We start from the raw sequence: 121,896 nt of genomic DNA on the forward strand, positions 1-121,896 counted from the left end.
TACAGTGCAGAGAATGTCCCAGGACTAAAAGTGGGCTCGCTGAAACTCTGGGACACCTCATTAAACATACCTCTTACTTATATGGTAGTAAAGAGTGACCTGGATATTTCAAAACCACAGATAGTCCAAAAATAATTTATATCAGGCACACATGTGATTGTCTTGTATTGTTTCTTGAGTTCTGTTATGAAATCACATATTTTTAGGATCGGAAGATCAGTTAGTTCCTTTACTTAAAAAAAATGTGGTTAATAAACACATGGCATAAATTTACCTTCTAACAATTTTAAAGTGTACATTACAGTATTGTTAACTATATGCATCTTGTTGTATAACAGATCTCTAGAACTTTTTCATCTTGCAAAATTGAAACTCTGTACCCATTGAATAGTTCCACCTTTCCCGCTTCTCCCTAGCCCCTGGCAACCACCATTCTAATTCCTGTGTCTAAGAGGTTGACGACTTTAGATACCTCATATAAATGGAAGCACGCAGTGTTTGTCTTTTGTGACTGGTTTATTTCATTTAGCATAATATCCTCAATGCTCATCCATGTTGTAACATGAGACAGGATTTCCTTCTTTTTTAAGGCTGAATAATAGTCCATTGTATGTATATACCACATTTTGTTTATCCATTTATCTGTTGATGGACATTTAAGTTGCTTCTACCTCCTGGCTATTGTAAGCAGTGTGGCAGTGAACATGGATGTGCAAATATCTCTTCAAAATTCTGTTTTCAATTATTTTGGATAAATACCCAGAAATGGAATTGTTGGATCATATTGTAATTCTATTTTTAATATTTTGAGGAAACTCCATAGTGCTTTCCATAGCACCAATTTACATTCTCACCAGCAGTACACAGGGTTCCCTTTTCTCCACATTCTCACTGACATTTTTTATTTCTTGTATTTTTGATAATAGCCATTCTATCAGATGTGAGGTGATATCTCATTGTGGGTTTGATTTGCATTTCCCTGATGATTAGTGATGTTGGGCATCTTTTCACGTTCCTGTTGGCCATTTGTATGTTTTCTTTGGAAAAATGTTTATTTAGATCCTCTGTCCATTTTAAAAATCAGATTCTTTATTTTTTGCTACTGAGTTGCACCAGTTCTTTATATATTTGGGGTATTAAACCCTTGTTAGATACATGATTTGCAAATATTTTCTCCCATTCTGTAGGTTGCCTTTTCATTCTATTGATGGTTTTCTTTGTGCAGAAGCTTTTTAGTTTGATGTAGTCCCACTTGTTTACTTTTGCTTTTGTTACCTTTGCTTTTGGTGTCAAATCCAAAAAAAATCCTCGCCAAGACCAATGCCAAAGAGTTTACCACCTATGTTTTCTTCTAGGTGTTTTATGGTTTCAGGTCTTATATTAAAGTCTTTAATCCATTTCAAGTTAATTTTTGTGTATGGTGTAAGATAGTGGTCCAATTTCATCCTTTTACATGTGGCTGTCCAGTTTTCCTAACATTTTTTATTGAAGAGACTGTTCTTTCCCCATTGTGTATTCTTGGGGTTTTTTGTCATAAATTAAATATATATATTATATACACACACACACACATATATATATACACACACACACATATATATATATTTATATTTACTTCTCTCTATTCTGTTCCATTGGTCTATGTGTCTTTTTATGCCAATACCGTGCTGTTTTGATTATTATAGCTTTGTAATATAGTTTGAAATCAGGAAGCATGATATCTCTACCTTTGTTCTTTTTTTCTCAAGATTGCTTTGGTTATTTGGGGCCTTTTGTGGTTCCATACAAATTTTGAGGTTGTTTGTTCTATTTCTGTGAAAAATGCCATGGAAATTTTAGTAGGCATTGCATTGAATCTGTAGTATGGATATTTTAACAATATTCTTATCTATGAGCATGGAATATCTTTGTTTATCTGTGTCTTCTTCAGTTTTGTTCATTAATGTCTTATAGCTTCACCTCCTTAGTTAAATTTATTCTTGGGAATTTTATTCTTTTGATGCAGTTGTAAATGGGATTGTTTTCTTAATTTCTCTTTCTGATAGTCCATTATTAGTGTATAGAAATGCAACTGATTTTTTTATATTGATTATAGTTTTGTAAAATCGATTTTTTATCCTGTAACTTTACCAAAATCGATTTTTCATCCTGTAACTTTACTGAATTTGTTTATTCTAACAGTTTTTTGGTGGAGTCTTTAGGGTTTTCTGTATATAACATCAGGTCATCTGAAAATAGAGACAGTTTTACTTCTTCCTTTTCAATTTGGATGCCTTTTATTTCTTTTTCATGCCTAATTGCTCTGGCTAGGACTTCAATACTATGTTGAATGAAAGGCAAGAATGGGCATCCTTGTCTTGTTCCTGATCTTAGAAGAAAAGCTTTCAGCTTTTTATTGTTTTTTTAAAATATATCTTTATTGGAGCATAATTGCTTCACAGTGCTGTGTTAGTTTCTGTTGTTGTACAACAAAGTGAATCAGCCATATGCATATATATATCCCCATATCCCCTTCCTCTTGATCCTCCCTCCCACCCTCCCTATCCCACCCCTCTAGGTCGTCACAAAGCACCAAGCTGATCTCCCTGTGCTATGCTGCTGCTTCCCACTAGCTATCTATTTTACATTTGGTAGTGTACATATGTCTATGCTACTCTCACTTCACCGCAGCTTCCCCCTACCCCCGGCATATCCTCAAGTCCATTCTCTATGTCTACGTCTTTATTCCTGCCCTGCCACTAGATTCATCAGTACCATTTTTTTTTTTTTTTTTTTTAGATTCCATATATGTGTGTTAGCATACGGTCAGCTTTTTATTGTTGAGTATGATGTTAGTTGTGGGCTTGTCATATCTGGTCTTTATTATGTTGAGGTATGTTCCCTCTATACCCACTTTTTAAAAGAGTTTTTATTGTAATTTTTAAAAATTAATATGCAAAGATGGGTCTTTAGTTGGGGAGGGATTCAGAGCAAATTTCTTGATATCATAAAGTTAGATGAATTGTGGTTTTCCCTTGGTGGGTAAGGAAACTGGAGTTTGGGGACCATCAAACATGGAGATAACGTTCCTGGTGGAGAGAAGCCCATGGAGAAAAGGAGCAGGGAGAGATCCCCAGTGATGGGAATTAATATATCAGGGAAGTGATGCCTGATGTTGAATTACTACTGATTCTTGTGCTGTTCTCCCACCCATTTGCTCCAAACCCTTGGTAAAGATATATTGCTGTGTCCATGGTTCTGTGGGGGAACAAAGGAGGAGCAGTGGGAGCTGATGTGGGACAGAAAGAGGACAGCGGCAGCAGGGGGAGGCCAGGAGTCAGAACAGGAGTAGGGAAGATGGTGAGAACGTGAGCCCCTTGGAGACCCAGGAAGTCTGGAGATGGTGCTGGGTCTCACACTGGGAAGGGAGTTGCATTTTGCTCAGTTATTTAAGAAAGGGGGGGCTCAGGAAGGCTAAAGGGGGACACCAGCCCTGCTCCTAAAACTGGCAACAACCCAAGTTAGGAGGAGAAGGTGCACACACATGCGCACACACAGGAAATATTCCTGATAACTAAGGGAGCAAAAGCTAAATACCCATTTATTGAATAGAAAAGACAGGAAGTGCTATACGAGTTTAGAATTCAGAGAGATTACTTTGGTTGGGGTCAGTGGTCGTGCTGGTAAATGTTTAACAACTGGCTCTCTGGGAGGAAAAGAAAAGTTTTCTTGTGTTACATTTGCCAGTTTCCATGGTGTAAATACCATACTTCCACCATGGTCAACTTCCAGCCACCAAGATGACTTCATGGAATGTGGAGTTGGGAAGAGACACACAAGGGCATACCATGATAAAGTAGTTCCACCACAAAGGCACAATGAATGTAAATAAATGCGAGCACAGATTACAGTCAAATGTATTATAATAATTCAGAAGTGATGAGTTCTGAACATTTACTACCTTCTTAAGAAATATAATTTATTTCATTGTAAGTTTACATATATTTAATTTTTAATTATGCCTGTGTTCAATAATCAGCTTGCAAAATTCCTGAAAAAATTACCAACTGGCTCTTTTGAGCTGGTATGAACCAAATTCAGCATAAACTGGCTACAGTGTCAGCGCAGGCATTCTGGAGAAGGTGAGACTTAAGCTGGGCTTTGGAGGATGGATAGGAGTTTGATGATCATGGCAAAGAGTATTCAAGGCAAGGTAAAAGATGTGGCAAAGGGTGGTCAGTAAAGTAGATGACATGAGAAACAATAATGAGGGTTTCTCCTACTTCTGTATTTTAAGGTTAAGAAAGTACTTTTTTAAAAAAAATTTATTTGGTTGCAGCGGGTCTTAGTTGTGGCAAGCAGACTCCTTAATTGTGGCATGCAAACTCTTAGTTGTGGCATGCATTTGGGATCTAGTTCCCCGACAAGGGATCGAACCCAGGCCCCCTGCACTATGAGTGTGGAGTCTCTTCCACTGTGCCACCAGGGAAGTCCCAGAAAGTACTTTTTTAACCAGAAAAAACCCCAGAAGGGATGGAAAGACCAAGTAGGATTAAGTATTCATAATACACATAAAGCATACATGGCACCAAATATTCATGATACACTAAACATACATAAGTACATACATATGAGACAATATTCATGAGGTCTTAAAATGGCCACACATTCTGGTCCCATATGTCCTCTGCCAGATAAAATTCATAGCTGCTCAACAGGCTAACTGAGAAGGTACAGCTGTGGCCCTGAGTGCTTGCCCCTGCATCTCCCCGTGGAGCAAGTGTGCATTATTGGCCCAGGTACCTTCTGTCTATGGGTCCCTTTGCTCAAAACCTCAACTTTGGTCCTCATAATCAAACCATCAGTGAGGAAGCCTGATACGGCTGACAGAGGCTGGATATGTGAATATTGCATAATCCAAGGCTCAGGTAATGTGGTCTTTCATTCCACTCGGACCTACCCCGTCCTCCTTCCTCTTGTTTCTTAATTTTTAAATTGCTTTAATAAACTGTATTAATGGCTCAGTCCATTCTGGCTGCTGTAACATAATATGATAGGCTGGGTGGCTTATAAACAACAGAAATTTCTCATAGCTCTGGAGACTGGGAATTCCAAGATAAGAGTGTTGGCAGATTCAGTGTCTGGTGAAGGCCTGATTCATAGATGACTATCTTCTTGGTGTGTCCTCATGTGGTGGAAAGGATGACGGAGCAACCTGGGGTCTCTTTTATAAGGGCACTAATCCCATTCTTGAGGGCTCCACCCTCATGACCTCATCACCTCTGAAAGTCTCCACTTCCCAATTCCATCACACTTGGGATTAGGGTTCAACATATGAATTTTGGGAGAGACAGAAACATTCAGTCCATAGCAGTTCATTATCTATGGTTGTGTAACAAATTACCCCCAAATTAGTGACTTTAAATAAATATGTAAGATTTCATAATTTCTGTGAGTTAGGATACAGTCCTCTGCTCAGGGTCTCTCACAGGCTGTAATCAGGTGTTGGCAGGGACTGCAGTCCTTCCAAGGCTAACTGGGGAGGATTTACTTCTAAGCCCGCATAAGTGGTATTGGCAGGATCCTCCAGTTTCTCACAGGCTGGAGAGAGACCCCCCTCAGTTTCTTGCCATGTGGGCCTCTCCATAGGGCTGCTTACAACATGAACCTGACTTCCATCACAGGGAGGGAGTGAGAAAGCAAGAGTCTCTTCATAACCTAATCTCAGGATTCACATCCCATCACTTTTGCCAGATTCATTAGAAGTAAGTCATGAGGTCCAGTCAGTACTCAAGGGGAGGGGATTACACAAGGATATGAATACCAGGAGGTGGGAATTCCTGGGGGTCGTCTTAGAAGCTGCCTGCCACCTAACGTTCTGTGACTTCTGGCTTAGCCAGCCTGGTGGTAGATTTGGAGGCTGCTGTTGCGTCGAGGTCATTCCCACACCACAGACCCTACAGTCGTTCCCACTCTAGTCTCACAACAGCTTTGAGTGTAGGTATTATTATTACTGTTGTTATTATTTCCATTTTATAGCAAAAGCATTGAGAGTTAAATGACTTGTTTAACTCCTCAAAATTAGTAAGTGGGGTCAAGCCAGACCTTGAACCCAGGTCTTCTGACTTTTAGGCTATGGCCTTTGCAATTTACTGTATTGTACTCGGTTGAATATGTCCCCCCCAAATTCATGTCTACCCAGAACCTCCGATATGACCTTATTTGGAACTAGGGTCTTTGCAGATGTATTTAAGGTGAAGTCATACTGGATTAGAGTGGGCCCTAAATCTAATGACTAGTGTCCTTATAAGAGGACCCTGTGAAGACACACCCAGAGGGAAGATAGCCATGTGAAAGTGGAGACAGAAATTGGAGTGATGCTGCTACAACCCAAGGAATGCCAGCAGTGCCAGCAGCTAGGAAGAGGCAAGGTAGGACTCTTTCTTAGAGCCCCCAGAGGGAACATGGCCCTGCCATCACCTTGATTTCAGACTTCTAGCCACCAGAATCATGAGACAATAGATCTGTGTTGTTTTAAGCTCCCCAGTTTGTGGTTATTTTTTACGGCAGCCCTAGAAACAGGACATGTATTATCTCCCTGGAAAGTTTCCAGCCAAACTTCCCCCGTGTCTACAGTGTGTTGAAGGGGCTTCTGATAGTGAGTCAAGATGCACACCTATCCTGGTCTAGGCCCCATCTACCAGCCCCCCGGAGGCTCCATCTAGAATTCAGTCTCCAGTTCCCCTCCTGGGGAGGGACATCCTGTCTTCTCTAATCCCAGGCCAGAGCCCTAACCCAAGGCTGGAGGAGGAGAAGGGACACAGCGAGTAGATTCATTGCCTGTGATCTCAGATGGTAAACATCACAGGACAGAAGCATGGGTACGTGAGATTTTCTTTCTTCTTCCATGTGACAGACCAAAGATTAGAATCCCTCCTCCCTTCTCCCCCTTACGTTCTTGAACTTGAATGCACTCGGGGCAGTTTGTTCACAGCAGCTCTGTGTATGTGTGTAAAGTTTTTGGTCATCTCAGCTTCCTCGTAATTGTGCTGGTTTATAAATAAGAAGCAGAGGTCAGGGTTCAGAGGGAATAGAGGTCGGTGTGGGGAGTGGGACACATCGTTCTGTGCATTCAAGTTGGCAGGTTCACACAGAGGAGTCAGCAGCGTTGTGCAACGGAGAGGGAGGCTAGAAGGATGTTCTCTAGATTCAGTGCCACGGCCAGGGGCTTGTGTTCCTATTTGCAGAGTCTTTGAACTGCAAGAATTTCAGAGGAGGACAAATAGCTCATCATGTGAATTATGATTAAGATTTAAGGATTATCTTTAAAATAGTGCTTTAAAATGACTGCTACTCTCCAGCTCATCTCCTGGTGAAAGTAGTTGGGCCACTTGTGTCCACCAGCTCCCAGTGACTAGTAATTCACAATCCATGGCCCAAAACGCTCTCGGGCTGCAAGGGACCTTAGAGTGATCTGCCTACTCATTTGGCAGACAGAGTAGCAAAGGCACAGAAACCCGCTCCTGTCTACTCAGAACCTTCCCTGTCCTACCCCCGAGTCAGATGGGCCAACGGCTCTGCTCTGTTTCTCTCCCTACTTGCCTCTCTGCTGTCTTCTTCTTAAATTCAATCTCCATTCCTACAGCACCTATAGTTTAAGTTGTGGGCTCCAGTGGGGTGTAACCATCCATCCAGCATCCATTCATCCACCCGTCACATAGTTATTGAGCAAACTGCTATGAGTCTTCCACTATGAACCATGGATATGGAGATTATTAGGACAAGATCCTTGCTCAACGAGCTTATAGTCTAATCAGAGAGAGGAAACTTGTCTGCAAGTAGCTGGACCTCCAACAAGACTCCTTCAATGGAGTACAGACTAGCTCCCCACCTATCAAACCATTTGAAGAAGTGGAGAAGAAATTGTAACTAGAGGACATGGTCCTCTATTGACCTATATAATTTGAAAAATCAGTGGAATATATATTTGAATTTTTCAAAATAGCTCTGATTTTAAATATTCTTTTCAGTTCATGCGTCCTGACTATTGGTCAGGAAAAGCTGGATGTCAGGCAGTCAAGGGTTTTCTCTACCCAGTCTATCTTCTCTGCTGCGTTCCTTCTCTGACTCAGACAGATTCATTCTTTGGACTTCAATCTTGTTACAGTGTATCTGTCCTTGGAAGGGTAATGCCCTAAGCCATATATCAGGTCCATTTTCATCCATCACCTGAAGCCCTGCTCTGGATGGGCTTCGGATGGGGCACTGCACAGGTGATACAAAGGTGCTTAAGTATGTCCAGGAGCCCTGGGCTACTGGGCTGAATAGGGGATGGAATCTTATAAATATCATGAAAGAGGCACCAACTGAATGCTTAGGGAATATTACCACTGGGACTTGGAACAAGTATGGGGGATGACTGGGAAGAAAGTGAGAGAAGATGATGGGAAGTGGGAGAGAATCAGAGAGATTCTTTTGGCCATTTCATCACTTTGCCCAGCGTCAGCTCTGTTGGACAGGAGCTTACCAGATGGTGGCCTGGAGACAAACCATTACAAGGCAGCATCTTTCAAGTCTCTGTGTTTCAGTTTTATAGATAAAGGGAGCTCTGCTCTCTCTTTCCCCAACAGCTTAGAGAGAAAACAAGTCAACATTGCTTTTTAGGTTAGTGCAAATACCTTTTCTCTATGTGTAGGGACAAATGGTTCCCTGAGAGACAAATATTCACACAATCATGGAAAAATTTAACCAGAAATCAGGGAGCATGCCAGGGAGTGGCCACAAGGCATCAGAGCTTTATCCAGCCTGGTAGCCCTGACACATGTCCCTGTGCTGTCACAGAGGTCCTCATCCCGCCAAAGACTTTGCCTTACTGCTGTTTCAACTCCAATTGTCAAGGTAATTTAAAAATAAATATGTTCTATAATGTGCATATCTAAGTGAATGTACAAGTTTAGCATAGATTTGTTATAAACAGACATTTTCCCTCAAGAAAACATACTCTGGACTTCCCTGGTGGCGCAGTGGTTAAGAATCTGCCTGCCAATGCAGGGGGCACGGATTCGATCCCTGGTCCGGGAAGATCCCACATGCCACGAAGCAGCTGAGCCCATGTGCCACAACTACTGAGCCCGCGTGCCACAACTATGAAGCCTGCACACCCTAGAACCCGTGCTCCTCAACAAGAGAAGCCACCACAATGAGAAGCCCGCGCACCATAACGAAGAGTAGCCCCTGCTCGCCACAACTAGAGAAAGCCCATGCACAGCAACGAAGACCCAATGCAGCCAAAAATAAATAAATTAATTTAAAAAAAACATATTCTGTTCATCTAAACATATTTGGAGCACCAACTGTTTACCAAACACTAATGGGGCTGAAAAGCCAAGAGTCACCGACGTGAGGCGTGGTGTCACAGTCTTCTGGGAAAGAAGCAGGAGTTGTGATTCATGCCTGCTGGGGGCGTTTCCTCTTTAGATCTAAAACTGCTCTATAAGTTACACCATCAACTCAAGGCTCCTGATGGGCTCTCTTAAATGCCACAACAAGGAATCTAAAGTGTTGTACCAATGTTCCTCTCCATTGATATTGTCTGAAACAAAGTTCAGAAAACCTCTCTTTTATCAATGTTTCGACTTCAGTCAAATGACCTGTTGCTTTCCACAGTGGTGCTTCAAGCACTCGGTGGGCTGTGTTCTCCCAGTCAGCAATCTTGTCAGGAAGACCGAGGTCAGAAAAGACCGTGGAGCAAGGTCCAGAGAAGGTCAGTGACCTCTTCCAGGTTGGATAGCGAGTGAGGATGCCAGGCATGGCCTCCCACATACGCCAAATTTACCAGACGATACGTTTATCTCACCTCTGGCTGGGAAGAACCTTAGAGGTCTATTGTGTATCAAAGCCCTCACTTTCCAGATAAGAAAACTGAAACAACTGAGACCAGAGTGGGCTACTGACTGTCCAAAGCCATGGAAGTATATGTTTTTAGAGAAGGAAATCACCTTTGGTCTTTTATGATCTAGTTTCATCTCTAACCCAAAGGAGAATCACTTTTCACATGCTCTTCACCAGGTGATCACCCAGCCCCTGCTTGAACACCTCTGGTGGGGACGACATGGTTTTTCCTGCCCATTCCATTCACAGATGTGTGTAATTCTTGTCTCACCCTTCTCTATAATAAGAGGGCATCTGCTTTCCTGCTGCATCCATGGACAGCTGCTTCCAAAGCTACCAGAACAAAACCTGGAGACTTCTGTGTCCCAGGGGAGTTACTCCCCCCATGGATCCCTTTACTGACTTGATTGCTAAGCTTGCCTTGCCTTAGTCTCCAGTGAGGGTTAGGTCCAGATGGACTTTATTTAGTGTAGCTTAGTATGTTTGTTTATTTTGCTTTTATTTATTTTTATTTTTTTAAACATCTTTATTGGAGTATAATTGCTTTACAATGGTGTGTTAGTTTCTGCTTTATAACAAAGTGAATCAGCTATACATATACATATATCCCCATATCTCCTCCCTGTTGCATATCCCTACCACCCTCCCTATCCCACCCCTCTAGGTGGTCACAAAGCACCGAGCTGATCTCCCTGTGCTATGTGGCTGCTTCCCACTAGCTATCTATTTTACATTTGGTAGTGTATATATGTCCATGCCACTCTCTCACTTCGTCCCAGCTTACCCTTCCCCCTCCCCGTGTCCTCAAGTACATTCTCTACATCTGTGTCTTTATTCCTGTCCTGCCCCTAGGTTCTTCAGAACCTTTTTTTTTTTTAGATTCCATATAGATGTGTTAGCATACGGTATTTGTTTTTCTCGTTCTGACGTACTTGACTCTGTATGACAGACTCTAGCTCCATCCACCGCACTACAAATAACTCAGTTCTTTTTATGGCTGAGTAATATTCCATTGTATATATGTGCCACATCGTCTATATCCATTCATCTGTCGATGGACACTTAGGTTGCTTCCATGTCCTGGCTATTGTAAATAGAGCTGCAGTGAATATTGTGGTACATGACTCTTTTTGAATTATGGTTTTCTCAGGGTATATGCCCAGTAGTGGGATTGCTGGGTCGTATGGTAGTTCTATTTTCAGTTTTTTAAGGAACCTCCATACTGTTCTCCATAGTGGCTGTATCAATTTACATTCCCACCAACAGTGCAAGAGGGTTCCCTTTTCTCCACACCCTCTCTAGCATTTATTGTTTCTAAATTTTTTGATGATGGCCATTCTGACCGGTGTGAGGTGATACCACATTGCAGGTTTGATTTGCATTTCTCTAATGATTAATGATGTTGAGCATTCTTTCATATATTTGTTGGCAATCTGTATATCTTCTTTGGAGAAATGTCTCTTTAGGTCTTCTGCCCATTTTTTGGTTGTTTGTTTTTTTTGATATTGAGTTGCATGAGCTGCTTGTAAATTTGGGAAGTTAATCCTTTGTCAGTTGCTTCATTTGCAAATATTTTCTCCCATTCTGAGGGTCATCTTTTCGTCTTGTTTATGGTTTCCTTTGCTGTGCAAAAGCTTTTAAGTTTCATTAGGTCCCATTTGTTTATTTTTGTTTTTATTTCCATTTCTCTAGAAGGTGGGTCAAAAATGATCTTGCTGTGATTTATGTCATAGAGTGTTCTGCCTATGTTTTCCTCGAAGAGTTTGATAGTGTCTGGCCTTACATTTAGGTCTTTAATCCATTTTGAGTTTATTTTTGTGTATGGTGTTAGGGAGTGTTCTAATTTCATTCTTTTCCATGTAGCTATCCAGTTTTCCCAGCATGACTTATTGAAGAGGCTGTCTTTTCTCCATTGTATATTCTTGCCTCCTTTATCAAAAATAAGGTGACCATATATGCGTGGGTTTATCTCTGGGCTTTCTAGCCTGTTCCATTGATCTATATTTCTGTTTTTATGCCAGTACCATACTGTCTTGATTACTGCAGTATAGTCTGAAATCCAGGAGCCTGATTCCTTCAGCTCCGTTTTTCTTTCTCAAGATCGCTTTGGCTATTCGGGGTCTTTTGTGTTTCCATACAAATTTTGAAATTTTTTGTTCTAGTTCTGTGAAAAATGCCATTGGTAGTTTGATAGGGATTGCATTGAATCTGTAGATTGCTTTGGGTAGTATAGTCATTTTCGCAATGTTAATTCTTCCAATCCAAGAACATGGCATATCTCTCCATCTGTTTGTATCATCTTTAATTTCTTTCATCAGTGTCTTATAGTTTTCTGCATACAGGTCTTTTGTCTCCTTAGGTAGGTTTATTCCTAAGTATTTTATTCTTTTTGTTGCAATGATAAATGGGAGTGTTTCCTTAATTTCTCTTTCAGATTTTTCATCATTAGTGTATAGGAATGCAAGGGATTTCTGTGCATTAATTTTGTATCCTGCTACTTTACCAAATTTGTTGATTAGCTCTAGTAGTTTTCTGGTGGCATCTTTAGGATTCTCTATGTATAGTATCATGTCATCTGCAAACAGTGACAGCATTACTTCTTCTTTTCTGATTAGGATTCTTTTCTTTTTCTTCTCTGATTGCTGTGGCTAAAACTTCCAAAACTATGTTGAACAGTTGTGGTGAGAGTGGACAACCTTGTCTTGTTCCTGATCTTAGAGGAAATGGTTTCAGTTTTTCACCATTGAGAATGATGTTGACTGTGGGTTTGTCATATATGGCCTTTATTATGTTGAGGTAAGTTCCCTCTATGCCTACTTTCTGTAGGGTTTTTATCATAAATGGGTGTTGAATTTTGCTGAAAGCTTTTTCTGCATCTATTGAGATGATCATATGGTTTTTCTCCTTCAGTTTTTTAATATGGTTTATCACATTGATTTGCGTATATTGAAGAATCCTTGCATTCCTGGAATAAACCCCACTTGACCATGTTGTATGATCCTTTTAATGTGCTGTTGTATTCTGTTTGTCAATATTTTGTTGAGGATTTTTGCATCTATGTTCATCAGTGATATTGGCCTGTAGTTTTCTTTCTTTGTGACATCTTTGTCTGGTTTTGGTATCAGTGTGATGGTGGCCTCGTACAATGAGTTTGGGAGTGTTCCTCCCTCTGCTATATTTTGGAAGAGTTTGAGAAGGATAGGTGTTAGCTCTTCTCTAAATGTTTGATAGGATTCTCCTGTAAAGCCATCTGGTCCTGGGCTTCTGTTTGTTGGAAGATTTTTAATCACAGTCTCAATTTCAGTGCTTGTGATTGGTCTGTTTATATTTTCTATTTTTTCCTGGTTCAGTCTCGGAAGGTTGTGCTTTTCTAAGAATTTGTCCATTTCTTCCAGGTTGTTCATTTTATTGGCATATAGTTGCTTGTAGTAATCTCTCATGATCCTTTGTATTTTTGCAGTGTCAGTTGTTATTTCTTTTTCATTTCTAATTCTGTTGATTTGAGTCTTCTCCCTTTTTTTCTTGATGAGTCTGGCTAATGGTTTATCAATTTTGTTTTTCTTCTCAAAGAACCAGCTTTTAGTTTTATTGATCTTTGCTCTCGTTTCCTTCATTTCTTTTTCATTTATTTCTGATCTGATCTTTATGACTTCTTTCCTTCTGCTAACTTTGGGGTTTTTTTGTTCTTCTTTCTCTAATTGCTTTAGGTGTAAGGTTAGGTTGTTTATTCGAGATGTTTCTTGAGGTAGGCTTGTATTGCTATAAACTTCCCTCTTAGAACTGCTTTTGCTGCATCCCATAGGTTTTGGGTCATCGTGTTTTCATTGTCATTTGTTTCTAGGTATTTTTTGATTTCCTCTTTGATTTCTTCAGTGATCTCTTGGTTACTAAGTACTGTATTGTTTAGCCTCCATGTGTTTGTATTTTTTACAGATTTTTTTTCTGTAATTGATATCTAGTCTCATAGCATTGTGGTCTGAAAAGATACTTGATATGATTTCAATTTTCTTAAATTTACCAAGGCTTGATTTGTGACCCAAGATATGATCTATCCTGGAGAATGTTCCATGGGCGGTTGAGAAGAAAGTATATTCTGTTGTTTTTGGATGGAATATCCCATAAATATCAATTAAGTCCATCTTGTTTAATGTATCATTTAAAGCTTGTGTTTTCTTATTTATTTTCATTTTGGATGATCTGTCCATTGGTGAAAGTGGGGTGTTAAAGTCCACTACTATGATTGTGTTACTGTCAATTTCCCCTATTTTGGCTGTTAGCATGTACCTTATGTATTGAGGTGCTTCTATGTTGGGTACATAAATATTTACAATTGTTATATCTTCTTCTTGGATTGATCCCTTGATCATTATGTAGTGTCGTCCTTTGTCTCTTGTAATAGTGTTTATTTTAAAGTCTATTTTGTCTGATGTGAGAATTGCTACTCCAACTTTCTTTTGATTTCCATTTGCATGGAATATCTTTTTCCATCCCCTCACTTTCAGTCTGTATATGTCCCTAGGTCTGAAATGGGTCTCTTGTAGACAGCATGTATATGGGTCTTGTTTTTGTATCCATCCAGTCAGTCTATGTCTTTTGGTTGGAGCATTTAATCCATTTACATTTAAGGTGATTATCAATATGTATGTTCCTATTACCCTTTTCTTGATTATTTTGGGTTTGTTATTGTAGGTCTTTTCCTTCTCTTGTGTTTCCTACCTAGAGAAGTTCCTTTACCATTTGTTGTAGAGCTGGTTTGGTGGTGCTGAACTCTCTCAGCTTTTGCTTGTCTGTAAAGGTTTTAATTTCTCCATCAAATCTGAATGAGATCCTTGCTGGGTAGAGTAATCTTGGTTGTAGGTTTTTCCCTTTCATCACTTTAAATATGTCCTGCCACTCCCTTCTGGCTTGCAGTTTCTGCTGAAAGATCAGCTGTTAACCTTGTGGGGATTCCCTTGTATGTTATTTGTTGTTCTTCCCTTGCTGCTTTTAATATTTTTTCTTTGTATTTAATTTTTGATAGTTTGATTAATATGTGTCTTGGTGTGTTTCTCCTTGGATTTATCCTGTATGGGACTCTCTGTGTTTCCTGGACTTGACTATTTCCTTTCCCATATTAGGGAAGTTTTCAACTATATTCTATTCAAATATTTTCTCAGTCCCTTTCTTTTTCTCTTCTTCTTCTGGGACCCCTATAATTTGAATGTTGGTGCATCTAATTTTGTCCCAGAGGTCTCTGAGAGTGTCCTCAATTCTTTTCATTCTTTTTTCTTTATTCTGCTCTGCAGTCGTTATTTCCACTATTTTATCTTCCAGGTCACTTATCCGTTCTTCTGCTTCAGTTATTCTATTGATTGCTTCTAGAGAATTTTTAATTTCATTTATTGTGTTGTTCATCATTGTTTGTTTGCTCTTTAGCTCTTCTAGGTCCTTAAACGTTTCTTGTATTTTCTCCATTTTATTTACAAGATTTTGGATCATCTTTCCTGTCATTACTCTGAATTCTTTTTCAGGTAGACTGCCTATTTCCTCTTCGTTTGTTTGGTCTGGTGGGTTTTTACCTTGCTCCTTCATCTGCTGTTTCTCTCTCTTCTCATTTTGCTTAACTTACTGTGTTTGGGGTCTCCTTTTCACAGGTTGCAGGTGTGTAGTTCCCATTGTTTTTGGTGTCTGCCTCCAGTGGCTAAGGTTGGTTTCAGCGGGTTGTGTAGGCTTCCTGGTAGAGGGGACTAGTGCCTGTGTTCTGGTGTATGAGGCTGGATCTTGTCTTTCTGGTAGGCAGGACTGCATCCGGTGGTGTGTTTTGGGCTGTCTGTGAGCTTATTATGATTTTAGGCAGCCTCTCTGCTAATGGGTGGGGTTGTGTTCCTATCTTGCTAGTTGTTCGGCATAGGGTGTCCAGCACTGTAGCTTGCAGGTCGTTGAGTGGAGCTGGGTTTTAGTGTTGATACAGAGATCTTTGAGAGAGCTTTCGCCATTTGGTATTACATGGAGCTGGGAGGTCTCTGGTGGACCAATGTCCTGAACTCGGCTCTCCCACCTCAGAGGCACAGGCCTGACACCCGGCCGGAGCACCAAGACCCTGTCTGCCACTCGGCTCTTTTGGGAAGTCTGAGGTCTTCTGCCAGCGTTCAGTAGGTGTTCTGTAGGAGTTGTTCCACATGTAGTTGTATTTCTGATGTATTTGTGGGGAGAAAGGTGATCTTCACATCTTACTCCTCTGCCGTCTTGAAGGTCTCCCCCCTATTTTGCTTTTATATATTAATGATAACCATCACCTTCAGAAAGTCCCACCCACTTTCTCTAATGAGAAAGGCTCTCATTAGAGCCTCAGTTAGTTCACTGCACTGTTTAAAATCAGGCAACAACAACAAAAAGCTTGCGTGTGCCTCCCCTGACACGCCTGCTTAAATATAATTATAGATCTGTCACAAAATGTGCGGGCTTATGACGGGTTGTCAAAGTCTTTCCCGAAGTGGGAGAGGTTGGGGGGAAAATTTTTTTTAAGTTAACTGAAGTGGAACAAAGAGGAACAAATCAAGGACCAAATGATTTTATGACAGTTTTGCATAACTACAACGTGGGAAGCTTTGCCTGGATCCATGATAATGCAGAGGATTCCTGGAAGGGAGAAAAATGAAGTTCTGTGCTGTACACTTAATTGGTCTTGACATCTCTCTTCTCTGAAGTTTTTATTCTTTTAACCCAGTGAGGAAGCAGGTGAGGTGAAAGAACCAAAAATGTTCATTTTCATTCATCCAGATGCAAACTGTGAGTAGACCAGAGAGCAGCCACTGAATACACACTCGGGTTTCTTTAAATGATGCCCTGCTCAAATGATTCCAGTTATTAGTTGCGTTTCACATCATGATGCCGGAGGGTGATGGGCTCTTAAGGATTTCTTGAAAAAGATTTTAAAATTTCTCTTTAAAGCCATTTGGATTTGCATCACAACACGAAGGAGAAGAATTCAGATCCTTCTGGGTTCCGTAAATGGGATCAGCGGAGGGTATTCTAATTTTCTTCATTTCTTGGGGCCGCCTCTTTGAGGTCCTATGGGCAGCAGCCCAGGCCTCCAAACCCTGAATGGATTCCTCTCTGGCCCATGCATCCGGTTGCTTCAAGGGCCAGTGTAGACACAGCCCCACCTTGCACAGCATTTGCAGAAGCAATTTCATGTGGGATGTGTGATTGACCTGGTGCAGTGGCGCCTCTGCATCTGTTGGGCTTTTCCATGGGCTTCCCTGCATCCTTCCCTCCTTGTTGTCCAAAGCTGAATCTCCCTAGCGCTCTAGTGATTTGGTAATGACTCAACAGAAATAAGATTTCAGAACTCTGCCTGGTTTAGAATGTGCTTTCCACTTTCTCACCACCCCACTTCTCTGACCACGCCTTGCCCTGAATGAGTACATCAGCAGGAAGACTCACTGGTCCTTAAATTGCCCCAGTAGCATATTTCTGTTTAGTTCTCCAGTGAACGTCCCCATCCTTCTTCACGCAGCCAGGCTAAAGAGGGCATTTCATTCAGACATGGCTAGAATGCCCTGCCCCAAAAACAGCATCATGAAAATCAGCTTACTGTTTCCTCCAAATGAGAAAGCAATCCCACCCTTTTAAACTCCCAGGAGCAATTGTAATGAGGATTATGAACAAGCACCACAGATATCAATTTTCAAATGTAAGAACCCTTTCAAGTGCCCTAACCCTAATTGTAGACTACAGTAGTATGATGGTTTTAAAAGCCAGGTTGATGATGCCTCAAATTAAGTTATATTATACCTGCACGTGCAAAGGAAAGGGACATCAAAGAAAAAATGGATTTGGATGGCAAACAGAAATAAATGCCGGGCACAGACATTGAAGACATCTGGCTTTTCTGGAACCTGATGTTTGTTTCTTAGGCGAGGACAGTTAGGGACTTTCGTGAGAGCTGGGTGTGGCTTTGTTACGCCCTCTTACTTTGCTGCGAGTCTCTGAAGGCTTCTTATTTCCAGGCACCAAGGATGTATCAATTGTCTTAATTGTTACCCTTTAAAGCCTATTCTTGTATTTTAACAAAGGAAAGTAATCTTTCAGGTGAGAAGTCAAGGTTGACCCAATGAATGCATACAAAGTCAGGATTAGGTTATTATCAAGGAAATGCAGCTTCCTTACTCTCAACCTAGGGGACTAGAAAATTGCTTGGGAGAGGGAGGTCTTTGGGGGAATTGCTCAAGTGGAAGAATAACAACTGTTTGTAATATGTCATTTGTCTTTTTTATGGGTTTTGAGTTTTTGAATTCTTGTATGTAATTTTAACGCTGCCTCTTAAGATCTTTTTACCCTTTGATTTATCTAAATGTATCAGGTTCTAAAGTGACAACATCTTAACAGAAAGAGTTTGCCCACTATGAAGCAGTATTGGTGGCTGTAGAGTCGCAGGGACCTGGGTTTGAGTCCTGGCAGCACTCTCTGGGTGACATTGGGGGCGTGACTCCTAAGCGCCGTCTCCTCACTGATAAATGGGGGATAATAACACCCTCACTTCCTGTGGTGCTGTGAAGGGTAGGATGACATAATGCACACAGCCACTTATACCAGGGCTGGGCACATGATGCAAAGAACATGAGCTCGTACCCAGGGATTTCCGAGCAAAATGGCACTGAGAGTTTCCGATTCATCAGGCAAACGCCTGCATCTGTAAAGGTCTCTGCTCTCTATCACGCTTCCTAGGACCAAAACAGACAGCAAGAACACCCCGGCTGTGCCCAGGTTTAAGCCCTAAGTAAATAACAGATATAATCTCATGGGGAGCAAGTGCATTTTGTTATGGGTACGGAAATATTTTATCAGTCTTCAGACAAAGTAAACAGTAGATGAAAGGACGTTGTTTTTTTCCAATTTTTCTGACGTGTACAGCGAGAAAATAGCAGTGTGAGCATCTCAGCAGTTTTAGGGGCACCTGTGGTACAGTAAATAGGACCATGATGGTATTGAGTGCAAAATAAGAGTCCTGGATGGGCCTTTCTAGACGCCTGGGTTCTAAGCCCAGTTCTGCCACTAACAGTGGGGCTGGGATAAGTCACAAGCTCCATGGGTCTGATTCCCCCTGAGAATATGATGGCTCGCCTCGTCGGTCCCCATGGTCCAGTGAACCTCTGAGTCCTCAAATCGGCTGTCACCGGCTGTCATTTCCCACTCGGGGGGCTAATAACAGCGTTTATGACAGCAGCAGACTCATCTAATAAAACCTACCTTAGAAAAAGGCTCGAGGCAAGATGTGTTTTTCTTCCCAGATATCTGTGTCTAGGGAAAAAGACTCCACTGGCTATGCTCTGGGGTGACACAAGGCAGCCCCGCCACGACCCCTCATCGGGATCCACCTGGGGGATATGAGGTTGATGGGACCTATGGTTAAATGCAGTCTTCTCCATTGGGAGGAAAAACACCTTTAACTGAAGCCTGCGGTGATTATCCAGATGGCCAAAAAAACCTCCCCAGTCGCCATCAGCGTGATGGAAGGTCTTCACAGGGAGTTTTAGAAACTTCCATATTTAGTTCCAAACTGCACATACGAGTCAGTCTTTTGCAAACCGGCCAGCTGTCCTCTCAGTGGGAGTGCGTGCTACTGTTTCTTCCTGACGTGGGTTTACTTGACACTGTCGTGCCTTTGCTCCGTCTGAAAGCAGGGTCCACTCGCCCTAACCAGAGGAACTGGAGAATCAGATGCAGATCTCTGTGGCTCTTATATGAGGAAGCAGCCTTTTGCAGGAAAACGGGCCACCAGTGCGGTCGTGTGTCTGGTTTAATTGCTCATGATTTGTCAAGGTAGAGCTATCCTTTTAAAGTGCTACGTAAGCAGAATGGAAGCAGAATTAACCCAAAGAATGCCTCATTTCCCATAATTCACTCCCCGAGTAAGCTGTTTACCTTCCATCCGCTCGCCAGCGACTGTGACATCTGTAGTAAGGATGTCACGAGAAGTCCCTCGGCTTTGCTGCCGTGATGGGCTTGCTTCCCACAAAGTGAGTGACACTCTTGCTGATCTCTTAATTATTTTTATTTTGATTCTTGACAGATATGACTCCAGTTTAAAGACGGAAGGCCTTATTTAATCGATCGTTTTTTAAAAGCAAAGGCTGGTATTGAGACTCGGGGTTGAATATGTGGTTATGAGGGGCACACCTATATACTGGTGAAGCTAAGTGCAGGATGGTGCTAAAAACAAGAACAAAAACAAACCCCAGAAGCAATGAACTTGTGAGACTATGACAAACCGTCCACGAATCAGTGAATGAATGCCTTCCACCCAGGCCTGGTGGCTGTATATAGAGCACACAGCCTGGGCTTCAGACTCACCAGCCTTTTCAAGGAGAGCAGCTTTATAAAATAGGTTGATACAAGATGGCAACACATTTGCTGGGCTAAGACGAGAGAGGCTCCAAGGCCTGCTTTCCTTTTTTTTTTCCCCTCTCTCCTTTCCTTCTTCTTTTTTCTTTAAACCAGAACTTCCTACGTGTCTTAGTTTCCTGTTGCTGCTGTAACAAATGACCACAAACTTAGTGGCTTAAAACAGCACAGATTTACTCTCTAACAGTTCTGGAGGTGGGAAATCCAAAATGTCTCACTGGGCTGAAATCAAGGTATCAGGACTGTGTTCCTTCTGGACGCTCTGGGAAAGAATCTGTTTCCTTGCCTTTGCCAGCCTCTGGAAGCTGCCCACATTCCTGGGTGACATATTCAGAGGTTCCAAGGGCCGGGATGTGGTCATCGTCAGGGAGCCCTTATTCTGCCTTCCACGCATGCAGAACCACTGAGTGCTCTGAGCGAGGGTGTGGGGATGGGGTAGCGCAGTGATTCCACACGCCAATGATTCTCAGCACGCTGCTCTAGCTCTTGGAGTCAGCTAGGAATCCAGAGCTTCTGGAATGGATTCGGACCAAACCTATCATTCTGGATTCTTTCTTGCAAAACCATGCGGCCCGCTGTGCATTTTACCAAAACATGAACTCAGGGCCCGTGACAGAGACAAGTGTATAAAAATATATAAAGAATTATCCAGCATATTTTACAAATCTGAAGGCACCCGGAGACAAAAGGAAAAGATTTTCTGTTGAGTTTAGCCCTTATTCTTCACAGGTAGACGAGTCTCTCAGGTAAGAGTTTAGGAAGGGGAACCTTGTCTGCAGCATAAGATACGAAAAATCCCAGAGTGCTTTTGAAGCAAGGATAAAGGGAGTTTTCACCAAGCGAGTGCATTTATTTTGACCCAACCCATACTTACCATTGTCTGCACCTGTTCCTTACCCTATGGTAAATAAAATTAGGATGTTTTTCTTAAGCAAAGACCGTTGCTGAGTTTCCCCTTAGAAAGCAAAGGGCTGCCACTACCACCAAAAGCAAGAGCAACAGATATATTCTAATGCCTTTGGGACAATACACATTTTTAAGGAAAATATTTTCTTTTGGGGACCTAAAATTGTTTTTAAAAGATTCTTTCCCTTCCCACCCCTCCTCCCCCCACAGAATCACAATCTCCAAAAAAAAAAAAAAACCATTTTAAAAGAGGAGGAGGTAGGTTGGATAAATGTCCATGAAACTTCTGGGCTATTCTCACTTCTTTTTGAGGGCCAGCAGCCTGCTGTGGGTTAGAAGATTATGTTCATTTGTAATAAATTTTGAGGCTAGGAAGAGGCAAGCTAATAGTCCTTTGACAAAGACCAAATTCACGCCCTTGTTTTAATCTTTAATCTGGTCACCATATGTTGTTTCTGAAGGATTAGTTAATTAAAAGACCTTATTTTGAGGACGAGCTGGACTAACATAGGCAATATGCCAGAAAAATGAGACACTAATTGCAGAAATGTCTGCAAACATGCTTAATAATTTATTAATAAAAATTTTAAAACTTAAGCTGGACTGGAAAGAGAATATAGATTTTACTCCAAATTCACGAGCTTTTAACCCACAAGAAACAAATGCCCACAATTCTTCTAGAGAACACAATTAAAGGTCCACAGATAATAGTAATGACAGTACCTATGGGGTAGAGACACCTCTAAATCAACTGTATTTCTGAGGTAAAATTTAAACCAGTAAGCAAGCACTACCCAGTTAGAATTCAATATTGCCTGCTTGTTATTTTTTTATACAGTAGTAAATATTTGCATAGAGTTAATTTACATAGTTGCTCTATTGTTTTCCTAAGGCTGCTGTAGCAAAGAATCACAAACTTGGTGGCTTAAAACAATAGAAAATTTTCTCTCCCAGTTCTGGAGGCTGTAAAGTCCAAACTCAGGATGTTGACAGGGCCATGCTTCCTCTGAGTCCAGAGAAGGATCTGTTTCATTCCTCTTTCCCTAGCGTCTGAGGGCTTCTGGCCACCCTTGTCGCTCTTTAGATTGTAGATGCATCATTCCAGCCTCTGCTTCTGCCTCTGTCTTCATGGCGCCTTATCTCTGTGTGTCTCTGGATCTCTGTGTCTTCACATGGTCTTCTCTCTCATGTGTCTGTGTCCAAATTTCCCTCTTTCTATGAGGACACCGATCACTGGATTTAGGACCACCCTAATACATTATGACCTCATCTTAACTGACCACATCAGCAAATATTTCCAAATAAGGTCACATTCTGACCGTTACCATTTCACTGGCTCTGCGTTTCCATCCGTATAATGGGAATCACATTTCTTGTTCCTGTCTGGTTTTAGTGTAATGGATGTATTATTAATTGTTCTCCAATAAGATCTATTCTTTGAGTCTTACTCCTGAGATCTAGTAAGATGGGAAGCCAAACTTCCTGTGGAATTAGTTTCATGTAACATGAAAATTATTAAGCACGGAATCTTTTTTCATATAAGCTTTTCAGACTTGCATTTCCTAGAACATACCTTGGGGAAGATCAGTTTAAGAATTTGCCCTATGTAGCCAGTAAAAATAATAAAACTAGAGACGTTAGGTATGTGGTCTGAATGCTTGTGTCCTTCTCACCACCCCCCACCAGTTCATATGTTGAAATCCTAACCCCCAAGGCAATGGCATTAGGAGGTGGGGCCTTTGAGAGGTGCTTAGGTCATGATGGTGGAGCCCTGGTGAATGGGACTAAGCTCTTATAAAAAAGGCCCCAGAGAGCTACCTCCTCCCTTCCACCATGTGAGGGCACATGAGAGATCGACAGTCTACAACCCAGGAGAGGGCTTTCACTGGAACCCAACCGTGTTGGCACCCTGATCTTGGACTTCCAGCCTCCAGAACTCTGGGAAATTTATATTGTTTACAAGCTACCCAGTATATGATATTTTATTATAAACAGACTGAACAGACTAAGAGAGTAAGTAATATTCTTATCTTCCAGTCCTAATCCTTTACACACACACACACACACACACACACACACACAAACACTTTGAACCACTGAATGCCGCATGAGTTTTTGGCTTCGGGAGACTGTTTGGAGTTTCTACAAGTGCTGCTTAACATTTTCATTAGCTCTTGGATAAAGGCCTTCTTTCTTTGACAACTTTAAAAGATTTATGATGACTTTGGAGATGGCTAGAGTTGCCAGTCATAAAAGAAAAAACAATCTCATGAGCACAAGACAGGGAATGATGGTCCTTGCCTGGAGTACAACCCAAGAGGATGGGGGAGAGGAGGTCGCCTTGTGGAATGACAGTGTGCAGAGCTTGGCTGACTCACTTCCCGGTGAAACTGGTTAAAATTATAACAAAGGAACCATTAAAACCTCTGGAAATGGTTCTAAGGACAAACAATAAATGAAGAAACGTCTATTGAAGAAAAATCTACAAGAATGTGGTGAAGAGTTGAGTCTGTGGTATTTGAAACAAGACTGCTTCCTCCCTCATCTCTCCAGCTCAGTGAGGTGAGGACTCCACTCCAGACTGCTGTAGCCAAGAACACAAGGCTGCCTGACACCCCAGCTCCAAAATGGGGGGGAGGGGCTTCCTGCTTCCTGTGAAAAGCAGGACTTGAGTGTTTCCAGCTCTCAGCTTCCTGCTGCTGAGGCTTTAGTCCCAGGCAAGCGTTGTCAGGAGGTGGGTGCTCCCTGCTTCTATCCAGCCCTCACTCCTGGAATGAAGGCTCTACCTTGGGTAAAGTGCACCAGGAGCACTGGGGCCCCTATTGCCCTTGCCCGGCTCATGAGGTATCGGTAGAGGCAAGCCAAGAGGACCTCAGGCTGCGGCCACCCCAACGTGCACTGAGCACTCAACCCCAAAACAGGAATGTCACTCAGGGAGAAGCTGTTGTGTCATTCCCAGTTCCAGAGCCCTGGCTCAGAGATTTTGCCCCGGGGGAGAGGGAGAGCAGGCTGTAAAACAGTTAGCTCCTAATCGCTTTCCAAAGGAACTGATTTTATTTATAACAGGGTGAAAAAACGCAAGTATAAAGGCACTCTGAAGAACAACGGAGGTTGCGGTTAAAGGCAATACAGAGGTGATTCATGGATTTAAAGGACAGCCTAGATTGAAAAGATTTGGCTTAGACTGTGGGGTGGCCAGTTTGGAGGAGAGAACTGAGAAATAAGACAGCTGAGGAGGAGCCCTCCTGAGGTCAGAACAAATAACAAATGCTGACTTCAGAAACTGTTCCTTTAAAGGAGCCACAATTTGATTGGACTCATTTGTAGAGCAATTGAGTATGCTGTTGAAAACAATAGAGCAATCTGCTGGAAATTAGTGGAGTTTAACAGCTGGGTGTGGTCAGTGACAGAGGGGGAGAAACCCCTCTCGATACCACAGTCACTCCAGGGTTACTGCAGGCACACCCAGAGCTGCACCTTCCTAAGGAGCAAAATCAGAGGCTTATCAATGTGTGTATGTATTGGGTTGGGGAAGGAGTGGAGAGACTACAGTAAAATCCAGCCAGTTACTAAAATTAAACAAGCAAAACAACAATAAGAAGTGGATGTCAGTATCCAGAGTTGCTACAATATGTCATTTAATATGTTCAGTTTCCAACAAAAAAAAATTATGAGGTATGCAATGAAACAGGAAAGTATGCCCCATACACCAGGAAAAAACAAAACAGAACAGCCAACAGTAACTGCCTGTGACAGCACCAGATGTTGGATTTAACAGAAAAAGATTTCAAAATAGCCACAATGAATATGGTCACAGAACTAAAGGAAAGCATGATTAAAGAAGTAAAGGAAGGTATGTTGTGTTAAACAGAGAATGGAAATGAAGAGATAAAAATTATAAAATAAGGGGCTTCCCTGGTGGCGCAGTGGTTGAGAGTCTGCCTGCCAATGCAGGGGACACGGGTTCGAGCCCTGGTCTGGGAAGATCCCACATGCCGTGGAGCGGCTGGATCCGTGAGCCACAATTACTGAGCCTGCGCGTCTGGAGCCTGTGCTCCGCGACAAGAGAGGCCGCGATAGTGAGAGACCTGCGCACTGCGATGAAGAGTGGTCCCCACTTGCCACAATTGGAGAAAGCCCTCGCACAGAAACGAAGACCCAAGACGGCCATAAATAAATAAATAAATAAATAAAATTAAAAAAAAATATATATATGGAAAGTGAAAAAGGCAGATGTTAAAAAAAAAAATTATAAAATAAGAGAAGCAAATGGAAGTTCTTGAGTTTAAAAATATAAATAATTGGAATTAAAAAATCACTAGATCAAGAGAATGAGAAGACAAGTGACAGATTGGGAGAAAATATTTGTAAAAGACTTATCTGATAAAGGACTAAAAAGTCAATAATAAGAAAAAGAGCAAACTGATTTAAAAAGGGCAAAAGACCTGAATAGACACGTCTCCAAAGAAAATATACAGATGGCAAATAAGATGCTTATTGTTACATGTAAAAGATGCTCATCATTACATGTAATCAGGGAAATGTGAATTAAAACAACAATGAAATATTACTACACACCTATTAGAATGGCCAAAATCTAGAACACCAACAAGACCAAAATCTGATAAAGATGTGGAGCAACAGGAACTCTCATTCATTACTGGTGGGAATACAAAAACGGTACAGCCACGTTGGAGGACAGTTTGGCAGTTTTCTTACAAAACTAAACATACTGTTACCATACAATCCAGCAATTGCACGCCTTGGTATTTACCCAAATGAGTTGAAACCTTATGTCTACACAAAGACTTGCACACAGATGTTTACAGCAACTTTATTCAGAATTGCCAAAACTTGGAAGCAACCAAGATGTCCTTCAGTAGGTGAATGAGTAAATAAGTTGTGATACATCCAAACAATAGAATATTATTTGGCTCTAAAATAAATGAGGTATCAAGCCATGGAAATGCATGGAGGAATCTTAAATGCATACTATTAAATGAAATAAAACAATCTGAAAAGACTACATATTGCATGATTCCAACCATGTGACATTCTGGAAAAGGGAAAACCATAGTGAGAGTGAAAAGGTCACCAGTTGCCCAGGGTTAGGTGGGAGGGAAGGATTAACAGTAAGAGCACAGAGGATTTTTAGGACAGGAAGCTATTTGGTATGATACTGTGATGGTGGATACATATCATTATACATTTGCCAACCATAGAATGTACAACACCAAGAGCGAACCTTGGTGTATGTTATGGACTTCGGGTGATAATGATATGTCATTTAGGTTTATCAGTAGGTTTATCAGTTGTAACAAATGTACCCCTCTGGTGCAGGATGTTGATAGTGGGGAGGCTGTTCCTGTGTTGGGTCAGGGCACATATGGGAACTCTGTATTTCCTGCTCAATTTTGCTGTGAACCTAAAACTGCTCTAAAAAATAAAGTCTATTAAAAATTCACTAAAGAAGCTCAAATGTAGATTTGAACTACAGAAGAAAAATTAGTGAACCTGAAGATAAATAAATAGAAAATATGCCAGCTGAAGAATAGAGAGCAAAAAGAATGAAGAAAAATGAATGCAGCCTCAGAGAAATAGGGGAAACCATCAAGCATGTCTGTATACACACAATAGAAGTATTGGAAGGAGAGGAGAGGAGAGAAAGGAGCAGAAAAAAAAAACTTTCCAAATTTATTGAAAAACAATAACCTACACATCCAGGAAATTCAATGAATTCCAAGTAGGATAAATACATAGAGATTCACAAGTAAACATATCATGGTAAAAAATGGTGACAGTCAAAGACAAGAGAAAAATCTTGAAAGCAAGAAAAAAAACTTTGTCACAAGGGCATCTCCGTAAGATTAAGCACTGACTTCTCAGCAGAAACAATGGAGGCCAGAGGTTGGGGAATAACATTTAAAGTCCTCAAAGATAAAAACTGTCAACCAGATGGAGTTACTGTAGACCCCACTAGTTGAAGGACATGGTCTACAACACGACTGATCTTATGTCAGATCAACTGACTACAAGCCTGATGGGATTCAATATCAAGCCACAGAACTCAGGACAACACTATAGTTACATGCAAATGAAGACACATGTAGTGTGAGGTCTGGGAGGACCCCAAACACAGAGCTTCAATGCCTTTTCCCAAGGGAATCAGCGTATGTCACCCTTCTGGCTCAATGATGTGTTCACCAACCAGGAGCTCTACCATTCATGCCCAGAATTTTTATTAGGTTATCATTACATAGGCATAATATATTGAACATTGGACATGTGATTGAACTCTGTCTCCAGCTCTTTCCTTCCCTCTCCTCCCTGGAAGTCAGGAGGTCAGGCTGATATCATGTGACTCAAAGTTCCATCCCTCTAATCACATGGTTGATCTTTCCAGCATGACCAGCCCCCATCCTGAAGCTATTGATGCCTAGGGGATCACTGTGAGTCAACTCATTGGCATAAATTTAGTTGTAATCCAAGGGGCTCATAAATAACAAAGATACTTCATCACTCAGGAAATTATAAACGTTTTAGAAGCTCCATGCCAGGAACCGTGGGCAAAGACCAGATAAATATAATATTTATTATACAAGAGTCATGGTGTGTCATTCTTTTTATATGTTGCTAGGTTGAGTTTGTTGGTATTTTTTATTGAGGATTTTTACTTCTATATTCATAAGAGATATTGGTTTATAGTTTTCTTGTGATGTCTTTGTCTTGTTTTTGGTATCAGCCTGATATTCCCTGATGAATTGGGAAGTATTCTGCTATTTTTTGGAAGAGTTTTGTGAAGAATTGGTGTCAATTCCTCTTTGAACATTTGGTAGAATTTACCAGTGAAGCCATCAATTGTTGGGATTTTTTTGTGGGAAGTTTTGCAATTAATAATTCAATCTATTTATTTTTATAAGTCTTTTAAGGCTTTTGATTTCTTCTTGAGTCAGTTTCAGTCATTTTTGTCTTTACAGAAATGTGTCCATTTTATCTGTTAAAATATTCATTTTATTCATTCATAATCGTTTTTATTTCTGTAAGTTCAGTAGTAATGTCCCCTCTTTCATTTCTGCTTCTTTGTATCACTGTTCTGGCGATGGTAGTGGGGGTAGTGCCCTACGTTTTTGGAGTGACACTCATGCTTTGTGAGCATGGCACTGAGTGGGGGTGGTAGGCTCTTATCTTCTTGGCTTGTGTCTTGTGCTGTGGAACCTCTGTCGAATGAGTGAGGTGGGGTGAGGTGTTCAGGGCCCCAGTGTTCTTGGCTTGCTGTGCCTGGGGTAGAGCCTCTACTGTATGAGTGAGGCTGGGTGAAGGAAGGCAGCCCATGACTCTTGGCTGCACTCACCTGGAATTTAGCAGAGAGGCAGGGATAAGAGGGAGGTGGGCGGGGGGAGGGGGATAAGAATGCAGGCAGCCTGCCCTCCTGGGGAACTACTGCAGCCCTTACCTGGGAACTGGAGAGAGGCCACACCCACCCAGAGTGGGGCTTCTGTTATACTGATCTGGGGCAAAGGGAGCAAGGGAATGGGTCATGGCTCTAGTGTCATGGATTCTTGAGGTTTTAGTAGATTTTCTTTCTTTTTTTTTTTTTTTAACATCTTCATTGGAGTATAATTGCTTTACAATGGTGTGTTAGTTTCTGCTTTATAACAAAGTGAATCAGTTATACATATATTCCCGTATCTCTTCCCTCTTGCATCTCCCTCCCTCCCCCCCTCCCTATCCCACCCCTCTAGGTGGTCACAAAGCACCGAGCTGATCTCCCTGTGCTATGTGGTTGCTTCCCAGTAGCTATCTATTTTACATTTGGTAGTGTATATGTGTCCATGCCACTCTCTCACTTTGTCACAGCTTACCCTTCCCCCTCCCCATATCCTCATGGATTCTTGAGGTTTTAGTAGATTTTCTTGAATAAATGTTTCTTCCTTTGCTGTATGCAATTGGGACAATTTACAGAGATAGTTATTTATAGATAATTTTCACCAGTTATGATTCACTGGAGAGAGGGTCCTCAGAACTCCTCATGTGACATTCCAGCAGTATGCCTAATCTCCAGCATTAGTTTGCCTTTCCACAGAATGCGCTTTAAGTTTTGGCTTTATAACTTTAGGTGGCTGTGGACAGTTCAGGGAGGTGAAAAACAGGAGACTAAGAAAGACAACATAGGAGGCATATATGTGGGGAATGAATATTGAATTGAAGAAAATGTTAAATGTTAAAATATGATATGATTAACTTTGAAAAGAGAAGATTAAGGTTATGAAGAGCTTAGTACAAAGTGGAATGCTTATAATGCAGAGCAAGACACATAAGTTAGACACATAATCTCTTTGCAAGGTTGTTATATAATAGAACATATTGCCCATAAAGTTTGCAGAATAGCATTTTAAAACAGACTGGATCCTTAACTTTAGATGGTTGATCTCCTGAGTGACTAAAATGCAGCTTCCCCATCACCACATTCATTATGGTAGAATTTGACAGAGGTACTTTATTAACATAAATGATTAAAATAACATCAGTGTTGTACCTTTTACCTACAACACTGAGCCAGAGTGAAACACCCACGAATATTTTAAAGTTTTTAATAGCAAAGTGCAATTAAACCAAGTGAGGTTCTGGGCCACGCGGGTGATTATTTTGTTCTTCTTCCAGAAAGCTAAACAAATAAAAGCAGCTGTCTTTCCTACTTGACTTTCCGCAAAAGGCTGAGTTGGGCTTGTTGCTCCCCAGACTGGGGCACAGGGTAAACAGCCTCGTTAGATCCCTGGCAATGCTTGGATTCTTAGGGCATGTCAGCTTCCTGAACATGGGTAAGCTATTGTTTTTCCCTTTCCAGGATGAGGAGATAAACCCTATTTCAAATATTTATCCTCCTTATCTTGCTTACTCTAGCCAGGGGCTTGGTTGTGGTGTCATTTCAAATGAAATGCCAAATATAGAACAATTTCAATTTAAAAAGATAGATATTATTTAATGAGATGCCTCTTTTAAAATTAAAATCTCAAAAATATTAGGGGAAATGCATGCTCTCATATGTTGGTAAGATTATAGAACTTGGCCTTTCTTTGGAATCCTCCCACTCTTCCAATGACAGTTCAGTAATTTCTTCAATAAGAGGAAGAAGTAGCAGATATAGTGATACTATCTGACAGCTTCTCTTAGCAACAGAAAATATACAGAACATATATTTAAATGGTAATTTGCAAAGTTTGGTTAAAATTACTACTTATTAAAATTGTGCTCTAAGATCCTAAAATTTGACTTTGGGGTCAAAAAGGGAAAACTAGTACCTACAGCTGGTGAAATATATACACAAATTATACATACTAAATTATATATGTATGTCATGATTATATACATATAGCTATATAGATTTAGATAGTGATCAATATATATATTAATATATATTGAGTACTATAGAGTCCTAAGGCATAAAAGTGGTTTAAAGTTTATAGAGATGACTTTACGCTAAAAAGCTAAATTCTCTCTGAGCTAAAATTCAAAGTGCTTTGATGAACAGCAAAAGTACAGTACTCACTAATGTGAAAAAAATTCTCATCTTAGTTTCACTAAAACCTAGTGATTTAAAAGCTGATTTGAAGCAATCCTGTTTATTTATTTTGAGGGGTTATCCCCCTCTTGGAAAATAACTAGCTGCACTGAGACATCCGTGGATGCTGACAAAGGGTTGTTTCACATACTGAAAGGCAAACTTCAGACTGCAGGAGTTTGGAAATACATTTGCCTGTCATTTCAGTTATCCAAGTTCCTTGATTATATCTGCGCCTAGACAGTTGACAAGATAAGAACCGAGCACAAAATCTCATCAATGTCGATGTATGCCACGTGTCGTGAAAAAAATCACATAATAAAGAGCAATATATTCTTTGGAAAACTCTGAAGATCAAGGTCACAAATCTGTAAAATAGCACAATTACTGTATGTTGGATAGCCCATGATTTTCTGCAAACCTTCATTTTAATGGAGTTTAAAAATATCCTAAGTAAGGTTTTATATACATAAAGGATATTTAAAATATTTATTTTTGCATATTCATAAAGCAAAAAAGGGGATGAATATCCAATTTTTTTTTTTAACTCAAGATCCTTTTCTTAGTAAGAAGTTTCTTGCCTCGTTAGGAGTTCAAAACCGCAATTGCATTAGGTAGAGATTGGATTTGCACAAAATTATAATAACAAAGTTACATTTGGTTACCTAAAAGTGTTTTAAATAATTTTCTGGGTCCTATTAAAAAATCTGTGTATCTTTTTTTTTTTAATTTAATTAATTAATTTATTAATTTTTGGCTGTGTTGGGTCTTCGTTTCTGTGCGAGGGCTTTCTCTAGTTGTGGCGAGCGGGGGCCACTCTTCATCGTGGTGCGCGGGCCTCTCACTATCGCGGCCTCTCTTGTTGAGGAGCACAGGCTCCAGACGCGCAGGCTCAGCAATTGTGGCTCACAGACTCAGTTGCTCCGCGGCATGTGGGATCTTCCCAGACCAGGGCTCGAACCCGTGTCCCCTGCATTGGCAGGCAGATTCTCAACCACTGCGCCACCAAGGAAGCCCTGTGTATGTTTATGAACGTATCGATATTTGAATTGGTTTATAGTGTGTGTTTCATTCTAAAAAATGTTATAAAGTCCTAAGGCATAAATAACAAATTATTATTATTTTGAAGTAAAACTAAACCAACAGATTTTTCCATATATATTCCAAATCACAGAATCTTAGAATGATTCAGAACTTGAGGTCATCTGGTTTCATTTCCCACCCACTGTGATAAATACTTGATCCAACTATCTTACAGCCTCTCTTTGAAGACATTCATGGGCAGAGAACTCAGTGCTCTCCGTGACATGAATGACTCAATGTTTGGAGCAAGGACTAGTTGTTAGTCACTGGGCTAAGTGCTTTTCTAATATTATCAAAAAATAATTCCGTGAGGTATTAATATCCAGTTTGACAGATGAGGAAACAATGTCAGAGGCGAAGTAACTTGCTCAAGGCCATTCTGTTATTAAGTGACAGTGTCAGGTCAGCTGGCACAAAATTGGTGTTTTAGACATGACACTATGCTGTGCGACAAATTCACTCTCATTTTACATGAATTCTCTTTGCATAATCTAAGATAACCATCACAGGCTTTCCTCCCTCCTACCCCCAAAGAAACATTTTCTTATTCAACACTCTTTCTCATATTACTTCTCATTACCCTCTGGTTACCCTTCCCAGGACACCCACAAAGCTAGCAGTGCAATTGTGGGAAATAGAAGTAATCTTTTTCCCACTTTAATTTGCTCTAAAAAGTTAGAAATATTAATTTGCAAAAGTTCAAACAATACAAAAATATATCAGGTCAATAAATACTAGTCTTTCCCTATCCTCTATATTTAACTCTATATAGTCATTAGGAATTTGTTGTGTCCTTCCAATTAGCTGTTTCTTGTTTCTCTCTGTATATGCAGGCAGCCCTTGCTCTGAACAATTCTGATGTGCAGTTTCAGTGACTATAGTTTAACACCAGTTCCCCAACAACACAACTCCAGTTTCAGTTATCACAGTATATTCACTGTAATTACCTATGTACAAACCTCACTGCCAGCTCTTCAGTCCACACATCACTCTGTAATAACAGATGTGTCCCATGACCATGACTAATAATGTCGCTTTCAAAGTCTGTTAGTGACTAGTCACTCTTCATGTTATTTAGTTCATGCACAGATAGCAAATCATGCCGTTGTGTTGCCTTACTGTTTTCTAGTGATAGAGCCATGTGACATTTTACAAAAGTGGAAAATCGAAAGAGGGAATTGGCCTAAAAGACAAGAGGTACAGCAAAGAAATGAAAAGTGAAAACACTGGAAGTGAAATTTGAATGGAACATAAATAGAGTTACAGAGGAAATAGCTGCCCATGGGAATGTTTGATGGACTCTAGGTACACAACCAGAGAAACGGAGTGAACTTATTAACATAAATGAGGAAAGTGGCTGTGATGAAAAGAATGATGATGTCTCGGAGGAAGTGACACTGGCAAAAAAAAAAAAAAAAAAAAAAAACTTCACATGAAAGGAGCTCTTGGAGAATATAGCACAGTACTGAAAGCACAAAGATTAAAATGTTGGTAGCTCGTCCAGACTTAGAAAGGAGTGTGACAATTTGCCAGGGCAGAGAAAAGGTACTTGCTCTATCTCATAAATTTATGATGGGAAGAAAACAAACAATGTTCAAATACTCTTGATAAGTTTTCTTAACAGAGAAATGAAAACTTTATAACTCTCAATATTTTTAATGTTTTAAATTACAGTGTGCTAAACATTAGCTTTATTTTAAAAATTTTCCCATACATTTATAACACTAAGAGTTTTTAATATTTTAATATTTTTAAAGGTCATGGAAAATACTTTCTCCCATTGATTATTAAGATTGCTTTGCAGTTTCACCTTACATGCATGGTCTTTTTTAAAAAAATATTTATTTGGTTGTGTGGGGTCTTAGTTGCGGCACACGGCCTCCTTGGTTGTGGTATGCAAACTCTTAGTTGTGGCATGTATGTGGGATCTAGTTCCCTGACCAGGGATCGAACCCGGGCCCCCTGCATTGGGAACACAGTCTTATCTGCTGTGCCACCAGGGAAGTCCCTGCATGGTCATTTTTATAATCTTGCATTACTGTACAAAGAGTGTCAATGTCATGTGTGTGTGCGTGTAAACAAATATGCACCTGTATAGAACTAGTTTTTTTTTTAACTAGAAGTTGGTACCTTTTGACCCCCTTCACCCATTTCGCCTATCCCTCACTTCCCAGCCACCAATCTGTTCTCTGTATCTATGAGCTCAGTTTTTTGGTTTGTTTGTTTGGGTTTTTGTTTGTTCTTAGATGCACATGAAAGTGAGATAATACGGTATTTGTCTGTCTGACTTATTTTGCTTATCATAGTGTCCTCAAGGTCCATCCATGTTGGTGCAAATGGCAAGATTTCCTTCTTTTTTATGGCTGAATATTTCATTTTGTGTATATACGTGTGTGTATACACACACACGTATATACACGCACATACATGTATCACATCTTCTTTATCCATTCATCCATAAATGGACACAGGTTTTTTCCATATCTTGGCTCTTGTAAATAATGCTGCAATGAACATGGGGGTGTATATATCTCATCAAGTTAGTGTTTTCATTTTCTTCAGATAAATACCGAGAAGTGGAATTACTAGGTCATATGGTAGGTCTATTTAAAATTTTTTTAGGAAACTCCATACTGTTTTACATAATGGCTGCACCAATTTTAATGCATTCCCACTAACAGTGCACAAGGGTTCCCTTTTCTCCACATCCTTACCAACATTGTCTTTTTTTTGTCTTTTTTGATAATATATATAGTTAAAAAAATAAAATAGGATATTTACATTAATACTGTTGATGGACATTTAGGTTGTTTCCAGTTTTTCACTATTACAATTGCTGACACACTTTTGTGCACATATGCAAGTACTTGAACAAATCGATTTCTGTTAAGTACAACTACTGGGTCAAGACATTTATGCATTTATAATTTTGATAGATATTGCCAAACAGCCCTTGAAAAATATGTATAATTTATATTCCTTTAAACCATTACAAAAGTGCACATTTCCATGTGCCCTCACCAAGACTTCTTAAATTTTGGCAATTTCATGGGCAAAAAGATCTATCAGAAATCCTATTGGGTTTACCTCCACAGTGTGTCAGTTCTATCCACTTCTCCCATACTAATCCAATTCATAATCCACTCTTTATTGCTTGGGCTAATAGCTTCCTAACTGCTTCCTCTCTCCTGGCCCCATTCCTCATAATCCATTTTTCACATAGCAGCCATAGTGATCTTCAAAAACATAAACTAGATCACATGACTCCCTGTTTAACATTCCTTAATGGCTTCTAGCTGAACTTTGAAAACTCAGAATGCAAATCACTCCAAATTTGGCTGCTGCCTACCCTCTGACATTGTCCCCATCCTCCTGACCCCCACCCAGTTCAGCAAGTTTGTGCCAGCCTCATTGCCTTTTGTTTCTTAATGGAATGCAGGCGCACAAAATTGTATTATCCATAACCCTTGGTTTTATCACTCTCAGTAAAAACTCCTGAATCACTTAACACACAAGCTAGGCTGCTGATACAACTCACATCTAATGGTCACCCTCATCTCCCTGCCTCCTCCCACCCAAACTACCTACCAGTCTTAATCTGGTAGTTATCATTTCCTTGTTTCTCCTCTCTGACAGAATTTTATCTATATGTATTCCTAAAATATTTTCAGTTGTTTAAAATGCTATAGAAAGAGTATCATGACTTACAGGATTCTAAGCAGTAAAATTATCTCATGATATACTTAAAACAGCACAAGAGAGAAACATGGCTTTAGAGGGAAAATATTTAATCTATTTCATGAAAATAATGTACAAAGCTTTAGAAGAGCGGCATTAGGTTTCAGTGTACAGTATAAACAGAGTTTTGTTTTCTATAATCACACATATTATACACTTCTTTTGAGTTGGTAACGAAGGCCACTGTGTACTCATTCCAAACCATCTTCTGTTAACACACGCACTTGAAAAAGTCACTGAAAATAGACTTGAAATAAATGTAGAAACAGTGTTGTATAAAAATATATTACTCTATCTACATGAAATGCTTAAAAATGCAGATGAAGTAAATTCTTTTAGAACTTGACCATGTCTAGAAATATCAATATATGACCCTGTAAATTGGATTTTCATTTCTTTTTTTATTTTTGAAGAAAAAATAGAAATAATCAAACCCTTGGAATGACAGAGATGAAGTTAGCACAACAGACCAACTCTATTCTCAAAAATAAAATCACAAGTTTATACACACAAAAGAAGGCAAGTCTGAGTTTTTAAAATTTGACAAATTTATGCAGTGTTACAATTTGAGTGTGTGTATATATGTGTGTGTGATATATATGTATCACAAGCAAACTTTGATTTGTCCATAATCCACACATGAAGTAATGACAGCAATTAAAACATTTCTAAACTGGCTCTCGATGTACCCTAACAGTGAACATTTCAAACTTTTAAAAAATATTAACCTATGTATAATATAATTAGAAACATATACCTCCAAGTAGAGAGAAATTACTTCTAAAGTCATGTCGGATACTGGTCTCCTCCTTCGGAAACTGACGTATTAGGAATTTTAGAAGAAAAATTTACCACGGCAAAACCAATCTATTGTATCTGTTATTCTGGAACCATATAGTTCCTCAGTGAAAATTCTATAGAAACTACTATACTATTGTTTTCCAAGAGCGGGAAGCCTAAGGTGTGGAGAGGAAGCGGTCATGTGTTTTTACAGGTAAATTTGGATGATGAACATCAGGGGCACTCGGGGAAAACACATTCCAACTCCATACAAACACATACTTGTTAGTGTCTGAACAGTGTAATGAACACAACAGGTAGCCATCCTGCACATGCTCACAGAATGAATATATTTCTGGTGGGATTAAGAATAATGACTACAACATCTAAAACTGGAAGATAGTTCCAAGGCTGAGCCCTTCTTCATTTTCAGAAAGGAACGTGTCTATTTTTACCCTTCATTACCATAATTTATCAACTGTTTTGCCCTATATACCTTAACACATACTTTTCACTAGATAAAGAATCAAAAATACTGTTTAAACTGGTTCTATTCAAATCTGAGGGCTGATTTTTTTTTCCCCTCTCAGTATTATGAGGTCTCATTTCATTTTATTTCAAATGTAAATATGTAACCAAGTATATTAAAAGCAAAAGGTAATAAATTCTGCTTGTCCATCTAACTCATAAAAAAATCTGACACTTTTGCTTAATTCTGTATTACTGAAAAACACCAGGTCTGCAAGTTGCTGCTTAAAGAGGAAGGAATTCATACCGTGCCCTGACATGTTACAAAAATACTTTTGACTATATGGCTGTTAAGCGCTCCACTGTGCTTGTTTAGTGCTTCTTAGTATATGGTTGTTGGTATAGGCCGGGAAGTAGATTGGGAAATACTTGCGATTCTTTCCTTTTGGTCGTGGGGCTTTCAACAGAACAAAATGTCCTTCGGTCCACTTGAGAGCGACATGCCAGTGAGGAAGAGGGACACACCAAACAAGGAATAACTATAGCCGGACAAACATTCCACAAGTATCTAGGGTTCTCATTTTCCAACTCCAACCTTTGAAAAAAACTAAACCAAATCAGCACACTAAGAAATGGAGGGGATGCAGTCAGAGAAGCTGACCACGCTGCCTCCTGTTGCGCTTTTCCCAGGCTGTGGTCAGACCGGCAGCCTCGGCCCGAAGCAGCCAGGCCGACCTGCAGTCTAATAATATGTAAAAGGGCCAAGGTCTGCTGGTCACAGCATACATACAGGAGATCAGTCCAGCCTCTAACTCTTAACGCCATGCTTTCTATTACCCTACTGCAAGGAAATGGGGGGAAAGAAAGCAAACTTTTAATTATTCAGGACAAAATCATGACTTGCGGTTAGTGTGAAATCATTAAAAAAAAAAAAAAAAAAAAAAAAAAAAACCATGTGCCACAGGAGGAGGAAGACGAGGAAACCTTGATTAACAGTGACTTCTAAAGTATGACGCTATCATTACCTTTTCAAGTTGATGTACATTTCTTTATGGGTTTCAGAAGTGGAATTTTATAACAATGTTAACAAATTATAGTATTTAAATTAGCAAACAATTTAAATGAAAAAATCTGCATTCTTGTATCTGGATGATCATGAAGCATAATCAGTGGTATGTAGCATTTTACTTCATACCTTTTAACAGTACCTAAAGCTGGAATCATAGGTTGACCTGTTGAAAACTTTACTGTAATAGAATTGCAAATATTTGAGTCTTGGGGGGGTGGGGTGAGGCCTACATACTTCAGTGCTATTTATGAATCAAGTAGGCAGATGACTTTGTGTTAACAGACTGGCCAAATATTACGTTTCTAGAGCTCACTTTGGTTATTAAAACGGTATTTTCTTAAATATGAATAAGCTTTTAAGGGTTTGAGAGAGTCCTGTGCTAAGAATTCTGTGAGAAGGTCTTACAATTACCTTCTGAAGACCAATTAAAATAGCACTGTTGGAACTAGAACTGAAAAGCTATTTAATTCTTTAATACATCCATCTGCCAAGAAAAACTGGATAATATCTGAATTTAAGAAAGAATGGTACATAAAATCTTCTGGGAAAAACAATTATACAGACTGTTCCAAACCCTGAAGGATAACTATGTATAATGAAAAGTCCCCAAAGCTAATATAATTAAATGGATTTACTTTACATTTCAAAAACAATCACCACTAGGATTTTTTGGGTTCTTTGTGTTGATTAGTTACTATATATAACTATGAAGATTTATGCTTAAAAAAAAAGAAAAAATAGAGAGGCAGGCATCACAGCATGGTAGTTGAGTAGACGCACCAAGGCTCGGCCAGTCCTAAATGTGTGATCTCCATTATACTGGTGTAACTGCTTATAACTTCTTTGTCTCAGTTTCTTCATCAGGGAAATAAGGAAAAATAGTACCTCCCTCATAAGGTGGTTGTGAGGATTAAATTAGTTAATACACAGAAAGCACTCAGAAAAGTGTCAGGCACATAGTAAGCACTGAATAAATTTAGCTATTATTACTTTATTTCAGTATTGCCAAAGGCTTAAGAAAGCATTCACAAAAGTAAGTACTCTTAATCCCAGTCTGTTTTCACTCTACATCTAGGAGTACAGCTAGGAATCAGGAGATCTGTGTTCAGATAAAAGATCCATCACTCACTAGTCACCCTTAGTCATTCAACAGAACTGGCTGAGCAACTGCCTGCACCAGGTACCACTCCAGCATCAGCCATTATTCGGGGGGCGCTGACCTTGAGACACGTTGCCAACATTCTAAAGCTGCTTCCTCATCTGTAAAATGGACATAAGATCTACCTGTCTGATTCATAAGGTTATTCTGAAGCTCAAATGAGGCAAAACGCATGAAGGCACTTGGAAGATTTGGGAAAGCACCGTCAGAGTATGTTCCAGGAATGTGGTTTAGGGTATGTCTGGACCCTCTAAGGAAGTTTATTACTCATAGTTCCAGGTCTTAAAAAAAAACTTTAAAAAAACAAAACTGTAGGTATGTTTCTTTATAACAATGTTTATAAAATAGTAATATGTTTATTATAAAACTTTCTCTTCTTGTTCCAACTCTATGGAGAGTAGTAAATACCAAACAGTTGATAGAGAAATAGTTTCCTTTAGAAACTGTGGTTGCAAAGAAAATGTGAAACCATGTGTTTATAGACATAAGTTATTATCATTATTATTAACTAAGCCAATAACTAGCAGTTTCATTATTTACTAACTGCTCTACAAACACTATTTCATTGAGTCCTTACAGCAACTCCATAAGGCAGGTATAGCAACCCCAGTTTATAGGGCAGAATCCAAGCGACTGCAAAGTCTGTGCTCATAAACGCTACGCTACATCACACAATAAAAACTCCAGCAGAAAAAGCCATAATCATTTCTGTCTCCACCAAATCACATACTTAAGAGAAGTGGTAGATCAAAGAGCTCTAAACTGTGTTCTGATCTTTGGTAATAAAAGTGACTTTAGGGCTTCCCTGGTGGCGCAGTGGTTGAGAATCTGCCTGCCAGTGCAGGGGACACAGGTTCGAGCCCTGGTCTGGGAAGATCCCACATGCCGCGGGGCGACTAGGCCCGTGAGCCACAACTACTGAGCCTGCGCGTCTGGAGCCTGTGCTCCGTAACAAGAGAGGCCGCAATAGTGAGAGGCCCGCGCACCGCGATGAAGAGTGGCCCCCACTTGCCACAACTAGACAAAGCCCTCGCACAGAAACGAAGACCCAACACAGCCATAAATAAATAAAAATAAATTTAAAAAAAAAAAAAAAAAAAAAAAAAAAAAAAAAGTGACTTTAGAAAAGCTATTATAGAGCAAGTCCTTACTGTTCATTTCATTTTAAATCTTTAAAGCACATTCCCAGTTGGGTTTTTTTTTTTATTTAAATAACCCATTGCTCAATGAAAAAAAAATTACGGAAAAGTAGAAAACAAAAATATTCACAAGACCACCATTCAGAGTCCACCACTGACACAGTCCCTCTGCGTATATTTTTATGCAATTCTTGAGCTATGAAATTTAGTTTTTGATGATTGTTCTTAAACATGATGCCAAATATAATGGCTAGACTGTTTTTAATTGGCAGATATAAACTAATGCTAAATGTTGGGCAAGCAGAAAATTATATTACAGAGGTATGTATTATTAATGTCCTCGCAAATTTTCCAACTATGGAAAAATAAGCAGAGAATAACTTATTTCAGTGGTACTAGCTCCAAAGTATATTGGCCATGTGAGAAATTGAGTTGATCTTTGTATCTGCATAAGTATACATACACATACATATATACATACACTCATCTACATATACTAAGCTTTTTTTGGCTGTTTTAAGATTTATAGCTTTCTGCAGGCCTGATAACACTATAGCTAAATATATTATTAGAACAGTTAAGGAGACAATTATTTAGTCATTGAACTTTACCAAAGTTACACTTATGGGTGATTAAACTGTAAAGTTTCCCCTTGTGAAAATGTTAAATATTTGCTTCAGACAGCATTTTCAAGATAAGCAAAATTCTTTTCAGAGATATCAATCCTGAGTACAAATTCAGAAAAGAAAATTCTACCATTTGTGAAATGATATCATAACGAGTGGCAGAAAAAATGGTGACAAAGCAGCATAATAATTTCGGGCAAAATCCCAGGTATTATGTCTAAGTGTATGTAATGCCACATTACTGGCACTTTGATTACAGTGACTAACACTAAAATCTTTTTTTAAACTATCACTGAACATAACTTTTGCTTTTCCTCATGCATAAATTAAAAAATATGCAGAAATCCTTATAGAAAACAGAAGTCAGGAATCACAAAGTTTTTAAAAATAAACTTTCTAGTGCTTCCTCTTATGTAAGAGATTTATGTTAGTCATAAATTCTAGGAACCTATTTATACTGCTTAATATGATTTACAAAAAAATCATACCAATCCATATAAATAATATTTTGAACGTAAAAAACAATGCAGACTAGTGGCTGGCTAAGAATAAGAATGTTCAGTAAAACTGTACTTTGAAAGTCAAGAAGAGCATAAGCTTAATACTAACAGAAAACTGTCTAGACGAAGTGAACATTAATATATTCTAAGAAATTTTTGGATTTTAGTGTACATGAAAATACATACTGTGTGTATATTTGTGTATAATACTGAAAAAATAGTTATCAGGCATTCCTGAAATAGCAATTTAAAACTGTATATACTTCTTTCAGAGTGAAATTATTGTCCTTAAATAGGAAAAAATTAAGCCAAACTATCCTGTCCAACTGGAAATGAGAACTATAATAATAAAATGAGATTAAAAAATTACTATGGCCTATTCTCCATAAAAGAGAAAATTAATGTTGTACATCCTTTTATTACAGAACATATTTTTTTTATGGAGAGAAAAGGTTTATGCGGTACGTATATATAATTTTAAACAGAATTCCTTTTAACTTTACATTTATAATACTTCTCTTTAAAAATATCTTTAGCAGGCTACAAATTAAATGAAAGTCATGATCTATGCATTTCCTTACTTCAGATTTAGGTAACCTGAATAAAAGAAGTGTATAGTATGTTCAAAACTATAGTTCAAAAAAATATAAAGATGATCATGCTTAAAAAATTACACTTCAAATTGAGCACTAGTTTTGAAGGGAGAAGGCATATTATGCTATATTGTCTATAAATATTTACTGAATAAGTGTGATTCACCTGTTTTTAAAAATCTTGTAAGCTGATTAAACCACAAACATGTTGAATCAGTTTTAGTAAAAACAAGCAGAGGCTTTTAAAATAGTTATAAAGAGAAATTATGATTAAAAAAACCTTTCAATATCTTCTGGTGACTATTTCTTTTAAGGTTAAAAAAACCCCACCAAAAACAGTGTCATCAAATCACTGTATGTTTCCGCCTTAATATTTTAAAGTAATATATTAAGATATACTATACATATTAATAGCATGAAAGTGCTTCACATTGAAATTTTCACTTTGAAGGCTTGACAGTAATTTTTAAAAACATCATAATAAATGATCATCATTTAAATTCTGAATATGGGAACCAAAAAACCTCCCAAATCCAACAAATCTGCATTTAGTGCTTCAACTGAAACTTCTAAGACAACATACATACCCATTTACATCAGATTCAGTGTCACAGTTCTTTAAGTGGTATCACAGACAGTAATGTGTCCCAAAGTCCCTTTCTCCTTGAAAGTCAATATTTCTGTGGATTCATCCGTTATTTGGTAAGACTGTTCAATTCAGAAAAAAGTTAAAGGAGTGAGCCTGTATGTCCTTAGAGACTCTAACTTTTAGAAATATAGAAATATATTTTCTGTATATAGAAATATACAGAATATTTAACATACCATTAATAATGGTATGTTAAAATAGCAAATAATTTATAATAAAATAGACTGAATAAATATATCTCAAATGAGAAAATCGCAGAAGAGAAGAAAGAACATTTTTACCACCTAAGTACTCTTTAAGCTGCTACTGTGATGAAAAGATGTTTTTGGGGGCCTAAAACAGACCTTACACCTTGAATGGCAGGTGTCCTTATAATATGTGGACTGGATCTTAACTTCTGTGTTTAAAGTTACTGTGAAATTTACACATTCAGAAGTGCTGCTTGAAAAATGTAAAAAAGTTAGTTAAAATATTTGGTATCATTATTGTTATCAGTATTCACTGCAAATTATCTCATGATAATACTCTGTCCTATAATGTGGACTTAAGTCTTGTGCCAAATAGCAGCACAGATTACAGGATCATGGTTCAAATCACGGTCAATGACTTAGCTGGTACACAGTGAGAATGAAGGAATTTGTCTATAATAAATAAATAAGGAGCATAGCTTTATTTTAGTATCAGTTGTGAGAACTCAACAATGGGTTTCTGGGTACCCAGAGGCAGAAATAAAGCTTCTTTTCATAAATTACACAGTGATGGTGGGGATGGAGAAGAGGAGGCACTGGCATGCTGGCCAGCTTGCTAAAATATATACTTGAGTTCTACTGGAGGTATGTAGTCTTGTTGTGTATCGGTTATTTGTAAAGGCTGACTGAACAAAACTCCCTTCATCATACAGGCACTGCTGTCTGCACTACAGTAATAAAGAAATACGCTGATAGATAGAACGGCTTCAAGTGATAAACAATCCCCAGGAATCTGCAGTGAGATTGTTGGTTGACTGGAAATGCTCTCTATCTCTCCAGATGGTATCTGTCCTTGAAGAAGCCATTCATTGCCTAGAAAATAAAAAGGTAAATTATTAAGACTGTGTAAGAAGTCAAGTAGGAAATTGGACAAACCGTACGAACACTAGATTCATTCAACAAATATTTACTGAAAGCCTCTAAGTGCCAGGCATTGTGCTCTGTGTGAAGGATACAAAATAAGATATAAGAAGTTCCTAGTCTAATCATCTTGATGTCAAATTAAAATTCTTCCTTTGAACACTGTAAAATAAATTATAAAGTTATTTCTACTGAAATCAAGATTAATATTGCCAATATGGTTATAGATTTAAAATGTGATTATAGAATTAAAAATGAAAACTATTAATAAGTTCTAGAAATAAACATAGGACACTTCAGAAAATAGATCATTTTTACCAGATAAGTGTCTAGAAATATAATATGCAAACTACACAATAATCTGGGGACTACAAATGTATGTACAACTCTGCAGTGACTTTCAAGTTAAGACAATGATGAATTATTGAATATCCAAAGGTGGTAATAAAAAAAAGCCACTGATTTTTTTAGAAACAAGTAACACTGAATACATTATTCCAATGGACTCAATGTAAAAAACGAATAGATTTTGTCTACCTCATTTTAACACATAAAACTCCTCTGAGACTTAAATACATAGATTATCTATGTAACAAAAGTCTAAAAAACCACTAAAAATCATTGAGTCTTCTAGTATTAAAGTTTTTAAAATGTTTTTATTCACCCAGTGCCTTCTCTCAGAAGGAACATATGCGTCATATTGAGGAAGTGCATACTTAGGCTGACATTCAGCATTAGCTATTAAGAGCCATCATTTGGGAAATGCAGGACCTGCTTTCCTGCCATCTTAAATAGAATACATTGAACGTAATCTAACGACTTAACAATGACTCAGGGCCATCTGTACAAAAACTGGACCATCTACTGAGTAGTGATGAAATTCTATGTCTACTTTTTTAGCTTTTCTCTCTTTTGACCTCAGGATGAGTCAACAGACTAGAGCACCTGCCTTTACTGGTCCTCTTCATCTCTCCTTTAGTTCACTGCTTCTAATATTCTGTTGATTGACTGAAAAATTAAATTTGAGATAAATATATCAAATAAGAGTAAGGAGAATGTAAAAGGTTGAAAATCTAGAGAGTTAAGTGCAGAGCTTTTAAACAATTCTTTTAAAATTCTCTGGCCTTTTTGCTTACTTCCGGACTGAGGAATATGTTTGACTTTGTTAGATAGCAGGTTAGTCGGGGAACTTCTTATACGTTAAATGAAAACAGGAAAATAGTAAATTACGATATTTTAATGTCCAATTCTAGAAATAAAACATAGTGTTTCTCTAGATAATTTTTAGATACATCACATGTATCTAAAATAGACAGCTAAAAATAGCTAAGAATTTTCTCTTTGGATTACTTCACTTTCCTTTAATGCTATCCATGTTTTGTACTCCAATAACTTGATACTAATTAACTTGTGTATTTGACAAAGTAGAGTTAAAATAAACATGTTAATTTACCAGTATCCTATTAAAAAATACTGTTAATTTAATTTTTCTGTGTGCAATTAAAGAGCAGTTATCTCCACATGATGCAATGCTTTCAGACTAATGGACACAGGCAGAACAGTTAAAGTGGCAGTTGAGGGCTTGCTCTGAACCTACAGAGGACTGTGGAATGAATGGCCAGGGTTTGAGTTCGCTTCTGCCCAAACATCCTCTAGTACTGCACGGCTAGCTTCAAACATCCTCTAGTACTGCACGGCTCAGCCCTCTCCTTTGTGGGGAGTAGATGGGGGTGATTGCCCCACAGGCTCAGTCAGTCACTCCGGAGACAGCAAACTCTAACCCAGCAGTTCCTTCTGGCTAGCCTACCAAGCCTACCAAGATCTCTCTGTTCTCTTGGTGTGGATACCAAGCGGGCAGTTGCAGGACAGTAGCTGCTGCTCTGAGAAGGTACCAAGGTAAGAAGGCATAAAGCCTGGATCTGGGTAATGTACAAAAGAAAAGTGTGTGAGAGGGCATGAGAGAGGAGGAGTCGGGCAGCAAATTGAAAACTGAGTGAGAACCTTTGAAAGAGCGTGGGAGACTAGGACAGAACAAGATCACTAGAGACAAGAAGTCAGAATTTAGTTCTGGACTCCTACTGTTTCACTTTAAAATTGTTGTCTACTCTGTTAGAGATGTTGGAAAGCACTGCTATAAGACAAGCAGTATACTGATTACTTATAAATTCATGAAATAAGTTCACACTGTGATTCAAACACACACCCAAATCTTTACATAATTTACAGTAACTGAATACTTTCGAGAATAGACTCAAACAGGAAATGTTCTGAGATTAAAAGATCACAAATTAGTGACTGAGGACAAAGGCTCTGCCTGGACTCTAATCATAGTAATTCATCTGTATTTAATTACACATCCTCCTCCAACAATGTTTTTTCTTCTACTTGAATGGCATACTTTTAAGCAATGGCTTTGGCATCCAATTTCTTGTAGCAAGAAAGTTAATGGGGCTCAAATTCTACCTTTGGAATCCCTAGAGAAGAAAACACAGCTTCAGGCTTAATAACTGGTAAGTCAAGTCCTAATGATACTATTGAAATAAAATGAACAACAATTGAAAGCGCTAAAGCATTTGACAGATGCTATCTGGAAAAGCGAAAGATAATAATAAAACAACCAAAGAACTGAATTAGAAAGAGTTTGTGTCAAGTTAATTCAGTTAAAAGCAAGAATATATTTTTAAAAAAAAATCAAACTCAAGGGAAAAGTCAATTTAATTCTTTAGAATAGAATCTGTGAGATTTAGTGGTATAGTGGTAATCACAATTAATACTGGATCAGGACCCCAGAGACCTGCTGATTAAACTGCTTAGTCAATACCTACACTTCTGCTCCCTTGTGCCTCATCCTGGCTGGAGACAAACAGCCTCCACGTGGACTAGCCTGACTTTCAGTTCATGACAGCCAGCCTCAAACACAGCCTTCCGGCCGTTCAGTACACACTGTATTCCCCTCATGTAGTCACCACCCTCCCACCCTCCTGACCCTCTTCTTTTTTCAAACCGCCAAAACCTTCTCCCCCACCACCTCTCACTCCCACTCTCAGCTATTGGCTGTGCTTCCCAATAATTAAGAAAACAGAAGCATGCAGAAAAGCGCTTCCACAAGCATCCACTCCACAGTTACCCATCTAGATCTCCGGGTCGCCCACTGGGCCCTCCCTCCTTACCGTGGAAGTGAGGTCCACGTCCCTGGCAAAGGCCAGCCTGCCACCTCTCCTATCCTCCTAAAGGATACCCCGCAACCATATCCTCAGTCCTTTCCTCCACTGATCTTTGCCATCAATCTAACAAACCCGCTGCTCTCTCAACCCCGTTTTCCCGTGCGGGCAACTGCTCTCTTTTCCCTTATCTTTTTAGCTAAGCTCCTCAAAGAGCTATCTATATTTGCTTTCTCCAGTTCCTCTCCTTCAATTCTTTTTTAACCTGCTCTAATCAGGCACCTCCTCCATCACTCTGAAACGGCCCTGGTCGAGGACATCAATTAACTATATCAATTAACATTGATATCAATTAACATTGATATCAATTAACATCAATTAACATTGAATCAATGACCAATTCTTAGTCCTTATTTCACCTGATCTATCAATCGCACTCAACACAGCTGATCACTCCTTAAAACACCTGCTCCAGGAAACTACCCTCTCTCTTGGTTTTGCTTCTACTTGCTTATTCACTCTTCAGTCTTCCGTGTGGGTCCCTACCTCCCTCCTTGATCTCTTTATGCTGCAGTGCTCTAGAACAGGGTCACCAAAGTATACTCTGTGGGCCGGTGCTGGTCCACAAACCATGGTGAGTTAAGTACAGAAACCAAGAGTGAGGTTTGAAAACTTCTGTAACATCCAAATGCGTAACTGGTGGCTTTGAATTTTATGTCTTTAAAAAACTAATTTCGTTTTTAGGACTAATAACCCTAGAGCTAGTTTGAGATGGAGTAGCACAATGGAAAAGACACTACACTAAGAACCAGCAGAGCTGGGTTCAAATTCCATCTTTTGACCTAATTCAATATATGCCCTTGAGCAAATCACTTTATCTCTCTGAGCCCATAGTCTCCTCACTTATAAAATAAGAGGCTTAAAACAGATGGTGAAAAAAAAAAAAAAAACAGATGGTGTCCTTTGGTGCCTTTCAGCCCTAATATTCAAAGGCCTAACATTCTAAGACCACACCAGTCTGCCTCATGTGATGAATCTGCTTAATAGCAAATGGCGGCAATTATGATTAACTTCAGGTGAGTTACACTGTTATTTAATAAAAGAGAGAAAGAATCTCAAAGGCTAAAGAAAACTGCTAAAGTGGGGTTCGATCTGGATCTTTCTGTTTTACAAGGCCTTCCTCAAATCCTGCCCAACTGTAGAGAAAACATATCACAAATGAGAAAAATTACTAGATCAAATGTCAAGAATTTACGAAATATTTGCATTTGCAAGATTATTGTCATACCTTCAGCTGATAGAAACCAGCAACTGGGTGCGCCTTCAGTTAGCTTTGTTCCTGATGGGAGGTCTAATCTTAGCTTGAACTGAAGAGTTTGCCCTGGAGATGCAGCCACTGGGGAAAGTCTAATGCCTGGAGCAGATTTAGGTAGTCTGGGTAAGGTCTTCTGTTTTTCTGCTAGGAATGGGCCGTCCACCGTCGCACTTTCAGATCTGAAGACTGGGAGCTAGAAAACAAGAAAATCTGTTTTTTTAAAGCACAAGTACTTTATAGTATTATAGACTGACAGCTTATTTTCAGACTTCAGTACAAACATGAGATTCTGTGTCAAGGAAACTTAATTGCCATTCTCTTCTGAATCAGAATGTGTTTACTTAAATTTCCTCATGATTATTTTGTAGGTTCAGAAAAATATTTCATCCTGGCCAAAAAATTGCCAACATTTATGAATGAAACTGAATTAAATTAACTGTCCAATATGTTTATAGATAGCAGGAAATTATCAATTTAAATGTAGTGGATATAATATACGCCCTCTTATAATTTTCATTGCCAACTGTAAGATGTCATTCATCTTATATCAGAGATCTATGTCAAGAGAAATGACACTTATGATGGGAATCTGTGTTTTTATTTTAAAACACATCTTGGAAATTCCTAGAATTTTAGAAAAAGAACTCTTGCATTTTTCCAGGCAAATGTGATAATATAAAGGGGTAACTTGTATTAGAGTCCATGTCCATATCTTTAAAATTAGAACTTACTTAAGTTTCTTCCAATCTTATTTTTAAGTCTTGAGAAATGTGGCTCCTAGAGCTTCCTTTAAAGATTATTTGGTAATGGATTCACCATAGGAAACAAAGATTACCCATTAGTCAGAGGATCATTAAAAAAAAAAAACACCCAAGATTAAACAACCCAACCCACATAGTTTGTATGTGTAGTGTGTCAGTATGTCCATACATTTAAAAACAGATCTGAGTCCTTTTTTTTTTTTTTCCTTTTCTGAAAGTTCATCAAATTCTCTCCAACTGATCAGCTCTGTGCTTTGTGACCACCTAGAGGTGTGGGATAGGGAGGACGGGAGGGAGGGAGATGCAAGAGGGAAGAGATATGGGAACAAATGTATATGTATAACTGATTCACTTTGTTATAAAGTAGAAACTAACACACCATTGTAAAGCAATTATACTCCAATAAAGATGTTAAAAAAAAATTCTCTCCAACTTCTAGAATCTTTCTCAAACACTCTTGGCACAAATGGAATTTTTATTTTAAAAATAACAGGATATCCTTGGAATAGGCACCCACTCACTACTCTACCCACATGTTTCACTTACACCACTAGAGATGGCCTAACCAAAAGTGCCTCTGTTGTTGCTAAGGATCTTAGAATCTTTCTTAAAATGATGCCCTTTAACTTAAAGATTACTTACCACAGAAACTGTTTTTGTTTCTAAATCCATCACTTTAATTTGATGGTTATTGGTGTCTGCCACATATAATAACTGACCATTCCCTCCAATACACAAGCCTCCTGGTTCATTAAAAGTTGAGTTGGTAAAACTGGAACCGATAACATTACTTGCATCTCCAGTTCCCGCTAATGTTGTACAGTTTTTTGTTTTTGGATCCACAACTTTAATCTAAGAAGACAGAACAAAAATTTATATATCTGAAGCTCAAATGCACATTTGTAGTATGGAAAATTATCATATTAAGCAAGCCAGAGAATTGCTGATTGACATCAGTATTCTTAATAAATCTCAGAAAAAGAAGAGACATTTCCATATTTTCTTGAAAAGCCAAACATTCAAATTACAGTCTAAGGGGAGATATTTCATTCTGAGAGCTAAACACTATAAAATCCCCAGTTACATCCTGTCTTCTAGAAGCAATCTTTGATAAAATTATTTATGGAATTAAAACAAATTTTTTTTTTTAAAGTATCTTTTTTTTTTTTTTTTATACTTTATTTATTTATTTATTTATTTATGGCTGTGTTGGGTCTCTTAGTTTTCGTGTGAGGGCTTTCTCTAGTTGCGGCAAGTGGGGGCCACTCTTCATCGCGGTGCGGAGGCCGCTCTTCATCGCGGTGCGCGGGCCTTTCACTATCGCGGCCCCTCCCGTTGCGGGGCACAGGCTCCAGACGCGCAGGCTCAGTAGTTGTGGCTCACGGGCCCAGTTGCTCCGTGGCATGTGGGATCCTCCCAGACCAGGGCTCGAACCCGCGTCCCCTGCACTAGCAGGCAGACTCTCAACCACTGCGCCACCAGGGAAGCCCAAAAAAAAAAAAATTTTTTAATGTTCTTCTTTTCCCTCACAGTGGGACAGAGTTGAACTGACTTTCTTCTCATGAATATCTAACATTGGCTGAGGATTTGGCTACTTACGTTAAACTTAATGATTCCTCACTGTGTTTCAATTACATTAAATTCAGTCTCTCATCACAAAAATATTAACATTTGGGATCCACTGATTTTATAAAAAGGAAAAATGCACAGTAAAAATGCAGTAGAGACAAAAAAAAATGGAAATGCTGATTAAAATGGAATTATTTGCTAACAGGCGTGGCAACTATGCAAAGGCTCAAAAACGTTCATTTGTTAGTTGACATGTTAATTTCCCTGCTACCTGCCTTCTCCTCATTTACTCAACATGTTACTAAGCAGCTTTAATGGCTTGCAATTCACAATTTTTGTCTACAGTCATTGGGAATTTGTTCAGTCCTCTCCCCCCAGCTCAGAGTACCATCACATCCTCTCTGCAAGAAAGGACCAAGAAAAGAACAGAAAGGCTTATGTACAGTTGTCCAAAACTGTCATTCCTTGCTATATTTTAGTGGCAATTGTAGGAGGCTCACAGATCTTTCAGCATTTTAAATACCACAAGTGAAAAGCAGGGTATTATATAATTCTTTCAAGACTCACCTTGTGATTGTAAGAGTCTGCCACATAAAGTAAATTCCTTTTCTTGTCCCAAGTTACTCCAAGTGGGTGTTGAAGCTTTGCATTGATTCCTACTCCATCAACATCACCAAAAGCAAATAAATTCTTTTATTTTTTTTTAAAAAAAGAAAGAAACAGCATGTATTAAAATTTTTTACAGTGCTTTGTTAAGGTATAAAGTGAAAATTAAGATAGCTGTACATGCTACTTAAAGGGGAAAAAGTCTGATTTCATATAAATAGGGTTGGGCATTTGAATGAAATTAGAAAAAAATGATCGAATTCTAACTTGAATTAATTTGTGGTGCTTAGGAATTTTATTCACAAAAATCACATATCTGGATCAGGAATAGGTCAAGTCTACTAATCTGGTGCTCTTTCCACCCTACTGCTAAATACCTAATCTATATTTTCCCCTTGCTTGGTCATCAATATTTTATCCTTCCTTTTTCCCTGAAACTTTGACATTTACATATAATCAAGTCGAGTCATTTTATTTTCTTAGGTGGTTTTGTTACTTGTATTTCTTCGTACTCACATTTCCTTTGGTTTGACTTCCATTTTAACATGGATAAGCCAAGAACTTTCTCCTTCCTAAATTTTATTAATTCTTCACAATTCAGCAAATCACAAGCTTGTTAAAGCAGGCACACTACGTGAGAGTGCTTTTCATTACCATGGGATCTCTCTCTCCTCCCACAAGGTGCTTCACTGCTCCATCTTTCAGCGAGACGGTTCTCACTGTACTGCTCTCACTATCTGCTACAAACAGGCAGCTCCAGGGATCCTCTGAGGCCAGAGAAAGACCTGAAGGTTGGGCAAAACCTGCTTTGTGAGGATATGAGTTATTTCGATTCTCTTCATTTCCACTTCCAGCAAACCGAAGGCAGGTTCCTTTTTTTAACTCACTAAAAAAGACAAATTCATAGGTGAAGTCAACATTGTTATACTGTGTCCAATTTCATTAAACAAATGAATGTAAATGATGAAATCAATGGTGACAGCATTATATACAAAAAAAAAAAAAAATCCAGTGATCTTGGCCTAAATTGTGCAAATCACCTTTCACTGTCGTTTCTAATCATTAACGTATTGATCCACTGTGTAGGGACCTACCTTTCTACCTTTTTTTATTTTTGACATACACAAAAGTGAAACCATTCTCAATGGCAAGACAGGAAATCACTGCCAAATTCAGAAATATAAGAATAAAGATCATATCATTGATGGAATAGTTTTTTTTTTCTTCCTCCAAGTGATCAGAGATAGGTACAGCTAGATCCCACTTTTACTTCCTGACCTCTTCTTAGCTTCATGCAACATTAGGTTCTGAAAGGGAATTAAAAAGATCTAGGTAATCTTTTCTAGCTCTTGATAGTTTAAAGCTTAAATTTTCATTAAAAACGTTTTATTTTCTTGTATATAAGTGGAGACTAGGAAAAAGAATTAAAAGAATAATTAGTGAAAGATAGCCAGGTACTCATTTTAAGAAAATAATATAAGATGATTACACTGCTTTAACTAATCGATTGTACAAATCCATTTCTTATATACACTAGGGAAATTTCCATTTAAAGGACTATCGTAATGATTCCTTTTGTAATGCAGAGAAAGTTTTATACCTTGGTTTCTAAGTTTATGTCAGAGGAACTGTAAGGAAGACATGGTAATGTCCTGGGTTGAGGGAAGGGAAGAAGCTGACTTCAGATGCAAAATAATGAGACTATATGTATATCATTTCCTAATAGGGCACAACATGCAAAAGTCTAAAATGACCATCATATCATTTACTGGTTGATATGATCCCAATGCTAACTTAGGTAGGGAGCTGGGAGTGGAGGCAAAGGGATACAAAATGTATAAATACAGCCAATTATTCAAGGAACTCGTAAAGATAACCTACTCAGAGAAATACATGTAATCACGAATATGCCAAACAAATAAAGGAGTTACAACAATTTTAAAAAGGAGTTCCCTTAATTAAAGGTAGAAAGAGTGGGGAGAAACGGTAACTTCTAAAAGCTCAGGAGTTATTACCACTTGAAGATCAGTAACAAAGATAAAGCGTCCTTAAAATTATAATACAGGTCAATGTGATCCAAATGGACACTTTACTATTGCGAACAAGTGACAACTCTACTTATGTGGAAATTTAGTCCACTCTTGACCATCTAGGTCCAAAACAGCCATCGCTTACAAGAGCATATTCTGGTCATCTCTGCTACTCCTTTTTTCCTCATCTTATATGTTATTGGTCCCGTCACTGTTTGGGCGACTATCATCTCTGGCCTGGATAACAGCAACAGCCCCCTCACTGTATCTCTGTCTCTAGTACTGTCACATGCCAAATGCTGCCAGTGTTCTTTCAAAAACACAAATCTTATGTCACTTCCCAGCTTAAAACTTTCTATAAAGGTATGCGGAATAACTTTCAAATCTCTAAAAGAGACTCACAAGGCACTTCATGATCTGGCTGCTACTGACATCACTAGGGTCATTTCTTGCCTGGAGAACCTCTACTCTTCCGAACTCCTTCCTACTCTCTATCAGGTTTTAGTTTAGTACCATCTTCCAGGAAGCCTTCCTTGATACCTCAGATCTTATCTATATCAGGTGTTCCTCTTATTTATGTAAGGGACAACTTCAATTTAAAGGACTACTGCAGTGATTCCTTTTGCACACAGCACCTGTACTTCCCAACTATTTTTTGTTTGTTTGCTGATCTGATTCTTCCTCTGAAAACCCACTGAGGAGACAGTAACCACATCTTCTCATTTTATTCTTAATATAGTAAACATATCATTTCATCCCTACTGCCAAGCATAGTGCCTAGTTTGCTTAATATTTGTTAGATGAATGATTAAATGTTGCAAAACATCATACAAAGCAACACACACATATACACTCTTTAGAATATCTGATATTTTGGATTATCTATATAACTGCCCCTTTCTACTGATAAAAGTAACTGAGGTGACTGGCACTTACTTTCTAGGGTGGTTTGACAGTCTTTATGGTCTATGACTTTCATTCATTTATTTCTTCTGCAGACCCTTACTGAGCTCCTATCGTGTCAGATGCTGTGCTAGGTACAGGGGACACAAAAGTGAATGAGAAAGAGTCCTTTCCTTTAAGAGGCAGTCTACTAGGAGAAAACAGTTATGTAAACAAATAAGTGCAACCAAAAACAGAAGGTGAGAGAGAGAGGGGTGAGAGGGAGGGAGAAGGGAGGAAGGGAGAGATGGGAGGGGAGGGGAGGGCAGGGAAGGGAGGGAAAGAGAAAGCCTGGGGTGTTAGGGAGAATAGGAAAGGCTCTATAGAAAAAATACAAGAAAATCTGTAGAGACACTACTTTTCCATCTTTATATCCCTAACAGCGGCAGCAATGCTACCAACATTTACCGTACATGCCGGGCACTAGGCTGAGCTCTTCACACACATTAATTCTCAAGACAAGCCTATTGAGGTAGATATAAATAAGGAAACTGAGGCTTAGAAAGTCAAAGTGACTCTCCTAAGCTCATGTAGATACTAAGTGGCAAAGCCAGGACTCAATCTCAGGCCTGACTACAAAACCTGAGCTATTAACTACTCTGCTATGCAGTCTTCAAATATTTGAAGGAATGATCAGGGATATTAGAAATATGCATGAAAATAAAAGATGTTTCCAGTTCTCCTTGTAGATGCTCGGTGGGACCGCTCTTCCCAAGCTCCCCAAAGTTGGGTGTGGTCACGAGCCTTACTTGGGCTGATGAAAGGTGAGTAGAAGTGATGTGTGTCACTTCCGAGGAGAAGTTTTCAGAGCCAGTGAGCAACTCACCACCTCCGTCTCTCTCTGCCAGCACAGCTGGCAGAGCTCCAGACGGTGGCTGCTGCATCAGCCTGGGGGGCAGCGTACTGGTCCCCCAGCAAACGATCCTCGTCCTGAGCCACCCAGGACCTGGGCCGCTGCTTATGGTAGCGCAGCCCAGCACATCCTGACTAGCACAGTGAGAGCGACGAGGATGGAGACTTCGGGAAGAGGAATTCTGTGAACGCCCCGTGTACCCAAAGAGAGATGTTACCACTTACTTTTTCTTTGGTAATCTGCCACAGTCCAACAGGAATGCCCATATCTGATGAGTCCCTGCCATGGCTATCCACAGAATGTCATCTCTTTGGACCTCTGAACCTTTATGAAAATAAACAGTAATTACTATATGTATATATATCTGGTTAATACAAACATTCCCAATCTTTCAGAAATTTAAATTAAGGGAAGACAGTAGTATGTTTATAAATCATCGGATAGAAGAAAGTAAAAATATTTGCCATGTTTTAAGTCGTTCTGGAAATTTTTCCATTTTCCTCATGAAAAGTTTACTTCTTTAGACTTATAAATTTACATTCACAGAAATCCGAAGTATTCTTAATAGCAAAGTGTCCCTCTGCATCTCTGGGCACAATGTTTTTAAACATCTGATTTCTTATTTTATGTGACAGAAGAAATGGGTTGACACACACTCTCCAAAGAAACTCTGGCACTCAAGTACCTAAATTACATGCTTTAGGAATATAGGAATAGTTCTTTGAACAATTTCTCATGAAAGGACTGTATCTTTTTATAGTTTAAGAAATGTATATTTCTACCCCAGTATTAGCTATTAGACTTAGACTCACATCACTGCTGCTCTTTAAAAATCTACTGTTTGTTGTGAACCTTTTTCAAAAAGATATGGTTGACATGTAATAATAAACCTAAGAGTACAATATAGCTGTTTTCTAAAATTAATAAATAATTTTGTTTTTTAAGACTGATATTACAACTTATTACAATGTGACAAGGCTCTGTTTCTCAAATTAATTCTATTTTTAAAATATTAAGCTGTATTCTGAAGCTACTTTTACATGTAGTTGAGACATTTTCACTAAAATAATTTGGTCAGACATATGCTAAAATAAATATCTTGGAAAGGCTATTTTATTTGTACTTTCTTTAACTTCAAGTAGTTGTGTCCAGAAGGAATTTTTCTTCCTTGTATTACTTTCAAGTGTCTTTTAATTTAACAAAATTAAATTTTGTTAATTTAAATTTTGTTTAACAAAAATAATGTTGATGGTCAATAAACTGTGGTTGCTCTGTGCCAAGCACTTTACAGAGATTATCACTTAAATCTTCTCAAAAGGCCCTTCTCACAGGCCCTTTACAAAAGAAACTGAGGCTTAGACAGGTTAGCTAACTTGCCAGGATCACAGAGCTAGTAAATGAAGGAACTGGAATCTGAACCCAGGAAGTCCAACAAGAAAATCTATTTAACATGCTGCCTCTTTCGCTGTGTTAACTGCTATCATATGAAATCTAAAGGAGAGTAGTTTATTTCCATTTAATTTTTCATAGTCAAATATTTTTAATAAACATAAATTATATTAAAAGTGACAGTGGCATCCATATATTCTGGGGACTCAGTCTCTGCTTAATCACTTTAGAACTAGATCAAAAGCTTTTCATTATTATATTCTTTTATTTTATTTTGCCCCTGCCATGTGAAGACAAAGGTTGAAGGTGACCGTCTATAAGCCAGAAGAGAGCTCTCACCAGAAACCAATCATGCTGGCACCTTGACCTTGGACTTCTAGCCTCCAGAACTGTGAGAAAATACAATTCTGTTGTTTAAGCCACCCAGTCTGTGGCATTTTGTTATGGCAGCCCGAACTAAGACATTCCCCCTGAGAATAGAAATGAGACAAGGAGATCTGCTATCAACACTTATTTAGCATCATATGAAGGTCCTAGTTCATAGAAGAAAAAGAAGCAAAAAGCATAAAGATTGGAAATAAAACTATAATCATTAGAAGATGACATGGCTTTAAAGCCTCTCTACTTTGCCAAAGAAGAGCTGTGTTGGTATATACAGGAGTGAAAGACCAAATCAGGTCTCCATTATCTACTTCTCCAAACAGGCCAGGCTAGTTCAACTACGGTCTACCTATGAGGCCAAAGCTTCATCGTAATATTAGTGTGAGCATCTGTTTGGTCTTGGTCTCTGTGTACTTATTTCCTTTAGAAGCTGGAGGTATGAGAAATAGTGTAGAAGCAGAGGCTGTGTCAGGTCGGGATTCAGGAGTTTATGATTCTACATACCAGTTGATGAGGATGATAATGACGACGGGGGGCATGGTGGTGAAAATGACAACCATTCAGAACATTTCCTGTTTAAGGCACTGACCTAATAATCACTTTATATGGATTATTTCCTTTAACAACATTAGCAAGTCTAATTATTATCATCTCCATTTTATAAAGAAATTGAAATTCAAAGGGGTTAAATAATTTGTTGGTATTCACACAGCTAAACCTGGAAGAATAATCCATTAGTGAGTCCAATTCCAGATTATTAGTGTTCTGATCAGAATGAAGGAACTACAGAAGTGAGCCTGTGCTCTTCTGGCCAATACTCTGCTTGGCCCGTTCTCTTTTCCCTCCCTTCCACCCCTGCCCCATGGACTTGGCTTTGGATTCAACTACCCAAGTGCATTTTAATGTGTGATCAGAAATTGAGATCTGATCAAATGTAACCAAGGCTTTATACTCCAGTATTTGTGGCTAGGTCACTCCTTCTGCCCTTCTCTTCTTGTAGCCTCTGGAATAGCCTGTGGCCAAATAATCTCTTTCAAGTATTTTTTCCAGTCCCTTGCCTTTCCATTTTCGGTTTGGTTCAGCTTATCAACATCTCCTTGAGATTTTTATAATGAGAATCTTGTAGCAAACAACAATAACAACAGACACTTATATAGTACTATCTATGTGCCAGGCACTGTTCTGGGTGCTTTCCATATATTAATTCTCATAATTCTCATAATAAGCATTTGAGGTAATATTATTAGTATCTCCCATTTAGATGAGGAAACTGAGGCATCAAGAGGCTGAGTAACTTGTCCAAAGTCACACAACTACTAAGATGTGAAACTAATTAGAACCCAAGTGGTCTGGCCCCAGAGTCCAGGCTCATCACTTCCTTGCTAAACTGCCACTCAAGAAGTTTTTACCCTGCCTAACCATTTCACTGAGGGCTGAAGAGTTTGTTCATGCAAATAAAATGGGAGTTAAAAAAATGGGGGGGGGGTGTAGTCTGGCATTTATAATGTCTATCAAACTAATAAGAATCATGTTTAAAGACAAGATCTAGCCTCATCCACCAGAACTCAGGCACTAGTTCCCTCCACCAGGAAGCCTACACAACCCACTGAACCAACCTTAGCCACTGGGGACAGATACCAAAAACAACGGGAACTACGAACCTGCAGCCTGTGAAAAGGAGACCCCAAACACAGTAAGATAGGCAAAATGAGACGACAGAAAAACACACAGCAGATGAAGGAGCAGGCTCAAAACACACCGGACTTAACAAATGAAGAGGAAATAGGTAGTCTACCTGAAAAAGAATTCAGAATAATGATAGTAAGGATGATCCAAAATCTTGGAAATAGAATAGACAAAATGCAAGAAACATTTAACAAGGATGTAGAAGAACTAAAGAGGAACCAAGCAATGATGAAGAACACAATAAATGAAATTAAAAATACTCTAGATGGGATCAATAGTAGAATAACTGAGGCAGAAGAAAGGATAAGTGACCTGGAAGATAAAATGGTGGAAATAACTACTACAGAGCAGGATAAAGAAAAAAGAATGAAAAGAACTGAGGACAGTCTCAGGGACCTCTGGGACAACATTAAACGCTCCAACATTCGAATTATAGGGGTACCAGAAGAAGAAGAGAAAAAGAAAGGGACTGAGAAAATTTTTGAAGAGATTATAGTTGAAAACTTCCCTAATATGGGAAAGGAAATAATTAATCAAGTCCTGGAAGCACAGAGAGTCCCATACAGGATAAACCCAAGGAGGAACACGCCAAGACACATATTAATCAAACTGTCAAAAATTAAATATAAGGAAAACATATTAAAGGCAGCAAGGGAAAAAAAACAAATAACACACAAGGGAATCCCCATAAGGTTAACATCTGATCTATCAGCAGAAACTCTGCAAGCCAGAAGGGAGTGGCAGGATATACTTAAAGTGATGAAGGAGAAAAACCTACAACCAAGATTACTCTACCCAGCAAGGATCTCATTCAGATTCGATGGAGAAATTAAAACCTTTACAGACAAGCAAAAGCTGAGAGAGTTCAGCACCACCAAACCAGCTTTACAACAAATGCTAAAGGAACTTCTCTAGGCAAGAAACACAAGAGAAGGAAAACACCTACAATAACAAACCCAATACATTTAAGAAAATGGGAATAGGAACATACATATCGATAATTACCTTGAATGTAAATGGATTAAATGCTCCCACCAAAAGACACAGGCTGGCTGAATGGATACAAAAACAAGACCCATATATATGCTGTCTACAAGAGACCCACTTCAGACCTAGAGACACATACAGATTGAAAGTGAGGGGATGGAAAAAGATATTCCATGCAAATGGAAATCAAAAGAAAGCTGGAGTAGCAATTCTCATATCAGACAAAATAGACTTTAAAATAAAGACTATTACAAGAGACAAAGAAGGACACTATATAATGATCAAGGGATCGATCCAAGAGGAAGGTATAACAATTGTAAATATTTATGCACCCAACATAGGAGCACCTCAATACATAAGGCAAATACTAACAGCCATAAAAGGGGAAATTGACAGCAACACAATCATAGTAGGGGACTTTAACACCCCACTTTCACCAATGGACAGATCATCCAAAATGAAAATAAATAAGGAAACACAAGCTTTAAATGATACATTAAACAATATGGACTTAATTGATATTTATAGGACATTCCACCCCAAAACAACAGAATACACATTTTTCTCAAGTGCTCATGGAACATTCTCCAGGATAGATCATATCTTGGGTCACAAATCAAGCCTTGGTAAATTTAAGAAAATTGAAATCGTATCAAGTATCTTTTCCGACCACAACGCTATGAGACTAGATATCAATTACAGGAAAAGATCTGTAAAAAATACAAACACATGGAGGCTACACAATACATTACTTAATAACGAAGGGATTACTGAAGAAATCAAAGGGGAAATCAAAAAATACCTAGAAACAAATGACAACGGAGACACGACGACCCAAAACCTATGGGACGCAGCAAAAGCAGTGCTAAGAGGGAAGTTTATAGCAATACAAGCCTACCTCAAGAAACAGGAAACATCTCGAATAAACAACCTAACCTTGCACCTAAAGCAATTAGAGAAAGAAGAACAAAAAAACCCCAAAGCCAGCAGAAGGAAAGAAATTATAAAGATCAGGTCAGAAATAAATGAAAAAGAAATGAAGGAAACAATAGCAAAAATCAATGAAACTAAAAGCTGGTTCTTTGAGAAGATAAACAAAATTGATAAACCATTAGCCAGACTCATCAAGAAAAAAAGGGAGAAGACCCAGATCAATAGAATTAGAAATGAAAAAGGAGAAGTAACCACTGACACTGCAGAAATACAAAAGATCATGAGAGATTACTACAAGCAACTCTATGCCAATAAAATGGACAACCTGGAAGAAATGGACAGATTCTTAGAAATGCACAAACTGCCGAGACTGAACCAGGAAGAAACAGAAAATATGAACAGACCAATCACAAGCACTGAAATTGAAACTGTGATTAAAAACCTTCCAACAAACAAAAGCCCAGGACCAGATGGCTTCACAGGTGAATTCTATCAAACATTTAGAGAAGAGCTAACACCTATCCTTCTCAAACTCTTCCAAAATATTGCAGAGGGAGGAACACTCCCAAACTCATTCTACGAGGCCACCATCACCCTGATACCAAAACCAGACAAAGATGTCACAAAGAAAGAAAACTACAGGCCAATATCACTGATGAACATAGATGCAAAAATCCTCAACAAAATACTAGCAAACAGAATCCAACAGCACATTAAAAGGATCATACACCATGATCAAGTGGGGTTTATCCCAGGAATGCAAGGATTCTTCAATATATGCAAATCAATCAATGTGATACACCATATTAACAAATTGAAGGAGAAAAACCATATGATCATCTCAATAGATGCAGAGAAAGCTTTCGACAAAATTCAACACCCATTTATGATAAAAGCCCTGCAGAAAGTAGGCATAGAGGGAACTTTCCTCAACATAATAAAGGCCATATATGACAAACCCACAGCCAACATTGTCCTCAATGGTGAAAAACTGAAACCATTTCCACTAAGATCAGGAACAAGACAAGGTTGCCCACTCTCACCACTATTATTCAACATAGTTCTGGAAGTCCTAGCCACAGCAATCAGAGAAGACAAAGAAATAAAAGGAATCCAAATCGGAAAAGAAGAAGTAAAGCTGTCACTATTTGCAGATGACATGATACTATACACAGAGAATCCTAAAGATGCTACCAGAAAACTCCTAGAGCTAATCAATGAATTTGGTAAAGTAGCAGGATACAAAATTAATGCACAGAAATCTCTTGCATTTCTATACACTAATGATGAAAAATCTGAAAGTGAAATTAAGAAAACACTCCCATTTACCATTGCAACAAAAAGAATAAAATATCTAGGAATAAACCTACCTAAGGAGACAAAAGACCTGTATGCAGAAAATTATAAGACACTGATGAAAGAAATTAAAGATGATACAAATAGATGGAGAGATATACCATGTTCCTGGATTGGAAGAATCAACATTGTGAAAATGACTCTACTTCCCAAAGCAATCTACAGATTCAATGCAATCCCTATCAAACTACCACTGGCATTTTTCACAGAACTAGAACAAAAAATTTCACAATTTGTATGGAAACACAAAAGACCCCGAATAGCCAAAGCCATCTTGAGAACGAAAAATGGAGCTGGGGGAATCAGGCTCCCTGACTTCAGACTATATTACAAAGCTTCAGTAATCAAGACAGTTTGGTACTGGCACAAAAATAGAAATATAGATCAATGGAACAGGATAGAAAGCCCAGAGATAAACCCACACACATATGGTCAACTTATCTTTGATAAAGGAGGCAAGCATATACAGTGGAGAAAAGACAGCCTCTTCAATAAGTGGTGCTAGGAAAATTGGACAGGAACATGTAAAAGTATGAAATTAGAACACTCCCTGACACCATGCACAAAAATAAACTCAAAATGGATTAAAGACCTAAGTGTAAGGGCAGACACTATCAAACTCTTAGAGGAAAACATAGGCAGAACACTCTATGACATACATCACAGCAAGATTCTTTTTGACCCAGCTCCCAGAGAAATGGAAATAAGAACACAAATAAACAAATGGGACCTAATGAAACTTAAAAGCTTTTGCACAGCAAAGGAAACCATAAACAAGACCAAAAGACAACCCTCAGAATGGGAGAAAATACTTGCAAATGAAGCAACTGACAAAGGATTAATCTCCAAGATTTACAAGCAGCTCATGCAGCTCAATAACAAAAAAACGAACAACCCAATCCAAAAATGGGCAGAAGATCTAAATAGACATTTCTCCAAAGAAGATATACAGATGGCCTACAGACACATGAAAGAATGCTCAACATCATTAATCATTAGAGAAATGCAAATCAAAACTACAATGAGATATCATCTCACACCGGTCAGAATGGCCATCATCAAAAAATCTAGAAACAATAAATGCTGGAGAGGGTGTGGAGGAAAGGGAACACTCTTGCACTGTTGGTGGGAATGTAAATTGATACAGCCACTATGGAGAACAGTATGGAGGTTCCTTAAAAAACTACAAATAGAACTACCATACGACCCAGCAATCCCACTACTGGGCATATACCCTGAGAAAACCATAGGTCAAAAAGAGTCATGTACCACAATGTTCACTGCAGCTCTATTTACAATAGCCAGGACATGGAAGCAACCTAAATGTCCATCGACAGATGAATGGATGAAGAAGATGTGGCACATATATACAATGGAATATTGCTCAGCCATAAAAAGAAATGAAATGGAGGTATTTGTAATGAGGTGGATGGAGTTAGAGTCTGTCATACAGAGTGAAGTAAGTCAGAAAGAGAAAAACAAATACAGTATGCTAACACATATATACGGAATCTAAGGGGAAAAAAAAAAAAAAGGCCATGAAGAACCTAGTGGCAAGATGGGAATAAAGACACAGACCTACTAGAGAATGGACTTGAGGATATGGGGAGGGGGTGGGGTGAGATGTGACAGGGTAAGAGAGTGTCATGGACATATATACACTACCAAATGTAAAATAGATAACTAGTGGGAAGCAGCCGCACAGCACAGGGAGATCAGCTCAGTGCTTTGTGACCACCTAGAGGGGTGGGATGGGGAGGGTGGGAGGGAGGGAGATGCAAGAGGGAAGAGAAATGGGAACATATTGTATATGTATAACTGATTCACTTTGTTATAAAGCAGAAGCTAACACACTATTGTAAGGCAATTATACTTCAATAAAGATGTTTAAAAAAAAAAAAAAGAATCATGTTTATACTGTTCATCCTGGATTTTTAAATCTAAAGTATATAGTTGTGGGACTTCTCTGGTGGTGCAGTGGTTAAGAATCCTCCTGCCAATGCAGGGGACATGGGTTCGATCCCTAGTCTGGGAAGATCCCACATGCCATGGAGCAACTAAGCCTGTGCACCACAACTACTGAGCCTGCGCTCTAGAACCTGCGTGCCACAACTACGGAAGCCTGTGTGCCTAGAGCCTGTGCTCTGCAACAAGAGAAGCCACCACAATGAGAAGCCCGCACACCACAACAAAGAGTAGCCCCCGCTCGCCGCAACTAGAGAAAGCCTGCACACAGCAACGAAGACCCAACGCAACCAAAAATAAATAAGTAAAATAAAATAAAATAAAAAATAAAATTTCCATCCTGTTGGGAAGAAGCCTCTTGACTTTCCCCTCAGCTTTAAAAAAAAAAGTATATAGTTGTATCACCAAGTATGGGTATTAGTTCCTTCTAACAAGAATGTGGCAATCATGAACATTTCAACCTTAAATTAAGAGTGCACTTGGGACTTCCCTTGTGGCGCAGTGGTTAAGAATCCGCCTGCCAATGCAGGGGACACAGGTTCGATCCCAGGTTCAGGAAGATCCCACATGCTGTGGAGCAACTAAGCCCGTGAGCCACAACTAATGAAGCCCATGTGCCTAGAGCCCGTTCTCTGCAACAAGAGAAGCCACCACAAGGAGAAGCCCCTGTACTGCAACAAAGAGTAGCCCCCGCTCGCCGCAACTAGAGAAAGCCTGCATGCAGCAGAGGACCCAACGCAGCCAAAAATAAATAAATAAAATAAATTTATTTAAAAAAAAAAAGTCTCCTTAGAATCATTGACCTACAGCAGTCACAAATTAAAAATAAAAAAAGGACAATGCCAATAGCTAAAAAGGTTTTGGGAGTTAAGTATTTTTAAAGGCAAAATCCCTCATAATTATCAATTATCAAGAAAGATTAGTGAAATAGTTTCAGAAAACAGGAACAAAATCAGCAAATGAAATATGAATATAAAAATTACCTGCAGTCCAGCTTTAAAAAATTCTGTGTTATTTTAAGCAACTATGACCAAAATAGATCCCACTGACTGGAACCCTCTTAATGGCATCTGTGAAATCATCCATTAGTGTAAATGGTTTTTTCTGCACAGCTTCTAAATCTCCCCTGTAAAGCAAAGCCTTAATCCACCAGGAAAAAGCAACAAAGTCTGCCACTGCCAGGGCACAGGAAAAGACTAATTATAACTGGAGGAGGGGGAGAGGAAAAAAAAAAAAAATCTCTCTACCTCTGGGGGAGGGGCAAGGAAATGTCTTTGGCCAAAGACCCCAGACACCAAGTAGAGATTGCCCACTGCTGGGAGAGAAGCAGGAAACGCTTCAAAACCACTCACAGATATAAGACAGAGTTTAGCTGCCAGAGAGAGAAGGAACAGAATCACTGAAAAAGCTCTAAGCTCTCCACCTCGTTTCATGGAGGCCCAGGCACACAGTGCCTCCCTAAGACTGAGGCTCACCAGAACAACAGAGAACTCTCCCTTAGCCCCAGTGCAACCTAGTACGGAAAGACAGCAGCAGTCTATCCCTCGGGGATCTGTGCTGGCTGACTGAAAGCTGACGGTGGAGTACTAACACTAAGAAAAAGTCCCTAGCATCTAGCCCCCCAGGCTTAGGCAACAGCCCACTGCTAGAGGGCTGTGAAAGCTATGGTGATTTGACAGAACTCACAGCAATAATAAAATCCAGATCCAGGCCAGCTTCTGACTAAATTGACTCAACCTCCCATATTAATGACAAATACTATTGATCTCAGCCTCTATAGTTCCACGCATGACTGGAATTTAACAAAAAATGAGAAGACGCACATAAATGTAAGCAAAACAAAATTAAAAAACAAACAAAAAACCATTTTCAAGAGACAAAGCAATCAACAGAAACAGACTCAGAGATGACCTGAAATTTAGATCTATGACATAGACTTTGAAATCACTATGCTTACTATGGTAAAGAATCTAGAGAAAAAGATGGCCAACATACCTAAATAGATGGGGAATTTGAGCAGATAGATGAAATCTCTAAGAAATAATAAAATGGAAATACTATTAGAGAAAGAATAATATCAGAAATGAAAAATTCCTTCAACAAGCTCATCAGTGACTAGACACAGCTGAGGAAACAATCAATGACCCTAAAGATAAATCAACAGAAATCATGCACACTGAAACACAAAGAGAAAAAAGGGTGAAAATTTAAAAAGACCCAAAACCATAATATGTAAAAGTTGTTGAATATAATATTAGAATCTAACATATGAGTAACTGAAATCCCAGAAAGAAGAGAAAGGAGCAGAAAAACTATTTGAGAAGATAATGGTTGAGAATTTTTCCAAATAACGAAGGACATCAAGAATCCTAAGCAGGGGCTTCCCTGGTGGCGCAGTGGTGGAGAATCTGCCTGCCAATCCAGGGGACACGGGCTCGAGCCCTGGTCTGGGAAGATCCCACATGCCGCGGAGCAACTAGGCCCGTGAGCCACAATTACTGAGCCTGCGCGTCTGGAGCCTGTGCTCCGCAACAAGAGAGGCCGCGATAATAAGAGGCCCACGCACCGCGATGAAGAGTGGCCCCCACTTGCCACAACTAGAGAGAGCCCTCGCACAGAAACGAAGACCCAACACAGCCATAAATAAATAAATAAAAATTAAAGTGATATAACTGGTGCAACCTTTAAAAAAAAAAAAAAAGAATCCTAAGCAGGATAACTCCTAGACATATCAATCAAACTGCTGAAAACCAAAGAGAAAATCTTGAAGGCAGCCAGAGGAAAAAACACATTTTTTATACTAAGGAACTAGGAAAAGAATTAAATCAGACTGCTTGTTTATACTATGTAAGCTATAACACAGTGGAATGACATCTTTAAAATATCAAAGAAAAAAAAAAAAGCCAATCCAGACTTATTTATGGAGTAAAAATAGCTTTCAAAAATGAATGCTAATTACTTTTTCAGACCCTCCCCCTCCAAAGAAAGGGCCAAGAGAAATCATTGTTAGCAGACATGTGCTACAAGAAATGTTAAAGTTAGTTCTTCACGCAAAAGCAAAATTATTCCAGCCAGACACGGGATTTTTAAGAAAACACCAACTTTGGGAAACAGTTTGGCAGTTTCTTATAAAATTACACATACACTTATCATATGATCTAGCAATTTCATTCCTAGGCATTATGCCCAAGAGAAAATATATGTCCACATAAAAACCTGTACACAAACGTTTATAGAGGCTTTAATCATAATTGCCATAAACCAGAGACAGCTGAAATGCTTACCAACTGGTGAATTAATAAATTGTGGTACAGCTGTACAATGGAATACTACTCAACAATAAAAAAGAACTACTGATACATGCAAGAACATGGATGAATCGCAAAAGATTATGGTAACTGAAAGAAACCAGACATACAAAACTATACTGAGGAACAAGAAATCATTGTTGCCAGTGGATGGAGTGGGTAGAGTGGGTGGTAGAGAGGGAGGGAGGGAGACTGAACAGAGTCATGAGAGAACTTTTTGGGGTGATGGAAATATTCTATATCTTGATTGTAGCAATGGTTATAAAGAGTCTTCATAATAGAACTTACACCTATTAAGGGTAAATGTTACTTTCTGTAAATTATTACCTCATCATTTGGACTGAAAAAAAACCTTATAAACACCAAGTCAGTGTGATAATAGTTATTCAGATATAAAAATACTACAACTGTTTTTATTTTGTTAAAATAAAAACACACTAGTCACATTATATAAAATTTATTCCTCAAAAAAATTTTGTATCACCTGATAAGAGGATAAATGTATTTTATTTAGAGCATATTAATGGAAGTCAGAGAAGCATATTATCTAAGCTGTAGATTACCAGACAAGCATACTAAATAGTTGGATTTCAATCATTAAAGGTCAAATAAGTACAACTAAATTTCTATCTAGGGAAATGCTGATTAAAGGGCCAAGGAAGGTTAATGGGATTTGGGCATACTAACCTTTCTGTAAATGATTTTAAAATCAGGTGAAGTCTGAAGTACTTAGAGACTAGCAGGGGTTCTGACCTTTACAATAAAAAAAATTCTTGGGTTATTGTCTGGCATGAGTGGAGACAGCACAGACTTGATATGCATTGTAGAAACATGGCAATGTTTCTGGTGAAAAAATGAATTTATTGGAGTTATTTTAAATTATTTTTAGTGCATTATAAAGTTTTGACCATATTTAGAGTGATATTCAAAAATGGACAAAGATGAAAATAACTTTTGTAAAGTGATTTTTTGTAAAAATCAATTTATGTGAATTATTTCCATGCTTTTATCACTGTAATGGCATAATTAGGTTAAATATTCAGGTACTATTTAAAATACAAACACACACACATTTACATATTACATATATATTTAAAATAATCAGAGGTATTTCAAGTCCCTTTCCCTAATCTCTTTTTGAAGTACGCTGTTCATTATCTTGGTGGGGTATATATTCAACTGTATATTGTCTGTTATTTTTCACTCTCTTTATCTGATCTATTTTCTTTCCTTTTAAGGTTTAATTTTTACTTAAATATGCATATGAATGGATAACTGTTCTACATAAAGTTTAAATAATAACTAAACATCCATGTGCACAACACCAACTCAAGAAAAGGGAAGATTATTTGAAAACTTCTGCATCCCTCTGTGAGCATATCCTCCTCCTCTTCCCAGAAGGAACTACCAGTCTAAAAATTTGTTTTTCATTATCTTCTTTGATTTAAAAATTTTACCATGTCTGAATGGATCTCTCAATGTATAGTTAGTCTTGCTTGCTACTGAACATTCTATAAAAGGTGCTTTTCCACTCAACAGATTTCCTGATACTTCTCCATGCTGTCAGGTGTAGCTGTGGTCCATTGTTTGCACTGCAGAACAGCTTAATATATGAAGATACCACAATACCTTATCTATTTTTCATGTTTTCCTTCTGATAATTCCATCCTTTCTCATATTCCTAACTATGGCAGAATTTCAGAAATATTCTATATAATTCTTAAAGTATTAAAGAATTTAAGTGCTTACAAGAACAATTTTTCTTAACCATAGTCCCCTTCAAGTTGCATTTAATCCCACATCTGCTTAAACCAGTTGTACAATTACATAATTTAAATATATTCAAACCAATTCAATATGAATGAATTGGAATGAAGTTTTCCCTCTGAAAACAAAGTTAATACTTTGGAAAGACAATAAAGGCAAGTAGCAAAGTCAAATTATTAGTGAATAAGATGTGGAAAGACAATTGGAAAGAACAGGTTTTAAAAATTTCAGCCCTGTTTTCTTTGCAGGTGTTTTAAAAACTCATCACATTTTAAGGAAACCAAAACAAAACATTGTGATTGGTATAAGACTGTCAGAAAAGACACACTTAAACATCAAAAGACTGGTTTAAAAATGTACATTTTATAAATGTACATTTATAGTTCTTAACGCATTTTTACTTTTATGATTAACAGATTCTTTTTTCCACATGGATCAATTATCATACCCAATCAGTTCAGTAAATTATTCTACTGGATTTATGTACTTCTACTTTTATTTCACAAAGTATTCAGGTAGTTACAAGGAAATAAACCCTAGTAAGATAAATAAATTTAAAATTAGAAAATTGAAGCAATAGGTAAATAGAGTAGAAAGGAAAGATGCAGCCAAGTAATATTAAAAAATGAATGTCATGTTTCCATTACACTTTGCTAGAGACAAATCTGTCTCCAAGTTTCCTAGGAATCAATATAACAATGCAAACATAATCAGTTATGATATTCAAATTATCCAGGAGCTTAAAAACAAACTTGATACTTAGAAAAAAACATAATTATCTGTAACACAGAAAAATTCTCTGGTAGATAATCAGAGGTTATTTATAAGATAATAACTGAAATTAGCAGCAAACCCTTATAGTAAAAACAGTTCAGAAGTCCCATAGGACTGTGTTTTGATGAAATATATAATATGAAACATATACACATATAAATGAATGTAAGATATGTTGATGTGTTAAGATATTTTTAAATGAATGACATGATATCAAAATATAGTTTAGTAAAAACAATTGTAAGGAGAGCAATTATTCTATAATCCAATTTCCCCATACTCTGACAATATGCATTAATCCAGGATTAGACTTCAGAGTGATTTAAAGCAGTGGCTCTTAAAATGTTTTGGGGTAACACACCACTTTGAAACTCTGATGAGAATCTGACCAATTCCCCCAAACCTCAAATAGAATTTCTGGGAAATTTAAGTACTTCGCAAAATCTAACCATGAATGCCTTGGGTATATAACTCAAGGTTAAAAACTTTTGTAGTCATTGTGATTATAGGTCCTTCATACAGTATTTGAAAACCATTTTCTCTTAGCATTTTGAAAGGTGTTGAGCTTATTTAAGTGCATTCAAGATTACTCCTCTTGCCAAGTACCTGGAGTGAAGCTAATTTAAACTGTAAGTTAAATGTGGAACCATATGCTTTTAATGATCTATTGAGCTAAGGTAGGATTCACTTCCTTTCCTAAAAGCTGAGCTTAATAAAGACACAAGCCTCAGCACATCACTCCAGTTGGAAGCTGAGGGAGTACTTGTCAACAGAGCCAATATTTTCCTTGGAAAGCAATTTGGGTACACTCTCAATACGAGATAAACAACCAGAAATTCCATGCCATAAAGTATGACTGAAAAATTTTTAGCCTATAAAAATATGTAAGTACTCTATTAAATAAATCCAACTTAGTAAAGCATCCGGTAAAGTACACCCTGTTTTTAAGCAATGTAAATTCTGAAACATGTAACAGATTGAATTACTGGTCTCAAGTCTTTATTCCTCTGTGGTAATAATACAACCACACCCTTGCCATTGCCTCATTGTAGGCAAAGTGCATATCCCTGCCCCATAACTTTGAGCTTAGCTATGTGACTTGCTTTAATGACAGTAGGTAAGCAGATATGACATGAGCAAAGGCTTTACATGTGTGTAACTGGGCTTACTCTCCTGTGCTCCTGCCTTTTGCCAAAAGAATATACCTCAGTCAGCTACTGGCTCAAGGAAAAGGAGAAACAAATGGAGCAGATCTGGACCCAAAAACCAGTCTGGAACCAAGCCCAGGTTCAGCCTTGATCAACTGAACTGCAACCCTGTATGTAAGTGAGAAATAAAGGTTTAGGTTTATATGAGTTTGGGGATGATTTCTTATGAAGCTTTACTGTGGCAATTACTGACAGTAAATACAGGCTGTAAGATGTAAAATATAAATATCAATAACTGAATTGCTATATGGACTATTAACTATAAATCACTGGGGGCTTACATATTAAGAGAATTGTTTTTTCCTTGAGGGAAGGTAATAACATACCAAAATAACAGTTCTCATCCACTTTGACTATTTTACTAACAGATATATTTCAGACTGTTTTTCCATCTATAAGATTATGTTCAAATAGCTCAGGTGTGTACCAAAAGCAGGGAGGCAAGACCAGTTAAGTCCTGATGGGGATGAGTAGTTTTAACCCTGAAATTATTTAGAATTGCTGGCACATGGTGATAAAAAGAAGATCGAGGTGTAATTGGTTTTCTTATTGTTTTTAAAATCTCTACATATAATATGTCCCCTTACTGATTGCTTTTTTTTTTTAATTTTTTTTTATAGCTACTTTATTTATTTATTTATTTATTTTTGGCTGTGTTGGGTCTTCAGTTCGTGCGAGGGCTTTCTCTAGTTACGGCAAGTGGGGGCCACTCTTCATCGCGGTGCAGGGACCGCTCTTCATCGCGGTGCGCGGGCCTCTCACTATCGTGGCCCCTCCCGTTGCGGGGCACAGGCTCCAGACGCGCAGGCTCAGTAGTTGTGGCTCACGGGCCCAGCTGCTCTGTGGCATGTGGGATCTTCCCAGACCAGGGCTCGAACCCGTGTCCCCTGCATTAGCAGGCAGATTCTCAACGACTGCGCCACCAGGGAAGCCCCTGATTGCTTTTGAGACACACTGCTCCCTCTACCTTCTCAACCCCTCCCCACTGTGAGCCACTAACACAACTCTTCATTGTCAGGGCACCAAATTCCAAAAATGGAATTTTCAAAACTAACTTACACAAAATACCTAAGTTACATATATTAAGTGCAGGTAGTACCAGAAGTTCATTCAGTTACTTTATAAATATTAAAAGGTTTATAAAAAGTTAATTACAGGGCTTCCCTGGTGGCACAGTGGTTGAGAATCTGCCTGCCAATGCAGGGAACACGGGTTCGAGCCCTGGTCTGGGGGGATCCCACATGCCGCGGAGCAACTAGGCCCGTGAACCACAATTACTGAGCCTGCGCGTCTGGAGCCTGTGCTCCACAACAAGAGAGGCTGCGATAGTGAGAGGCCCGCGCACCGCGATGAAGAGTGGCCCCCGCTCGCCACAACTAGAGAAAGCCCTTGCACAGAAACGAAGACCCAACACAGCCAAAAATAAATTAAAAAAGAAAAAAAAAAGTTAATCACAATGAAAAAATTAAGGTCTTTGAATTATAACCAAATTGGCATCATTAAAAAATTATCTCAAATGTAAAATCATCCAACTAAGATGGTGCTTAAGTCACTCTATAAATATATTAAAATCATACAAACCATTTAGCTCCAAGTTCCATTTTCAATATATTCTACTAAATTTCTTTCTTCGTTACTCTGGTTTTAAACATGTAGATAACCATGTCAGCAACGCTGAGGGCCAGTGAAAAATAAGAGTACTAGCGCTCCTGAATTATCTTTTAGTCAAGTAATATATAGGTAATAAAGATTGTAAAAATAAGGCAAATCTCATTTTCAATTATCTGAGTAATTCAGTAGGATAAAGTTTTTACTTTTTAAATTAAGTTTTATTTTTTAATTTTATCTTTTTCTTTCAGTTTTATTTATATAATTGACATATATATAGCACTGTATAAGTTTAAGATGTACAACATAATGATCTGACTCACATACATCATGAAATAATTACATTAAGTTTAGTGAATATCCATCACCTCATATAGATTAAGAAAGAAAAGAAAAAACAATTTTTTTCCTTGTGATGAGAACTCTTAGGATTTACTCATCTTAACTTTCATACACACATACAGCATTGTTAGTTATATTAATCATGTTGTACATTACAGCCCTACTTCTTAAGTATCTCATAACTGGAATTTTGTACCTTTTGACCGCCTTCCTCCAAATCCCCCACCCCTGCCTCTGGTGACCACAAATCTGATCTCTTTCTCTATACGTTTGTTTGTTTTTTGAAGTATAATCGACTACAACTCTATGATAGCTCCTGGTACACAATGTAGTGATTTGATATTTCTATACACTGCAAAATGATCACCGTAGTCTAGTTACCAAAGATATTGTATTATTATTGACTATATTCCTCATGTTGTACATTGCATCCCTGTGACTCATTTCTTTTGTAACTGGAAATTTGTACCTCAATTTTCCTCACTTATTTCACTCATCCCCACCATCCCCTTCCCTGTTTGTTGTCTGTATCTATGACTCTGTTTCTGTTTTGTTATGTTTGCTCAGTTGTTTCTGGATTCCACATATAGGTGAAATTATACAGTATTTGTCTTTCTCACCCTCTAGGTCCATTCATGTTGTCACAAATGGCAAGATTTCATTCTTTTTTATGGCTGAGTAATATTCCATTGTATATAGGTAAAGTTTTTTTTTAACTACTCAAAAGAAGCTATAATAATTAAATAAAAATTTTATTGATAATCTAAAAAAAAACCCGTTGTCATTTCTTGATTTTTCACATGACGGTAAATAAAAAGGACATTGTTAAACAGTATAGTGCGTGAATAATCTTTTGAAATTCTGAAACTATAATCCTTCCAATTTCAGAATATTCAGAACTATCTTAATTGGAAGCTGCAACTAAGATGAAATTCTTTAACATTAGAGAAATACATACCCTATCTTGTGTATAAAATATAATATGTATGTAATGTTACATGTTATATATATGATATATTTACTCTATCTTCTATATATTACTGCTGGCTTTGTTTTTATGCAATTAACAAATCCCAAGTCATTGGTATAAAAGCATAAAATAACTAGTAAAAGAATTAATCCAAATGAACGTTCCCATAATATCTTAAAAATCTTACTTTTACTTAGCAAAATTTACTTATATTTAATATCAAAAGTTTACATACCTGACCTTCCAAAAACTACATCCCAAGGAGAACTAATGGGCTGTTCTTCTCCTTTAGCTCCACCTTCTTTATCTGTACCTTGAATTCCAATGCCAGCTACAGTGCTCACCGTCTCAGCTTCTAGGTCAATCTATAGACATTAATACAGGTTTTATGCAATGCATCTATTTCCAGTAGAACATACAGAAAACATGTACTTTATTTACAGTATATATGAACTTATTATATGTTAATTAATAAAACCGAGTGGTTTTTAGTGTGTTAAAAAAAAAATGTGCAACATACTTAAAAAAAAAAAAGCTTTAAAAAAAGTGTAATCAAGTACATGGTGACCTTGTTATAGAAATGCATAAAACTCAGTCCTTTTCATTTCTCCATCCGTCCATTCCCCCACTTTCCTCTTACTCCCCTCCCTCATCATGCCTCTACCAGAACTGCTGTTGATCTCATCTCAACTATAAAATATTTTAAAAGCAGGTGAAATTTGAAAATTTAAAGCAGAATCAAGGAAAACACTTGCTTCTTAAAATTAAATGTATTTCAATTATGCTTGGCTAGTAATTGACACATATGGAGCTTAATATGTGGTAAGAACTAATCCAAGTATCATCCATCCATCCATCTTAATAACCCTATGACTGTGATTTTGATTACTTTAGAGGAAACTGAGGCACAGATCATTAACTAAGATCCCAAGATCCCACAGCTAGTAAGTCAAGGATCTTGGATTTGAACCAGTTCTAGCTTTACTACGTTATATTGCCTCTGCTTCATAAACCAAAAAATCAATGCATTCTACTGAAAAAAGATGCTCTGGTTTCATCTCCTGAGACACTTTCAACATTTTATCATGAAAATTTTCAAACACAGAGAAAGCTGAAAGAATACTGCACCAAACATCCATATATCAACAGTTCACTGACTTGCTTTATCACATATCTCATCCAGCTATCAATCCTTCAATTCATTTACATTTTTTGATGCATTTCAAAGTAAATCATAAACATTAGTACACTGTCCCTAAATATTTCAGTAGGCTTGTCATTAACTAGAGTTCCATATTTTTTCAGATCTTTTTCCTTTTTTGAGGCAAAACTTATAACGAAATGCACAAATCTTAAGTGTATCACCTGATAAATTCTCAAAAATGCATAAACCTGTGTGGCCCCAACTTATATAAAGATACAGAATGTTACCTTCACTCCAGAAAGTTCCCTCATACCTCTTTACAGTCCTTCTTGACCCCAGTGGCAAACAGTGTTAATTTTTTTTTTTCCATCACAGATTAGTTGTAACTCTTCTAGGATTTCAGATAAATGGAATCATACAGTAATTAACTCTTTTGTGTGAAGCTTCTTTCATTTAACATGTTTGAGATTTATTCATGTTCCTTTTTATTGCTGAGCAGTATTCCATATAAGGAATACATCACAGTTCATTTATTTATTTTCTTACTGACAGACAGCTGGGCTAATTTCCAGTTTGGGGGCCTTCAAATAGAGTTGCTATTAATATTCTTGTGTAAGCCTTTTTGTGGACATGCTTTCACTTCTCTTGGGTACACACAGAGGACTGTAGCTGCTATGTTATAGGGCAAGTATATGATTAGTTTGATTTAAAAAACTCCCAAAAGGTTTTCTCCAGTGCTCTATCATTTTCTATTCCCACCAATGATGTATAAGAGTTCAAACTGCTCCACATCCTTGCCAACCTATGGTATTGTCAGTCTTTTTAATTTTAACCATTATACTGGATATACAGTGGTATTTCATTGTGGTTTGAACGTACATTTCCTTCTCAGCTCATGATGTTGATCACTTTTCTATGTGCTTGTGGTCATTCTTATATCTTCTTTTGAAAAATATTCAAATCTTTGGCTCATTTTTCACTGGTTTGCCTTCTCATTTTTCAGTTGTAGAAGCCTTTATATTTCATGGATACTAACCCCCTTCATAGATGTGTTTTTGTGAATTTTTGTGACTATTTTCTGACAGCCTGTGGTTTTTCACTTTAACAGTGAAGTTTAATAGAAGTTTTATATTTAGATAAATCTGAATTTATAGTTTTTTTCTTTTGATTATTGTTTCTGTGTCCTGTCTTTGAGAAACCCTTGCCTACATGCAAGTCACAAGGATATTCTCATGTTTTCTTGTAAAAGCTTCATAGTTTTAGCATTTACATTTAGGTCTGTGATGCATCTTGAATTGATGTTTGTATATGGTGTGTGAAGTAGGGGTCATGTTTATTTTTTCCCCATGTTGGTATTTAGTTGTTCAAGCACAATGTGCAGAAATGACTTTCCTTTCTCCCCTGATTGATTTGATGCTTTTTAGAAAATCAAGTGACATGTAAACACTGATGTGTATAAAATTGATGACTGATAAGAACCTGCAGTACAAAACAAACAAACAAAAAAAACAACTAATACTAAACTTTCTTTGGGTTATTTGTATGGAAATATGTTAATATAAATGTTTCAGACATTACATGAAATTTCTAAAAATCTTATGTTCTGGTATAATGTTATAGGTCATAATTCTAGTTATTACTTTAAAATGTATATCTCAGAAATAACTAAATTTCCTTGTCAATTGCATTATTATGAACTTTCATCAAATCTTTAACCGTGGTCATTTTTAAGTCTTTTGTCATTTACAGACAGTTCCGGGTGTACTCTGATGGTTTTGCAAAAATGTTCCTATAAAAGGGTTTCATCTTCAAGGAATTCATGGAAAAGACTCTGACAAGTACAGGCTTCTGGTAACTGACTGTACTGCTGAACTGAATGAATAAGCATTTTCAGAACTCTAATGGAAAACTGATGAATTCATAAAAGTGCTAACAAAAGATCAAGAAGAAGAAAAAAATTAATTACATGGGACTGAGTGAACTGAGGAGGATGATTATAATTTTTGTGACTTTCTCTTTGAATAAAAAAAAAAAATCCCACAAGGACTCAGAGGCAAAAAATATACAAATCAATTATCACTGGAAAGTAAAGGAGCTGTTACAGTGGAGGATTACTAGACTTAATGTCAATATTATGACAAAGTATGAGTGTGTTTCGTGTTTGGTAATTGCAATCATTGTTGCTTTTGTTGTGGTCATCCATTTACAATGCTTGGTGTCAGTTTATTTATCTCTTGTAAAAATAAAATACAGTGTGTGTGTACGGAAAAAAAAAAGGTGAAAAGACAACTCACAGAATGTGGGAAAGTACTGAAAATCATATATCTGATAAGGAATTTGCATCTAGAATATATAAAGAACTCTTACAACTCCATAATAAAAAACACAAAAAACCCAATAAAAAATTGTCAAAGAATCTGCATAGACACTTCTCAAAAGAAGATAAACAAATGGTCCATATACGTAGGAAAAGATGCTCAACATCATTCCTCATTAGAGAAATACATATTCCAAACCACAATGATAGGCTGCTTCACACCTAGTAGAATGCCTAGAAATTTAAAAATGGAAAATGAAAAAAAAAAAAAAAAAAAAAGAAAATGGAAAATGGTAAGTAATGGTGAAGATATGGAGAAATTGGAACCCACATATATTGCAGATAGAAATGTAAAATGATGCAACCACTGTGGTTTAGCACGTTCTCAAAAAGTTAAACACAAAATATAAAACATACGAATCAACACTTCCAGTATTTACAACACCTACCCAAGAGAAATAAAAATGTATGTCCACACAAAACTAATATGTGAATTATTTATAAATAGCCAAAAATTGGAAAACACCTTAAATGTCCACCAACTGGTAAACGGATAACATGTGGTTTATACATGCAATAGAATGCTATCCAGCAATACAAAGGAATTAATTACTGACATGTTACATCATCAATGAACCTCAAAAACATTACACAGAATGAAAGAAGCCAGACACATAAGACCATATATTGTATGATTCTGTGTATATGAAATGTTCAAAGAGGCAAATTTACAGAGACAAAAAGTAGATTAGGGCTGGGGGTGGGAACGGGGATTAACTGTAATCAGGCATGAGGGTTCTTCCTAGGAGGATGAAAATGTTCTAAAAATGATTTATGGTGATGGTTACACAACTTGTTAAATTTACTAAAAATTCCTGAATTGTATTCATGAAATGGGTGACCTTTGTACTATGTAAAATATATCACAATAAAGTTGTTAAAAACACACACACAAAAAATACTACATGTTTTACAAGGTCACAGATAAATAAGAAGATGTGAATTAAACATATCAGAAGGGCTGCCTATAGGAGTACTTATGTACAGGGAATGGCAGGGGAAATGGGAATGCAGATGAAGAGGAATTTACAAATTAATAAATAAGTTAATCTAACAAGAGACAGGTCGGCATGGAACAATGATGTTCATGAGCTGTGAATGTAGGAGTATGATCAACCCTCTGCAACGGAGATTTTAAACAAATGTAAAATACAATAAATATTTTATACTTTTAAAACAAAAGGAAGAAATCATAGTTCTCTCATTTCCATTTTTGCAGACACTAAACTAAGTCATAAAAATGACTTCGAGTAACCTATATTTGTTATGATGATTATGCTACTTAAAAAGTATTTGAAATGCAGTCAATACTCCAAAACCCACTAAGTCCTAAGGCAAGAGAAATAACATAAAATCAAAAAAGGACGAGTACTCCCTGTATGTTGTGGGCTACATATCTTACTACTTCAATATCCTGTTAGATATCTATGACACTATGGTGAATTTTAGAAGCATAGAACCCCAAAAAGATAATGATAAAGAAATACTGACCTCTAAGGAGTTAGTAACATAAAGCACTTTTCCCAGAGTATACAACATTAAGCTATTAGTCCTATGAAAAGTTCTGCCTAAAAAGGGCTCCTTGGTCAAATAAGTTTAGAAATACCGCACACACATCCCCCCACTAGTGTGTTCACAATAATATTAGCATATTAAAATATATTAGCAAGACTTTCAAAAAATAAGTCTGCTTTAATTTATAAATCCACAAAATACTTTTCTCATGTAACATCTTTTCATGTTAAGAGGAATTTATGCTTTAGAAAATGCTTCGTTCAACAGATGTTATTTGCTCATAAATTCATTCAACAAATATCTAATAAACACCTACTGTGGGCTAGGCACTGTTTTAGGTGCTTAGGATTTCAGTAGTAAAGAAAACAAATGTCATGCCCTCATGGAGATTTACATTACAGTGGTTACTATTAAATGTTCTACATATGTTTTTTCCTATTATATATATATTAGTTGATGATTTTGTAATATAAATGGGCAAAAATATCAAGAGAGAGAAATAGCGAGAAAAGCAAGTACCTAAATGTACTTAGGTACAATATGTAGTACATATATGTTCAGACAGAATGGGTTAGATGAACTTACTTATTTTCCAAATAGAAATAACAACTTAAAAGACCAACAGATTACAGTCAGAATACTCATCAATAAGGAATGTTTAAAATAACTAGATAATACTATGCAGTCATAGTCATATGACTAACATGGAAAAAAAAAGTTAAAAAAAAGAATGTAGAAATTATGTATGTACATTATGATTCCATTTGTTTAAAAAAGAAGATTCTCTAGAGACAGTCCTTTCAATATAAAATTATTTGTACATGAGTAGAAAATTTCTGAAGACACAAATTTTAACAATGGTTGGTTACCCCTGGAGAGCCTGAATAGATAATTAGGAGACCTTTTTTACCTTTATGTATTAATTCATTTTTTTAAAAATAAGATCATATATTACTTTTATAATGAGATAAAAGAAATTTTAAGACTAATTGATAGATAAGTATTCCCAGACAAAGCATAAGAGCTGAAGGGATGCAGGAGTGGTATTTTTTTTTTTCTAAGTTTGAGAAAATTTAACTGAAAAAGGACAAAGCATCACTTTATAAATAGTAGTTAGGAAGATACCTCAAAATGAGGAGCTTTTGGGTGATTAGGCACATGACTTTAAAATAAAGGATTAAAAAAACGATTTGATGGGTTTGTCTAAGAATAAAGTTAAAGCAAGTAACCTCAGAAAAAAGCTGAATGAGGATGATCTGAAGTATTTAAGCAACACCCTCTCACTTCAAATATTTATGTAGCAAGTAAATATAAGTTTTTCTGATTAGAAGGATTAAAACTTAATTTAAAATGGAAAATTACCTTTCTTATAAGGTGGTTTTCTGTATCTGCCACATATATGATATTATCCATTATGGCTACACCTTGTGGTGAGTTAAAAGTTGACTCTGAAAACATTCCATCTTTTCTTCCAGGGTTGGGTCCTACAAGACAAGATAGCCATAAGACAAAAATTTTCCACATAAAGTTACCTCAAAGTAACACCAAAAAAATAAAATTTGTATTTAAAGCTGGGATTTTAATATAAATAACTTGATACTTCTACCTAAAAACTAAACTGTATCTCAAGATACCTATTTTTCTCAAGAGTAAGTTTTGCTAATGACAGGGCTTACTAGATAATGGTTACTAGTACACTTTAGTAGTATATATCAGAAGAAATTACTTCAAAAAGCATCTGAATTACCTATTATCTAGACTAGAAAGAATTAAAAAATAACTTAAATCTTTTACTATCTAGATGAATGATTTTTAACAATTTTGGAAGATAAACTCCTTTGATTATAACTGAAAATTACGAACCCTTTCCTTACAAAAATACACATGCCCATAAAATGTCACAGGAATTTCAAGGGGTTCCTAAATCATGAGGATCATTCAAGCATTTCTTAATAGCCCATGAATCCCAAGTTAACACACTTCGTTTAAACCCTAGCTCTTCCTAGCTGATGATCCGGGCAAGTTCTGTGTGTCTCAGTTTCTCTTTTGTAAAATTGAATTAATAATATACCTAACTCATAGCACTCTGAGGACTAAATAATACAGGTAAAGTGCTTAGAATAATGCCAGGCATATTTTTGTTTGCTATTATTACTGTTATTAATAATACTATTTATTATTGTTGGTGATGAGAGTTCCCTGGGGAAAAAAAAGGGAGAGTACTGTGATCACTTCAGATTGGAAAATACTGTATACTGTAACCTCCTCTCATACATTCATGAGATATATTAGGCAGAGTAAAAGATCTGAGTACAGTGACACCACCACCACCAAAAATCTTTTAAAGCACATCTGACCAGTATTTCCTGAGTGTATCTGACCACAGAATTCTTTTTTAAAAATTGTAGAATAACTATAAGTTTATCACAAGATGACAATATTCCTAGAAACACGTTTGGAAAAGGTAGCTTGCTGCTGGTTCCTCTGTTTAACAAAGGAGAATATCCATCTAAACTATTTAGAAAATTTTAGAATCTATTAAAAACTTTTAACCATTTAAATGTAACTTGCTATAACAGATGCTTTTTGAGTAACAACTGTCATAACTTCCTGTTATTAACCAAAATACCAAGTTGCCCAAGCAAAATAAACAACACAGAACACACACAAACTCTAACAGAAACAACAAACAAGAAACAAATGAATTCAAGAGCTAAGGGAATGATACCTTGGCATACTAAGAATAGCCCCAGGGCTTAGGAAACAATCAGTTTATTTTTTAGTTTATTTATTAGTTTATTTGCATCAGGAATGTTGATATCCCTACTTTATGTACTAACACTGCATGTGTGACTAAAGTAGGATTGCAAAGAGATGAATTACTTTTCTCTTTGACTAATTATGTTGTCAGATGTCAGTTCAGCCTGGTGAGCAGGATTAATAATGTACTTAACAGATTTTATTAATTATATGTCAATAAGAGCCCTTTTTAGATCAAGACCAGGGAGATATGGAAGAAAATGATCTATGCCTGTATGATACTTTTATTTCACTACAACCAAATGGAATGGATTCAGAAGTATGCTTAAGTTCTTAATGGAAGGAGAGAAAAGTATAATAATATACAAATCCTAGGTTATTTCATAATCTAAGACTCAACTTCCTAGGGTATTGTTGTGGTCTCAAAAAACATACGGCTAGGGACTTCCTTGGTGGCACAGTGGTTAAGAATCTGCCTGCCAATGCAGGGGACATGGGTTTGAGCCCTGGTCCGGAAGCTCCCACATGCCGCAGAGCAACTAAGCCCGTGCGCCACAACTACTGAGCCTGCGCTCTAGAGCCCGCGAGCCACAACTACTCAGCCTGCATGCCACAACTACTGAAGCCCACTTGCCTAGAGCTTGTGCTCCGCAACAATAGAAGCCACCACAATGAGAAGCCCGTGCACCACAACGAAGAGTAGCCCCCACTCGCTGCAACTAGAGCAAGCCTGCACGCAGCAACAAAGACCCAACGCAGCCATAAACAAACAAACAAATATATATATATACACACACACACACATATATATGGCTATATTTTGATGGAAAGTGAAATACTTCCATTTAAAATGCCCGACATCTAAAATGTATATAATACTTTCATAAGATACAATAGTGTGGCAGTTTTTTGAAAAAACAAGGTGGGATATATGAATATACTTGAAAATTACACAAAAGATTTCCTCCTTTTGATCTTAATGGAGTTTTTTGGGTAGTTTTGTTTGTTTTTGAGGGAGTGAGAAGAGATTAATTCAGACACAATTAACAAAATAATTTCTGATGAAGTTAAAATCAGTGTATATTGCCCTTCTACAATTAGTTCTTATTTGTAAGTTTCAATTTTAATACATTTCCTTGAACTATTTTTTTACATGTATAACATAAAATACATTATATAACATAATTAGCAAACTTTACCTCCAATGCTGTACTGAATTTGTCCATTCCTCCAGACGACCAAAATTCTATGATGTCCAGTGTCTGCTATTACCAATCTATTAGAAACATGGTCTACTGTTACTTTGCCAGGAAACAGCAATGGTGAAGGTGGCAAAGAATCTTTATAGAGTTTTATTCCAATTTTATTATCTCTGATCTGTCCCCTGTCTTTGTAATATTTTAAAGCTATTGAAGTATATAAAAGTAATTTCTCTCTATGTCCTTCTCCAATCAAAGAAAACAACATGTTTCCACGGGGTCCAAGTATGATCAGAGTTGGCCAGCAGGAAACTTCTAGTTCTTGCCAAAGGCTGGCATCTGCATCATTAACCACAGGGTGGGTGATGTTGTATCGAAGAATAGCACTCTTAACGTTATCCAGGACTTTTTCATTTGGAAACTTAGCCGAGTGAACACCAACAATCAGAAGACCATCTAAACGGGAAAAATTATATGTTGAACATTATGAAGTATTAAAGTTTGAATATCACCATCCACATATTAGGTTTTGGGTCATAAATAAGTATAAACAGTCAGAGATTAAAAAAGAGGAAACATAGAACTAAATTAGTATCTTCAACTGCATTTACACTCATGAATAAAACATTAACATTTAAATATAAATTCAAACACATATGATCAAAACCATGCAGCTATTTTAAGTTTAAAACCCTGTGTCCTGGGGCTTCCCTGGTGGCGCAGTGGTTGAGAATCTGCCTGCTAATGCAGGGGACACGGGTTCGAGCCCTGGTCTGGGAGGATCCCACATGCCGTGGAGCAGCTGGGCCCGTGAGCCACAACTGCTGAGCCTGCGCGTCTGGAGCCTGTGCCCCATAGTGGGAGGGGCCGCGATAGTGAGAGGCCCGCGCACCGCGATGAAGAGTGGCCCCCGCACCATGATGAGGAGTGGCCCCCGCTTGCCGCAACTAGAGAAAGCCCTCACACGAAACGAAGACCTAGAGAAAGCCCTTGCACGAAACGAAGACCTAGAGAAAGCCCTCGCACGAAACGAAGACCCAACACAGCCAAAAAAATAAATAAATAAAGTAGCTATTAAAAAAAAAAAAAAAGAAGTTAAGTTATGGGAGTTCCCTGGTGGCCTAGTGGTTAGGATTCCAGGCTTTCACTGCCATGACCGGGGTTCAATCTCTGGTCGGGGAACTGAGATCCCACAAGCTGCATGGCGTGGCAAAAATAAAAATACAATAAAAGTTAAAAAAAAAAAAAAAACCCTGTGTCTTTTTATCTAGATAAAGCTTTAAAATAATATTCTCTATTTTCTTAGAAGATGTTGAAATTTTATAACTTTTTTCCACCTGTTTTAAGCTCCTTTGAAATTCACAGTGACTATGATTGCTTTTTGTTGGTATTTATTATCACATTATCCTCTTAAATTTTTCTGACCTAATTCTATTATAGATTAACATAATGAATATGAACAAGATGTTTCCATAAGGTCTTTGATTTATTTAAAATTCCTATTGTATAGTTCTTAGAACAAACCTTATTGTAGACAGCAGACCTGCTGAAAACTAAAAACTAAAAACAACATATTTCTTCTACCTAATCAATACAGTATATCAAGAAAATAATATAGAAAAAAAAAGTATGAAGTGTTAGGCTGGATTCAGAGAAAAACTCAGCATTGATTACCAAGTAACAAGTTACCTCGGGCATGTTACTTAATCTCTCTGTGCATCAGTTTTCTTATTTGTAAAATGGGAAAATAATAGGAATTGCCTCATAGGTCAGTTTTGAGGATTTAAAAAGATAATCTGTATAAGGCGTTTAGCATAGTACCTAGTTTACTGTAAAACTTCAACAAATGTTCATTATTATTATTTTTTAAAGTTATAAGTACAAAGATAACCAATAAAAGAGAAATACAACATTTTCTATATATCAAAAGAAATCAGTAAAGTAAAATAGCAAAAAAGCACATCATGTTGAGAAACAGCAAATAAAACCTAATACACAAAATAACACAATAACTATACATAATAATACTTATAAATAAATGTGAATGGGTTTAACTCATCTACTAAAAAGATTTGGATCAGAAAAGCTAAAAATAAAGATATGCACAAAGATACGTGGGCAAATGAAAGCAACAGGAACACAAGGGTGTGATCCTGGTAGGTAGGATCTACCCCACAAGGTAGATTTCAAGCCCCAAAGCATTAAGCAGGACAAAGGAAGAAACGTTTTAATGTGAAAAGCATTCACAACAAAGATAAAACAATTAGGAATATCCATGTACCAAGCAATAAAGGAAGCAACTTATTGCTTCTATTTAAAAAGTTTTCTATTTCTGTTCCGGTGGTTATTTTCTATTAATACTTTTTAATCATATTATAAAAGTATTAATCCCCATTTTTTATAACCTTTTACTATCTGGCCTATCATTTTTAAATGGCATCCTTTACCACTTATTACCTATACAATAATCAATAGTCTTCTGTTTCCCCTCTCTCCTTTTTCTTTCCATCTTTCTTTAGTTGCATTCTTTCTAATTTTGTCAGAATATATGATTTTATATTATTCTTCTACTCTTGGGTGATGGATTTATCGATTTAGCTAAGTTGGAATTGTTTTCCAGTATTCTGCTCCCTGCCTAGCTCTGGGTTATCCTGGACCACAAGATACTATGTGAGAGAACTGGAAGGTGTTAAAGGCAGCAGCAGCCATATCCTCTCTTGTTGGAAGACTGGTGCAGGGCACCAGGTGCTACTGCAGTTGACACACTCTGTAGCTCATCTACTGGCTCACCTCAGTGGTTGTGGGGTAGCAGCTGGGCCCCGGCAGCTGCACCAGCTCCTGCCAGATCTCCTCCCTCAGCTTTTGCAACTCCTGGGCCAGGCAAGTTTTTAGCTCCTGATGAAGGGAACAAACTTATTTTTCTGGTCACCTCATTATTTAAATTGGAAGCTTACATAGGTTCCAGTTCATGCGTGCAGACTGTAGTTTACCCTTGATCTCCCCTACTTCTTATCCATCTTTCCTTTTCAACTGCCTGAACTTCTGACTTCAAATTGAGGCATCAGACACAGAAGCAACAGCTGTATACATGTAGACTAGTTAACCAGCTCCCACAATTACATAAGGTCAAGTGCCTTTAACAAATCCTTATTATTTCTCCTGACTCCTAGTGGTCCTTCTCCTCTGATCAAACTCTGACTGATTCACCAAAACGCCTCATCCTCGTTGGTCACAGCTCTACAAATACATGTATGTAGTCTTCATTCATCCGTTTGGAGTTTCCTTAGTCACACCTGGTTAGAATCTCCTTCAAGTAGATTCACCAGAAAGGGCACATGGGCATAGTATTCTCTGAGTTCTTGGACATTCAAAACTGTCTTTCTAGGACTTCCCTGGTGGCACAATGGTTAAGAATCTGCCTGCCAATGCAGGGGACACGGGTTCGAGCCGTGGTCCGGGAGGATCCCACATGCCGCAAAGCAACTAAGCCTGTGTGCCACAACTACTGAGCCTGCACTCTACAGCCTGCGAGCCACAACTACTGAGCCCACGTGCCACAACTACTGAAGCCTGAGCGCCTACAGCCCGTGCTCCGCAACAAAGAGTAGCCCCCGCTCGCAGCAACTAGAGAAAGCCCGCTCACAGCAACGAAGACCCAACGCAGCCAAAAATAAATAAATAAATTTATAAAAACATAAAAAAACCTTTCTATAACCCTGTTTGATTCTTGAAAGGCAGCTGCTTAGATATAAAATCCTTGATTTGTACTTCCTTAAGATTCTTAGAAATGTTGCTTCACTGTTACATTGCTTTGTATGTTATTTGTGAAAAGTCTGTCCCGTCTAATTTACATGTCTTTCAAAGTCATCTTTTCCTAGAAGTCCTGAGGACTTTTTTTTAAAACATCTTTAAAGTGTAATAGTTTTACTAGGATACTTCTTAGGTTGTTCTGGGTATTTTCCCTGGTATCTAGTAGGCCCTTTCAATATGTAGATTTAAGGTTCCTTTTATTTCTGGAATGTCTTCTTGGATTCTAATTTGAGATATTAGATCTGGTCAGTTGTTTTGATTTTCTTCTTCAGTCTCCAAAGTAGTCTTATGTTGGACCTCTTCTCCTAGTCTTCCAATTCAATCATTTCCTCTCTAACCCTTTTTACTTCTTTTTTTTTTTTTAAGCTCGTTTTCAGTCTCTAAGTCTGTTTTTATATCCCTGCTTTAGCTCAATGCCCCTGATAACATTTTGACATGAATTTATTATCCCTTGGACACCCTGTAATTTAGTCTTCATCTCTAATATTATTCGGACTTTTTTCTTCTATTTCTTTTCTGGTTCAATCAACACTCATTTCTTCCTTTGTTTTGGGGGGGGCGTGTCCATTTGTTTTTAGTTTTTAAATTTCTGATTCAAGCTTTTTCATTATTCCTAAATACTTTTAGAGAATATGTCATTCAATATGGAGGACTGTGTTATAGTTTCTGTCAACTTTTTGATTAAGTGAGAATTTTCATCAGCATTTCAACTTTCAATCACATTTTCAGCTTTTTAGTTTTATATGGATGTGATCTTTTTAATAATCCTAATCATTTTTTGGACAGAGCTCCTAGTTTGAGAGTGCCCTCTTCTGACAGTCCCCCTTTTCTGTGCAGTCTCTTTTCAGATAGCGCTGCTGGAAGAAGGAGTTGATGTGTATATTCTTTTGTTTCTGCAGCATCCTTAACTTTTCCCTCTTATCTTCTTCGTTCCCTTCAGTAGACTGTCTCCAAGGGAAACTACACACACCTCTACATATCTGATTCTCTTCCAGAAGCAATGCTTCTCTGAGGCTTCTGTTCCCAGTCCCACACTCTTTCAAGAGCAAGTACTATGTTCTAGTATATCCAAACCTGTGTTCAGTATTTTGCAGTTAGTGTTGGAGTTTCTCTTTCTGCAGGTAAGGGGATTACTCTGTTTGTGCTTTGCCTAAGTCCTCTGAACCACTTTATTTTTTTCATGGAGTCTTTTAAGCCTCCCCCATTTCTGTTCTCAGCACCTGCTGGCTAGTAGCAGCAGGATCTTTAATGGAATTAAGTTTATTTCACAACTTACAGGTAATTTGAAGGCCATGATATTCTCTGTCTCCTCGTATTGCTGAACGTAGGATCAAGTGTGGTTCTATTTACTCTCCCTGTTGTTTTTATGTTTGGGGAGCGGGGGAAAGGGATGTGGGGAGATTCAAAATTAGGGAGCCACCATTCTCCTCCAAACCCAGAAGCAGCAGAGATAGGTTTCTGTTTTTAACATCAGGTTTATTGAGATATAATTTAAAGTAATTTTGTACTTTGATAATTTGTTAATTGAGTAAATAAATATAACTGAGTCCTAAAACCAGCCTCTAACTTACTGGAGAAGAACTAGAAGTTTTCCAGTAAGATAAGGAACAAGGCAGAGATGTCCATTGTTTCCACTACTATTTAACAATAAGTAGGAAGGGTGGTAGTAGACAACAAAATCAGACAAGAGAAATCAGTTACAAGCGTTAAGAACTGGAAATTTTCTTTGCAGATAATATGATAGTATGTTAGGGAAACTCCAGAGAATCAATTACAAAACTAACCCAAATAATAAAAGATTCAGGAAGTTGTGGAATATAAAATTAACACACAGAAATCAATAGACTTTATATACCTACATAATACCCAGTTTTGGAGGATATAATGGTAAACAAAACCCCATTTACAATAAATAGCCATAAACATATGAAAAGACTTGTTCAACTCCACTCTAAAATGCAATTTAAAACTACACCGAGATACCATTTCTCATATACTAAACCAGTAAAAATGTAAAAATATGTCAACACATTTTACTGGAGCGGCAACGGGGAAAGAGACACCATACACTGTAAGTAAGAATGTAAACTGAGGGAATTCCCTGGCAGTCCAGTGGTTAGGACTCCGCGCTTCCACTGCAGGGGGCCCAGGTTTGATCCCTGGTCAGGGAACTACGATCCCGAAAGCTGCGTGGTGCGGCCAAAAAAAGAAAAAAAGAATGCAAACTGGTACAGTCCTCCTGGTACGGAACACGGCAATATCTAACAAAATTGTATATACATTTAACTTTGACCCAGCAATCCCACTTCTAGGAATTTACCCTTAAGATATACTACCAGCAGTACAAAAATGTATCCGCAAGATTATTCAGTGTTTGTAACTGTTAAATATTAGAAACAAAGTAAGGGCCAATACACAGGATAGGAGAGTGGCTGAATAAATTATGGTACACACATACACACACACACACACAAAGTACTATGCAGCTACTAAAAATAACCAGGAAGTTCTTTATAAACTGATATGGAGTGACTACCAGGAAAACTGTCACATGATAAAAGTTAAGTGCACAAAAATGTCAATAGTATGTCAGTTTTTATGTTAAAAAGAAGAAATTTAAAAAACGAAAAAGAATGGGACAGAAAGAATGAGAAGGTAGGAGTAGGCAGAAGAGATGGGTGGATGGATCTATACTTTCTGTATAGTTCTGACTTTCAGACCATGTTATAATTTTGCATACTTGAAAACAAAATCAACAGAAATGGAGAAAGGGGGCCTAAAAATACAAACAGAAACAAATGAATCTAGCTATATTTCCAATGAATAACATAACCTCATGGGGGGTGAGAGGGACTAGTTTAAGTAGTTTTTAAATTAGTTGAGAGAGACTGGAGGCAAAGACACCCCACTAGCAACAAGCACGTCTAGTGTCCAGATCTTGGTTTCTCAAAACCATTCCCAATGTTCAATACTAAAAGGAATGAGAGCTCCTTGGAGAAGTGGCTGGTTCAGAGATGGGGCTGGGAAAGTACACGATGAACCCGGAAGTATTTTGTTGTGACGAGTAAAGAAGTGCTCAGAGAATGATAAGGACATGTCAGAAGGACACAGGTGACAGCTTGAAGGGGATCCCATTAGTCAAATACGGAAAATTTGAAAATCAAAACAAATGATTGATGACTTATAATAACAAATTAAAAAAGAAACCATGAGTTGAGTCCAAATACATTTTATATATACAATATATATACACAATATATATCTTAATATATTACTTCAAAAAATGTATTTTTTTCCTTTGGTCAATATATCCCAACACTTCTTTGAAAAAGTGATGACTGAGGTGAGATCTAAATGATGAGAAGATGTTTTAACTGTGTGAAGAGAGCAAGAGACGAGATTTCAGGGAGAGAAAACAACACATTGAAAAGTGGGACAAGACAGAGACTGAAGAAGGTAAGTGACTAAACACAGAGAACAAAGGGGAACATGGGGGCTTCCCTGGTGGCGCAGTGGTTGGGAATCCGCCTGCCAATGCAGGGGACACGGGTTCGAGCCCTGGTCTGGGAAGATCCCACATGCCGCGGAGCAACTGGGCCCGTGAGCCATAATTACTGAGCCTGCGCGTCTGGAGCCTGTGCTCCGCAACAAGAGAGGCCGCGATGGTGAGAGGCCCGCGCACCGCGATGAAGAGTGGCCCCCGCTCTCCACAACTGGAGAAAGCCCTCGCGCAGAAGCGAAGACCCAACACAGCCATAAATAAATATAAATAAATAAATAAATTTATTAAAAAAAAAATAAAAAGAATGGGCCTGAGGCCTAGCGACCAGGTGAGGAGAAAAAAAAAAAAAAAAAAGGGGGAACATGGGACAAAACAAGAATAAGCCTACAGATAGGGTCAGTCTTGTAAGTCATAATAAGGACGGAGATCTTTTTCTTAAAAGCAGTGGAAGTCAGATGGAGAATGAAGTGCAAGTCTCAAAGATACTTCAAACTAAGCTCGTGAACTCCCCCTGCAAATGTCCTTTCCACAGCGTTTCCTGTCACCAAATGGCACCACCGTCTTTGCAATTATACAAGCCAGAAACCTACCGAGGGTACCTCTGTAATAACCAGCCAGCCCTCTCTCACCACCCATAGTTAATCCATGACGGAGTCCTATTGGTCTTATCATCTCTAACGGGCTAAGCTGTTATCATATCTCACAGGGAGCACGATAGCCTCGCCACCGATCCATTTCTTGTCCGCTAATTAGCTGCCCACCCAGGAGATGAACTGATCTTTAAAAAACACAAATCTGATCGCATCACCCTCTGGCAGAAAATCCTTCCTAGGCTTTCCCAATGGAAAACCACATGCAAAAACCACATCTCACCTCTCCAGCATCTTTTTCCACTCTTCTTCCCCTCCCTCACGGTACTGTAGCAACCAGGACTTTCTTCAGTTCGTCCAGAATATCATTATTCCTCTTGCTTTAAAGCCTTGACACATAGTGTCTCTCTGCCTGGAACGTTCTCACCTAGTAAAGTCATACCTGTCTTTTAGATCTCAGCTCAATTTTTACTCTTAAAAAAGCTTTCTTTAATTCTTCCAGATTAGAGTAAACCTCACTATTTGTTTTCATAGCAGTCTGTAATTTTCCTTCTTAGCACTAATCAGAAATTATAAAAATATTTGTGTGGTTATTTGATTGTAAGTTTTCCCCTTGTTAGACTGTAATTCCTATTAATTATTTAGGGACCATACACTGTTTTATTATTTACCAGCATAGTGCCTCATACATAATAGGAAATGAATGGACAGGACATAAATACTGAAGAAACATATTTGTACAATATATAAACCACACCATATTGTCTAAATAGACTATCTATATTGATCTACATACAAGGACAACTGCCAAATAGCTATGCATCTCATTTTTTCAGTGTCAACAACCTTAAAGTAAGTATACAGAAATTTTTCTTAAAATATTTTGCTTGTTCTCTTAATCATACACAATAAAAAATAGGATGTAAAAGATTCTTCCCTTTATGGATCTTTTGCCAACACATGGATCAAAACTACTACCTTTAAAATAAAACATGGAAAGAAGAAAAGGAAGAAAGAGAGACGAGAGGGAGAGGAAAAAGAAAGGGAAAGAGAAAAGGTGAAACCAAATAAAAAGAATAACTGCTTCTAAAATACTAGTAATAAAATAACTTTTTAAAATAATTTAAGAAACTTCAGGGAATTCCCTGGCAGTCCAGGGGTTAGGACTCCGTGTTTCCAGTGCAGGGGACATGGGTTCGATCCCTGGTCAGAGAACTAACTACAAAGGTCTTATTTTTCAGAAACGTATAGACATATAGATGCAATTATGCATAGTAGTATATAACATATTTATATATAGTATATAGCAGACAGTACAGTTTAATCACAGGCAGTATAATAACTTAGTTCAATGCAAAAACTGAAAATATTTAAGGAGTTTTAGATGTTACAAAACCTGTAAATTGAGGCATTTTGAGATCTAAAAGATGAGCATGACTTTACTAGGCAAGAAAGGATGAAGGCAGGTCACGGAGGCTAGAACACCCCGAGGGAAGGGAAGAAGGATGTGGAGAGATGGAAACATGAAGTAAAAAAATCAAAATCATCCGAACACTAAATAAAAGCAGAGACCAGAAGCAAATATGAATTTTTTTTAAATTTCAAAAACTGACATTTCCCTGTGTCTACATTAAACACTCTGAAAGTTTGCCATATATCAGCCAATATTTTCGTCATACTTTAACTATTTAAGAACAAAGAATAATCAGTATATGGGGTGCTGCAAAAAGTTAAGTGTGAAGTGTGTACAAAAAAAAGTTAACATAGCAGGCCCCACTACTATTCTTTCAAAGACCTGCTTACAGGCTGGTCCTTGCCTGTATTTCGGAAGCGTTGCCATCATTCCCAGAACTGATGGGAGTAGCTCACAAGGCCTAAAGTGCTGGGTGTTGTCTCTAGTGAGCTTCCCTGGTTGGCAACATCCAAACTCGCTATAACAACTCCTTGCTGGGGGAATTAAGCACCTCTTTCGCGACTCCACCGAGAGGACTCAGCTTGCTCCTGGTCTCCCCTGGATTCAGCCCCATGCGTTTTTTTCCCTTGGCTGATTCTGCTTTGTGTCCTTTTGTTGTAATAAATTATAGCCATGAGTACAGCTACATGCTGAATCCTGTGAGTCCTCCTAAAGAATTATTGACCTGGGGGTGGTTTTGGGAACCCTGACACAGAGTAAAATTGTATATTGACTCATTAAATGGTTTAGTTTCCCTATAAATTAGAAATACATTCTTCTAATTTTTAATAAAGTGAAAAATAGCATATACCACATAACGAGAATACCAGCGTTTATTCAGCAGTGTTATGGCATTTAGGTTTTTAAAGTCTGATTTAATTATATATTAACACTCACCTAGCAAACACATTTTAAAATATGCCAAGTTTTCCTACTAGATGTTTTCTTATAAAACAAGTGCTTTTCCTTAGATGATAGCCATTGTGCTAAATTTGGGTATTATATATCATTAATGTATCCAGCATAAACAGGTAAAAGAAATTAGAAACCCTCAAGGAGAAACCAGAACCATTCATTACTATTAAGTATCTTTTTACTTTTGCTTTAGATCTTTGGCATTTATAATTTCTTTTATGCTATTGTGAAAGTGATACTGGTCACCATTACAAACCTGACTTTAAAAGCTGTTTACAGAGGAAGGAGACTGAGTATTAAAGTGGGCTTCTTTCAGAGTGTTTTTGAATTAAAATGCACTTCCTCACTCAGCTGAGCATTTCCAGCTTACTGATAAAATGAACTGAATATTTCATGCAATAAAAACAGGCTGCTGAATGTCTCTTCAAGAACATAAATAGCATTGCTGAAGATAAATTCAGAAACATATCAGATAGTAATGAAATAAGACACAGCATCATGATAAATTAGGAGACTGGAATTAACATACACATACTACTATACATAAAACAGATAACTAACAAGGACCTACTGTATAGCACAGGGAACTCTACTCAATATTCTGTAATAACCTATATGAGAAAAGAATCTGAAAAAGAATGGATATATACATGTATATAACTCATTCACTTTACTGTACACCTGAAACTAGCATAACATTGTAAATCAACTACACTCCAATAAAAATTAAAAAAAAAAAAGACAGCAGCAAGAAAGCAAATTTAGTGACAGCCTACTGAACTTTCATATGATAATCTCTAGGTATGCCTGTTTTTGTGAATATGAACTGAACTTATCTTCTAAGCGATACAAAAATCTTTTATTTCTAAGTTACCAGCATCTTCATACAGCAGGATAATGAAGTAATGTTTCTTTGAAATTACAATGTTGAAACCACTTACAAAGTATTTTACTTTTCAGAAATGTATTTATATATAAAAAAGTTATTATTTTTTGTCACAACGTGTTATAAAAATATTTTCAGTAAACTGGTAAAGAGATTGTTAAGGATCCATTCTAAGAAGCCACTGAATTTGCTTCAGGTATGGGGTTAACCAATTAAGTTAAACAGTCCTTTAGGGGTGATCTTAAGTAGGAAATGGTTAACTTTAGGATTTTTAACCCAGTCTGTAAGTGCCATTCTGAAACACAAATCGTACTGTCATCCTCCTCTTAAACAAGTAAATCAAAAACAACCTTAAACATCTCTGTACTTTCAATGGATGAAAAAGTCCATTAACTTGACTATTAAGAACGTTATACAGGGCTTCCCTGGTGGCGCAGTGGTTGAGAGTCTGCCTGCTGATGCAGGGGACACGGGTTCGAGCCCTGGTCCGGGAGGAACCCACATGGCGCGGAGCAACTAAGCCCGTGCACCACAACTACTGAGCCTGCGCGTCTGGAGCTGTGCTCCACAACAAGAGGCCGCGACAGTGAGAGGCCCGCGCACCGCGGTGAAGAGGGGCCCCCGCTTGCCGCAACTAGAGAAAGCCCTCGCACAGAAATGAAGACCCAACACAGCCAAAAATAAATTAAAAAATTAATTAATTTAAAAAAAAAAAAAAGAACATTATACAAAGCCCTTCATAACGCTGCTGAACCTAATCTACCTTCCTCTCCTTTAACTTTTCCCAGGGGCCCCTACAATCTTGTGACACTAAACTATTTACCACTCTCCAAACCTACTCTTCTGTGCTTCCCTCCTTGTTTACCTGTCACTTCCTCAGCCAGGAGTGTCCCTCCTGCCCCATTTTCATTTTCAGCTGCACTCTTGCTCATTTTTCAAGTTCCAGCTTAATTGTCTCCTTCTCTTGAGAAATATTTTCCAAAGCTTCTAGGCAAAGCAAGTTACTTCTTTCCCCATGTTCCATAATGCTTTAATTCAACTTTGTTACATGTTTCCCCAGCAGTTAGAGTACCCTGCACATAATACATACTCAATAAATGTATTTATTACATGGACTTGAACAAGACACACAAGTATCCAAAACCTAGGAGATAATGAAATACTCATCTTTCTTAAATATAGATGAATTTTTGAAAACATGGTTTAGCTATTGGGAATATTTGAGTTCTTGGTAACTCTCATCAATAGGCAATTCCAATATACAGCCCGTTACAATTTAAAAGCATCTGAAGTTTCACTTGCACTGAAGATTTTACCCAACACTCCTTTTTTTAAACTAAGTTTCAAGAAATCCTTCATTTTTGTACATGTATACTCTATTCTCATCTTTACTCTCACAAGATCAGTGACCCCCCTCTTCTTTTTAGTCACTGCAAAGAGGACAGCTTCAATTAATTTAAGCCTAATTAAATGGAACCTTTAATTAGTTTCATTTATCCCATATGCTCTTTTTAGAAAGAAGTAAACAAGAAAAAAAATCTGAAAAAATGCCAAAGTTCTAAAGAAAATATTAAGTATACTCTCTTACATTTTCAGAATTTGTAATACCATAAAAAAGGATTTCCTAGTGTGCTTTGGAAAACATTAACCTTTATAAATAATTTTTAAATAAAGCAGGGTCAAAGAAAAAGTATCTGTTATAATATTTTGCCTTCTAAAGTATTAGTACAGGTAGTAGTTTATGTCACTGGAAATTAAAGGAAGCGTAATCATATTTCCTAATAAGAACTTTAAACCTTTTTATCGCAACAAGAAGAATATAAAATTAGTCACACATTTCATTTTTTCTTTTTTTCACAGAACAAATTTAGGTAAGTCCAGATATACAAAATGACCTTTTTAAAATACTTGATCATGAAAAAAGTAAACTATGTCCTATCTTTAAAGAAAAACCATAGACTAAATGCTGGTTCTTTAGGAAGGCAAACCATTATCACTAAGCTTAATTCTTCATGAAAAGGTACATGGAGTCCTTAATTCATAGATTAGAAATTACTTTAGAATCATTGAAGTCTTGCCAAATGTTTCATTCTCCTATGAGCAAAATGAGTCAGCTACTCTTTCAGTGACTATGCCAGGACAGACTGTTAGAAACCAATTAAAGGGTAGATACCTTTATCAGAGTATGTGTGTTCTAATGCATGAAGATCAGGCAAAAGGTGAATACAGTTTATGCAGCAGTAGGTGAAGAAATCAAGGACGACCACTTTTCCACATAGATCCTTGTAGACAGAAATAGATTCTTCTGTGTTCAGCCATTCTAATCCTGAAATTTACACAAAATAAAAAATGATTAAAGGAAATGATAAAGATAATTTACTTAAAATTTTCTATTAAAATGTGAACAATTATTATTTCTAAGGAAGGGATTGGCAGGGCAGGAAGGGAGTGGGGAGGTAGGAGATGGGAAAGCTACTATTATGAGACAGTCTGCAAATATAGTAAGAAAAAGCTACTAAATTCTTTCAGAAAGGGTATATTAGTCTGTGTGTGAAAGGAAGTAAGATTAACACATTTAGGTAAAAATAAGAGGAAATATCAAATATTAAAAGGACTTAAGTACATGATTAGGTACAAATGGGCTACTGAGAATGAAGGTCAACCTTAATAATAAACTAAATATCAAAAAACAGTGTTAAAATATAAGGATAAACATACAAAATACCTAAGCCAATTTCATAAGAGAAGAGCTGAAATGCTCTGGATTTGAGTGAGACCTTAAATACAAAATATTTTAAATGCAAAGTTAAGCAAAACACACTGCTATTATTACAGATTTCATGGAAGCAACATTAATATTGAAGAAGAGCATGTTCCCTTCCCTCCAAAGAAAAGAAAAACAGAATCTCATTAATCTGTGCTTTTGTAAATTAGAATTTATAATTACTTGACCATGATTTACAATTTTAACTACACACTATGAAGAAAAATTTTGTTAAACAAAAGTAGATTAAAAGTACAGCATCTGTTTAACCAATTTAAGAAAACAAAGATAATGAGTTTGTTGCTTATAAGTAAATAAATGCAGCTACTAAAAGTATTAATTATAACTTGAAGCAGGTATTTGGAAATATTTTATAGAAACTGAAAGCCAAAGCTGGGTGGAACAAATGAATAACAGCTAACAACTAATAACAGCAACTGAAGTTACTCAATTAAAACAAAATTCTAAAAAAAAAAAAAAATCTGCAAATCAAACTAATATTTCTGCCAATTAGTCACACCTAGTGAGGTTTAGGGTACAGTGAGGTCTTAACTATCCATTTTGATAAAGTTTTAATTGTATGCCAGATCAAGTGACCCTATAAAACTTCAAACTAATTATGTATATTTCAAATCCTAATATTAAAATATTTATGAATTTGTCTCAAATTTATTTTCTGTAAATAGTCAAGTGACTTAGATTGGGGAGGCAGGGAAAGTATAATTACATGTCAGTTTTTGTGCTAGGTGCTTACTAGACTTAATAATTCACTTTATAATAACAATAACAATGAATATAACTTTAAAAGCTGCTAACAATAACATTTACTGAGCTCTCCTATGAAGTAAGAACTTTAGATATATTATATAGTCTGCATAATAAACCTGAAAGGTAAATAATTGCTTCCATTTTATAAGTGAGGAAAGTAAGGCTTGGCAAAGTCAACTAACTTGCTCAAAATCATGCAACTGACAAATGGAACAACTGGGATTTAATTCCAGGTCTGTCTGAATTCATCCATTATACCACACTGCTTCCCATAAAACATGTTTCTTTGAAGAAATTAACAAAGCACAGTGTTTTTGAGTTATGTTTATGACTTCCTGATTACAGTAACTGATAAAGAAACCAAGAAAAAACTCACATCTAGTATTCTGTTCTCAATAATCAGGTCCAGCAGAAAATTTGACTGTGTCAAATATGAAGCCTGAGTATTTTGTTGTATTACGTATGAGTCACAAAGATCAAATCTCATAGTAATAAAATACACTCATCGTAGATACAAACAAGAAAATAAAAACACTGGCCCAAATCCTAGCTGCTGGCATGCCCGTTTTACGACAGGGTACGATATATAACTAACTTCTTAGAGACTTAAAAAAAAAATACACATTCATGTATATAAACTTTTAAAGTTTCTTTAATGGGATAAGCACTAATGCGCCCAATTCTTTTGATAGAATGCCACAATAATTCAAGTCCAGTATAGGGTTAATAACATAAAATAAGCACGTATGAAGGCGAGAGCAAAAGTCTTCGAAAGACACGAGGCTGTCGTCAGAGGCAAGGTTCCAATAGACCTCCCTTGAGATACTGAACCCTGCCACATCCAACCAATTAACTATACATGTGGTTTCAGTGTCATGCCAGGAGACACGCCAACACCACCAGGCAAAACAATGCCAGTCCCAACCAAAGAAGGTAAAGTTCGGTTTCGTTTATCATAGCAAGATGAGCTTCACAAATAGCACTGCTGGAAGTATCAGTTCCCTCGTGCTCCAAACATTCACAGAGCCAGGATTCAAACCTGAAGACAGGCCATAACTGATTCAGATTTTTAAAATTACAAGGTTCACGACTTTGAACGGAGGAGTGTGGCACAGTTAAGAAACCGGGCGATGCAGTGGCGGGGGAGCGGGGGGTGTCTGTATAATCCAACTCTAGCCGTTCTCAGTTGTGAGGCCCTCGGCAGACGACTTACCCTCCCTGCCCCCGGGCCTCAGTTTCCCAACTATAAAATAGGGCTAAGAAGAGCACCTCACATGGTTTGCAGAGAGGATTAAATAAGATAATACGCTTGTGTTTAGGGCTGGGTGTGGCCCATAAAAAGTGAACGATAAATGGAAGCTAGGATGATGCACAAAGATGATGACGATGCTGGGCAACCAGACTGAAAGGGCATGGACATTGGAATCACTGCCAACAGGGGCCACGAAACAGTCAGGGAAAGTCTATTGAGTTAACACACGGCCCGGGCAGAGAGCGAGGAAAACAGAGACGAAGACGCTTGTGCCCGCCCTCCACAAACCCCCGGTCCGCCGCCGCCGCCGCCGCCTGGGGACAGAGACTCGGTTGGGCGAAGCGCTTCTGCCCGGCGCGGCGGCAGAACCACGCCTCGCCCACCGCTTCAGGGGAGGGCGCCGTCCCCGAGGAAGGGGAGGTTCCGGGAGGGGTCCCCACCCCGAAGCCAGCCCCTCACCTTCCGGAAACTCGGGCACTGACAAGTCCTGCTCCCAGCCGTCCACCTTCTGCAGATACTGGTAGACCAGGCTGTCCTTCTCCTCCTGGGTGACGGCGTCGAGCAGAGCGTACTCCAGCGAGGTCTGAGCCGGGAGCAGGCCCGAGAGGCTGCAGCTCCGGGCTCCGGGCGCCGCCATGTTCTCTCCGGACGGTCCAGAGGCGGCCGCAGAGCCCGCGGGACGGTCTCGTTTGGAGGGAGAGGGACTTACGGTCCTTTGGTTTCACAACCGCACATTCGCCTCACTCTCCACCAGCCCCACGCCACGCTCACAGCACTTTTTTCAAATGCTAAAGTACAAATTGACGCAATTCCCAGGCACGTAATTAAACTACCGTCCCAACCTACCCCGCCCCTTCTAAATCTTCTCGCCGCAGCTGAGCCTGGACATTCAGAGCGCCAGATTCAACATGGAAAAGGCTTCTGGGCCAGCGTTCTAGAAGCTCCAAGAGAACAATTCCCCACCCTTCACTATGGAAATGAGCAGGTTTTAGAACTAAAACAAACCAAAATAAATCCGTAGGATTTAAAAGGGCCCTAACTTTTTTTCTTTTTAAAGTCTCACGTTTAGGCCAGGATCAGCCGATTCGACACAGCATTGGGAAAGCGAAGCTGTTCCCGCCACGGCACGAAAGGTAAAGGAGTAGGCTTTTTAAAGTTGGGAGTGACTAGCCAATGGCCTTGGCTTATACGCAAACGCAGCATTATGTTACCCCGCAGTGATGGAAGTGCAGGTGCGAATAGATTGTCAGCCAAGCAGGGGGAGGGGGCACGGTGGGAGCGGACGCAGCTGCAGCTACTCCCGAGGGGCGAGGGTGGCAGGTGGGCGACCGCGGGGATCCCTGAGGGCCCGGCCTCTGTCTTCAGAAGTGGAGAGCACTGATGACTTTTGTGGATCGAGCTGTGCTGGCAGCTCCCTCGCTCCCTTCCCTGGAGGGGGTGAGGGCCCACTCCGCTGGCCTTGCAGCCTCTAATGCCCAAAGAGGCGGTCGAGCCGGTGGGAGGCATCTGGCAGGTGAAGCTTGGTTTTGAGGCTGCTGGAGAGAGAGCTGATCGCCTTCAGGCAGACCACCTCTGCGGTCTGGAGTTAGGAGTGTGGGTGGCCTCAGTGCAAGCACAACTTGACGTACTTGAATTTTGTTTGTTCATTGTGCAGTGTTTGTTCATTGCCGCTGGAGGAAGATACTGGATTGACCCAGGAAACTGAAGTTGTCGAATATCCACCAGTTACGGATAAGGGCGCGTGTTTTTTGGGTTTTTTTTTTTTTTTTTTACCAATCACACACATTTGATTATGGTGTGACTAGTGTTACTAGCAAACTAGTAGCCATTAAGTGTTTGGAACACCTGCTGAGCCAGTTGCCCAGGGACTGGTTGGATTTGTGAATTATTTGGACAATTGTCCAGTTGAAAGAGAACTGACAGGAGCTTTCTAACAATTTTACGAAGCTCCTTCTAAGATTAAACTGTTAAACCTATACTTCCCATTGGGGTTTAGTGTTCAAAGTATTACTGATACTACTTTTTATGAATCAAGTCCTGGAAAAAGCCAAGATACCTGAATGAAATACACACAATTTAAAACTCAGATGTTAATTTTATTGTGCTGTAAATGAAACAGCAAGTGTTCTCAGGTATAAGGTTTGTAGTTTGCCAATATATTCATTATCAGAGCTTTAGATTCCCATCAAGTTGGTGGGTTTTTTGTTACTTTTTTTTCCTGAGCAAAATAATTCCATTTAAAAATTTTGTAACAAGACATAGACCCTCAATTTACCTAAGATTAGTGCTTCTTTAATGATCAAAATCATTTTGCCATGTTAGAGGATGCTTTTCTGGAACAAGACATCTGGGAATACAAATCCAAAAGAAAACCCAAACCGGTACATCCAAATAATTGCTCTGAGAATATTCCAAAATCTGTTGAAAAAGCAACAGATGGACAATACCAGTCAAAACGAAACAGAAATAAAAAAAGAACTGTAGAAGGTAAAAAGAAAGTTAAGGCCCCCGAAACGTGCCTTGGAGAAACAGACAGTCAGACTTCTGTCGCTTCCAGTCAGAACTCTAGTTGTGGAGATGGTGTTCAGCAGTGCCAAGACAGGGAGGCCACTCCAGGAAAGCACTGTAGGACTCACAAAAACAAACACGTGTCTCCGAAGATACGACCAGTTTATGATGGGTACTGTCCAAACTGCCAGATGCCTTTTTCCTCCTTGCTAGGTCAAACACCTCGATGGCATGTTTTTGAGTGTTTGGATTCCATACCAGTCTCCGAAACAGGTAAGATTCCAAAAAAGATAGTGGACTCTAAATAGTCAAAAAGACCTGCATTAGGCCAGACATACCAGTCTGGTGAAACAAGCCAGGTAAGCCGTAAACCAAAAGTGAGATGAGATACTCAAAGTATAAATGACTTAACTGTAGAAGGAAACAAGGTAATGCATTGTTACACTTCTTGTGAAGGGTAAAAAGATAACAGTCAATAGTATAATTGTAAAGAATGTTGCCAACTTGAAAACAGTTTAAATGCATTTCACTGTTTCATAAGAGTCCCTAAAAATCTGTGATTTTTCATAAATGTTAATTGAGCACATATTATGCTAGATATTTTCACCTGCATAAGGTAGGTGGTATTGACATCTGATAGATGAGGGTTCTTAAAAGCTAAACAGCTTGCCCATTTTATCATCTTTTATGAAACAGACTTTTAGAGAATCATGAATGTAGTCCAGCCTTCTAAGTACGGCTGTGTTGGGGTCATCATGCTAATAGACAGAAAGAAGAACTAGGAAGGAGTGTTTGGTTATTAAGATTCTAATAAATAAAATTGTGCCAAATGAGAACTGAAGTAATACTATGTTTCTGTTATCATTTAAACTATATAATAAATATCGTGTTTAATATGTAGAAAATCCTACTTGTAGTATATGGAGAATGGGTTGTTATTGATGATTTGATTATTTAAAAGTTATATATACCAGACATAAATTTTTAAATCTCAAAGAATCAAAATTCAGTAAAATAAAAATAATATTCAGTATGGCTTTCGTGTTAACTATGATTCAGAAGACGTTTTATTATTAACTTCTAGTTCTCATTTTAAAGTACTGCATGAAGATGCAAAATAACTTAAAAAATATTGGCACTAGCCTTATACAGCAGAGAAGTTCTCCTCAAATGCTAGTAATTTGTTTTTCAGTGGCTTGAAAGTCAGAAATGGCAGTTGGAATCCCATGGTGAGCTCTCAGGGTGAAATGTCCTATAGATGAAACCACCTCAAAGAGTTTTTCTCTTGGTTTTTTCAGTGATTAAACTCCTTTGAATGGATACTCTCAGGTGGATTCTTCTTGAATTGAATTTTATTCTATAACATATACTTTTATGCGGTGGTTTTAAGTTAATTTTAAGCAATGAAGTCTCCAGTTTAATGTGACATCTTTTTTTTGGGGGGGGGGATCATTTTTTGACAGGCCTGGAAATGAACATACAAGGGGTGGGGTATGCCAAGATTCTTTACAGACTGTTTCTCAGTCATAATGGTATGACAGGGAATAGTTTCCAGATTATTAAAGCCTTATTATTAACCAGTTTATCAAATTGAATTTCAAATCTTAGAACAGAACCTAAAATGTTTAGGGTATGAACAGCTCTAATTAAGATTGCTATTACTGTTTCATATACAGTGTGAATATTAAATAATGGAACCTAATTTGGTACTGCAACTGTCATACGTATGCGTTGCCTGATAAGATAAAAATTGAGATAGAACTTTAGTCTGTGAGAGACATACCAGCCTTCTCTACTCTTTATTGCTTGAGCAATAGTGACGTAGTGAAACTGATGGGATCAATTTGTAGCACCTGTTTAAGAAATAACTAGTGCAAGCATGACGTGCATTTTGGAGGAGCTCATATTTGTGAAAGTTTTTAGTGGGGAGAAATAGGTGTTAGTCTTAAATTTTTGGGGGGGAAAAGAGTATTTGAAAAGAAATTTAAAAGAATATATGGATTTAAAAATAATAACTAGCACCTTGCAAAACCATACTGGATTACTGTTATTGTGTGCTAATTTTTTGTTTGTATAAAGATAGCTATTGTCCTAAAGCCTCAAAGTTGGACTGATGACTTTCCACTTAAATGTTAATTTATAGTGCTAATACTGTCAAAGCTTAGTCTGTGCTTTGATCCGGTAATACTTTTTTCTTAATTAAAATTTTCAGAGTGTCCTGATGCTCTTCAGTGTTCCTCAACAATTCCTTCTCATTACAAGAGATACACTCATCTCCTGCTAGCTCAAAGCAGGGCTAGTAATTGTCCTTTCAGCGATCCATCCCATGAGTCAGGTGGGAGTTTCAGTGAGACTAATTCAGGCTTTCTTTGTAGCCTTAAGGAAAGATGGTCTCCATATCAGAAACAAACAGATAACTTAAAAAAAAATGTTTCAACTGATCCCTTGTTAGTGACACAATGTCTAAGAAAATCTCAGTCTCCAACTGAAACTGATAAAAAGGTTTCCTCTTCAACAAATATCCAAACTTCCCAACAAGTCCCACAATTTACAGAACTTGTTAATGATGACAAACTGGTAGGATTTGGTTTGCCTCTTGCTGAAGAATTAGACAGTCAAAACAGCCCAGAACACATAAATTTGACATTGCCAGAAAATGACTTTAGCAACTGTGAAATCTCCTATTCTCCACTTCAAAGTGATGAAGAAACTTATGATACAGGTGAAAAGCTGGATGATTCACAACAGGAACTATTCTTTACGGAAAGCTCTAAAGATGGCAGCCTAGAAGAAGATGAAAATAGCTCCACTTTGTCTAAAAAACTCCATGACCCTTTACTGAAGGACCAGGAGGAGAGCTGCCCCAAAATGGATAGCTTCTTAACTCAGGAGAAATACGATGAAGAACTGTATAAATGCAACACTCTCAATGATTCATCTCAACTTACTTTCCAAAGTAAGAGTATTATTTTACGTGATGATCCAGCATATACTGATGATGATTTTATATTGTTTCCACCCGCATTAGCAGAGAGGTTTACTTCTCCTAGTTACCAAGCCACTAAAGCCAAACCTGATGAGCCAGAATTTCACTCATCTCAATCAAATAAAGAGAAACAGGTAATTGAAGAATCAGCTGTTTACAATCAACTTTCTTTTCCATTACTTAAGAGTAAAATGTCAAAACCTTTTGAAAGCCAGCGAGGAGGGTGTCATTCTTTCCAACCAACCCAAAGTAAAACTAGAGAATTATCAAGTAAGAATTTCAGTGCTAAACACAATACAAACTCAGCATGTTTCTGTAGAAAGGCATTAGATGGTATGCTAGACAGTAAAGTTACAGCTTTAAATACAGCGATATTTTCTAGTACACCTACTGCTGCTAAGTCTTTGAAAATATTGCCATCTGGCCCTAAGTGTAATGCATCACAACCTTCTACTAAGGTAATGAAGCAAATGGATATAGGTGTGTATTTTGGACTACCACCCAAAAGAAAAGAAGAGAAATTGCTGGTGGAAAGTGCATTAGAAGGGATGAACTTAAATACAGTTGTAAGTCCTAATGAAAAGAGGTCCCGGCAGTGCAAGAGGAAAAGAGAAAAATCTTTAAGTGATTTAGAATTAGAGGCAAATAATTTAAGTGAGAGTCAGCCCTCTGTGGAACTTTCTCATAAGAGGTCACAGCATCAAAGAAAGAGACTTAAAAAGTCAGATTCACTGCAGGAAGGAGTACATCAGAAGAGTTCAGGTCACCGTAACAAGACAGAACCTGGAACAGTCAAGTTAAGGAAAGACAGAGTCTTCATAAAATCAGCTCATGGCAGGCTGCAGAGAGGGAACACGAAAATCCCAGAGTCATCGAATGCAGGAGAATTAAGGAAAAGGACATGTCCATTCTATAAGAAAATACCTGGTAAGTTGAAATATCAAGGCTTATTATATCTACGAAGATGCAACTTTTTTGAATTACATGTTCATTGCCCGTGTTATGTGTGTGTGAAACAATTTTTTTGTGTGTGTTTACTTTTTATACCTCATCGGCCTGTAACAGATTTTTTTTCCTATTTAATCTTTTTTACTCCATTCAATTCAGCAAACTTTTATTAAACATATTCTATATATAAGGTACTATACTATTTAGATAGATATTACAGATCTGACAAAGATTCATATAGATCAGCTTAATACAGAAGGAGGGAGGGCTCTCTGTAAGTAACCATAATAACAGTCTCTGAGCACTTAAGAAAAATGCAAGTACTAAATAGCTTCAAAGAAGGAAAATGTCACAGGTTATACAGGTCATAATACATGCTAAACATTTTTAAACCATATCATAACTTAGTTTCTCAGTCTTTTCATGTTCTTATAATTTCTCATGTCTTCATAGATGAGTTAGTAGAAAAATGTGTAGTAAAATGAATTTTATTATTGAAGAAAACAGGTACCCTTCTTCTGAAAAGAATATAAAACTGCCCAAATATACTTGGTTTCAGAAAGTTTTTTAATATGCTTTTTTGATATTCTAAATCTATTCAATATAATTTGTTCAAAATATTTATGTAAAGAAAAGCATTTATGTACATCATAGTGCCAGTTCTGTTTTTAATAATTATTTTGATTAATTTTCTGTATTTTAAGTGAGCCCAGAATTAGTGGGCCATGTGTGGATAGGCCTCTGTAGAACTGTGGAGGTATGTTTATTTACCAGCATATCACAGTCAGCGCACTTGTTTTTTCTCATGAACAAATTTCAGAACAGCTCAATCTTTTGTTTTTTTCATTATTGCTCCTCTAGGGAGGCTTTTTAGGCTTTTTGTTTGTTTGTTTGTTTCCCTTCCTCCTCCCCACCTCCCACAGTGAAATTCAAATACTACAGATACCCTGTTTATCTGTTATTGTACTGTGGCCCTTTGGAGGGCCATTAGATTATTTGGGTCATTAACCATTTTTGCCCCTTAGAAGCATACCAATATCACCCCCATTGAGAATTCATGTTTTAAAAGAAAGTTAGCATTCTCCTTTTGCTGTTTTGCAGAAGTAAAGGATTTTAGGTGCCCAGTAAGTATTGTGAAAACACTCAGCAAAACAAAACTCATTTGTAGCTTAGTATTTTTAATTTTTTTTGTACAGTTATTCATTAAAAAGCCTATACTGGGATATTTAATGGAAGCTTATTATAAGACTCATTTTCGTCTCTAGTATCACCTTTTGCTGAATTTATGTGATGTAGATTTTTAAATTAAAATGTAAAGTTAAGTTGGAAATGAGATGTAAAGGTGTCAGAGGGTTTGCTATATAAGCAAATTAGGTTGCTTTTACTTACTTAGCTATTGCTCAAGCAGCTGTGTTGGTGTTTTCATTGTAGGAACTGGCTTTACAGTCGATGCCTTTCAGTATGGATTGGTTGAAGGTTGCACGGCCTATTTTCTCACACATTTTCATTCTGATCATTATGCTGGATTGTCTAAAAACTTCACGTTTCCTGTTTATTGTAGTGAGGTAAGTTTTAGTATTCTAAATCCTGAATTTGTAGAATGCAGTGAATTTCTAACCAGCCTGGTTAAAAAAAAGGTAATTAAGATTGTAAGATCTATCCTTCTTCTAGGAAATATATGAAAAAACACTCCACATTGAGATTCTAAAATTAAATGAGTTATTGTCAATAGTTACAATAGATTTTTTAAATTATGCTTTATTATGTGGAAACAATAAACATTGATACCTCATGATGTACTGAAACACGTAAGTTTCATTCAGTAAATATTTACTGAGTCCCTAAAAAGATACTCAAGGCAAAATACCTAACTTCAAGGAGCTTTCAGGCTACACATTCACAAATAGTACCGCAATGGGATCTGTATTGTAATAGAAAAGTGAACAGAATGCCTAAAAGGAGGGAGAAGCGGGGCTTTACTGTGTCCTAGGCTAAGGTTAGAAAAAGTTTCACAGTGAAAGAGATACCTTGAACTAATTATTAAAAGGTGAGCATTTTAATGTGTACTACTAAGGACTTTGGCTAGAATTTGATTTTATCCTCAAGCATTCTTGAATTATCTTCTTTTTATTAATGAAGCAGCTGAGGCTTGGAGAGGTTAAGTGGCATGCCCCAAGTCACAGAGCTAGTAATGGCAGAGTCAGAATTTGAACGCAGGTCTGTCTCATTTCAGAACAAGGCAGAGGAAAGAGGAGAGAGCCTTCCGGGTAGAGAAGAGTTTGTGTAAAGGCACAGACACCTAAGAAGTATGCCCATTCCAGGAACTTCAGATAATTCACAATCACTAAAGACAAGATAGGAAATAACAGGAGATAAATCCACAGAAATGGGTAGGGGGCAGATCATGAAGGGTTTTGTATGACATGATGGAGATAATGGACTTTTTACACGTGAGGGAGAATCAGTGACACTGTTTAAGCAGAGTTGTGACACAGTCATTTTAGAAAGTTCTTCCGGGCATTCTGGAGGGTTTACATGAATATAAGTGGGAGAACCAGGAGATTATTAAGATGTTTGGGTTCTAAACTAGATATGAAATAAAAGACATATTTAATGTTTTAATGTATCAGCAATAAGCACATCCTGTTTTGCAGATAACTGGCAATTTGTTGAAGAGCAAACTTCACGTGCAAGAACAATATATCCATCCATTGCCAACAGACACTGAATGTATAGTGAATGGTGTCAAGGTTGTTTTGCTAGATGCCAATCAGTAAGTATTAAAGTTACCTTAGTAATACCCTATTTTTAAATATTCAAAAGGAAAACACATTGCATGGCTATTTAAGAACTTTTTATTGGAACTATTATGCTTGATATTTCATAAATGTCTTATTTAAGTAAGATAAGAAACACTTAAGTAAAATGTGTTTCTCCTTTTGAAAAATAATATACCCAATTACAGGATCAAAGATTAAATGTAGAGAGATTCTCTAAGTGTTCTCTAACCCATTTTTTAATGCAGTTTAAATTACTATGCTTTACATGAGACTCCATCTTATTTTTTTTTAAATCTTTTAACATATTGCTGCTGTGCTTTAAGAGATAACCTTTTGCCATTTTCTTTAATATCACTTATATAAATTAACAGCTGGTACTCCATTCAGATTCTAGAGGGTTTTTTTTTTTTTCCTTTAAGAAATCCTTTAGGTTTTTGATACTAAAGTCTTGGAAGATTTTTTTCTTGGAAATTGTTTTTCTTTTTCCCTCATTTTTTTTAATGTAAAGTACTGCCAGGATTCACATTGCCAAAATGTAACTGTCAGTCAGCTATGCATCTTTATAATTTCCATAGAATGTTAGCCTTATGTACCTTAGAGATCGTAGATGCCTAGAGAATTAAATTTAAGACTAAACCTAGGTTTCCTAAAATCCAGGCCTGTTATTTTTTTCAGGTTGCCTATAAGTTTTTGTCTGCTAACTTTGCTGCTGTTTATTTTTTTAATCACCAATTATGATAACTCAGGTTCTGATTTTTTTTTTTTGGTCAACTTTATTGAGGTACAATTTATATAAATAAAATGGACCCACTTTAAATCTTTGCTGAATTTTGACAAAAGTAAACACCCATGTAATTCCCACCACAATAAAATGTGGAAAATATTCCCCACCACAGAAGTTTTCCTTGTGCTCCTTCCCAGTCAATCCCCAGCCCCGACTCTGACCCAGGAAACCATTGATTTGTTTTCTATGACTATGGATTAGATTTGTCTTTACTAGGGATTCATCTAAATGAAATCATATACTATCTTCTGTTTTGTATCTGGCTTCTGTCACTCCTCATGTTTTTGAGATTCATTCATGCTGTTGTGTGTTCCTTTTAATTACTGAGTACTATCTATTGTATGGACACAATACAATTATTTTTTCCATTCACTTCTTGTTGGACAACCGATTTTTGTTTATTGATCTTATATCCTGAGACCTGGCTAAGCTTGCTCATTAGTTGTTGTAGGTTTTTTGTAGATTCTTGAAAATTTTCTACATATGTCATCCACAAATAAAGATGCTTTCGTTTTACTTCTTTCTTTCCATTTAGAATGATATTTTTTCTCTTATTTATTGTACGGGATTATGCTTTCAATACAGTGTTGAATAGGAGTGATGTGAGCAGACATATTGCCATGTTCTTGATCTTAAGGGGAACGCTTTCTGTCTTTTTCCGTTAAGTATGATGTTAGCAATAGGTTTTTCGTAGATGCCTTTTATCAGGTTGAGAAAAATCCCTTCTATTCCTATTCTGCTGGGAGTTTGTAATCATGAATGGGTGTTGAATTTTGTCAAATGTTTCTTTGGCATCTAATGAGGTGATAATACAACTTTTGTCCTCTATAATGTTAATGTGGTAAATGACAAAGATGGACTTAAACCAGCCTTGCATTACTGAGAGAAACACCACTTGGTCTTCATGTATTACCCTTTTTCAAAATATATAGCTGGATTTGATATGCTAATATTTTGTTAAGGAATTTTGTATCTGTTTTAAAAAGTATATTGGTCTATAGGGGTTTTTTTAACTACACTCTTGTCTTATTTTGATATCAGAGTAATACTGGTCTCATGAAATATTCCTTCGTCTATTTTCTAAAAGGTGTCATGTAGTAATTATTTTTATTTCTTCCCTAAGTGTTTGGTGGAAAATCTCTAGTGAAGTCATCGGGGCCTGAATTTTGGGGTCAGGGAGATAAGGGGAAGTTTTTAATTACAATTGTAATTATTTCCTGTGTTTTCCTAGAATTTAAAATGAAAATTCTCTGTGTTTCGGCAGTAATTTCCAAACCCCATTGTGTCAGGGGTCCCCAAGACCACCTTGAGGCTCAGTGGTTCACCAGAAGGACTCACAGGACACAGAAAAGCTGTTTTATTTGTGGTTACAGCTTATCACAGTGAATGGGTACAGATTAAAATCAGCAAAGGGAAAAAGGCAAATGGAGGCAAATCCAGGAGAAACCAGGTGCAAGTTTCGAGGTGTCCTCTTCTAGTGGAGTGGCATAGATGTGCTTAATTCTCCCAGCAACAGTGTGTAACAACACGTAGGAGGTGTGGCCAACCAGGGAAGCTCAGCTGAGCCTTGGTATCCAGGGTTTTTTTATTGAGGGTCAATCATGTACACATGCCACACCCATGCTGATTGACCTGGGCTACTCAGACGCCAGTCCCCTAGAGCAAAGACAGATATTCACCATAGATCACACTGTTAACATAAACTAACTTATCAAACTAGTAACACATGGCCCAATGTGTCAGGCATACAAAACACTCTTAGCAGGCAGCATATTTCAAGGACTCAAAACTTATCTCCCAAGGGCCAGCCAATGACTATTCCTAAGGACAGGCCTTTCTTGGGGACCTGTGGAGTTTGCATAACACTGGCCTGCTGAATTAACCCTTTCCTGCACACCATTTTTTGTGTGTGTGTGACATAAATTTCCTTAAGTTAAAATGCTACATACCTTTGTAGTACAATGCTATGTCATTGTGGTCAGCTAATAAAGTATATTAACTTGTTGATGTTGAAATGAACACTCTTTCTTTAGATGCTTTGCCTGTGTTAAGAATATTCCTTTGAAATGTTTGTGTTCAGCTGTCCAGGTGCTGTCATGATCCTTTTTTATCTTCCTAACGGTTATGTCATACTACACACTGGAGACTTCAGAGCAGATCCCACCATGGAACGTTCTCTTCTTGCAGGCCAGAAAGTCCACACACTTTACTTAGATACAACGTAAGAGAAACTTTGTTTGTGTACTTCTTTTTTCCACCAACAGCATTTGCCCTGCATGTTATGAATAATTTGAACTTTTGCTTAGTTAATCAAAATGATAGCTTATTGTCAATTATCATTTTAAGTATTTATCAGGTGGATGCTCTTTGAAAAAATATATACTTAAGAACAAATTTTGGATTGCAAGGCTTAACTGACTCCAGCTCAATTTTTATGTAATATCCTTTTGAAAATATAGTTTATGTAAAAATCTTGTTACTGAAACAAGGATGAAAAATTTGGGAGCAAACTTTAGGAAAACGCCTTTTAAAGTTTTCCTTTCAAAGTGTCTGTGTAACTATTAAGCATGATTGTGAAGAAAAAAACAGAGAATGAGATTCTGTCTGAATATTCAAACTTACTTTGTTCCTTTCTCCAAAAGGTAATCTATAAGTGGCAACCTTGAATTCCTAAGTGCTATAAACATAATGGTATAAACTATTATCTTCTTTTATATATTAAAATACCTCATCAGTTGGTCAGAAATTATGTTAATCATTTCAACCTGTTTCAAGAAGAAGTGAGTTTGGATGGCATATCTTAGTAAGAGATGGTCTTTCCACAACTGGTTTTCTAATACTATAGTTAATTCTTCCATTCACCTAAATACTAGGTGAACTAAGAAAATAATTATTTTAAAACTTTTTTTTGTTACTTTATTCTATTCTACATACAATTCTGATTTCTTTGTGAATATAGGGGATATGACTAAGTCTTTTCTTAATAATAAGAATTATGGCTGACCAGCAAAAACAATTTTGAAAATTGGAAAAATATTTGATGTGTGTACTTTATGAGATTTTTAGTGAAAAAGTGCTTAATTTTCATCTCAAATATCTATAACTAGTAGTCTTAGTGTTAATTTTTCATTGGGTGTTATTGTATTGAAGTAGACCCAACTGCATCTGCTGTAGTCCCATAATACTATATATATTTCTATATCTCCTAAAAGAAAATAACAACCAGATGAATATTAACTGTTTGATTTAATGCTACTTCATTAAATTCATGTTCAGTTTCATTATCTTAAAAATATATATATTTTTACTAAATCAGAATTCTTTAGTCCAAAAAGATAATCCCTATAAATCGTATTTCCTTTGATAGGGATTAGGGTTAAAAAAAAAGAAGATATTAAGGCTTATAATTCATAGCTAAAATAGCTACCTAGAAATATTCTTGAAGAAAAAAAATGCAATTTCTTTATTTGAGGGTTATAAAAGAAATATAGTTAAAAAGGTATATTGAAATATATAGTTCCATCATAAATAATCAATAGCTGGTAACAAATATTTTAACCACAGGCACTGGTGAGATAACTGCGGTGGTGTTAATGTACTATACTGCTGTTGTATGTAATTTTGCTAAAGCTTGTTTTCTAAAGTAGCATCCAACTTAATGCTATGACTTTCTTCTTGTTCTTTTAATAAGTACCATATTTCCATATCACAGATACTGCAGCCCAGAATACTCTTTTCCGTCTCAGCAAGAGGTTATCCAGTTTGCCGTCAACACTGCCTTTGAGACTCTAACTCTAAACCCACGTGCTCTTGTTGTCTGTGGCACTTATTCTATTGGAAAAGAGAAAGTCTTCCTAGGTGGGTGGTAGCTGTAGCTAATTTACTGTTATTATAAAGATCAGATTCTTTTTGCATAAAGCCCGTTCAGGCTCTCTTCTTTCACTTGATATTTATTTCCTGAAACAGTTCAATATTACCTTTGAAGTTGAAAGAAAAATTTGATAGAGTTTGATTCATTTAAATTTTGAAAGGCTTAACTTAATGGAAACATTTGATAAGTATGTTTACAGTAGCCTTTATATCTACAAAATGTTTATAGAGCAAAAGTCCATGCTACATTAGTATTTTAGTAAACTTTGAAAGATGACTAGTGCATAGTTCTTTCACTGCATTCTTTGATGATAACCATCAATTAATTATTGAGACCAGTTTTAGTTTTTGTTCCTAAATGATTTTTGGATATGTAACTGCAGTTTGTCTACGTAGTATTGTACCATTTTGCAAAGTACTTCCATTTCTTCTTAACTGTGGTCCCATAATGTCAAACATTAAGATGTGAAATGATAAAGCTAAGGTTTTAACTCCTCCAAATTTTGTTTTTTCCCTCCCTCTAACTCTTTCCATACATCTTATGCAATTTTTAAATACTAGGTCTTTAAAAATAAATTCTTGGCTTTCTCACAATTTATTCCACATAGTTAACTGACAAACCTGTTCAGCCTTTTTGAGATATTATGGCAAAAGTGTGAATGTTTTGAATTTCTTTTAATTTGGTAAATTCTTATTTTAAAGTTAAGTTGTAATTTTATTTTTTTTCATAAGCTGTAATTTTACTATTTTTAAACTTTTCCTTTGCCTGTAGCCATTGCTGATGTTTTAGGTTCAAAAGTGGGCATGTCCAAAGAAAAATATAACACATTACAGTGCTTCAATATACCAGAAATTAATTCCCTCATCACTACAGACATGTGCAATTCACTGGTTCACCTTCTCCCAATGATGCAAATTAATTTTAAGGTAAGCATTCAAGAGATATGTCTTTTTAGGATGAACTAGAAAAGGCAATCTGATGACTGTAAACTAGAATCCCATTTTACTTGCATTTAACTTAGAGGAATTCAGTTACAGTGGAGTCAAAGTAAACTTTGCCCTAGAAAATCTTTTAAGTGGAATTTTAAATGTTTTAAGTTTTTGTGTGTGTGCAGCTGTATAGAGTAATTCATATGCCCACCAGGAGTTTAGGAACTAGAGAACTGTCATAAAGGAAGAAACAAAAATAGAAAAGTGTGCAGCTCTCTGGTCATTCAAACATTTTGAGATTGTTCTCCATTCTTCCTGGATGAGTAGGGAAATGAGTGGAGAATTCTAGGGAGTTCTTACTTTTCTTCAGGTCTATTCTGTATAATATTAAGCCACTATAACATTGACATATGTTGAAAATATACTTGTGAGGATTAAATGAAATAGTAGAAGTGAAAGAGAAAGTTCTAGTGCTAGTTCTGAGATATAAATTAAGATACATATGACATGACCTCCCTGTGATTTATGGGGGCTCATCTGTCAGATTTATTCAGATACTAAGATTCATTCCATTTACTAACGTTTTGACACCTTGCAATGGAATACATCAGACCTATGTATTAAAAGTAATTCAGAACATAATGTACACCAAAAAATGTGATTTTAATTTTGCTATAATGTTTATGAAATAACTTTTATGGAGCTTTTTGAAATAGCTTAGGTGTTGATTACTGTATCTGTCTTATAAATAATAACACATTGTGTAAAGAAAATTAGTATTTTAGTTCTATCCCTTGAGTAAGAAAATTCTCACTGGTGTAACTACTCTTTTCATGAGATTATGGTAAAAATTTTATGGCCTATTTTCATGGGTATGTAATTCATAAAAATGTCAAGGATAATCAAGTCATAGTGTTGTCCATTGGTGTTTAAGCCAGCTTTGCAAACATATATTAAATTTGAGAGGCATCCAGTTTGCATGGAGGCTAATGAGGATGTTGGTTAATTATAAAATGAACACTGATATCCTGCGGAGGGTATAGCATATTTTTATAATTTTTATAAAGATTACTTCATGCAATACAGTCTTATTTCCTGCTAACTTAGTTTCATTGGGACAAATTATCCATTTAGGGGGACAACAGGGGTGGGGAAGTCAGAATATTATGGAAATGAAGGGACTAGACCTTTTCAAGAATAGTGTTTAAAAGAGCCATATGCTGTGGAGAGGTCATGTAAGGAAAAAATGACCTGCACAAGAACTGTTTCAGTGAAGTGATGTTGGAGAAAGCCAGTGACAGCAGAGGGCTAAGGAATGAATGAGAAGGTATACAAATGGCCAAGAAGCACATAAAAAGAGGATCAACACTGTTAGCCATCAGGGAACTGCAAATCAAAACCACAGTGAGATACCACTTTACACTCACAAGGATAGCTATAGTAAGAAAGATAGACAGTGCCAATTGTTGGTGAGGATATGGAGAAACTGGAACCCTCATGCGTTGCTAATGAGATTGTTAAGTAGTGCAGCTGCTTTAGAAAGCAGTTTGCTAATTTCTTTCAAAGTTAAACATGCAGTGACTATATGACCAGCAATTCCAGTCCTAGGTATGTGCCTAGGAGAATTGAAAACATATGTCCACTTCTACACAAATGTTCACAGCAGCGTTATTCATAATAGCAAAAAATTGGAAACAACTCAGATGTCCATCAAATGATGGATGGATAAGCAAAATGTGATATATACATAAAATAGACATATTCTTCAGCTGTAAAAAGGAATGAATTACTGCTACATGCTACTATATGAAATGAGCATTGAGAACATGCCAAGTGAAAGAAGCCAGACACAAAAGGCCGCATATTGTGTGATTCCATTTATATGAAATATCCAGAATAGGTAAATCTGAGGAAGTAAGTAGATTAGTGGTTTCCAGGGCTTGAGGGAGAGGGAATGGGGAGTGACTGCTAATGAGTACAGTGTTTTATGGAGGGCTGATGACATGTTCTAGAATTAGATAGTGATGGTCATACAACCAACAACCACTGAACTGTATGCTTAAAAAAACCCCAAAAAACTGGCAGTTACCTGCTTTGAAGACAAAAAACAAAAAAGGGATATCTGAAATCATTGCCTGTATTATTTCCACTATTTGTCATAGGTTGTTGGTATTGTTCAGTAGCCCTTCCCCTTCCTCCATGAAAGTGACCAGATACTGAAGACATTTTTTACAATTTCATATCTTCAGAACACAGATGGAGTAGAAGCTGACAGTTACCATAAGACTATATTTTAGTTGGTACTTAAAGTCAATTTTTTTTACCAGCCAAAAATAGTTTTATTGTATCAGAGCTAATGACTTTTTTGTGAAAATGTAAACCTGATATAATTGTCAGGGTTTCTAAGGCAGGCTTGAAAGACTTAGAAACCCTATAAATAAAACCATTCGTGCTACCTAGTTCAACATCCCAAGTTCATATACGTTAAGTATGTAGTTTACTATCACCTCTGATTTAAACCTGATTCATGGGATGTGGTAAAACATTATAACAGTAATGTTATAGATGATTATTTGCATACTGAAAAAATAACTTTAGGGACATCTACTGAATGCATTTTAATCACAAACTGGTTACCAGTAAACAGAGAGACAAGTCATAGATCAGGGACTTTATGTTGACTAAATCATAATAAAATTCCTCATGATAGTAGTTCTGCAGTTGTGGTTAATGAAAGACTAGTGGCTGTCGGCAGTCTTCTCTGTGTGTTTGACTTATATGATAATATCCTATGTTTTTGTTTGTGGCACAGATTAATGATGTTTTCATGGTAACTCTAATTTGTCTCATGAAAAGCATGAAATTACTTCTGATTGGGTTCTCCCGAATGTTTTTACAGAGACAAATAGGAATGGATAAGTTTGATGACCTGCATTGATAGCTGGACTCTCAGTTTATGATATTACGTGTATAATTGCTCCAAACCTGTTTCCTATTATTTCCTTTTCTTTGTGAGGACAGGAAGAGAGGGATTAGTAATTAAGCAAATAGTATTACAATAGATCCTAGACTAAGTAAGACAAAAATCTGAAAATTTGCAGGGCCAGGGATATGGTAATGAAAACTTAGTTATATAGCTATAACTTAAACTTTTTTGGGGGGGCAGTAGTTGGTAAGAAATATGACTGTTTAATGGTAGGTATACAAATTAATAAAAGATCATTTGAGGGCTTCCCTGGTGGCGCAGTGGTTGAGAATCTGCCTGCTAATGCAGGGGACACGGGTTCGAGCCCTGGTCTGGGAGGATCCCACGTGCCGCGGAGCGGCTGGGCCCGTGAGCCACAACTGCTGAGCCTGCGCGTCTGGAGCCTGTGCCCCGCAACAGGAGGGGCTGTGATAGTGAAAGGCCCGCGCACCGCGATGAAGAGCGGTCCCCGCACCGCGATGAAGAGTGGCCCCCACTTGCCGCAACTAGAGAAAGCCCTCACACGAACCGAAGATCCAACACAGCCAAAAATAAATAAATAAATAAAGTAGCTATAAAAAAAAAAAAAAAACCAATCTATTAATTAAAAAAAAAAAAAAAAAAAAAAAGATCATTTGATGCAAAAGAGAAATCAAAGAGTTATTATTAATTCATCAAGTGAAATCTTAATGTCTGATGAACTCAATAAACTGTTCAACCTTTAAATAGTAATCAAAAAGAAAGATTAAAAAAAAAAATGATGTGTTTGTCTTCTACCAAATTGGTGTACTTTTAAAAAAGGTAATATTCCTATGCTGAGATTCAGAGAAATTGGCACTCTTCATCCACTTGGATAATAATGGAAAAGAGGGTAAATCCTCAACTATTTCCATTTCTAGAAATTTATACTAAAAAATGAGTCCTTTCTGAAGAGATCAATCTGTAAGTTCATAGGTGCTGATGGTATAATAAATAATGAGAGTCTTAAAAAGTTAGGAAAGGGCAGATGGTTTCCATTAAAAAAAAAAAAAAAAAAAGACTCAGAAGGTGGTGTTTATTGATGTCTTCCCCTTAAGCTGTAAGCTTCCAAAAGGTGAAGGCTGTGTCTCACTGACCACTCTGACATCAGCACCTGGTGTTAATACTGGAACAGATATTTAGTGAATGAATGGGTGAGTGAATTTGTCTTTATGATTTCTTCAGAACTTCCTACCAGCATCTTTTAAAAATTCAGTAGATTATGTATGGTTAAAGAAGAAAAAGAAGACTTCTGGAAATCCAAGATGACACTATATACAGTTTAGGTTTTTTATTATTTTAAATAAAATTAAAATTTTATTATAAATTTACACTAAGCCTTTGACACTCTGGGTTGAATCTTTAGCCCAAAAAGTATTAGAGTTTTTTTGTATCCCTCATGCCATTATTATCTTTATCTGGATTTCTCTTAACTTTCAAAGGTTGAACCTTTGTCATTGATTTTCTGAGAATCTTACCTAATGTCCTCACTAATGATGACCTCACTAATGACGACCTCAAGATTTATTAGCATATTACTTCTGATCATAGCACCGTGAAAAGTTTTGAAATTATTCTAGTTCATGCATAAAGGGTGAAAAGGAGTAAACACTTGAAAAGGGAACTACTAGATACTATGCATCTTAAAATGTATGTCTGAGTTGAGTATAATGCCATTATAAAGTTATTTCCATCTTTTTATCCATCTGTCAGTCCTCTACTGGTGTATATGTATGAGGATATATTTGGATTGATGTTTACCAGTGTTAATATCAGTATCTCTCATAAGGATAGTATTAGATGCTAGTATCTCTAATATCCTAATAATTGTAGGATTTGGAGAGGTGTTTGTTTTGTTTGTTTTTGGTAGCTATCTGAATTGTAATTTTAAAACACATGATTACTTATCTTTAAAGTTGCCTCATCTTATTTTTCTCAGAATGTACTTAAACTTGTTTAACTTTAGATAAGTAAAGGGGAAAAGAATTTTTTTTAGGTGATTTTATTTTTGGGGGGAGCACAGCACTAGGTTTTCCAAGTTAATGTTCACCAAGTGAAAACTCCGTGACTGTGCCAATGTAACATTTTAATCATTCTGTTTTATTCCATATAACCCATCTTCTCTGACCATTAAATAAATATCCTGTTTTTATTTAACAGGGTTTACAGAATCATTTGAAGAAGTATGGTGGGAAATATGATAAGATTTTGGCTTTTCGACCTACAGGATGGACACATTCTAACAAGTTAACTAGTATGGCGGATATTATTCCCCAGACCAAAGGAAACATTTCAATATATGGTATAATTATTCAATTTTTTTACTCTTAATGTTTGTAATTACCTTACATTTTTTTAAAAGCAGTAAAATTAAGATCCAAGGAAAAAGAGACACCAAAGAATCTTTAATAATTTAACAGGTTCAAATCATTCCTCATGCTGTACACCTGTATCTTTAGTATGTTGTAAATGCATATAAAGGAGTATTAATTCAGTAAATAGACATTGACTAATACAGATCAGTCCATATGTGTGATCAGTGACATGTAGGGGAGATTGTAGAACTACTTGAAAGGAGGGGTGGGTAGTGCCATTTTGTCCTGGAAGTTTAAATGACGCTGCGACACCAAGAGCAGGAAGACAGTCGATTAGATGTGATGACAGCAAGAGATACAGACTTGACTTTAATTTTTTCATCTTTGAAGGACGTTTACCATTGTCCTCAGAGATTGGCTTATTACAATAATGGCTGATGGAAACATTTTTGGATCCTAGTTTACTCAAAACAGGACCCTTTCTCCCTCTTTCTCTGTGGTATTTGATCTTCAGTAAAGAAGATAAAGAGATTTTTGGTACTTAATTTTTTTTTTTCCTTTTTATGTGTACAAAGCTTGGGGATGGAATCTGCTTACTTGCCGTGGAAATCAAGAGTCTTCTGCTTGTTACTCTTTAAATTTTACTCATATTTCTTCCAGAATTTTCCTGAAATCAATAGCTGGGCAAAGTGCTTAAAGGGAAGAATTGTTTAAAAAGAAAAGCCTACTTATAAATAAGAATCTATAGAAATGCATATTATTAAGTGTCTACATAGCAAAGTAATAGAATTTTTTAATGTTGAAAAGTTTTTGTATCATTTTAATATTTATTATTTGTAAAAGATACTAGCAAATTTTGTTATCAGAAAAAAAGCACCAAGGAATTTTTGGCAAAAATACTCTGGATTGCTTTCCTTTTCTCTTTTATTTTATTTTGGGCTTGTGCAGTTTTCTTTATTAGTTTGATTTTTTAGTAGGCACTGTCTTTTGTGTTGCAGGGATTCCCTATAGTGAACACAGCAGCTACCCAGAGATGAAACGTTTCGTTCAATGGCTGAAGCCGCAGAAAATCATACCTACCGTGAATGTTGGCACCTTGAGATCCAGGCGCACAATGGAGAAATATTTTAAAGAGTGGAAGTTGGAAGCTGGATATTGATGTTACCTCAAAGGACTCAGAAGTAGTTAAGTAACTTGGGCCTAGCTTGTTAGTAGTTAAATCTTCAGTGATATGATATTTCACTTTATGTGAAAAACCTCATGAAGGTCACTCATACAGCTTATTTTCTCGTTTACGTTTGAATAACATGTTCACAATGCAGGGCCTCTCAGCATCGTCAATGATAATTGAGACTGGTCTGCCTAGTACCCTTGTTTCTTGCCCCTCCCTGTGGGGCTGTTGTATTCTGCATCCAACAGTAGGAGCATAAACATAGGCAGGTTTGGGGACCAAAGGATTCATGATAATAAACTAGATTGAAAGCATTATATGTAAGTAATTACGTATCTTTAAAATTATTTAATATAGGGCATATTTTTATGAGATAAAGCTTTTCTATGATATGTATACTTAAATAAAAAATTGATCTTAAATTTGCCATCGTGTCGTCTGGTTTCTAGGATTTATAACTGACATTTATGCAATCTTATAAAATTTCAGTGACAGTAATTCAACATTTGACTCTGAAAAAGATGACTCAGAGACTAAACAATTACCCAGTAAATGATGCAGAAAAGTTTGCGTGAATAATGTTTATCTGAATTGTTTACTCAAGACATCAGATAACTAAAAGTTTAGATTGCAATTTTTTTTTTAAAGTGAGATTATACAATTTATTTATGAGTCTTGATCTCTCCAACAGAGATTAAGTAACTGATCCAAAATGAAAATTTGGGGCAATACATGTTAAAAATGTTTTTATGGGGTTTAAATAAGAAAATGGCTAGCATAATGAAAGTATGCATGTGTATATATGTGTATTCTTCCATTGCCTCTAATGAAATTAATTTAGGGATTCCTTAATGTTTTAATGGAAAATTATTTTCTGTGATGATTTCAGTCACCAGAAGAATAGTACTCTCCATGAACTTTAATTTCATAAACTTGGATTTTACTTTGTTATGGCGGTGTTAGTAGGGAATCATGTTTAGGGAAGGAAAAGCGTTTGGGGCCCAGTAGTAATAAATCCAGTGTAACTATGTTCTGAGTTGATTTCAATTACATATTTAAAATATTTTGACTTCTTTGGGCTTCGTGTTTTAAACTTTTTATAAATCATTAATTAGGAGTTATAACTAGAAAAATTGCATGTAGTCTACAAATATAGGTATTTTTAACATAGGGGAGATGGCCAAGTCATTTAAGGTCTTTTTTTTTTGAGTAATAGTTTTTTCCTAGAATTGTCATTTTTCATTGGTAAAAAGATTTTTCATGGTTTTGAATGTTTTACTTTGGAAATCCAGGCATGTTATTTAAAAGCAGCCTCAGCCATCTTATTTTCGAACACAAAAACATCTTTCTACACAATTAGCACCATTATGGCAGCTTGGAATGATTTGTTTTGCTATTATTATTGCAGAATATGCAAAACCTCATTTAGGGACCATCCCAAATATGGGATTTATTTTACTAATAAGTCACAACAACCGAACTTTTCAAGGCTCTGTTGAGAACTGTATGTGAAATTCTTAGTTCCAATAACCTAACACTTTGGTAGGTAAAAATTTTCAATTTTAAAGCAAAACAAAAGAAGAAAAAAAATCTACCATCAACCCAAAATAAATGGATGGCAGCTCTTGAACATCCTTACCATGTGTAGAGAAGAAGAAATAGAATTAAGCCAACAAAGGGGAAAATGCTTTACTGTACATTACATGTATTCGGAACTTTTCAGAAAGCTCCTTTACACTCTTATCTAAACATTGAATTACCAGATGCACTGACACTTGACAGGATGTTTTCAAGTTCTCATGACTTTGATTTAATAGGAAAACCTTTTCCACTTGATGTCAATGCCTTTTATTTCTAAGTTATTTATCATGTACCCTGTATTTATTAATGTACCTAAATATGAAACTGGTTTTCAGAAAAACTAAATTACTGCTTTCTTCAGTTATTGAGTTATATTCTTGTGAACCAAATGCATTTAGAATTTCCTTATTTGGTCCTGAATAACCATCTATACTAGACTAGGGAACTCCAAGTACTAATACCCAAAATTATCTGTCTTGAAAGACTATTGATATTGCCATGTAACTTTTCTGGTTGTTTTATTGCTGTTCATTCAGTTCATTTGGTATTGATCTTAGAAA

The 121,896-nt window shown here is 37.3% G+C and overlaps 2 protein-coding genes across 2 annotated transcripts; one reads left to right on the plus strand and one right to left on the minus strand.

Annotated features, from left to right (window-relative positions):
- Positions 1 to 40,131: 40,131 nt before the first annotated feature.
- NHLRC2 (NHL repeat containing 2) lies at positions 40,132 to 99,328 on the minus strand. The gene is made up of 11 exons (XM_007173118.2): positions 98,940 to 99,328; positions 95,870 to 96,022; positions 82,541 to 82,996; positions 79,944 to 80,065; positions 73,781 to 73,910; positions 55,096 to 55,195; positions 51,701 to 51,932; positions 51,008 to 51,130; positions 49,514 to 49,723; positions 48,084 to 48,303; positions 40,132 to 43,586 (listed from the first exon to the last, which is right to left on the minus strand). The coding sequence occupies exons 1-11, from the start codon at positions 99,115 to 99,117 to the stop codon at positions 43,330 to 43,332; spliced, it is 2,181 nt and encodes a 726-aa protein (XP_007173180.2). The 5' UTR covers positions 99,118 to 99,328; the 3' UTR covers positions 40,132 to 43,329.
- Positions 99,329 to 99,384: 56 nt separating this feature from the next.
- DCLRE1A (DNA cross-link repair 1A) lies at positions 99,385 to 120,181 on the plus strand. The gene is made up of 10 exons (XM_007173119.3): positions 99,385 to 99,613; positions 100,135 to 101,261; positions 103,201 to 104,901; positions 106,354 to 106,487; positions 107,577 to 107,695; positions 110,567 to 110,707; positions 112,199 to 112,344; positions 113,129 to 113,283; positions 118,430 to 118,571; positions 119,583 to 120,181. The coding sequence occupies exons 2-10, from the start codon at positions 100,796 to 100,798 to the stop codon at positions 119,741 to 119,743; spliced, it is 3,165 nt and encodes a 1,054-aa protein (XP_007173181.2). The 5' UTR covers positions 99,385 to 99,613; positions 100,135 to 100,795; the 3' UTR covers positions 119,744 to 120,181.
- The last annotated feature ends 1,715 nt before the right edge of the window (positions 120,182 to 121,896 follow it).

This window comes from Balaenoptera acutorostrata, chromosome 16, assembly GCF_949987535.1.
Source record: "Balaenoptera acutorostrata chromosome 16, mBalAcu1.1, whole genome shotgun sequence".
NCBI classification, from domain to species: Eukaryota; Metazoa; Chordata; class Mammalia; order Artiodactyla; family Balaenopteridae; genus Balaenoptera; species Balaenoptera acutorostrata.

Coding starts and splice junctions, on each gene's coding strand:
- DCLRE1A (XM_007173119.3), top strand. CDS start 100,796: ATGTTAGAGGATGCTTTTCTGGAACAAGACATCTGGGAATACAAATCC. Junction 101,262..103,200: donor CATACCAGTCTCCGAAACAG/GTAAGATTCCAA, acceptor TAAAATTTTCAG/AGTGTCCTGATGCTCTTCAG. Junction 104,902..106,353: donor ATTCTATAAGAAAATACCTG/GTAAGTTGAAAT, acceptor TTTTCATTGTAG/GAACTGGCTTTACAGTCGAT.
- NHLRC2 (XM_007173118.2), bottom strand. CDS start 99,117: ATGGCGGCGCCCGGAGCCCGGAGCTGCAGCCTCTCGGGCCTGCTCCCG. Junction 96,023..98,939: donor AGTGCCCGAGTTTCCGGAAG/GTGAGGGGCTGG, acceptor TGTAAATTTCAG/GATTAGAATGGCTGAACACA. Junction 82,997..95,869: donor ACACACATACTCTGATAAAG/GTATCTACCCTT, acceptor TTTCCCGTTTAG/ATGGTCTTCTGATTGTTGGT.